The sequence below is a fragment of the Choloepus didactylus genome, chromosome 2 (genome assembly GCF_015220235.1).
Source record: "Choloepus didactylus isolate mChoDid1 chromosome 2, mChoDid1.pri, whole genome shotgun sequence".
Classification (NCBI taxonomy): domain Eukaryota; kingdom Metazoa; phylum Chordata; class Mammalia; order Pilosa; family Megalonychidae; genus Choloepus; species Choloepus didactylus.
This window is the reverse complement of record NC_051308.1, coordinates 117,778,038-117,922,216: the sequence shown is the minus strand read 5'-3', so window position 1 is coordinate 117,922,216 and position 144,179 is coordinate 117,778,038. Positions and strand designations below refer to the sequence as shown.

The window sequence follows — 144,179 nt, the reverse complement described above, 5'->3', positions numbered from 1 at the left end:
CATTTCCTTTTCCCCAATGCACAGTCACCCTGGTAAAAGGCAATAGATCCCTTTGGGGAAGGCTGATGGAAAGAGTAACAGTATAAATTTATGGTCCCCCATGACGACACAGTCTTCCCTTCATTCAAGGGGTCTGTAAACTGTCTCAAGTCTGAGAATTGATTGAGGGGCCATGACCCTGTTTTTTGCAATTCAAGTTAGACTGTTGTTCACATAACCTAAAACTTTTCTGCTTATACAGACCTAATAAGAATTTAATAGACTGCCCATCTATTTCACTTCTACGTATCATGATCAACTAACCAATGTCATAGTTCTATGCAAGTCAGGCTATTTGGATTACTATTTTTACTCTGCTGTCTATTATGGTAGCTATGCCCACCTTGTCTCTGACAATTAAGTTCAGGATCTGATCATCCCCATTGTGTTTAAGGATCAAGTTCAGTGGGAGCAGTTCCCACAGTAATATCTGACCTACCAAGAAGAGTGACTACAGAGCTCTTCAGAGATGATGAAGCTGCTCTTACAAATTTATATATCACAGTCCTGGTGAAAGGTGTGTCCTCTGGACATTCCTGCATGATAAATCCATTCTAACATTCCAAGGTCTCTAAGCCTTGGATCCCCTCATCTACATCATATCAGGGCAGTTCCAGAAGTTCAATTTCAGGTAATATAGGCCATTTTTTGGTTCATGCTTCAGCCAACCACTGAAACAACCTGTTAGAGCCCTTTCTAGCTCCTCAAGCTCAAACATTGACTCTAGAATCTCTGCTTAGTGGGCCCATACCAATAAATTCAGCCTTATCCAACTTTATGTTCCTTTCACCATCATCCCACACCCTTAATATCCATTCTCCCTGGTTTCTGTCCATATAAATTGTAAAAATCATGCCATTCTTTTGGAGTGTATCACACCTCCTCATGGGTTACACTTTATATCTCACTTTTTGGGGCCTGTTTGGACTTCAAACTAGTTACAGGACTGGAATAAAAGAGCAGTGGTGGGGATGGGTCATGGGAAGAATTAGCAGTGTCTTGCAAGCCAATTAGTTTAGGACATTACAGTACCATTTCACCTCATGAAACCAGGTTAATCTCTTCAAATGGAAGTGTGAGGGCTATTTACTCAGGGGAGGCAGTTACAGGTTTATCAGTCACAGCAGGGTTAATCTGCTAAAGTGGAGGCTGGATGGCTGATTACTCAGGGCAGATCATTAAAGGTTTATCTGGCAAAGACCCAGCAGAATCTAAGTTTTGATGTCCCCACTGTCATGATCAGCCCATATGCCCCATTCCAATTTGCAGAATCCCATTCCTTCCCTATCAATGCCCTCACTTTAACAGCAGACACCCTGCAAGGTTGGGTCTTCAATTTAAGTTGTAATTCAGTCACTTGCACAGTGAGACTCTGGGTCAGGTTTTCAGAAACCTCAAGTCTGCAGCTATAAGAAATAAGAGTTTCTTAAAAAGCACACACATAAACTTTCATAGCTTCATGCAGTGCTTTTGAACTGGGAATCTGAAGCCTTGGTTGATCTCACCCCTTTCTTTAACGACTGTATGAAGCATATTTAAGAACAACTAGCCAATATCATTACACATTTTAACTCCACATAACTATGTTATCAAATACACTGTCACCCAGAGCCTTGTCTCTTGTAAGTATTTGAGTAGCAGTATCCAATGGTATATTTTCCATATCTCTATTGCCAATTCATGTCATGGACTATCAGTGCCATCTTTGTCATTAGAAATATAGTCATCAGTGGATTTAATCTAATAAGATTAGAGAACCAATTCCAAAAACCCCAGAACCAACTCAGAAAGCTCATCCTTAAGATTCTCTTTGTCAAGAATCACTCCTGGGACCAAAACGTGTATTAGCCAGGGTTCTCCAGAGAAACAGAACTAACAGGATATATAGATATATAAATATTATGAGATTTATTATAGAAATTGGCTTACACAGTCATGCGGGTTGGCAAATCTGAATCCCATAGGGCAGACCACAGGTTAGGAATGCTAGTGAAGGATTTGATTAATTCCCCAGGAGAAGGGACTAAGAATGTGCACACTGGTGGTATGGTCTAACCCCAGTATGATACACTCACGTAGGTGCTGAAAGTAGATTTGGGCATGAAATTCCAGGCTTCTTGGTACCCAGGAGGGCAGGGGGCAGGATGTGCTGGCTCTGGTGGGCATAACCTGTTGGCCCCATAGGCTCCTGATCCTGTAGTGTAAGACACAGCTAGAAGAAGCCCGGAGCAGGATCTTCTAACGTGGGCTCTTGCCCTGATCAAAGGGCAGTGCTAAGTAAACTTCACAACTCTAGAGATGTTCAAACTGGAAGTACATTTGTCCTACGTTGAGGTTGAAGTTTTGACTACAGTCCTTCATGGGACCTTGCACCATAGGCTTGCACCTCTGTCAGTTCAATTCCATTTCCATTAGCCATTTCCATGGTTTGATATTTAGTTTTTTTCCTACAGACCAACTTTTAGCATTATTGAAGCAGCCACATGTTACAGATACTAAAACCTTTTCATTTGGGGGACACTAAACATGTATGTACTAGTAGACCTTCTTCCCCATATAACATGATTCTTCCACAAAACAGTCCCTTAATTCTTTGGGGTTAAAAGAGGAATAATAAAAATATACTGCCCTCCATTTCTAAGGCAATTAAGAAGAACCTTATTATTTCAATGTAGGGAGCAGAAAACACAAATTAAGAGTACAGGAGTTGGAGAATTGTGTAGCTCTGATCATGGGCAGAACATCTCAACAGTATAATACAAAGAACCCAGACTTTGGGATCATCAGGATCACTGCTGCTATTTAGCTGTCTGATTTTAAGCAATTTAGCCTCTAAGAGCCTCAGTTTTCTCATCTTTGGGGATCAAGATAGTTACTAAGCACTTATTGAGCACTTACTATGTGCTGGGCTCTGTACCAGGCATTGAATAAATAGCCGCAAATAAGACAGGTGTGGTCCCTACCCTCCCGGAAAATACAGTCTGATGGGATGAAATTAAAGGAAATAATATAATGTCAAAAGTTTCCCACAAAGTAGTTATTCAATAAATATTAGTTCCCTTCAAATTTCTTTCAAACATATGATCATTATATATCTAAGCACAGTCAAAAGTATGGCATTCTTATGCACCATATAGATAACACATTTTAGGTTTTAATGTGTTGGAACAGCTAGAAGTAAATACCTGAAACTATCAAACTGCAACCCAGTAGCCTTGACTCTTGAAGATGATTGTATAGCAATGTAGCTTACAAGGGGTGACAGTGTGATTGTGAAAGCCTTGTGGATCACACTCCCTTTATCCAGTGTATGGATGGCTGAATAGATAAATGGGGACAAAAAACTAAATGAAAAATAGGGCAGAAGGGGGGGGTGTTTGGGGTGTTCTTCTTTACTTTTATTTTTCATTCTTATTTTCACTTTTTCTGGTACCAGGAAAATGTTCAAAAATAGATTGGGTGATAAATGCACAACCATATGATGGTAGTGTGAACAACTGATTATATATTTTAGATGATTGTATGGTATGTGAATATATCTCAATAAAATTGAATTTAAAAAAAAGGAAGATTACTAAAGCCAATTCGACACATACAAGAACTTTGTTGGGGGCCCAGACACCATGGGGTATCTTTTTTAGCATTGTTCCTCATGCATCATAGTTAAGCTTGTGGTCTTGACTTCTATCCATTTAATCATGAGTTTCTATTTATGGTCAACAATGAATCCTTATTTTTTTTATGGCATTAAAGGAATTATACAGCTATTGCCTCATTTATCCATACAGACCACTTATGAAATGAATGAGAACAGGCATTACTTTTAAACCCATTTTACAGATGAGGAAGATAATGGAGGCAGATTCTTTTATGCCTCTTTTGTCTCCTAGTTCTAGTCTGGACAGAGGAGGCACTTAATAGATGCTGTTTACCCCTTGATGTTTCACCAACTCAGAAAGGAAAGGTATGCCAAGAATTAGCAAAAAGGAATGCACTGTGGCCACTCACTTTTTGCCTTTTTCTTCCTCTAGGTGGGTGAGAAATGGGTGACTGGAGTTTCCTGGGGAACATCTTGGAGGAGGTGAATGAGCACTCCACAGTCATTGGCAGAGTCTGGCTCACGGTGCTCTTCATCTTCCGGATCCTCATCCTTGGCACGGCTGCAGAGTTTGTGTGGGGGGATGAGCAGTCTGACTTTGTGTGCAACACCCAGCAGCCGGGCTGCGAGAATGTCTGCTATGACGAGGCCTTTCCCATCTCCCACATCCGCCTCTGGGTCTTGCAGATCATCTTCATCTCTACTCCATCCCTGGTGTATGTGGGACATGCCGTGCACTATGTCCGCATGGAAGAGAAGAGGAAGGAGCGAGAGGCAGAGGAGCTGTGCCAGCAGTCTGGGGCCAATGGGAATGAGAGGGTGCCCCTTGCCCCAGATCAGGGCAGCATCAAGAAGAGCAGCAGCAAAGGCACCAAGAAGTTCCGGCTGGAGGGGACCTTGCTGAGGACCTACATCTGCCACATCATCTTCAAGACCCTCTTTGAGGTGGGCTTCGTAGTAGGCCACTACTTCCTGTACGGTTTCCAGATCCTCCCCCTCTATCGCTGTAGCCGGTGGCCCTGCCCCAACGTGGTGGACTGTTTTGTCTCACGGCCCACAGAGAAAACCATCTTCATCCTGTTCATGTTGTCCGTGGCCTCTGTGTCCCTCTTTCTCAATATTATGGAGATGAGCCACCTGGGCCTGAAGAGGATCCGGTCTGCCTTCAAGAGGCCTGTAGAGCAACCACTGGGGGAGATCCCTGAGAAATCGCTCCACTCCATTGCTGTTTCCTCCATCCAGAAAGCCAAGGGCTACCAGCTCCTAGAAGAAGAGAAAATCGTATCCCACTATTTCCCTTTGACTGAGGTTGGGATGGTGGAGACCAGTGCACTTTCTGCTAAGCCTTTCCATCAGTTTGAGGAGAAGATCAGCACAGGACCCCTGGGGGACTTGTCCCGGGCTTACCAAGAGACACTGCCTTCCTACGCTCAGGTGGGAGCACAGGAAGTGGAGGGGGAAGAGCCGCCTGTAGAAGAGGGAGCAGAACCAGAGGAGGGAGAGAAGAGTCAGGAACCAGAGAGAGTGACCACAGAAGGGCAGGAGATGGTGGCAGTACCAGAGGGGGAGAAAGTAGAGCTTCCTGGAGGGGGGAAGGAGGGTGAAAAGGAAGAGCTGCCGGCTGAGATGGTATCAAAGCAAGGATTGCTGGCTGAGAAGGCACCTCCACTGTGTACGGAGCTGACCACCGAAGACACCAGACCCTTGAGCAGGTTGAGCAAAGCCAGCAGCCGTGCCAGGTCAGATGATCTAACCATATGAAGTGGTGCCAAAGAAAGGAAAAATAAAAAGAAAGAAAACCCCCAAGTTAATACAGGGCAAGATGAAATAAAAAAGATGCCAGCATGATTTGAATGTTTTGTCCCCTCCCCTCATACCTACTCCTGGTTGGAAAGGCTCTTGCAGTAAAACAGTGCATGCTATATGATTAGGTAACTGCCTTTCCCTCATATAGAGGCTACCAAGATAAACCCTTCATCCCAACAAAAGTCCCAATCTCATTATTACTGTCTGGCTCCTCTATCCCAACACCTAAGGGTGACTCTTCTTTCATCCCCATTTCTCTATAGAAATCCCTCCAGTTAGAATTATGGGAGCCTAAGAGCCTTTTACCAGTCTTGTCTCAAGCTCACTAACTCAGCCAGACTCCATAGTCTCAGAACTTCCCTAGCAGATATCATGTGACCATATATTCAGGGGTTGCAAATTCAAATGCCTACAGGATCCAGGCAGACCATTTAAATTGGTGAACTAGGCCTGTATTAATGTAATGGGAAGAGATGGGGCTATGAAAATTGGAGAGCAGGGGGGCAACTGCTGCTCAATCCCAAACAATTATTACCATATATTGTTACCTGATTGAAATACAAACTTTTCTGTGAAACTTCCAAAATTTTTAGTGTTGACAACTCAATTTGAAAAACATCCCTGTGGGCCAAATTGTGTGCATGCTGAATTTAATCTGTGAGATACCAATTTGCAATGTCAGTGTACACTAATGAGCCCAGAATTCCTGTAGAATTGGTTTTATTATCTATGGTCTCAGCTTGTTTCTGGGGCTTCAGAATCTCGTTTCACCGCCTTGAAGTATTCATTTTAAATCATCAGGCTAACAGATACCCAAAGTTCTCACAGACTATTCTTTGGGTCACTATAGCCCCTGGATTTTGAAGCAATTATATTACCTGTACTGATGGGGATTCTGCTCTTGGCACTATCAGAGAAAGAGAGCAAGTCCTCAAACTCTCTCCCTATGTAGTGGAAAGGCTTTGGGCACAGTTTTCTTTCCTGAAGCAAAGAAGTTCCTTTTTTTTCCTCTCCTCTTCCAATATCAATGCTTAGCCTAAAATCTACGCTTCCTTTTATCATGGTCTGGGAGCAAGCCCATCTCCCAGCTGGAAGACACCTGCCCACAGGTCTATCCCAAAAAGAGTCAGCGCTCAGGTCCAGCTCAGGCACAAGAAAGGGCCATCAGAGTGGTACTACAGAGAGCCTCTTACAAAGCAGCTGCCCAAAGAGCCAAGGTCCCAAAATCCAGTCCCAGGCCAGGCTTCATCTCTAGAAGAGATGTAGAGATTGAAGACAGCGGGAGGTTTCTCAATGGTCACTCATCCTTGCTTCTCCTGACCAACCTACCTCAAACAGAGTCCAGTCAAGAGAAATCCTGAAGTACAAGTACAAATTTTACACAGGGAGCAATTTTACCCAAAGCCAATGAATTTCCTGAGCAAAGGGAGAAAGTGATCACCAAAAGGCTGCATCTAAACCAAAGCTATGCTTCGGGGCTGCAGCACCAAGGCTAGGGAAGGAGTGGTAGAAACAAGTTGACATGGCAAAGACCTGGAATAGAGACCACCAGGAAACCCCAAAGAGATAACCAGAAAAGCTGCCTGTGTTTTATCTCCCCCTCCCTGCCATCCAGCCCAGCCCAAAGTATGCAAGTCCCCTTTGCTGCCCTATCATTAACAGGAACCTTCCTTTTAGAAGGTTCATTCTGGATATGCCTTTCCAGAGTAAAGCCTCCTCCAAAACTATCCTCCCCCTTTGACAATTTTCCCATTTTTTGTGCCCCATTCTAAAACAACATGATCTAAAAATTAAATTCATTCTAAGGTATAATTGATTGATAGTTACTCCTGGGAAAACTTGCATTTTAAAAGAAAAAGACTAAAATAAATTCTGTCTAGGTTAATCCAAAGTGACAAACCTTCACTAAAAGAATGTATCAGGCAATGAGCAGCTGAATAGAAGAGAGACATTTATCTTGTGTATGTGTGATGTCTGATTGCTGTTTGGATCTTACCTCTTGGAGGCACACTATTCCACGCAGATCTTCAGTACTGTGAGTGAAGTAACAAAATCCCAGACCTGAGAGCCGGAGAGTGCATCATTGAGCCCAATGGATGTACTATTGCTCCAACAGCTTTGCTCCTGAAGACTCATTTTAGGAAATCATAAACACAGAGCCTTGGGAATAGATTGACCATTGCCAGAATAATGTTTCTGTCTCAACTAGGACCTAACACAAAAAGCAAAGGAAAAGAAAACTACATCCTGTTCTAAGTGAAACTCTGGTGCTGTTTGGAACCAGTTGTAGAGGTGTAGGTGAGGCCTGCTGGTCTCCTTGTCTGCTAGGTGTACGTGAGTGTATATTTCCTTGGATGAAGCAGCATCCTTCTTCAGTGTCTGTTCCCACCTCTGCCCCCATCCCTGTCCCCAAAGAAGCTACCATTTCTTCTCTCAGTGTTCCCAACAAAAGAGGAAGCCAATTTTGGAAGAAACAGACACAGGCATCAAGGAACACGGCTTTTCTTTCTATTTCTGTCACTTAGTAGCTGTGTTGTTATTGTCCCTTACCCTCTCTGGACCCTGATTTCTGTCTACAAACTAGAGATGGCACTTGCCACCCACCTACTTCCAAGGGGTATCATCAGGATTAAAGAGTTGGCAGCCAAGCCTGGAGCTTGCAGAGTGGTACAATCCCTGAGAGAGTATTCCAACAGCAGTATGACTGGGAAGAAGGGAGGGTGGGTGGTTTCCATCTGACCCTCCCATCCTGCCTTGTGGTTACCTAGTGAGAACTTTTCCAAGTGTAAAGTAGATATTTTAGAGATCCATTTTTTTTTTTCCCAGAGGACTCAAAACAGAATCTTCACTTCATATGTTTAGTCAGGAACCTAAGGCTCTTTGATAAATGACTGAGGACATTTGGCATTACTTTCTTTCTGGAAAATATCCTCTCATGCCTCATACCCCATCTCAAGCTGCCACACAACAGCTACTAGGTTCCAGTCAGAGGCAGCTACATATCCATGGTAGCCTATTTTAGTGTCTCAGCTGCTAAAACAAATATTTTACAATGGGTTGGCTTAAACAATGGGAATTTATTGACTTGTGGTTTTGAGGCTAGGAGAAGTTCAAAATCAAGGCATCAGCAAGGTAATGCTTTCTCCCCAAAGACCGTAACATTCTGGGTCTGGCTGCTGTTGGTCCTTCACCCTTGGTTTTTCTGTCACATGTCAATACACATGCGGCATCTTCTCCTTTCTCTTCTGGGTTCCATTGACTTCCAGCTTCTGGCTGCCCCCAGTGCCTTTTCCATATCCAGTCTCTTTTACCTGTAAAGACTTCAGCCACATTAAATTAAGGACCACCATCATTCAGTTTGGGCACACCTTAATTAACATCTTCAAAGGTCCTATTTACAATGGGTTTATACCCACTGACCAGGGGCTGGAACCTGAACATGACTTTTGTTGGGGACATGATTCAATCTTCAACGTAGTGCTAACCTTATACACCTGGATCTCTCAGCATCTGCTTTGTGCATCTGTTACAACTGACTCAGGATTATAGCTCCACCCAAGCTCTGTTAGGTCCAGCTTTAAATCCTATAGCTGGTCCTTCCCTCATTAGATAAATCCCTAGGGCACATGACCTACCAATAAAAACAAATATTGGATAGCAGGTCATTAGAAATGCAGCTCCCTCCAGAAGAAACAGGCTAATCACTTAATAGCAGTTATAACACCTCCATCAGGGAGATCTGTGACAGGAGGGAGAGAATTATTCAAAGTTCATTAGAAAGTTTCAAACCCAGCTGGGTAATCTCCAGGCCTAGCATTTTGGGCATCGTGAGAAGTCCTGTCTGCTTTTCACCATAACTTTGCTCACTCTCAATGGGTGAACCATACAACACAGAAGGTCACTGTGACTTAGGGATCAGATTTTCCCACAAAGAACACTGAAATTCAAGTCAGGCATTGTTAGCTGTCCCTTGATGTCATTTACCTGCTCCATATGACAATTTTCTCTAGGTTAATTGGGGATGATATATACTTTCCCTCCTTCAGAAGATATTACAGGATCAAGTGAATTGATACTCAAGGTATGAATGAGCATACTGAAAGAAATAAGTAGGCTTTTGAAAAACTCACAAATTTGGAAATAAAAGGAAAGGGAGGAAAACCTCATCCAAATTTGTAAGAAGTACATATTGTAAAATGTATACTAAAGCAATGACAGTCATCACTTTCAAACACTGCACACAGTTTGTTTACTGAGATACTGATAAAAAGTAAGCTAATAAGTAAAATTGAGGAAGTAAATAAGTAAAGAAGGAGAGGAAAGGTCAATATTTCTGTTGTCCTCAAATCTTAAGAATTATACCTACCAAAAAAAAAGTCACCTTTAATCATGAAAGAATTAATTATTGAAAATGGTACTGAAGATACTCAGCTTACTAGGGCTCATGTGTAGAGATGCATAGCCCCTGAGACAGTCTCTGAATTGTGTCAGAGGGTGTCCATGGATGCTGAAAGAACTGCATGCAGGCACTTTTTCCTCCAAGCCATATGGAAGGTCTGGGGCAAGGCTAGTGCTGAAGCTGCTCTTCACCAGTCCCTAAAAGGGGTCATTAGGGTATGCTGGGAGTAAGAATGAGAGTTCCACCCAAATACCATCTCCCACCCCACTCCTCCAATCTTCTCCTCTTCCTCTCCCTAACCTTGAACTGTCCCTCTACATATATGGTTTGCAAATGATTGCACAACCCAAGTTAGCAAAGTTCAGATGAGAAAGGTTTGCTGGGTTGAATGGAAAAACTCCTCTAAGTGTAAATACAATCTGTAAAACACAGTAAGTGTGTGCCTAGAAATGATAGTGAAATAAGCCAGGAGACTTTCCCTCCTTGTGATTCCTGTATTATAACTAAATATGTAACTGGGGAAGGAAGGGGGGAAAATGGAAGAAAATTCTAGTTCCAGCAATTGGAAAAGAGAAAGAAACACTTTTATGAAGTCAATTCACTCTCCACTTCCCTAGACATTGCAGCTCCCAAAACCAGGGAGAGAGTGGTATTCAAGTGAGGCAGTGGTTGCCAAGGTAGCAATGGGATATATTGTAGTCCCCAGCCCTTCCAAAAGTTCTCCAGGGCCAAAAAAGAGAATTCTGGAAGAATTTATAGAGTTCTATGGAGGGACAAGTGGAATTATCCATTGCCCCATTTTCTGAAAATTTATCCATCAGTGAAACAGGATTAGTAAAAACACAGCTCATTTAGTCTTCCTAAGGTAATCCCTGGCAAAGGAGAGATGAATTATTGAGATTTTCATCCTGGATTCTCCAACCTTCCACATTCTTGCGTCAGAGCTAATAGTCATACGTCATACTGTTACAAAACAAATAAAACTAACTTGACATTCACCTTATTTGTTTTTTCTTTTGCCTTGCATGTTGGTGGGCCCCAAGACCACTCTAAGTTTCAATGATTTGCTAGAAGGACTCACAGAACTCAGAAAAGATGTTATACTTATGATTATGGCTTATTATAACGAAAGGATACAGATTAAAATTAGAAAAGGAAAAAAGCGCATAGGGTGGAATCCAGGAAAAACCACACATGAGCTTCCAGTTGTCCCCCAGTGGAGTCACATGGACAGCACTAAATTCTTCCAGCAACATTGTGTGATAATGCAAAGAAGTATTGCCAACCAGGGAAGCTCCCTTCCAGGGGTTTTATTATGGTGTCAGTCACATAGATGAGGAGCATTCACATAACTGACCTTAACTACTCAGTCTCTGGCCAGCCCCCAGAGGTCAAAATGATAGAGCATGGCCCAGGGCCCCAGGTGAACAAAAGTAAGCATTCACCATAAATCATTGTTAGCCTAAACTATCTATCATGGGCCAAGGTCTCAGGTATTCAAAGGCACTCCTATCCAAGGGCTCAGAAATTATCTTCCAGGATTTGGCCAAGGGCCAGTTCTGTCTTTGGAATTTGAAGAGTTTGAACACCCCAAGCCTGCTGAATTAACCCTTTCCTGCACAACCTGTCAGCCAAGCTAGACTGCGAAGACATTACCCCAGACTCTGGTTAGTCTTCCTTGGTGTAAATTCTCCTACCATCACCAATTTCAAGCTACTAACATACAATCACTGAACACGAAATTGAGGAGAGATGTGTAGTAGTACATTATAAAGTATATCTACCATACCATAAATGTATAACATATAATAGATGTAAATAACCTTGAGTATAGATTGTAAAACAATTAAGAAGTGATTAGCTTTGAGTATTTATTAGATTTGTGTTTCATGTAACTTTTCTAATTTTAACTTTATATAATGTAAGTTGTAATAATAGCTGTGCTTAACAACTGGCTCACAAATTCCTGAAATTTGAGCAAATGACTCCTGTGAACTTGTACAGCCTGGCTCCAATATACCACTGAGTGGAACAGAGGAGAATCTGACTCATAAAGAACATGGAAACTCTACTGACCCATTGAGATTTTGGTCAGTTTCTTCCATTCCCCAATCAAACCTCAGAAAAAAATTTAAAGTATGCTTGTTTGGCCTTATGAGAAGAAACAAGAGAATTGGATTTGCTCTCTTCTATGTCGTGAGCACTTTAAAAAGAGTTAAAGTTATTCACTACAGAAAAAAATAAATAGAGAATTTAAAATAAAATTAACTAAAATCTTCTGTCTGGGATTTATCATGTCACTTCCCTGCTTAAAATTCTTCAATGTCTCTCCATTGCCTGCTCAATAAATTCTAAATCCCTTACCCTTGGGTGGTGGAACAGAAAGACTGAAAATTGTCGGAGTTCATTCATCTTGAGAGAAGTCCCCAAAGAGACTCAATATTAGTTCTTTGTTACATAGATTCCTAGAAGTTGCTTGTTTCCACTGTTTTCAAATCCTGATTTTGAGCCTCTCATCAATTTAGTGTTACCCCAGAGTACTTTTTTTTTAACTTATGTTAGCCAAAGTCATCTCTATTGCTTGCAAGCAAAGGCCCCTCACTGATACACTACTTTCTAGCCTTATCTCCCACATTTATCCATACGTGTTTGTGTCCCAGCCTTAAGGGACTATTGACTGGTCCCAGTGTGGACAAGCCTGGCACAAAGTGATGAATAAATACCAAGTTATCTCAGGACTCTGTGCCCTTTTCTGCATTTTTTCCTATGGTCAGTTCCTTTTCATCCTTCAAGACTCAACTCAGTTGTCTCCTTCTCTATGAAAATTCACAAAATCCCTGTCTTAATTTGCCAATCTACTATGACAAATACAACACAATGGATTGGCTTAAACAATGGGAATTTATTGTCTCCCGGTTTTGGAAGCTAGAAGGCTTACTTCCTTCCAGGTTCAGTAGCATTCTGGTGCTGGCTTGCAGCAATCCTTGGGATTCCTTGGCTTTCATCTCTGCCTCATGTCACATCTCTTTTCTTTTGGATTCCCACTGACTTCCTACTTCTCCCTGTGGCCTTGTCTTTATAAAGCCTCCAGTAATCTGGATTAAGACCTACCCTCATTCAGTTGGGCCACACCTTAACTAAAAATTACATCTTCAAGAGCTCCTATTTATAATGGGTTCACACCCACAGGAATGTGGACTAAGATTAAGAACATGTCTAAATTAGGGCACACAACACAAACTACTACAACAGTCACATAGAGTTAGTGCTCCTTCCTTGTGTGCCTTCCTTGGTAGTCCCTTAGTATTTGGGTGTACTTTTTCTTTTCTTCTTTTTTTTTTAAGTTTTAAACTTTTTATTTTGAAATACTTTCAAACTTACAGGACATTTGCAAAAATAATACACACCCCAATCACAAAACTCCAACATACCCCTATCACTCCAGATACAGAGACCCACCAATGTTAACATTTTGCCACCTTTTCTGTATTATTCTCTCTATCCATCAATCTATCTATCCAATTATCTATCTATCTATCTACTTACAAATCCATTTTCTGAGTGTAGGTTGTATATATAATGTTCCTTGAACACTCAATACTGCCATCTACATTTCCTAAGAAGAGGATAGTCATGTACGTAACCAACTTAAGTGCGGTTATCAAGTTCAAGAAATTTAACATTGATATAAAGCTTATAGTCTATATTCCAATTTTTTTCATATATCCCAATAATGTCCCTTTGAGGCTTCTTCCTTGTTAGATCCCATCCAGTATCATATATTGCCTTTTTTTTTTACATTTGATTTTGAAATAAATTCAAAGTTATAGGAACAGTTGCAAAAACAATACAAACCCCATACACAGAACTCCAGCATTCCCTGACCCCCCACCCCGATACCCCGATCCACTAACTTTAACATGTTGTCAGACCGCTATTTCTTTTCCTCCCTCCCTCCCTCTCTCCCTATCTATCATCCATCATCTATTGCTCTGTCTTCTGAACATATGACAGCTAGCTGCACACATCCTTGAACAAACACTATAATTCACATATACAATTCCCATGAACAAGAACATTCTTTTATGCAATCCCATTAAGTGCAGCTAAGAAGTACAAGAGAGTCAACAATGATACAAAGCTTACATTCTATATTTCCTTTTCCTTATGTCTCAACTGTGTCCCTTTGAGCCTCCTGTCCTCCATCCTCAGATCCCATCCAGGGACATCCTTGGCATTCAATTGTCATCTATTTAGACTGTCTTTTTTTTTTTCTCAATTGTGGAAACATATATACAACCTAAATCTTCCCATTCTGCCCCCTCCCTAGCATTCCATTAGTGGGATTAATCACATTTAGAATGTTGTAATGCTATCGCCTTCCCACCATCCATTACTAGAAATTTCCCTTCACCTCAAACAGCAACCCTACACTCATTTCTTAACTCCCCATTGCCCCTTCCCCCATTTCTCTTAACCCATACTCTACTTTTCATCTCTATGGTCATATTCTCTGATAATTTCTTTGTGTTTACTGTGGGGCTTAAAATTAACCTCTTAAATCCATAACAATCTTGTTTTTCTTTGATACCAACTTAATTTCAATAGGACACATAAACTATGTACCTATACTCCTCCATTCCCCCACTTTTATATAGTTTTTGTCAAAAATTATATATTTTACATTGAGTTCAAAACCACTGATTTGTCATTAGAGTTTGTGTATTTTATATCATGTAGGAAGTAAATAGTGGAGTTATAATTGAAAAATTATTGACTTCTATTTGTATTCCATTGTGGTCAGAGACTGTGCTTTGAATATATTCAATTGTTTTTTATTTGTTTGTTTTTTTTTTTTTAATTTATTGAGGCATGTTTGTGTCCCAGCATATGGTCCATTCTGGAGAAAGATCTGTGGTCACTAGAGAAAAATGAGTGTCCTGGTGATTTGGGATGTAAGGTTCTATATATGTCTGTTAAAATTCTCTATATCTCTTTCTCCTTTCTTTGTTTCTCTGTCTGTAGGGCTCCCTTTGGTATCTGAAGTAGTGCAGGTCTTTTATTGGCAAACTCTCTCAGCATTTGTTTGTCTGTGAAAAATTTAAGCTCTCCCTCAGACTGAAGGAGAGTTTTGCTGGATAAAGTATTCTTGGTTGGAAATTTTTCTCTCTCAGAATTTTAAATATGTCATGCCACTGCCTTCTCACCTCTATGGTGGCTGCTGAGTAGTCACAACTTAGTCTTCTGTTGTTTCCTTTGTATGTGCTGAATTGCTTTTCTCTTGCTGCTTTCAGAACTTGCTCCTTCTCTTCAGTATTTGACAGCCTGATCAGAATGTGTCTTGGAGTGGGTTTATTTGGATTTATTCTACTTGGAGTTTGCAGGGCATTTATGCTTTGTGTATTTATATTGTGTATAAGGTTGGGGAAGTTTTCCCCAACAATTTCTTTGAATACTCTTTCTAGACCTTTACCCTTCTCTTCCCCTTCTGGGACACCAATGAGTCTTAAATTTGGACGTTTTATTTTATCTATCATATCCCTGAGATCCTTTTCGATTTTTTCCATTTTTTTCTCCATTCTTTCTTTTGTTCTTTCATTTTCTGTTCTGTGGACTTCTAGGACACTGAGTCGTTGTTCAACTTCCTCTAATCTTGTATTATGAGTATCCAGAGTCTTTTTAATTTGGCCAACAATTTCTTTTATTTCCATAAGATTTTCTATTTTTTTAATATAATCTTGCAATTTCTTCTTTATGCTCTTCTAGGGTCTTCTTTATGTCCCTTATATCCTATGCCATGGTCTTCTTCATGTCTTTTATATCCTGTGCCATGTTTTTGTTCCTCAATTGTGATTATTTGATTAATTGTGCCAAGTACTGTGTCTCTTCTGATATTTTGATTTGGATGTTTGGGATCAGGTTCTCCATATCGTCTGGTTTTATCATATGCATTAGGATTTTCTGTTGTTTTTGGCCTCTTGGCATTTGCTTTGCTTGATAAGGTTCTTTCAAGTTGTTAAAAAAAAAAAAACAAATCTAATTTTTCAGAAATACAAGTTGGTGGCATACACTTTCTCCGACTAACCAGCAGATGGTGCCTGTGAGTCACCTATACCCCTCAAATCAGTTGTCCCCAACTCTGTCTCTGTGGTGTGTGGGGAAATGATTTTTGTTGGGTTCAGTTGATGAACTCAGTTTGGATGTGTTGCTGGAGTCATCCGCCCTGAACGTGGGCGTGTGTCTGGGTGGTCAGGGAGGCAGGGCAGCTTTAATATTCAAACCCCCCAGGTGTTACTGGAGATTCAAGGCTGCTGCAAGAGTCTAAGCCTTCATTTCAGTTCTGCCCCAGACCGTCTCTGTCACTGGCCCACAAATCACCAGCATTGACGTAGTGTCCCTGGGTTTTCTGAGCGGGCCTCCCTGCTCAGCTGTGATCTTCCAGGACCTCTGCTGAGGGAAGGATGTGCTACGTCACTAGTGTGTGTCGTCCCTCAAGGGAAGCCCCGGGCCGCCAGGCCGTGCAAGGGCACTCCCAGCCTGATGCAAAGATTAGCCTATAATTCTTGACTGGTGCAAGTTCTGAAAGAAAGGCAGGTAGCAGAGCTGGGCCCCACCCCTTTCCTCTTAGAGAAGATAGATGCCTTAGGGGGAGGTCATTAGCATTTCAATGGTCTCTCTCTGCCTGTGCCACACCCCTGTCTGGGTCACAGAACTGGGAACTGAAAATGGCCGAGGCTTTCTCCACTGAGTTGAAAAAGGAACAGAGCTAGTCTGAGGCGACCCTCCAGCTCTCTGAGGTCAGTCATCACCCAAAGCCTCTGTCTACTTGTTGGAGATTCGTACCTTGTAGTGAGCAGTTCACACTTGCTAATTAAAACCCCCAGTTGGAGCTCAGCTGAGCTATATTCACTTGCTGGGAGAAAGCTTCTCTCTGGCACCATGAGGCTTTGCAGCTTGGGCTGTGGGGGAGGGGTCTCCCGATTTGGATCTGCAGTTCTTACTTACAGATTTTATGCTGTGATCTCGGGCATTCCTCCCAATTCAGGTTAGTGTATGATGAGTGGACGGTCACGTCTGTCCCCCTGCAGTTATTCCGGATTATTTACTAGTTGTTTCTGTTTTTTTTTTCAGTTGTTTCAGGGGAACTACTTAGCTTCCACTCCTCTCTATGCCACCATCTTAGATCTGCCTTGTGTGTACTTTTATTGTAGCACTTAACATGTTGTATTTACTTGCTTTTCCTCCATCAGACTGCAAGCAACTTGAGAGCAGAAAATCTTCAGTCTCTACCACAGTGCCTGGACCATAGTAAAGCCTCAACATATTTTGATAAATGAATGAATGAGTACTGAGAACTCTTCCAGGGTAGAAAGGAGATAAGCACTTCCCAGCACCAGGACAGGCAACTCCACACAGGAAGATATCTGAGGAAGAGGCTTCCTGAATGTTCCAGGAGTTCCAGAGATTAAAAGCAAGCAGACTTAACTTTTTTTCATGAACAAAGGAAGGAAAAGAGGTTTCCATATGAATTTCTCTGAACCCTACTTTAACCTTTCCCTCACCTTCACCCTGATCTCATATTCTTTTTCCTCCTCCCACTTTTAACTTCAACATATATCCTCCTACAAGCAGCCCAATTTCATCATCGTTTTTACCCAAATTTGCCTTATCTTGGCTTCCAGGAAGTTCAGAACTAAGTCCTATCACTAACTGAAGTAGCTTCTCTAGACCATTTCTGCTACAAATAATCCCGTCTGCCCTCTTCTCCCACCGTCTGCCACTCCACATCAATTGCATTTCACTAATTCAATTAATATTATTGAATACCTGCTATAGTCCAGGCACAGTATTAGACATTAGGGACATAGTACTAAACACAGTACTGAAAGGTACCTACTCTCACAGAGCTTAAAATATAATGGGTAATTACAAAAACAATATTGTGGCTGAGCATACTCGTTTGAATCTGTTATGTACCCCATAAAAGACCATGCCTTTTGATCCAGTCTTGTGGGGGCAGACCTATTGTGGGTGGGATCTTTTTATTAGGTTGTTTCCATGGAGATGTGATCCACCCAATTATGGGTAGGATCTTTTGATTAGATTATTTCCATGGAGATATGACCCCACCCATTCAAGGTGGTCTTAATTAGTTTACTGGAGTCCTGAAGAGAGCTCAGGGAGAGAGAGAGAGAGAGCTAAGATAGAAGCTAAGAGAGAAATTTTGGAGAGAAGCTAAGATATGTTATCCAAGGTTTGCCCCTGGGAGAAGCAAGAAGGATCCTCAGAAGCTAAGAGAAGCTAAGAGAGATGCTTAGACAGAAACGTCCTGGGAGAAACAAATAGAGAAGCTAAGATATATAATCCCGAGTTTGCCCCTGGGAGAAGCTAAGAGAGAAGCTAAGACAGAAGCCCAGAGACATTTTGGAGAAAGCCACTGAAACCAGAAGCTAAACCCAGGAAAGAAAGTTCAACAGAGCCAGCCATGTGCCTTCCCACATGACAGAGGAACCCGAGACACCATCGGCCTTTCCTCGGAGAAGGTATCCACCTCTTGATGCCTTAATTTGGACATTTTCATGACCTCAGAACCGTAAACTTGTGAACTAATAAACCCCCCATTGTAAAAGTCAATCCATATATTGCATTTTGGCAGCTTTAGCAAACAAGAACAATGAGATAGGACGGCTCTTCACCAAATCTATTTCCTTTTCCTCCTAACATGCAACTAGACTACATTTTCCAGACTTTCTTACAAATAGGTGTGGCCATTTGACTGAGCTCTGGCCAATGGAATGCAGGTGGAAGTTATGTGCACTGCTTCTAAGTATGGCCCATAAAATCCTCCCATATACAATCCTCTCTTCCTCCAATAGCTGGATGTCTTCACCCAAGGCAACCTAGGAAGTCATGTATTGAAGATTCACGTATTGAATGACTGTAGATCATAGTGCCCTCCCACCCCATGCAATCCACCCATGCTAATTCCTGCTGAATGGACTTTACAGGAAACAAAAATAAATTTCTATTATATCAATCCACTGAGATCTCAAGATTTGTCTGCTATAGGATCTAGCATTACATTAGCTATTGACAGAAATTGATACATTGAGGTCAGGTGCAGCTTAGTAGTCAAATAGTAAGTGGTAAATCAACTGAAAATCAAAGGCTACAAGGATGGAGACCCAGGCTCTTCCGTGTCAAACAACGAATAAAGCTGCTCCCTGTGATGGCTTGTATATTAATAATCCATCGCTGTGTATCAAATCACACCAAATTCAGAGGCTTAAATCAGTGGCATTTATTATCTCTTACAATTTCTATGGGTCAGGAATTCAGGAGTAGCTTGGGGTCTCTCATGAGGTTGCAATCAGGTATTAGCTGGGGTACATGGCAAGTTGGTGCTGACAAGTTGTTTCCTGTCCACTTGGGTCTCTCCACAGGGCTGTCCACGTGTCCTCACAACATAGTGGCTGGTTTCCCCCAGAGAAAGTGATCCAAGAGACCAAGGCAGAATCTTCATTGCCTTTTATGATCTAGACTTGGAAGTCATATACCGTCACTTCTACTATATTCTATTGCTCTCTTTCTATCAGACTGCTTCAATTAATATGGAGAGAATAAACTAGAAAGGAGCAAGACTTGAGGCAGAGAGACCAATTTTGGCTCTTTTTCCTTGTTTCAATGATTCCTTGGATATATGATATGTATTGTAATCTGCTCCAAATACTTATTGGAAGTAGGCAGGGTTTGAATAATAAATAAATAACAATAATACAAATATCATTTTTATCCTTTATCCATGGATAATATCTGGTGGTAACCCCTTTGGCCAAGACAGAGGGTTGTTGTTTTTTAACTCTCTCTCTCTCTAGCTTCTGTTTTTCTCTAACACTCAGCTTCTGTGAAAACTGTTTAGTTTTTCTAATTCATCCAAGTTTTCTGGTTGCATTTTTCTATTGTCCTCATTTGCTGCAGTATTCACTACTGACCTATGGATAAAAGAAACAGTAAGGCACCTCCATAACTGAGTTAGAATAATACAACCAACAGAAAATGATGAGATGGGATAAACAAAAGTGACCTGAACCAATAGAATACGATGAACAAAAATTTCTCAATAACATCTTTAAGGCAGAGATAATGACAAGGGGTGTTCTTATGTCATTAGTACAAATGTTGGTGTCTCAGATCAGAACGACAACTTACTCCAATTTCTATTTTTTCATGATTGTATAAAGATGTAGCACTAAATTCTAGGATAACTCTATATCTTTCTTGAATTACAGACTAGTTGTCTTCCCCTAAATATTTTTTAGAGATTTATTTATCTAATATTCAAAGACCCTATTCTTGATTTTTTAAAATCCTGTTGACCTAACTACTGTGTCTAGTTAGGTCCTACATATATACCAGGATGGGAGAGACTTTCATCTTCATAAGTGAGGAAAAAAAGAAAATAACAACAAACAGTAGAAAACAAGCTGGAGTCTATGAGAGGTTTTGGTGACATGAGGAAAAAAAGCAAACAATGGACACAACAAATAAAAGAATAGCATAATTTAGAAAAATATTTACTTAAAGAAGTAAAAGTAAGCTTAAAATAAAATCTGTTTTGTGATCTCAAAAAAAAAGTTTCAAGAAAATACAGACTCCATAAAACAAGAGATAAAACATAAGATAATAAGGCAGAGATTGAGTTGGAAAAGGACCTGGCAGAGTTGGCAAACAATGCCACAGCTTAATTTAAGAATAAAGAGCATAATTAGCAAATCAGCTTTGTAAAGAATCAACCAGAAATTCTCCCAGAATGCCAAGAGAAAGAACAAAGAGATGAAAATTATCAGAGAGGAGATTAAATAGATATGGAGGGGAAGCAATAGAAAACCAACTCATAGACAATTGGCACTTCTGAAGGAGAGTCAGGACAAGTGAACCATAAGCATCAAAAATATAATGGAAAGTATTTTCATTTCCTAGACTGCTCCACCAGTTACAACAACATGGGCTGACGTAAATAATAAATGGGAATTTATTAGCTTACAGTTTGAGGCTGAGAAAATGTCCAAATCAAGGCATCATCAAGGTGATGCTTTCTTCCCAAAGGCCAGCTGCTGGTCTTTGGGAGCATCTGCTGGTCTCCTCCAGGTTTTGTTGATTTCAGCTTCTTGCTTCCTTGGTATTCTCTTTCTCTATATATATTCATTCCATTTATAAAGGACTCCAATAAGAGGATTAAGTCCCATCCTGAATGGATCAAACCTTAATTGAAGTAGCCTCATTGTAGTCCTAGTTACAATGGGTTTACACCCACAGGAATGGATTCGATTTAAGAACATGTTTTCCTGGAGTAACTACAGCTTCAAACCATCACAGGAGGGAACTTTCTTGAGTTGGTAAATGACCTGGAATTGCAAATTGGAAGAAATTCACCATGTATCCAGAAAAAAAACTAGATACATTTTTGATTTGCAATTATTTAAAAAGATATATATTTCTTATATTCAAAATACAAGAAAACAACACCATGCCATGGTTTGAACACAGATATTGAATAATTATGTTTTATAGTGTAGCGTCATATACCTGTCACTTTGAAATGAGGCTCCCTGTAAAGGGAATTGTGATGGCTTGGCATTATATACCCCAGAAAAACATGTTCTTATATTTAATATTACTGTAGGTGTGAACCCATTGTGAATAGGACCCTTTGATGAGGTTACTTCAGTTAAGGTGTGGCCCAGTTGAATCAGAATGGGTCTTAATTCTTTACTGGAGGCCTTATAGAGAAGACTACGGGGAAAGAACCATGAGGAGAAGCCAGAAATCAACAGAGCATGGTGGAGAAAGGAGAAGACAACACCATGTGCATTGTCATGTGACAAAAAAGCCAAGGACCAAGGATTGCCAGGAGCCAGCCCCAAAATGCCAGTCTTCAGGGAAAAAGCACCACTTTGCTAATGCCTCAATTTCAGACTTTTCCTAGCCTCAAAACTGTGAGCCAATAAATTCCTGTTGTTTAAGCCAACCCATTGTATGGTTATTTATTTAAGCAGCCAGGGAACTAAAACAGGAATGGATACTTAAAATGTCAAATGTGGAAAAGGGAAAGATTCTAGGATGGGAAAAGAGGGCTTGGAAAATGAGTTTTCTATAGAAAGAAGAGAGAATTCTTTTCTCTGTCTGATAGCCTCGTTCTCTTGAGCCTGAAATCCAGGGAGTCCCAACATGTTCAGCAATGCTTCCAAAAGGTAAGGGAACAATGGCATCTTCCATGAAGGGGCAAGCAGGGAACTAAGTCAAGATATTAATGAGTTATTATATGTCAAGAGCATGTACTAAGTGCCTGGCACATAGTAAGTACTCAGTAAATATTAAGTATCATCATTATTGTTTTAGTTTGCTAAAGCCACCTAATGAAAAGTTGAAGCCAAGAACTCCATAAAAAGCCAAATTCCATTCATGAGTGAAGACAACTGAAAGATATTCACAATTACGCAAAAATTCATAGTACATACAAACCCTTCCTTGGAGAAAAATTTATTTTGTAATCCACTTGAGCCAAAAGTGAAAGAATAAAAATAAGGAAGCTGGTGATGAATACTGAAGACATGTAAGAATAGAATGAATTAGAAGCAACTGTTGTATGTCTAGTTACAAAACAGAATACAATTGTCATAAATAATTTCTAATACATAATAATACAACAAATGTTAATTAGGTTTAAAATACCAAATTATCCCAAGATAAACCTGTGAATTATGTGGGGTCTAGGGAGTAAGGAAAAAAATAGATATGAGGAAGTAGAAGTGCCCTGTTATTCTTACCTTATAAAGATATTATCTTATTCTCTATGTCAATAACTAGAACAATATAGGATTACATATGTTATTTTTAAGCAAATATATGCCTTCCAAAGTCCTCAAGAAAAAATCAAGGAACATGAAGTTCAAATAGGGGGTAAAAAAACAGGAAAAGGGGGGAAATTAAAATCAGACACACAAAATAAGAAGGCAGAATTATTAAACAAAATAAAAATATTTATTTTATTGGTAAAAAATATAATACACAATGAAGACATAAGATGAATCATTTTGCACTGAAAAATAAGACAATGGACTATATGAAGCACTCAAAAATACAAGACTATATGGACAGAAAAAGGTAGGAGAGCTTTAACAGGCCTCTTTTGGTTCTTAACAAATTGGTAGGAGATAAAAATGTATACGCATTGGATATGATTTACAAGTCTGATTTAGTAAATATGTAATGGAATATTAAATGAAACATTTCCTATATCTAGAAGTTTCAGCCAAGGCCACAAAACTGAAGACAATGAATGTTTAGTGTCTATACTGGGGAAAATTATTGCATGCTTATTTTGCTAAGGGCTTTATGTGTATTAACTCTTTTAATACTCATAATAATCTTATGAGATGAGATACTATTACAATCCCTATTTTTTAGAAGAGGTACAGAGAATTAAGTAACTTACACAAGGATACATAACTGTGTAAAGCTTCTTTGTTCCTCAGAAACACAGCCTCAAGAACAACCAAGCACCTGATGCGGAGACAACTCTAACTCATCTGAATCAAAGTCCTGGACAGGGTGTCCTAAGTGCATATCAGGTAGCACCAAGATCAACATATCCAAACAAGGACATACAAGAAGAGACAGCCAAAATGCACAGCCAAGAAGATCTGGAAGGATGGAAAAACAACTAAGGAAGAGGTCAAAGTAGACCCAAGGAAAATGAGCCTAGGAGAATTCTTGAGCCAAAACAGAATGGTTGAGGCAGCTTTTGGGCCTGTGCTCGAATACTGAGTAAGCATACCTGAAAAAAAAGAATAAAAAAAAAAGCAAAGCATGAAGCTAGCACTCTCTGCCCTTCACTCCCATCTCTTGGAAAAATCATACCTGGCATTCCCTCACTGTGACGGCCCTAATACACACTAGAAAGATTTTTAGGTGGGAAGCAGATTCTAACAATCAGTCCTCCAATTCCGTTGGTGTGTATAAGAATTTCCTAAGAAGCTGTTTAAAATGCAGATTTCTGGGAGCTACCCTCAGAGACCCTGAATCCATTGGTCTGCATTAGGGCCTATGTATCTACCTTTTCTTTTTTTTTTTTTTTTTCCACGTATAATTGTATATACATAGCGATGATTTATTACAGCAAAAAGATACAAATCAACATCAGCAAAGAGAAATGGTGCACGGGACAAAGGTCCAAGAGGAACTGGCACAAGCTTCCAAGAGTCCTCTCCCAGTGATCTTACACAAGATGCACATAATTCCTCCAGTGACTTGTGACAACATATGTGAAGTGTTGTCTACCAGGAAAACTCATTAGAGATTCAGTACTCAAGGTTGCTACTAGGTCCTGGCCATCTAGGCACCCTCTGCCTAGCATGTACCCAAATTCCAGTCTCCCAGAAGGAAAGAAGGTATTCAGCATAAACCATATTGTTTGCACAGTGAGTCACTCTTATCAGTTCTAGGAAAGGTGGAACCCCTTCTAAGATTTAAGTTTTCAGATGGCAGTCAAGGACCAACTTTGCAATCAGGCCTTCTATGTTAACTCTTCTGCACACAGTGACAATGGAAACTTTTCAATTCTTATATCTCCACAATTTACCAATGGCCATGCATCTCCTATTAAGGAGACCCTGAAGTTATAAAAGAGAGTTTACTAAATATAAATTAGGAGATACACCATGAAGCCTCAAATGTTTGTCATGCTCCCAGCTTGCTTCTGACTGGTACTCACATGCCATGTGCCTATCCTACTATCTTGTCTATAAGTGATTAAACCAGGGATCTTTTCTCAAGTCACAAGCTAATTGGTATAAACTGGACATGATAGAGACCCAAAAATCACAGATTTTGACCTATAAGGGGAGCTTCATATTGGAGGGTGTTAAACTAATCCAATCCACTGTCTTTGGAAGTACAAATGCACATGGAGAAAGCAAAAGAGGATAATTCGAACTCAGACTGAGTGAAGACAGTGCTGAGTTACTGTCCCAAGTCTCTCTGAAGCCTGTTGAGCTCCCCAATCCTGGAACGCTAAGGTAAGGATGGAGATGATGGCTTCTGGCTCACATCCACGTGTATTCTTACCATGTACCCACTTTCTTCACTGATTTAAGTGTGTTTCTTCCAAGCAGCACAAAAGAGCCTAACTAATACAGGGGTAAATATTCTTGTTACAAAGAAATTAGGCAATTAAAATGAGACTGGTTTTACTAGAGGACATCAGGGAAACTTAAAAGAGTATAGTTTGGGTTAATAACAAGAAGTGGTACCTTCTAGTGGGAAAAGGAAGTTTTTGGAACAGATTCCATTCCCTCAAAAATAGAAAACATAAGCAGGCTTATGAAAGCTTTAAAAATTATCTGTGTGGTTGAATCATAAGGCATTTTGTGGAAAAGCTCAATGTGTTGGGGGCTATTTCCTCCCCTATGAGGTGGATGTCAGTAAAGAGAGTGATGTCTTCTTACAACATAGCTCTGTGGTCCTTGTCACACCCAGGCAGGTCCTTGTCACACCAGGATGGTCTGAAGCAAGGCTCCTTGGATGCTTTGGTTGCTGTCCTGTCAATAAGGTTGACAGCAGGGCTGTGAAGTTGAGAATATCTTCTGAGGTTTTTGAGTTCCAGAAGCCCCAGACTGGATTCAAACAGTAAGCTGAAGTATCTCGATGGAGGTGGTAATTGACTTCTGCCTCTGAGTGGTTTTACAGACAAGAAGGCTTGCTTTCTCCCTTGGTTGGTATCTTCTGGCCGGCAATCTTTGGCGCGCCTTCACTTTTCCATCACATGGAAATGCACGAAGTGGCGTCTTTTCCTTTTTCTTCCAGGTTCTGTTGACTTCCAGCTTGTAGTTGTTCCCCACGGCTTCTCTCTACCTTTTCTACAAGCATCCCAAGCTTTGAGAAACTGTACCTGTATATTCTCTGGGTGCCAGGTATAGACACTGTCTATGAAGCCACTGAGAAATAAATGCCTTCTCTCTGAATATTTGAGTTTTCCTGTTCAGCTTTCCTTGGCAGCTTACTGGGGTGATGGCAGGGATCAGGTTCTCAGTGGACCTGGTATAATGGGGAAAGCTACAAAGTAAGATGTCTGTAAATGGAGGGATGCAGCTGGTGTAGGGTGTCATGTAATCGCTGATGTCACATATCTTAGAAAATCCAAAACTTAAAACTGCATGTGAATCTACAACTATATCACAATAAATTAAAAAAAAATCCCAACAGAGGTCATCCAGCTACTGGGATGGGCAGGTGCTATGTGTATGCCTGGTGAAGAGGTACTGGGGGTATCCCAGGGATGTGATATTTAGTAGTCAACTCCTGGGCTCAATTCTCTACATGAACTGGGGGTGAGGAGATACAGTTAGCTGTCAGTAGGTGGATGGTGTTGGGATGTATGAGAAGGTAGGAGATACTGACACTGTAACAACTATGGAAAAGGATTCAGTAAATTGCTGCGAGCAAACACTGATCCAAGAAATGTAGATCAGTCATTTTGGTGATGGTGTGTCATCACAGGAAAGGCACTTGCCATGGGAGGAGCAACAATTGGACATTAAATCCAGTGTGAAGTCTCCTTCAGAAATGCAGCAATCAAAAGCAGATGGTTTAAATAAATGGGAAAACTGTATATTTACATACAGAAGAATGAAATTGGACTCTCACCTTATACCATACACAAAAATGTACTCAAAATGAGTTAAAGACTTAAATTTAAGAGCTAAAACTACAAAACTCTTAGAAGAAAACATAAAGGCAAATCTTCATGATCTTGGATTTGGCAATGGTTTCTTAAATTGACACCAAAGCATAGGCAACAAAAGAAAAAACAGATAAATTTAACTTGATTAAAACTCAAAACCTTTGGGCATCAAAGGATACTGTCAAGAGAATGAAAAGACAATCCACAGAATGGGACAAAAAGTTTGCAAATCATATATCTGATAAAGGTTTAATATCCAAAATATATAAAGGATTCTTACAATTCAACAACAAAAAAGACAATCCGATTTTAAAGTGGGCAAAGGACTTAGATAGACATTTCTCCAAAGAAGATATACAAATGGCCAATAAGTACATGAAAAGATGCTCAAGTTTAGTCACTAGGGAAATGCAAATTAAAACTATAATGAAATAGCATTTCATACCCACTAAGGTGACTATGAAAGAAATACACAGAGACAGAGACAGAGAGAGAAGAAAAGAAGGGAGGCAGGCAGGAAGGAAGGAAGGAGAGTAAGAGAGAAAGAGAGAGAGAAAGAGAGAAAGAAAAAGAAAATGACAAGTGTTGTTTAGGATGCGAAGAAATTGGAATCTTTGTGCATTGCTGCTGTGGAAAACAGTCTGGAATTCCTCAAAAAGTTAAACATAGAATTACCACATGATCCACATTCCACTCTGAGATATATACCCAAAAGAACTGAAAGCAGACACTTCTTTGCAAACGTTCATAGCAGCATTATTCACAATAGCCAAAAGTTGGAAACAACCCTAGTGTCCACTGGCAGATGAGTGGATAAAGAAAATGTGGAATAGGTATATAATGGAATATTATTCAGCCATAGACAGGAACAAAGTTCTGACACATGCTGCAACATGTACGAACCTTGAAAACTTTGTGCTAAGTGAAATAAGCCATGTGCAAAAGGATGAATATTGTATGATTCCACTTAAAGAAAATATCTAGAATAGGCAAATTCAGAGATAGAAAGTAGATTCAAGGTTACCAGCGGCTGGAGGGTGAGTGGGATGGGAGATTGGGGGTGGTGGCTAATATTTAATGAATACAGAGTTTGTCTTTGGGGTGATGGAAAAAATGTAGATATAGACAGTGGTGGTCACACAACATTGTGAAAGTAATTAATGCCACTGAATTATACACTTAAAAATGTCCAAAAAGGCAAAGTTTATGCTATATATATTTTACCACACACACCCAAAAAGCAGAGGGTAAGAGTTCATTGGGTCACCCAGGCCTGTTGTTGATCCTGATACAGGTGATACAGTAAGTAGGAAGCATTCTGAATAGTATCATTGAAAGTTTTTCACAAGCCTCAAGCCAGCAGGAATTTTTTTTCTACTATGACAGGTTCAATGGGACCTGATCCACTCTATGCATGCCAGTAAGCCACCAAGGTAAACCTTTCACTTTGATAGGCTCTCGCAGCATTCTGCACTACCACACAGTCTTGAATCTCAGTGAGGAATGCTGTTTAGTCATCTATCTGCTTCCCTGATACAGGAAGCCAGGGACACAAAGTTCTCTGGTTTAAGATTCTCCCATAATATGACTGCCTCCACTGCTTCCTGATTCAGAGTTGGACATCTGGCAGGTAGTTTTGGAGGCTTAGTATAGCAGAGTTGGATTCAAAGAAATGGAGACACCGTCTCTTGTGTATAATGAATTTGTGAGTCTCAGTTACACAGACTAGAGTAGTAGCAGTCCCCACTCTCAAGTCCTGAATGCCAGGTCTTAGACCTTCACTGCAGCCTTGAAAGCCAGGAGGTGGCACCACCTATACAGGGTTATGAGACTTCCAGGATTATGTGACTTCAAGGACTACAAGGGCTAGCTAAGGCCCTAATGGGAAAGGATATTCCCCACAGCAGTGCATTAAGCCTTCATGGATGATTACTGAGTGCATGAAGTAGTCATTCAGTCCATATATGAATAACCCGAACCTGGAAGGGACCGGGGAGGAACCCCTACTTCTTAAAATAATTCATCTTCAAACTCTTAAAGAATTATTCTTTGTTTTGAATTAAAATCTATCTTCATTTAACTTCCAGTCCTGTGACTTACAATTTTCTCTTTGGGGCCATGTCAGTTCTACCCATTCTTTCACATGAAAGACAGCTGTCATGTTCTGGAGTCTTCTTTCTTCATATCCTTCCACCATTCCTTATCTGGTGGCTCACCTCTGAGCATGCTCCTTTATTTCCATATGTCTCTTTAAAGTGTGGTATACAGAGTGCAGCACTCCGGGTTTGGTCTGATGAGTACCAAGTACAAAGAGATTATCACTTCCTTGCTATAGATAGTGTGTTGTTTTTGTTGTTGGTCACAACAGAAATTTACTTGGTTAACTCTATTTGCCAAAATCTCACCTGTCTTTCCACTTTTGCCTCGGCCTGTAGTTGTGCATTTGTGTTTGTGGATCTCAGTAAAAACTGTAACATTTAGAATACAATGCCTGATTTACGGTCTAACGCATTATAATGTAATAAACACTATTACTATTAACTTTATTCTATTAGCTACGACCATTACAAATTGGAATTACCACTTAAAATAAGATATTAGTTCTCAGGCCCTAGCTCCTTCAGCCTCAGAAATGGAAATGATACCTTGCATTACGTCTGCCCTCGGATTTTCAGCGAAGACCACCACATCTCGTCCCTTTCAGCCGCACTACCCCTAAGCCCCGCCCCTCAGGACAGCCTCCCACTGGCCGCGCCCACACCACGGCACCCGGCTCGCGTTCGCCCCGCCCACCCCTAGTCCCAGGCGGGAAGTGCTGGATGTGGCCGGTCATTGGCTGGTTGGAGGCGCAGCTTGATTGCGTCGAGGTGGGGCGCGGCTTTCGCGGCGGTGGCCCCCGGGCTAGGGCCGCCTGTGTGAGGGGCCAGTGGTCTGGCCCTCCAGTGTCCTCGCCAAGTGGGAAGTGGAGGGAGGGACCCTCCTTGCTGTTCGCCATGAGTTTCCTGATAGACTCCAGCATCATGATAACCTCCCAGGTGAGTCACCGCCTCCCTTCCCGCGACCCCTCAGCCTCCCTTTCCCGAATCGCGCGCCCCGGAGTTCCGCGCTGCGGGCTGGTCAGGGTTCGCGGTCTTCCTCCTAGCTCGCGGCGTGCGCTCTCCACACCCGGACCGACAGCCCGAGGATGGTGCGTGACTTGCCGAGTCCGGTTTCCTCGGTCCTCCTCGTCGGGAGGTTGGCCTGCGGTCATCCGCGCCCTCACCCGGCTTCCAGCCCCGCACTCTTTGGTCCATTTTCGGAAGGGGTCAGCTGGCCTCAGCGCTGAAAGCCGGTGCCTGGAGAAAGAAGCGGTCCCCAAAGTGCCCCGGCTACGGCGCCGCTGACCCACGGGTAGGGGAAGAATGTGGTTCCGGGTGCAGGGAATTCGGCGCGCCAGTCCGGTCTGACTCCTGGGAACACGTGGAGGCTTTGCTGGTTAGTTGTCAAATCCTGTATGCGGGTGCGGAGGTATTTGCCGCCTTCACTTCAGATCTTCAAAGTCTAAGATTTCGTTTGCACACCAACACCTCATCCTTTACCCCCTGCCAGCTGTCCAGCCTTTTCAGACCTTTTTCTGACACTCCTTTCTTCCCGATTGACCACCTCCATTCATTGGTACAGCCAACAAACATTTGTCAACCATTATATGAGGCTGTGGAAGTACAAACACGACTAACATGCTGAGGATCCCTGCTTTCTAGACTCTTCATCTAATAAGCCTCTTGCTTTTACCATGCCATTCCTTGAGTTAATCTGTTCTGTTTTCTTCATAGCGTTCACCAGAGCACTGATATCATTTATATATTTATGAGTTTATTTAAATCCTGTCTTGTTCATAGCTGTATGAACTCAGAGTGCAAGTACTCTGAATAATCTCTGGCCAATTGTTACTATTTGTAGAAACGCAGACTAATTACCTGATTATTGACGTTTTCTCCCCTCATCTTTCGAATAAAGTATTTTTTTCTTAATTGTTCTTTTTTCAAATGGCAAATGACAGAGGCCTCTTTTGTGATTGAAAGTAAACTAATCTTTGTTCTTTTGATCCAGTTTTCACATTGCTTCATGCTTCTGTGAATAGAGCATTGCTCTTATCTCAAAAAAATTTTATAGCAACATTTAAGAAAATTTGAAACAAGGAAAAACCACCCGTAATCCTACCACCCTAATACAGTAACTTTTTTCATTTTTAAAACATTTAACATGTTTATATTTATTGTTTTATTGGCTTCATAATATTCACATGTATCAATATACAAAAATCTGGGTGTCTAACTCTTCTTTAAAACCTTTCAAAGACTTCCTATTGCCCTGTTGACAACTCAGAGTTACATATAGCCTTAGTACCAACTCAAGAAAAATAACAATGTTTAAGTAGCATTTTTTTTTACTCAAAATAAAAATAAAAATGTCAGTGAGAAAACTGTCATTGCATTGTAGCTGCTATGATTTTTAATACAGATATAATTGATAAAGTGAAACCAGAAAGTGACTTTCTAATGTTTTATCCCTTGTAATCATAAAATGCTTTAGTTTTCACAACTACATTCACATGCAGTATTAAATTTAATTTACAAATAGGCAAGGAATCCCTTGCTGGAATGTTGTCCGTCCTCATCATTTAGGTATCAGTAAAAATGTCACTTCAGAGAGGCTTTATCTTACTCCCTACCGCAGCCAAAGTAGTCTCCCATCCCAACCACCTTCTATCCCATTTCTCTTTTTATAGTCTTCTTAGCATTTATCACTAGTACATATTTGTGTGTTTAGGTATTTGTTATCTGTAAACTCCATGAGGTCCAGAATATCATCTGTCTTGCTCTCTGCTGTATTTCCCCAACATCTGGATCAGTCGATAGAGGCCTAGTAAATATTTAATTTAACCTTGGAAACAACTCCCCCTGCCCATTTTTCCTGTTTTATATAAACTAAAAGGTTTATTTGAAATGAAATCTGAAATCAGAGGTTATATGTTCAAGCTGGTCAGTCTCAGGCAACATCTTAATGTAGAGATTGCTCACCATGGTGTAGGAAAAAGTATTCCTTAATATAGCTTATAGAGTCCCTTATGATGGGACCTTGGTTCTTACCTCTTCAGCCTTGGCACTGACCATTTCCTCAGTTGCACTTTATACTTTAACCTTACTAAACTTTTAGTTCCTTACCTTAGCCATGCTATCATGCCTCCCAACACCCAAACAGTTGGTTCACTCTTTCTGGACCTTTCCCTCCATCCCTCGCCTTCTTTCTCCCTGCTGACTCCTATTCAGCCTTTGGATCTCTGCTTGGCCATCCAAGAATCCTTCCCCATATTAGACTAGTTGTCCCTCAGCCTGCTTTCATAATATCCCTGACCCATTGTTTTATAATAATACTTATCACATTGTTTTTTAATTGCTATTTCGTCTCCTTCATAGACTATAAACTCTTTAAAAACAGGGTCCTTGCTATCTTGTTTACCATTCTTTCCCTAGGACTTGGCACATATCAATTAATAAATATTTATTAGGTGAGTAAAAGGTTGAATAAATGGTCTAAGAAAGGTATCTTTTCCTGTCACGTCTTTAATAACTGGCCATCTTTTTTTCTAACTATAGCTAATTTTCAACCCAGAGGTCATTTTTATAAAACAATTATTATTTAACTCATGTGTTTTGAGCCTTCAGTTCCAAAGTACACCTGAGTCCCAAAGACAAAGCTCTACTCTGCACTGTTCTAAAATTATTAGTTCTCTCTTTTGAGCAAGAAGGTGTGCACCTTCCATTTTAACTGCAAGGCTGTTTGAAATTGCTTACTCTTTCCACATGCTATTTTGATCCTCTTTAATCTTGTCAGAATTCATATTTGCCTTGGACTCAATTCTCCAGTTACTTTTTTTCCTATTATCTATTTTGAAAGTCTTTTTAAGCTTTCTTTGTCAATGTGAAAGAAGCCCACAATGAAATATTAAAGGTATACGTCTTTTTCTTCCATTCTCTGCCCCTCATTAGACTTACGATCTTCACTTGTTTTCTCTTCCTTGTCTAAAGTCCCATTTCAGGGTAATCTTAGTGATATACTTTTTTTTTCTTTTTTATCAACCATACACCACTCCCAGTTATAATTGCCCGACTTCTCCAGCTTATAGTTTCATAAGTCATATAAATGGGGTTTCTACACTCTGAATTTATCTCTCTCTCCATTGGTAGTGAGTTATAATAGCCAAAAGGGTCTCCTAGGTGGTCAAGGGGTATGTTCTCCTAATCTATTTGCCCCTTTCCTTTTCTCCTCAGCCTGGATTCATGAATGCAAGCTATTTTCTCATCTCCTCTTGTTCTTTTGACTTCAGATAAATGTCCACAGTAGGATCACACCTATAATTTGTCTACTACTAATTCAGGGGCCTGAAGACTGCTGTAGAAAATCACACAGCGGTGCATATAACTAACACCATGAGTTTATGGACACCCTCAGCTCAATGAATAGTTTTTTTCTTGACTTCAGTCAGCTACATGTTCCATTCCCCTCATAAATTCTCTGAAACTTTATCATTCTCCTCAAGACCCCCTTTTCCATCTCCACCTCCCTTATTCTTAACAGATGACTTTAATTCCTACTCTATCAAGAAAAATGATGCCAAAAGTTGTGATCTCTTTCTGCTTCCTGCATCTTACTCTAAGCAATTAACTATATCCACAACCATTCTCACCTTCTTTCCTCCCATCTCTGAAAATAGTGTCCCCTACTCCTGTGTAAGGCCATCCTCTCCACCTGTGCCTTCAATCTTGGAGCAGCTAATCATGACATAGTTAAGAGCACAGGCTTTGGACTCAGCCACACAAACTTCAAGTTGAATCCTGATTCTGACACTTCGCATGTTGCTTAACTTATTTCAGCCTCAGCTTTCTTTGTGAAATAAGGACAATAAAGCCTATATTATAGTGTTTTTGTGATTTAATGAGATTATAATAGTAATTACTCAGAGTACCTGGAATATAGTGAATGGTCAAAAAGGGTAGCTACAACTACTACAAATGAATGAATAACATCTTCAATTCCTCTCCAGAGCTATGTTCCATCATTTGCCTCTCATGTTAGTTTATCCCCTCTACTCCTTTCTTAGTCTTGGCCTATGAACATGGCAAAGGTTTTCCTGTCTCAGAAAAACATATTTCCCTTTACCCCACATTCTTCTCTAGGCCTCTAATGTTCTTTTTCTCATCCTTGGCTCTCCATAGAGTAATTTGCTTATTGTCTCTACTGCCTCCCAACCCAACCCCTACAGACTGGTTCCTGCCCCTACCTCTCTATTCAGACTGTTCTCAAGACCATCACTGACCTCCAAATTGCCTAATTCTTTGAACATTTTTCAATCATTTTACTGTTCCTCTCTGCTGCATTTAATATTCATTTAATCCCTATACCCTTGGTTTCAGTACACTATACCCTCCTGGTCCTGTTATTTCTCTGATCATTCCTTCTCTGTTTCTTTCCTGGTCTCTTCTTCACATTCTTTTCTCCTAGTGATTTTTTGGTGTATTGCTCTCCTCACTCTACATACTATTCCTGGGTGATCTTGTGTACTTTTGGTGTTTTCAACTGTTTTATCTAAATTCTTGCTAGATATCTCAAACTGGATGGTCCTCAGGGCTTTAGCATGTCTAAAAATTAATTCCTCCTCTTCTCCACCTTATGCCCCTGTTCTAGTTTGCTAATGCTGTGGAATGCGAAACACCAGAGATGGATTGGCTTTTATAAAAAGGGGGTTTATTTGGCTACCCAGTTACAGTCTTAAGGCCATAAAGTGTCCAAGGTAACACATCAGTAATCGGGTGCCTTCACTGGAGGATGGCCAATGGTGTCCATAAAACTTCTGTTAGCTGGGAAGGCATGTGGCTGGCGTCTGCTCCAAAGTTCTGGTTTCAAAATGGCTTTCTCCCAGGGTGTTCCTCTCTAGCAAGCTTGTTCCTCTTCAAACTGGCACAGCCCCCATTCCCAAACCTTTTCTACTATACTCTTCATATCAACTGAGTGACCTCACTTTTCATCCTATATTACAAATTAGTCATCCTTGACTCCTCCCTTCTGATTTTACCTTCTAAATAGTTCTCAAATCTGTTACCTCCTCTTCTACCACCAATGCCTTAATTCAGGCCTTTATCATCTCTCATCTGGACTCCTGCAACAACCTCCTATAATGTTTCTCTTCCTGCCATGTTGTCTTTTTAAATGTATCTTCCACACAGCCATCAGAGTGCTGTATCTAAAAAAAAAAAATCTGGATATGTCTTTACCCTACTTAAGTCTCTCCTCATCACCCACAAGATATAATCCAAGCTCCTTAGCATGGCTTTCAGAGTTCTCAGTGATTGGTCCTCTGCCCCTTCTCTCTCATCTCATTTTTTACTCTTCCTTCTTGGAGTTTTATCATCTCGCAATGCCAAACTGCTCATAGTTCCCAGCATATAACATGCTGTATGTCACCCCTGTGCCTTTACTCATGCTGTTTGCTGTCTGGAAAGCCTTGTTCTACCCCTACCACCTCTATCGTTTACCAACCTAATTCTTACTCATCCTTTAAGAGGTGGTTTTTAGTATTTTAGGAGTGATGGGAACCATTGACTGTGTCGTGAATACCTTCTCTCTAGAAAAATGCACATAATCTCAAAATGTTGCATTATCAGGCTTTAACCGAAAGTTAAAACATCCTTCAACTCAGGTATTAACTTCTTCAGAAAATCTGTCCTGCAAATTGGTTTGATTGCCTTCTTTTCTACACTTTTATGATCTCATGTGCATATCTCTATCCATTACATGTCCCATATTGCATTATACTTACTTATTTAGTGTCTTCACCACCATACTATAAGCTCCTTAAGGGGAGTGACCAACTTACTCACCTTCGTGTTTTCTAATACCTAGCACACAGGAAGTTATTACAAAAAAGTTGAGGTTGAATGTTGCTGAAAAACAAACCATTCTTTAATCATGGACCATTTATTTATTCAGCAAACACTTTTGGAGAGCCTGCTATGTTTGAGGCATTGTGCTGAATGCTGAGGATACAAAGATTAACAAGACAAGCATGGTCCTTGTCCTCACAGAGCTTACAGTCTAATGTTCAAAAACATGCATTTAAATTAACCATTACAAACTATGTGATAAATGCTTTCATAAGGATGTACAGGATTTGATAGGATTATATTAAAAGAGGGACTTATCTTTATTTGGAAGATCAGAGAAGGCCTTCCAGAAGGAGTTACATGTAAGTTAAGATCTGTAAGATAAATAGGGAGGAGGCTGGAAAGCAGTTCCTGTCAGAGTACATCTGCAGAGGTCTTTATGTAAGAGAGAATGTTGTGTCTAAAGAGCCAAAGAAGTTCCGTGTAGCTGAAAATCTGAGTTTGGTGGGTAAGAGGGGCACAACAAGAGGCTGGAATAGTCTATGCCAAACCATGCTCAAGAGTTTACTTTTATTCCCATAGTCTTTGGGAAGACATGAAAGAGTTTTATTCTTAGGTAAAGTACCTAGCCAATATAAGAAAAGGAGTTGTGCCAGAGTTGAGTATAAACATGTACATAGAAAAGATGCTATTTGCTAGTGAAAAACAAACCAGCTTTAGGACAATGAACAGAGTTGTCATGTGGTTACTGTCTCTGATGCCAGCTTGTACCAAAACTGACAAAGTTGGATCCTGCAATCTTTTGGCTTTATACTGAGATGGAAACCACATGATTAGGTGGGATGGTGGAAAAGCTAAGAAAAAATCTCTAAAGGAAAACATATTAAAAAATATCAGTCTCTCTGCTACTCACCTATTTTTTATTCTACTCCTTTCCCTTGACTTTTTTTTTAATTTAATATTTGTGAACAGAAATAATCTATAAGAATCAAGTTTCACTCACTCTTTTCCTATTTGCTAAGTTCTTTTGCTTATAAAATGATTATCATAAGATTACAAGCAAATATTTTACTCCATTTTTGCCTAACTTAAAACATATTCTATGGCATGGATAATTTCAAAAACCTAAGAACATTTCAACATCTACTTCAATGCTATGGACTTTAAATACAGACTTATATAAGTAGATCTCATCTTTAATCTCTGAAATAAGTTAACTGTCTAGTTAGCAGACCTTTTAGTATAAAACAGTCTCTGTAATGTTATTTCTCAAAAGAATATATACATTGGCATTCTATCTTCTTTCTCCTCCAGATACTTTTCTTTGGATTTGGGTGGCTTTTCTTCATGCGCCAATTGTTTAAGGACTATGAGGTAAGAAGAGATCGTTTTGGTTTGTTAATACTGTATGAATTGAGATTATTTTTAAATCGGACAAGAAAAATGCTTCCATTAAATAAAGTTTATGTGCACCAAAGATGGGAAATTTTTGCCAAATGATTACTATATAACTCTAAAGTTGGAGAATATGAGACTTGATTGATTTAAAAACAAACAAACAAACAAAAAAACCAGGCAGCTCATGTATAGACCAGAAGCCGGGAGCAAGGAATGTCATGTCTTAGTCATATCAGTATGAGTATCAAAAGCCAAAATGTAACCTCAGAGAGTTATTCTTTGGGAGAGAATTTAATTTATAATATCTCACAACTACCTGGTCTTGAATGTTAATTACCAATCTTAATATTAATACCAAAATCCCAAGGCTAGTCTGGTTTTTATCTTGGATTCAGGAAATACCATCCTAGACTGGACATTTCCTAATTAATCCTCTTTAAATAATAAGCACAGTGATTATGCTACCTTGAGTCATTTCTAGGATGTGTTCTCCATTAAACCTCCCCAAGGAGTTTGGGTTGTTAACCTTAAAGAACCCAAGATTCTGGAGATTCTCTTCTGCCCAGTACTTTAAGTCCTCCCAGGGGAAGTCCCAGAACTGACCCAAAGTCTGCAAAGTGTTGAAGAATACCCTTTTAGTATTAACTGTTATATATAAATTTGTCTTTTTTTCTTAATGTGTATCAGAAATGCTAAGTACTACTTCTGACCCTTTAACTTCATCTTCTTGTGCTTTAAATTTTCTATCCACAGAGGACACTGGTAGTAGGAGCCCATGATTCACTGATGCAATGTCGATTATGCAGTGATACAGTCTTTTACAGAAAAAAAAATTATTAGCTTTTCAGAAAGTTCAAAAGTACTCCCCTCTTTGGTTTATTTCTTTAGCTCCAGGCAAGGTGTGGCTGCAACCTTGTTTCCAACAGCTTGAGAATTTTTTCAGAATAAGCTTTCTAACTCATAACCAGATTATCAATTCAATATTTAAGACAAGGAATGATTTTTAATCTCTATTTGGCTTTTAACAGGTACGTCAGTATGTTGTTCAGGTGATCTTCTCTGTGACTTTTGCATTTTCTTGCACCATGTTTGAGCTCATCATCTTTGAAATCTTAGGCGTACTAAATAGTAGGTAAGTAAGAGTACCAATGAACTCACCTCTTGAAGAAACCTCTGTTACTTTATTTATGGTAGAAAAGTTACATGGATCTGATAACTGAAAAAATCCACCACATGGTGAGTTTAGCTTCAGTAACTATAACGATGACAGCAAAAGTATGAGTCCCAGCCACCTAATATTTGACAAAGATTGTAATATAGCAGAAAAAAAAATGTCTGACCATTAACTCTGAAGTATTAATCAAGAGTGAGGCTGTGGAAGCCTAGATCCCCGGCTTCACTCCTAGAAGCTTTATTTTCCTTTATGACCAAATCCCAGTAACGACCCTTCGCAATGTTCTGCTGATTTAAAATCTGTACCTGAACAGATCAGAATTCTTGTTGCACAGCTACTAAGGGCCTCCCTGAAGACTGAACTCCAGTTCTTACCTTTGTTGATTTTATAGACGTGGTTAAGTCTGACTGAACTTAGTGTTTTTTTAAATATTTTTTTAAAAGGAACTCCTTATTCCCTGATAGAAGACTTTTTAGTGTATGAGACAGTCTAACCAAAATGTTTCTTGCTTATTAAACTGCAAGCTTGAGGTTTTTAGGTCAGTATTTGTATGTAGAGTGCATCAGCTGTTCAATATAGACTTTTGCTGTACTTTTTTCCCACTACATGGAACCAGCTTTTAAGAATAAAGAGGCCTTTCTTCAGCCTTTGACTCTATAGTCAAGAATCAATGCTGAGCTAAGCTGCATAAGCTCATTACAGACCCCTGATGCTTGAGACTTATAGAGAGACTATACACTCATATCCATTTCCAAGATGTGGTAAGATGGTTTCTTGGTGGATCAATTAATAACTTATGGTATGGTAAAACAGGAATGTCTTCTGACTCGCCTACTTTTAAATTTGTTCTCTAATAAGCCAAAACCTTACAGACCCTATCACTATAGAGAACAATTAGGCAAGTCTTATTTTGCATGCTGATCGTTAGATTTTATCATCACACACTGGACACTTCACTGCTATCTAAGCAGAGGTCAGCAAACTTTTCTGTATAGGGCCAGATAATAAATACTTTAGGCTTTGTGGAATATACGGTTTCTATCTCTGTCATTGTAGCACAAAAGCATCCATAGAAAATACATGAACAAATAATCTGGGCTGCGTTCCAATAAAACTTTATTTATAAAGGCAGGTGGCTGGCAGGCCATAGTTTGCTGGCCCCTGATCTAAGCATTGATAAAAAGGACTATGGCTCAGATATTCTAAAATATCTGAGAACGGTCCCCAACTTTTAACTTATTTATAATTACTAATCCCCTATAGTAAGTCATATCACTCAGTTACTTTGTTATATTTCGCAAATAGTTTATCTTGAAGAGTTTAGGAAGTAACATTGCTAAAATCTGGTTGTTCCATTGTTGCTTTATTTGGGATTGGGTTTGTTTAGGCTGAAATATGTCTTCGGTTATTTACCTATTTATATAACAACATTATTTGGTCCTCATACAGAATAGAAATTTGAGCCTGAATCGTGTATTATATCTGAGCAGTCACTGGATTCAGAACAGTTTTCAAAGGTGAATCTTCAGGCTGACCAAGAAAATTCCCTTGGCTCACCTCTGAGCAGAGGTGATATATTGGCCTCCTGTTCATATATGTAATCTTGCTAGGTTCCTTAATTTTCTCAAGAAAATGTCACCTTACCCTCAGCTCAGAGACACTTAAAATATGTGGTACCCTACCCTCAGCTCAAAGACAGTTAATATATATGGTTTGCTTTTAATTGGCAATATGGATTACACTTGTAATTTTGAACTCACTACCTCCTGATATCTTTAAGCATCTTCACTGAAATATTATGTAAGATTACCTAGAGAATGTGCAGCTTGTAGTTTCTCTGGATGCTCTAAAGTAAGGTAATCCAGACCAGCAAAAAGCTATCAGTATATCTAGAATAAATGGTATTGGCTTCCTATAGGGTAACCTTTACTGAAGGCTTTTTGTTTTATGATGCCTCCCATCTGTACTAAGGGGGAACAATAAGAAACAGCCCATGAAATCTAATGATGCTTCTGTTGAAGGGATGTTGTTCAGGACACTTGTAAGTACATTCATGTTAGAAAATAAGCTATTTACTCAAAGGAAGCATAATCATTACTGATTCTTTATGATCTCGGTAATAATTCAGTAATACTAAATCAGTAATGATTATGCTTCCTTTGAGCAAATGGTTTGTTATTTTCTTATGAACACAATGATTTATCTGACTGATCAAATTTCCTATTTCACACTGATTGTTAGAAAACTTAGAACTAATTTTATGACCCACCCATAGCAAGTTTCCATGGTGTTCATTTGCATAATAGCTATCAGGCCTGGCCCCATCTTTTACCTATCCTTTACCACTGTTTTTCCTTTCTTTCATGTTTCCAAATAATTCATTTCATAATCCTGTATTTTTTATATCCTCATATACCATTTAACCCTTTTGCTAAACAAGGCCTTGATATAAGTAAGTTTAAAAATCACTGAAGACAAAGGATACCATCAAGAAAGTGGATAACCCACAGAATGGAAGAAAATTTTTTGCATATCATATACCTGATAAGGGACTTGTGTCTAGAATATATAAAGAACTCTTACAACTCAATAATAAAAAGACAAGTAATCCAATTTTAAACAGTGGACAAAGGTTCTGAATAGACATTTGTCCAAAGAAGAAATAAGCACATGAAAAGATGCTCAGCATCATTATACATCAGGCAAATGCAAATCAAACCCACAATGATATACCACTTCACATTCACCACCATGGCTTTAATCAAAAGTAGCAAGTGTTGGCAAGGATGTAGAGAAATTGGAACCCTCATACACTGCTGGTGGGAATGTAAAATGGTGTAGCCACTTTGCAAAATAGCCTAGCAGTTCTTCAAAATATTAAATATACAGTTACCATATGACTCAGCCATTCCATTCCTAGGTATATACCCAAGAGAATTGAGAACTTAAGTCCACACAAAAACTTGTATATGAATGTTCATAGCAGCATAACTCTCAATAGCTAAAAAATGTAAACAACCTAAATGTCCAGCAACTGATAAATGGATAAGCAAAATGTGAAATATTCATACAATGGGCTATTATTCAGCCTTAAAAAGGGGTGAAGTTGTGATACATGCGACAGCGTGGATGAACCATGAAAGCACTATGCTAACTGAAAGAAACTAGTTGCAAAAGACCTCATATGGCATGATTCCATTTATATGAGAGGTATAGAACAGGCAAATCCTTAGAAATGGAAAATAGAATAGCAGTTGCCTAGGACTGGAGAGCTTGGAAGGAATGGAGAGTGACTGCTATTGGAATCTGGGTTTCTCTTTGGGGTGATAGTAGCATAATTCTGAGTATATTAAAATTGACTGTGATTATAGTAGCACAATTCTGTGAGTATACTAAAAACCATTTAGTTGTACACTTTAAAAGGTGAATTGTATGGTATGTGAATTATCTATCAGTAAAGCTATTATAAAAAGATAGAAAAGTTAAAAAGACTAAATTTTTTAAAATCAATAACTTAAATACAGTTTATAATCCCTAATAAAAGTCATGTAAATCTGATTTTTATATATTGAGGGCACAAAGGAAGTATTTCTTAGTCTTTATAGCATGTATTACTATTGACATTTATTTCCTTTTAATTCTTATATTGGAGTAAGGCTCCCAGTGATGAATGGAAACAATAGTCATTCTACCAGTAATGGTATATGTTTATATATGTTATGATATACATTGCCTATGAATATATATAGCTAAAGCAGTAGTATTCTTAATTAATAAGTGAAATTTGGGGGAGGTTAAGATAGTCACATTTACCTTTAAGAACTTTGCATTATATCTATTTTTTAATGTCTACAATGAGCAGATAGTAACAGCTAATAAGATGGACTGTATTCAGCATTGAGTACAAAGAGCAGGGGACCCTTTGGAAGACAAGAGATTGAAAGTCGTTGCCCTCACCCGCCCAGTGATATTCTTTGACATTTATTCCAGCTCCCGTTACTTTCACTGGAAAATGAACTTGTGTGTAATTCTGCTGATCCTGGTTTTCATGGTGCCTTTTTACATTGGCTATTTTATCGTGAGCAACATCCGACTGTGTGAGTATTGTAACCCTCTTGTGAGCACATAGATTGAGAAGTATTCTTGGGGATTGAGTTGTGGAGAGCTTCATTTCTAGATTATTTTCAGTAGCTACTGCTATTTGGGGGCACTCACAGCACCTTAAAAATGGTGACACACAATAAATATTTACTGAGTGAATGAGTGGGTTATTTGCCCTCTTTCAGCTTTATTTCTGTTTCTACTACATTAATGTCTCTCTTATCTCAACCCACTTCTTAATTTCAGCAAAATTTCTCTTATGGTAATAAGGATGCTTTGACCAAAAATTACATTGTCCATCGCTCATTTGCAAAGTGAGCAAGCCAGTAAAATATTAATTAGCATGATCCTGTATCTTTAATCAGAGCAAGCCCTTTAATAGATACCTATTTTCTCTAACAGTCTTATCTCCTCTATCTTAGTGCATAAACAGCAGCTGCTTTTTTCCTGTCTCTTATGGTTGACCTTCATGTATTTCTTCTGGAAACTAGGAGATCCATTTCCTATTCTCAGCCCAAAACACGGTGAGTGTGTGTATTGGGAGGGGGAGGGGCGATTGTTTAATTTCCTTGTCTTGAAAAAATAATAATTATTTTAAAATTTCTGACTGTAGGTCCAAGTATGGCAAGCTATTTCTCTAAAGAATTCTGGTTTCAAACCAAATTTTCTCCTTCATCCTAGGAGGTATTAAATGCTAGTTATGGAACAGAGTTCCATCATTCTAGAGCAGAGTTTTTGACCTGGTTTTATGTATGAACTTCAACAGAGCAAGGGGTGACGTTGTCCTTAAACCTTCTGATATTGTGTGCAGAATTATGTAACTATATTTGTATGTACATCTGAGGGCAAGGAACCCATAAACTTTTATCAGATTCTCACAGGGGTCTGTGACCCCAAAGGTAAATGACCATTGCTCAAGTGATGATAAAGATTATCTTTATCGGAGTGTGTATATTTTGAGGAAGAGAGGTGACATGAAACATTCACAATTATTGGGTTTAAAAAAAAAAGCTTTCCAGGAATCTGTCTATTCTCTCACAAAAAATTCATTTTAAATACAAGAACAAGTCATGATCTGGTCTGCTACCCTAATTTCTAAATGAACAAGGATCCCTCAGACAAGTCATTCCAGAACTGTATGTCAACCTATCTAAAATAGATTAGTGAAACCACCTGTAATAAATATATTGAACTTTCATACTGAATCTTTTTTTAGAAATATGTTAATTTCACTAGCCAATATCTATTGTGGTTCTTACTGCAGAAAACAGAATCTCTTCTACCTAGTTTAAAGCAGAAAGTGATTTTTACAGGATATTAGGTAATTACAGAAATTCTAGGAAGGCAGGAATGTCAGCCTTAAATGTTAAATGCTACACAGTGAAGAGAAACACCCAACCATGTCACAGTACTAAATTAGCAAAACCCCACTAACGTCATCACCTGCTGTTCAGGGCCTGGGATATCAGGGACCAGATTGTAGAACCTCTGCCCTGGCTGCTTCAGCTCCCAAGTTCTGTCATCACCCCACACTGTTCACATCTATGTTTGAGGTCTCACAGGAGCATTTCAATTTGGTGAAACCTAGGTAACATTCAGAAGTCTGGGAAGGATGGCTTTTAGCTTTCCAGACTCTCTAGAACAAAAAGACATGCTAGGAGATTGGAATGAATGTCGAATGAACTAGTCTCTAGTATGTGCCATACCTACATGAAACCTCCAGTGTCTACTTATTGCTTTAGCAGGGATTCAGGGAGAGAGGTTATGAGATTCTTCTGCAGGAGATTCAGAAGAAAGGTGCAATCTTACAAGCATATTCAACATTATAAATAATTATATATTTTGCAAATAAAAATAGCTGTTTTGAAATTTCAAATAACATTAAAGAAGGCCCAAAAAAAGTTCATAAACATCAATCTGACCTATCAAAAGCATTAAGATTCTTAGCATGGCACACAGGACTCTTTAGGGCTTGGCTACTGCTCTCTTTCTCTATGTGTTCTGTCATCCAGCCATACCAAATGTCTTCAAGTAATCCTTTCATCCCTTGTCTACCCTCTGAAAAGATTTTCCTGGCCATCATTGGGAGTTATTAATTGTATCAGCTATAAAACTTAAAATTACTTATTTCCTTTTCTGACTTCCTCATTAACCTGAAGTCAGAAACTATATCTTATTTGTGTTCATATCCGTTGGGCCTAGCCTGGAACTTAGCATATAATAAGTGTTTAATATATGTTTATTGAATCATAAATGAAAAAAAAAATTTTGTCTCTCTCTGGTGTTAGAAGATTTCAAGAATTTAAAGCAAGCATTAACTAATCATACCCTGAAACACACTGAATGGAAATTTAGAATTTGCTGATAAGGTCAGCATGCCCATGTCATTATTGGAAAATATTTGTAATAGAAAAGCTGCAGATACTATAGCTCTCATGTAAGCCTATTTCAAATAAGCCCACCAAGAGACAAATTTGTGATGTTAGAAATGAGGGAAAAGAGTTATAAAAGGACCTACCTGAATGACCCCAGGGCTGCTGACAAGGATAACGCAAGATGATGCGTTTCTCCAGCTTTCTCCTTGCTCGCATGACCAGCGCAGCCAGACCACGCCAGAGGGAAGATGAAGACCATGACATCTGTTGCACCTCCATGTCACAATCATCTTTTTTTTCTAAATTTAATGGGAATACTCTGAAGGGGATACTGAGGGGAAGAGCTAGGGTGATAATTTCAGGTTTAGTCTTTCCTTTGAGCTCCAAAAAATAGACATTTGGGTTTTAAGTCAGAATGTTTATGTCTAATTTGTTTGACCCTCTTGGAGAAATGAATAATAAGGTAAGTTTAGGCAGTGTTGGTCTGAAGGCCAGACTTACACTGCCTGCTTAGCGCTTTCTAAGGACTGTCTAGGCAACCAGTCCGTTTATTGCTGTGGAGACCAAAAGCACTATAAGAAGCAGTCCTTATATATGATGAAAAAAATGTCTGTAACAGTACTCCTTGTACAGTGCCTGATACCCTAGGAAAGTTGGAAGATATTCCATAATGGAAAAGAGTAAGAGAAGCCAAGAAAGCACATAAAACAAGAAGGAATCTGTGAACAGATACAGAAGGTGAGATTGTCTCCTACAAGTCACCTTATCAATCTGACCCTCCATTTATTAACTGGTACAAAAGAATAATAATGACTGACTTTTACTTCATAGCAATGCTGAGATCAAGTAGATAGTATCTGCAAACTATTTTAAATAAGAAAAAGATATTTAATAAAATAACACTACCTTAACAGGAATAAAAGTAGGGGGAACATTTTTCCAGTTTTTTGTATTTAATAACCTGTATTAATCCATTGGAATTTTTATTATTGTGTGGTAACTGTACACATAGTGAAAAATATTTATTAAACACCTTCTGTGTACCAGGCAGCAAGGAAAACAAAAATCAATAAGACAGGATTCCTTCCTGTAAAGAGGATGCAAATTTAAGAGGTATTTGGAAAATAGATTCAACAGAATTTAGGTGGGAATTTATTCATTCATTTAACATTCTGCAAATATTTATTGAGCACTTACTTTATATTAAGTGCTGGGGATTCAACATGAACAAAACAAACTTGGTTTTTCCCCTCCTCTAAAGTTTATCATCTGATGAGGTAGAACTAGACAGTAAAGAGGTAAATATATAAACAGATAATCACTGCTTATGATCATTGTCATCAAGGAGCAAACAGGTTGCTATAATAGAGAATAATGCGGATAAGAATACCAAATTTAGTACAAGTGGTGAGAGTCAACCTTCTGAAGAAGTGATATTTCAGCTGAGATTTAAAGGACAAGACCAAAGAATTACCAAACAAGAAGGCATAAAGAATCATGTAAAGCCCTGAGGTAGAAAAAAAAGATATATTCAAAAGGAGTCAGAGACGGAATGGAAACAAGGAGTATAGACTTTTTTATTTTGGTGACTAGATAGATGATGCCATTTTCTAAGATAGGTAATGCAGAAGAATAAACAAGGTAAGGGGAAAGGTAATTTGAGTTTAAGATATGTTTTGAGTGGCCTGTGCCCATCAGGTGATGTTCAATAGGCAATTGCATACACAAGTCACGAGCTTTGGAGAAAGGTATGAATTTATCAGTGCACCTGATGGTGACTTCAGGAATCTAAAAAATTAGAGATCATTAGATGAACTGGAGAGATGGACAAGATTTCATTCAAGGAAAACCTATAGACTGAAATAAAAGAGAAAATTCTGGCCTGTTCAAAGCAAGAAAAGACCAAGAAGAAAGAACTAGAGACACAGAGCCAGGAAAAGAAAATAATTTTAAAGAGAAAGAATTTAATGCCATAAAAGATCAAATAAAATAAAGATTGGAAAATGTCACTGAATTTTGCATCCAGGAGAAAATTCATGACCATAGTAAATGGTGAAGAGCCCAGACTCTGGAGCTAGACTGTTTAGATTTGAATTTGGACTCTGGCACGTATTAGCTTTGTGACATTGACTATCTTACTTAGCCTCCCTGTTCCTCAGTTTTCCTCATCCATAAAATGGAGTTTTCAATATCTAACTTACGGAATTGTGAGGATTAAATGGTTTAATACATGTAGAATGCTTAGAATATTAGCCTGGTACATAATAGATGCTTAATAAATGTTACCTATATATTACCATCACTATTATTAGTGAAAGCAGTTTCATTCAGTATAGAGGAGTGAAAATAGCTTCATTTGGTATAGAAGAGTGGGATGAAAACTGGGTTTTAGCCAGTTTAGGAATGAATGAGAGGTGAGGAAGAGCTGACAGTAAGTGTAAACTACTTTCAAGAAACTTGGCTATGAAGGAAGAAATAGAAAAATAGGTAATGAGGTAAACTCAAGACCAGATTTTTCTTAAGAAGGAGATGAAACTGAAGGTAAAGAACCAGCAAAAAGGAAAGAATGAAGATATAAAGAAAGAGGGGACAGGTAATGAGCAAGATTCTAGAGACTGTAGAGTAAAAGATCAAAAAGCACAGTTGGAAAAGTTTTAGCTTTGGACACCATCTTGTTCTGCAGGAGATAAGTTAGGACAATGATTACAGATGTAAATATTTAAAAAGGTAAATATTCAAATATTTAAGGTGAAGGTAATTTATATATAATACCTTATTTCTTACATAATAAGGATATTTGCTAAGGGAAAGGACGAGGGGAGAGGGGGCCTAAGGTGTAGCTGCTCAGGGATGTGGGAAGAGATGCCTGACCAAGGGCAAAAAAAAAGATTGCTCAGTAGTATTCTGAGCTCTGCTAAGATTAGAAGCTATAAATTTGCAATGCCACCAATATCAGGATGCATTTTAGCAATTTTTTAGGCAATTCAGGCGTGGGCACAGGGAAGGCAAAGTGTTAGATTGATCTAGGATTGGGGATTTGTAGGATGAGTGTTTTAGATGGAGGAGAGTAGGGAACTGAGGGTGCTGGTGAAAGATGATGATGTAAGCAATCCTGGAGTCCAAGCTAGATAAAGAAGGAAATGGAAGCTAGGGGGAGCAGAAGACTAGGAACCAGAGGTTGCAATGAGTTCTAAATCAGGTGTAGCAGAAATAAAGGAGGAAGAGGATCAAAAGACTAAGAGGGCAAGGGGGTCAGAAATGGAATACTGGAATTTTCCGTTTCAAAGCTGACAGAATTCCTAAGTGGCAGCTCTGATGTTTGGTCATAGAAGTGGATGGCTGAAGGGAATTATATCCTACAAAATAGTTTTTTCCTATGACTCCAAACTCCCTGAGTTATTCTTCAGCTTTGCTTTTTCTCACTTATCCCAGATACCTCAACATTAGCATTTATTTTAACTACTGAGTTAACTTTCAGCATTTTCAAATGATAATGAATGGTGAATATACAACTAGTAATCTAAAACTCATGTGTTTGCCTTTGGATTTATCATTCATCTATAAATTCAGCCATTTATTAGATGCATTATGTATTTACTGAATTCAGAATGAAGACATAAGCTAAGGAGCTTATGACTAAAAGGGAGATGTATATATAAATATATATATATATTTTTGAAAGTAACTATATTGCAAAGTATTACATGCTGTTTATACTTTTCCAGTAGATTTATTTTCCTAAATTTTTCACCGAAACATTTACTAAAAGTACTTTGCTTTGTTGTGTTCATACTACCAAGATTAAAAATTAATATTGTTTGTTACAATTATTGTTATTATTTTATATTACCTTTATCATCAAACAGTAACAGAGATGACTCTGAAGTATATTGAATAGCAGGAAAATAAATAGACATTTATTAAATAAAATTTACACAATAATTAAAAGTTGACTTCATGAGTTGGTTGTATATAATGGTTGATGTTTTCAGTGATGTTACCTTTTGCAGTACAGATGGAAGCCAGTTTATCTATTTACCTAGTATTAATGTGCTTTGATATTTTTAGGGATCTTGTCCATAGAACAGCTCATCAGCCGAGTAGGTGTGATTGGAGTGACTCTCATGGCTCTTCTTTCTGGATTTGGTGCTGTCAACTGCCCTTACACTTACATGTCCTACTTCCTCAGGTAATGGGAACTTTCGTCTCATCTTTTTTTCCCATTGCTTCTTAAATACATATGTCCTATCTAAACAACATCATTAATACTTAAATATTAGATCTATGACTCTGCCTTTTTATTCCTGTCTTCTTTTATCCCTATGGGCACTGACCTGGTCAATCTTTCTAAAATAGGTCTTATTTCTTATATTGGTTGTCTTTGTTATTTGTCCTTATGCATTCATTCATTCGTTTGTTTGTTTTATTAGTGAAATAGTGGGTTTATGGAAGAGTCATGAAGAAAATGCAGAGTTCCCATTTTATCCACCCGCACCACCGACACACACACACACACACACACACACCGTTTTTCCTATTATCACTCTCCATTAGTGTGGTACTTTTCTTACCATTGATGAAATGATATTATTATAATTATGCTATTAACTATAGTCCATAGTTTACATAAGGATTCATTGTTTGTGTCATATAGTCCCATGGTTTTTAAAAAATTTTATTCTAGTAACATATATACAACCTAAAATTTCTACTTTTAAGCACATTCAAATAAATATTTCAGTGTTACTAATTACATTCACAATGTTGTGCTACTATCCATTAACAAAACTTTCCATCATACCATATTGAATCTCAATACCAGTAAAGCATTAACTCCCCATTCCCTACTCCCATCCCAGAACCTGGAAACCTGTATTCTAATATCTGACTCTGAATTTGCTTATTTCAGTTATCTCATATCAGTGAAATCATACAATGTTTATACTTTCGTGTATGGCTTATTTCATTCAACATTATGTCTTCAAGCTTCATCTATACTGTAGCATGTATCAGAACTTCATTCCTTTTCACAGCTGAATAATATTCCCTGTATGTACATATGGCATTTTGTTTATCCATTCATTTGTTGATGGGCACTTGAATTGCTTCCATATTTTGGCAATTGTGAATCGCTATGAACATCTGTGTGCAAATACCACCTGTTCAAGTCCCTGCTTTCAGTTTTTTGAGTATATACCCAGAAGTGAGATGGCCAGGTCATATGGTAAATCTATAGTTGACTTTCTGAGGAACCACCAAACGATTTTCCACAGCAACTGCACCATTTGACATTCCCACCAACAATGATTATTTCTCCACATCCTCTCCAACACTTATTTTTTTTTTTATAGTAGTCATTCTAGTGGGTGTGAAATGATTTCTTATTGTAGTTTTAATTTGCATTTCCCTAGTGACTAATGACATTCAGCATCTTTTCCTGTGATTATTGGCCACTTATATATCATCTTTGAAGAAATATCTGTACAAGTCTTTTGCCCATTTCTAATTGGGTTGTTTCTCTTTTGGTTGTTGAGTGTCAAGATTTCTTTATAAGTTCTAGATATTAAACCCTTCTTGGTTTCCAAATATTTTCTCCCATTCTGTACATTGTTGTTTTATTTTCATAACGAAGCCCTTTGATGCAAAAAAATTTTTAATTTTGATGAAGTCCTATTTATCTATTTTTTGTTGTTCATGCTTTTTTTGTAAAGTCTAAGAAAACATAACCTAACACAAGGTCCTGAAGATTCTACCCTCTTTTTTTTCTAGGAGTTTTGTAGTTTGATTCTATTTAAGTCTTTGATCCATTTTGAGTTTTATGATTGGCTTTTCCATTTCTGCAAAGAAATAATCCACATCAAAGTTACTCAAGCTAATAAATGAATTCAGCAAAGTGAAGATCAACTAAAAAAAATCAGTAGTGTTTCTATGGACTAGTAATGAACAATCGAAAGAAGAAACCAAGAAAAAAATTCCGGTTACAATAGCAACTAAAATAATCAAATATCTAGGAATAAATAACCAAGGAGGGAAAGGATTTGTACAGAGAAAACTATGAAACACTGCTAAATGAAATTAAAGAAGACGTAAATACATAAATGGAAATAAAATAAATGGGAAAATGTTCTGTGTTAATGGATTGGAAGACTAAATATTGTGAAGATGTCAGTCCTATCCAAAGCAATTTATAGATTCAATGCAAACTCAGTCAAAATCCCAACAACCTTCTTTGCAGAAATGGGAGAACCAATCATAAAATTTTTGTGGAAGGGTAAGGGGCCCCAAATAGCTAAAGCCATCTTGAAAAAGAAGAACAAAGTTGGAGGACTCAAACTTCCCAATTTCAAAACTTACTAAAAAGCTACAGTAATCAAAACAGCATTGTACTGGTACAAGGACAGACATAGACCAATGGAATAGAATTGAGAGTTCAGAAATAAACCCTCGCATCTATGACCAATCAATTTTTTACAAAGGTGCCATGTCCACTCAATGGGGAGAGATTAGTTTCTTCAACAAATTGTGCTTGGAAAATGGATATGCACATGCAAAAGAAAGAAGGGGGACTCCTCTGTGCCAGTTTGGATGTATTATGTCCCCCCGAATGCCATGTTCTTTAATGCAGTCTTGTGGCAGCAGAGGTATTAGTGTTGATTATGTTGGAATCTTTGGATTAGGTTGTTTCCATGGACATGTGACCCACCTAACTGGGTAATACCTTTGTTTAGATTATTTCCATGGAGGTGTGGCACCTCCCCCGGCTCCTTGGGGGGCCCCGCATACCTATTTTTATTCTCTGCCCAAATTACTTCGGGATGCGTCACTATTTCACACTAACCTGTACAAACCTACCAGGTCTCAATTCCTTTTCAAAGTTCCATGTAATTATGGTATTTGAACATAATGCATGAGTTAAATTGTTCAGGAAATATAGATCCTGCACCAAATAAACATCTCTTCCCATGGTCTCACATGGAAGTTGAAGTTTTAAAACACAGTCAGTATTGTCCTTTACCCTTTGGCCTGATTTGCCCTAGTCCTAAATAGGTCTGCTTCATTCCTATCTCTAATTGAAGTCTGGACTCTTTTTCACCTTTTTAACAATTGCTGTATGCACTAATAGTTACATTCATATCTGCCAAGCTCTAGCTCAAAGTTCCAGGGATCGATCAGGTTATACACAAAAAGGATCAGCATCTCAGAATCTGGAGATAGCCATTACAATTCAGGAATAGATGTGATTGTTGTAAGAGCTTACAATCTAGGGACCATTACAATAAGCATTCCCCTGATAAGCTGTGCTCTAAGATTCAATTCTGAGTTTACACATTGTAGTTAGTCCATATTGGTAAGGCATTGTAGTGTTTGCCTTTGTTTCTGGTGTAGTTCACTCAAAATGCTGTCTGCAGGATCCATTCACCTCGTTGGGTTGCATGTCTCACAGCTTCACTCCTCCTTATAGTTGCTCAGTATTCCATTGTATGCACACACCACAGTTCACCATTCTGTTCCTCAGTCATGTACCCTTAGGGCACCTCCATCCATTGCAAATCATGCATATTGCCTCCATAAACACCAGTGTGCAAATGTCTATTCATTTCTGCTCTCTGATCTTCCAAGTATATGCCCCCTAGTGAAGTTGCAAGACCTTATGGCACCCACATACTTACCTTCTCGTGGAACCACCACACTGTCCTCCAGAAAGTCTACACCATTCTGCTTCCTAACCAACAGTAAATACATGCATCCTTCTCTCCATGTTTTCTCCAGCACTTTTATACCTATTTATATTTTTTCCTACAATTTTATAGCACTATATTCACATACCATACAGTTATCCACAGTGTACAATCAGTTGTTCACAGTATCATCATATAGTTGTGCATATATCACCACTGTCAGCACTTGAACATATTACTATGAAAAAAAGTTTTTTTAACAAATAATAAAAGAGATAATAAAAAGAAAAATAAGTATCATACAATATACACTATAATAGTAGGGACGGACAACACCACAACTACCAAGAATCCCACATCCCTCCCTTAGATCCCCCTCTCATACACATTAAGCTTTGGTATATTGCCTTTGTTACATTTAATGGAAGAACATTACAGTGTTACTGTTGACCATAGACTGCAGTTTGCTTTGATTATATTTTTCCCCATACCTTCCCCTTTTCACCCCTCTGCATGGTTGACATTCGTTTTCCCACATGCAAGAACAGTTTTATATTTGTACATTTAGTCACAATCATTGACCACTCCAGTTTTTGCTAAGTTAAATGGTCCCAGTCTTTACCTTTTGTGTTTACCTCAGGTGTCATACATGCTCCTAGCCCACCCCTTTCAGCTTTACTCAGAGACATCTTTGTTCAGTATACTTACAGTATTGTGCTATCATCACACAATATTACACTGTCTATTTCTGGATCTATACAGTCAATACTGCTGAACATTCTATAGTCCTTCAGCATCAAATGCCTGATCTCTACCCACTTTCTATCTCCTGATAGCCTGTGTTATCAGCTTTTAACTCTCAAAGTTTGCTCATTACTGTCAGTTCATATTAGTGAGACCATACAGTATTTGTCCTTTTGTTTCTGGCTAACTTTGCTCAACATAATGTCCTCAAGGTTCATCCACATTATTATGTTTTGTGTCTTTGTTCTGTCTTACAGCTGCATAATATTCTATCATGTGTATGTGTCAGTTTGTTTATCCACTCGTCTGTTGATGGACATTTGGGCTGTTTCCATCTCTTGGCTATCATGAATAATGCTGCATAAACATTGGTTTCCAAGTGTCCGTTTGTGTCTTAACTTTCAGTTCCTCTGAGTATATACCTAGTAATGGAATAGCTGGGTCATATGGTAAATCTGTACTTAGCTTCCTGAGGAACCGCCACACTGTCTTCCAGAGTGGTTGCACCATTCTACATTCCCACCAACAGTGAATAAGTATGCCTCTTTCTCCACATCCTCTCCAGCACTTATAATTTTCTGTTTTTTTGGATAATGGCCATTCTGGTAGGTGTGAGATGATTTGCATTTCCCTAATAGCCGGTGAAGTTAAGCATTTTTTCATGTTTTTGAGCCATTTGTATTTTCTCTTCAGAAAAGTGTCTGTCCATGTCTTTTGCCCATTTTTTAATTGGGTTGTATCTTTCTGTTGTTGAGTTTAGGATCACTTTATATATTCCAGATGTTAAACCTTTATCTGATATGTAGTTTCCAAATATTGTCTCCCATTGCATAGGCTGCCTTTTTACCTTTCTGACAAAGTCCTTTGATGTACAAAAAGTGTTTAATTTTGAGGAGATCCCATTTGTCTATTTGTTCTTTGGTTGCTCGTGCTTTGAGTGTAAGGTCTAGGCAACTACCTCCTATCACAAGATCTTTAAGATATTGCCCTACATTTTCTTCTAAGAGTCTTAATGGTCTTAGTGCTAATGTTTAGCTCTTTGATCCATTTCGAGTTAATTTTCATATAAGGTATGAGATAGGAGTCCTCTCTCATTCTTTTGTAAATGGATATCCAGTTCTCCAAACACCATTTATTGAAGAGGCTGCTCTGTCCCAGTTGCTTTGGCTTTACTGCCTTATCAAAGATGAATTGTCTGTAGATGCTAGAGTCTATTTCTGAACACTCAATTTGATTCCATTGGTCGGTTTATCTATCCTTATGCCAGTACCATGCTGTTTTGAGTGCAGTACCTTTGTAATATGCTTCAAAGTCAGGTAGTGTGAGACCTCCCACTTTGTTCCTCTTTCCTCTTTCTCAAGATATTTTTGGCTATTCAGGGCACCTTGCCCTTCCAAATAAATTTGGTTATTGGTTTTTCTATTTCTGCAAAGTAAGTTGTTGGGATTTTAATTGGTATTGCAGTGAATCTATAAGTCAATTTAAGTAGAACTGACATCTTAATTATATTTAGTTTTCCAATCCATGAACACAGTATGTTCTTCCATTTTTTTAGGACCTGTTCGATTTATTTTAGCAGTTTCTTATAGTTTTCTCTGTATAGGTCTTTTGTGGTCTTCATAAAGTTTATTCCTAAATACTTGATTCTTTTGGTTGCTATTGTAAATGGAATTTTTTTCTTGATTTCTTCCTCTTGTTGCATATTATTTGTTGCATACTGTAAAAGAACACTACAGATTTTTGCATCTTAAACTTGTAGCCTGTCACATTTCTGTATTCATTGATTAGTTCTAGTAGCTTTGCTGTCGGTTTTTCTGGATTTTCTACATATAGAATCATGTCATCTGCAAAGAGTGAAAGTTTTAGTCTCTCTCCAATTTGGATGCCTTTTATTTCTTTTTTTTTCTTGCCTAATTTCTCTAGCTAGAACTTCCAGCACAATGTTGAATAACAGTGGTGACAGTGAGCATCCCTGTCTTGTACCTAATATTAGAGGGAAAGCTTTCAGTCTTTCTCCATTGAATATGATGTTAGCTGGGGGTTCTTCATATATTGCCTTTATCATATTGAGAAAGTTCCCATCTATTCCTATCCTTTGAAATATTTTCATCAAGAAAGGATGTTGAATTTTGTCAAATGCCTTTTCTACATCGATCGAGATGGTCATGTGGTTCTTCTGCTTTGATTTATTGATTTATTGATCAATTACGTTAATTGATTAGCTTGTGTTGAACCAGCCTTGCATACCTGGAATAAACTCTACCTGGTCATGGTGTATATGTATAATTCTTTTAATGTGTTGCTGGATTTGATTTGCGAGTATTTTGTTGAGGATTTTTGCATCTGTATTCATTAAAGAGATTGGACTGTAATTTTCTTTTTTTGTAGTATCTTTGTCTGAATTTGGTGTTAGGGTGATGTTGGCTTCATAAAATGAGTTGGGTAACTTTCCCACCTCTTCAATTTTTTTTGAAGAGTTTGAGCAGGATTGGTACTAATTCTTTCTTGAATGCTTGGTAGAATTCACATGTGAAGCCATCTGGTCCTGTGCTTTTCTTTTTTGGGAGCTTTTTGATGACTGATGCAGTGGCTTTACTTGTGATTGGTTTGTTGAGGTTGTCTATTCTCAAGTCAGTGTTGGTTGTTTATGCTTTTCTAGGAAGTTGTCAATTTTGACTAAGTTGTCTAGTTTATTAGCACATAATTGCTCATAGTATCTTCTCATTATCTCCTTTCTTTCTACAGGGTCAGTAGAAATTCTCTCTCTCTCTCTCTCTCTCTCTCTCTCTCTCTCTCTCTCTCTCTCTCTCCTTTCTCTCTTTTGCTAGCCTAGGTAGGGGTCCATCAATTTAATTGATTTTCTCAAAGAACCGTCTTCTGGTTTCATTGATTCTGTTGTTTCCCTGTTCTCAATTTCATTTATTTCTGCTCTAATCTTTGTTATTTCTTTCCTTCTGTTTGCTTTGTGGTTAGTTTGCTGTTCTTTTTCTAGTTCCTCCAGGTGAACAGTTAATTCTTCAATTTTTCCTCTCTCTTCTCTTTTAATATAGATGTTTAGGGCAATAAATTTCCCTCAGCACCACCTTTGCTGCCTCCCATAAGTTTTGATATGTTGTGTGTTCATTGTCATTTGCCTTGAAGTATTTACTAATTTCTCTTGTAATTTCTTTCTTTACCCACTGGTTTTCTAAGAGTGTGTTGTTTAGCCTCCATATATTTGTGAATTTTACAATCTTCTGCCTTTTACTTATTTCCAACTTCATTGCATTATGATCCAAGAAAGTGTTTTTTAAAATATCAATATTTTTAAATTTGTTGAGACTTGCTTTGTGATCCAACATGTGGTCTATCCTAGAGAATGTTCCATGATCACTTGAGGAAAATGTGTATCCTGCTGTCGTGGGGTGTAGTGTTCTATAAATGTTTGTCAAGTCTAGTTCATTTATTGTACAAGTCAACCTCTCCATTTCCTTATTGATCCTCTGTCTAGATGTTCTGTCCATTGATGAGAGTGGTGTATTGAAGTCTCCGACTATTTTGTAGAGATATCTATTCCTCAGTGTTTGTCTCATGAATTTGGGGGCACTCTTGTTTGGTGCATAAATATTTATGATTGTTATGTTTTCTTGATGAATTGACTGTTTTATTAATATTTGTGTCTTTCTTTCTCTTTTAATTGTTTTACTTTTGAAGTCTAATTTGTCTGATTTTAATATAGCTACTCCCACTTTTTTCTGGTTGCTATTTGGTGAAATATCTTTTTCCAACCTTTCCCTTTCAGCCTATTTTTGTCTTTTGTCTAAAGTGAGTTTTTTGTAGAAGCATGTAGATGGATCCTGTTTTTTAATCCATTCTGCCAGTCTGTGTCTTTTTATTGGGGAGTTTAATCCATTAGCATTTAGTGTTATTACTGTAAGGGCAGTACTTTCTTCTACCATTTTGTCTTTTGGATTTTATATGTCATGTCTTGTTTTTTCCTCTCTCTCCTTTTACCCTTCCTGATAATCTTCGTTTCTACACTGTTCTCCAAACCTCTCTCTCCTGTCTTCCTATCAGCCTGTAGCACTCCCTTTAGTATTTCTTGTAGCTCTGGTCTCTTATTCACAAACTCTCTCAGTGTCTGTTTCTCTGAAAATATTTTAATTTCTCCCTCATTGTTGAAGGACAGTTTTGCCGGATATAGAATTCTTGATTGGCAGTTCTTCTCTTCCAGTATCTTAAACATATCATACCCACTGACTTCTTGTCTCCATGGTTTCTGCCGAGAAATCTGTGCACAATCTTATTGGGCTACCCTTGTATGTGATGGATTGCTTTTCTCTTGCTGCTTTCAGAATTCTCTTTGTCTTTGACATTGGACAATCTGCTCAGTAAGTGTCTTGGAGTAGGCCTATTGGGATCTAGTCTATCTTTCCTTTTTCCCTTCTCTTCTTCTGAGACGCACATAACACATATATTCGTGTGCTTCATGTTGTCACTCAGCTCCCTAAGACCCTACTCATATTTTTCCACTCTTTTCACCATCTGTTCTTTTGTGTGTTTGAATTCAAATGTCTTCTCTTCTAATTCACTGATCCTTTCTTTTCCCTGTTCAAGTCTACTGTTGTATCCCTCCATTGTGTTTTTCATCTCCATTATTGCCTTCATTCCCGTAAGTTCTGCCATTTGTTTTTTCAAGTTTATGAATTCTTCTTTATGATCATCCAGTGTCTAAATTTCTTATATCCTTCATCTCTTTTGCCTTATCTTCCCTCCGTTTATTTAGTTGATTTTTTTTTATTTGATTTAGGAGATTTGTTTGAACATCTTTAATTAGTTCTTCTCTCAGCTCATTGAATTGATTTAGCTTTAGTTTTCCCAACTCCTGTATCTCGGTTGAACTATTAGTTTGTTCCTTTGGCTGGCATCCTGTAAGTTTTGATATGTTGTATTTTTTGTTTCATTTCCCTCATGAGATTTCCTAATTTTCCTTGGAATTTCTTCTTTTACCCATTGGTTGTCTAATAGTGCATTAATTTCCACATATTTGTGAAATTTTCCAGTTTCCCTCTGTTTTTGATTTAGAGCTTCATTCCATTGTGATCAGAGAAGATACATTGTATGATTTCAATATTTTTAGGCTTATTGAGACTTGTTTTGTGACCAAACATGTTGTCTATCCTGGAGAATGACCCATATGCACTAAAAAAGAATTCATATCCTGCTGCCTGTTGGGTGAAATGTTCTATATATGTTTGTTAGGTCTAGTTGGTTTATAGTATCATTCAAATCTTCTGTTTCCTTACTGATCTTCTGAGTAGATGTTCTGTCCCTTATCAAAATGAAGTGTCCTATTAAGTTAGGACTATGTATTTCTCCTTTGAAATCTGTCAGTATTTGCTTCATATATTTTGGGCTCTGCTGTTAAGTGCATATATATTTCTAATTTTATGTCTTCTGGTTGAATTGATCCCTTTGTCAGGATATAGTGACCTTCTGTGTCCCTCATAACAGTTTTTGACTTAAATCCTTTTTTATCTGATATTAATATAGCTAGTCCAACTTTTCTTTTGGTTCAACTTTCATGGTACAGTTTTTTCCAACCTTTCACTTTCAACTTGCTTGTGTCTTTGACTAACTTGTAACAGCCCATCATTGGTCATGCTTTTTTTTCCATTCTGCCAATCTCTGCCTTTTGACTGGAAATTTTAATCCATTTATGCTTAAACTAACTACTGATAGTGCAGAACTTCCTTCTGCCATTTTGCTACTTGTTCTTTGTAAATCTTAAAACTTTTTTGTCCCCCAATTCTTCTGTTAATGCATATTTTCATATTTATTTGATTTTTTGTATTGTACCATTTTGAGTCCCTTCTCATTTCCTTCTGTATATATTTTTCAGGTATTTTCTTTGTGGTTACCATGGGGCTTAAGTTTAACATCCTCAATCTATGACAATCACATTTGATTTGATACCAACTTAACTTCATTAGCATACACAAACACTATTCCTATAACTTGTATCCCTCTGCCTTTTTTGTTGTACTTCTTACAAATTATATTCTATATATCCATATGTCCAAAACCATAGATGTATCATTACTTTTTATTCATTTGTATTTTAGTACCTGTAAGAAGTAAAAAGTGGATTTATATACCAAAAAATACAATACAGTACTATTGGCGTTATGATTACCCATATGTTTACCTTTACCAGAGGTCTTTATATCTTTATGCCACTTTGAACCACTGTCTGGCATCCTTTCCTTTCAGTCTGAAGAACTCCCTTTAGCATTGCTTGTAGAGCAGGTCTAGGGCTGACAAACTCTTCAGCTTTTGTTTATCTGTGAATGTCTTTATCTCTCCCTCCCTTTTGAAAGACAGTCTAGCCAGATATAAAATTCTTGGTTGGCAGTTGTTTTCTTTTACCACTTTAAATATTTCATCCCATTGCCTCCTTGGTTTCTGATGAGAAGTCAGCACTTGATGTTCTTCGGACTCCCTTGTACATAACACACTGCTTTTCTCTTGCAGCTTTCAGAACTTTCTTCTTATCCTTGGCATTTGATAGTTTTGTCATGGTTATCTTTGAGTTTATCTTGTTTGGGGTTTGTGCTGTTTTGGATCTGTTATACACCCCAGAAAAGACTATGTTCTTTTAATCCAGTCTTATGGAGGGCAGACCTATTGTGAGTGGAACCTTTTGATTAGGTTGTTTCCGTGGAGGTGTGACCCTGCTTATTCAAGGTGGGTTATAATTCCCTTGCTGGAGTCTATGAAAGGATAAAAGGCAGAGACATTTCTAAGAGAACTCGGAGAAACTAAAGTATGTAACCCAGTTTGCCCCCAGAAGAAGCAAGGAGGACCCACAGGATCTGAGAGAAGCTAAGACAGAAGCCCAGAGACATTTTGGAGAAAGCCACAGAAACCAGAAGCTAAACCCAGGAGAGGACCAGCAGATCTGGCAGTGTGCCTTTCCGTGTGACAGAGGAACCCCAGATGCCATCAGCCTTTTCTCAGAGAAGGTGTCTTACTCTTGATGCCTTAATTGGGACATTCTCATGGCCTTAGAACTGGAAATTTGTGAAGTAAAAACCCTCATCATAAAAGCCGATCAATTTCTGATTTATTGCATTTCGGCAGCTTTAGCAAACCAAAACAGGGTTCCTTGGGCTTCTTGGATGTGAATATTCATGTCTTTCATTAAATTTGGGAAATTTTTTGCCGTTACTTCTTTGACTATTCTTTCTGCCTCTTTCTGTCTTCTTCTGAGACTACCAAAAAGTGTATATTGGTAAGCTTGGTGGTATCCCACACATCTCTTAGGTTCTGTTTTAGTTTCCTTGGTAGCTCAAGCAAGTACTGTGCAATGGGTCAGCTTAAACAATGGGAATTTATAGCTTACGGTTTTGAGGCTGGGAAAATATCCAAATTAAGGCATCATCAATGCAATGTGTTCTTCCCAAAGACTGGCATTCTGGGACTGGCTGGCTGCCAGCAGTCCTTGGTCTTTGGCTTCTCTGTCACATGGCAGTGCACATGGTGGTGTCTTGTGGCCTCTCCATTCTCTTCAAGGTTCCATTGATATTCAGCTACTTGCTTCTTGTGGCTTTCTCTGTCTGAATTTCATTTTGCTTATGAAGTATTCTAGTAATAGGATTAAAGCCCATCCTAATTGAGGTGAGCCACACCTTAACTGACATAACTTCATCAAAAGTCCTACTTATAATGGGTTCACACCCCCAGGAATATATTAAGTTTAAGAACATGTTTTTCTGGGGTACATACAGCTCCAAACCACCACAGGCTGTGTTCACTTTTTTTTCTTCCCACCCGGAATCATTTCAACTTTCTTGTCTTCATGTTCACTGGTTCTTTCTTCTGCCAGCTCCAATCAGAAACCATCAAGGGACTTTTTCATTTCGGTTATTGTGTTCTTCACCTCCAGTATTTCTGTTTGGTTCCTTTTGAAAATTTCTGTCTGTTGAGATTCTCATATTGTTCATTCATCCTTTTGCTGATATCCTTTAGTTTGTGCTCCATATTTTCCTTTATCTCCTTGAGTGTATTGAAGATCATTTTTTAAAAGTTTTTGTCTGACATGTCCAAAATCTGGCATTCTTCATTGACGGTTGCTGAATTTTTATCTTGTTCCTTTGGATGGGCCATAATTTCTTGTTTCTTTGTTTGACTTGTAATATTTTGTTGCTCAATGTATATTTTTAAATTTTAATGTGTTAACTCTGGGATTTAGTCTCTGAGCTATCTGTTCCTTAAGTTTGTATCCCACTAATGATTTGGCAGAGATTTCCTTGAGTGCCAGGAGCTATAAAAACAAACCAACAAAGGCAAAACAAACAAACAAACACACAAACAAAAAACCAACTTTCACAGTCTTTGCAAATTGGTTCCCTGTTGGCTGGTATTCTTCTTCAGAATTTAGCCCTCTTATCAAAAATATCATCCCAAGGCAAAAGTGAAGTTCAGGTTCCTCTCCATCTTTTCTGAGCCTGTGTCTTCTCCTGAGCTTGTGTTTGCTTATGGCCTTAGCAATACCCCTGTTTACAACAATCAGAACATGCCCTCCACTCCCTTTGAAATAAACTATTCATCCCTCCTGGGTGGTCTATTGAATGTCTTAAAGCAGGTAACCCTTTGCCCCAGGCCACTTTGACTTACTTGTTTCTTACAGTGCTTTAGCTCTCAGCAAGCTGCTTCTGCCTGTAGGGCAGGTTCTGGGAAGTGAGTCAGAGTAAAGTTTCATGATTCAGTCTTCCATGCTGCCACCCAATAGGTTGGCACTGACATGCAGTTAACCCAGTATGTACATAGGGGCTTCTCTGCTTCCTCCAGAACAGGGCCAGGGACCCACTGTGGGAGTGCAGGCTGGCTCCATACTGCTCCTGGGAGAGGGCAGGGGAGGGGCCAGCAAAGTCACCACAAAGTTCTCCTGCTGTTTAAATCTGTTTTCTTGATTTGATCTTGACTTGTTGCTGCAACGCTTTAGCTGTTTTCTGGAATTTTCAGGAAGATGGCTGCCAGTTTTTGCTAGTCGTTCAAAGATTATGTGGGGAACAGTTCCCTGGAGCATCTTATCCCATTATCATCTTTGACCCAGGATATCTGCATTCATTTATTTTTTGATGTGTTTTTTATTATGAAGTTTAACATATATACATAACAGTGATAATTTTCAAAGTATGATTTAACAAGCAGTTAGCAAATTTCAAAGAATATCATGGGTCACAGTTCCACAATTTTAACTACTTCCATTGTTGTAAAATATAACATACATATAGAAAAGTGTTAACTTTCGATGTACAGCTCAACAAGCAGTTACACAGGTAATTGCAAAAATTTTTATGGGCTACAGTTTCACAGTTTCATCTATTTTTTAAATGGCAGATTTCCAGCCATTCCATTTCTAAGTATACACCTTCAAAGAAAGTGAAAACAGAGTCTCAAATAGATACTTGTATAGCGATGTTTGTAGCAGCATTATTCACAATAGCGAAAAGGGGGAAACAACTCAAGTGTCCGTCAACAAATGAATAGACAAAATATGGTTTATAAACACAATGGAATATTATTCAGCCGTAAGAAACAAAGAAGAAACGTGCTGCAGCATGTAAGAACCTTGAAAGCATTATGCTGAATGAAATAAGAAAGACATGTAAGGACAAATATATTGTATCATCACTTACAAGAGATGTCTAGAAATAGCAAATTCACAGAGATGGAAAGTAGATTAGAGGTTACTAGTGAATGGAGAGTGGGGAAGAAGAAGTGTATGTTTGGTGGATATGTCAATGAAATTAATTTAAAAGAAAAAATGGCAAATTTTAATCCAACCTCCTCCCCCACCACACACACCCTTTTTTTAATCTTCATTTTATTGAGATATATTCACATACCACGCAGTCATACAAAACAAATCGTACATTCGATTGTTCACAGTACCATTACATAGTTGTACATTCATCACCTAAACCAATCCCTGACACTTTCATTAGCACACACACAAAAATAACAGGAATAATAATTAAAGTGAAAAAGAGCAATTAAAGTAAAAAAGAACACTGGGTGCCTTTGTTTGTTTGTTTGTTTCCTTCCCCTATTTTTCTACTCATCCATCCATAAACTAGACAAAGGGGAGTGTGGTCCTTATGGCTTTCCCAATCCCATTGTCACCCCTCATAAGCTACATTTTTATACAATTGTCTTCGAGATTCATGGGTTCTGGGTTGTAGTTTGATAGTTTCAGGTATCCACCACCAGCTACACCAATTCATTAGAACCTAAAAAGGGTTGTCTAAATTGTGCTTAAGAATGCCCACCAGAATGACCTCTCGGCTCCTTTTGGAATCTCTCTGCCACTGAAGCTTATTTCATTTCCTTTCACATCCCCCTTTTGGTCAAGAAGATGTTCTCCGTCCCACGATGCCGGGTCTACATTCCTCCCCAGGAGTCATATTCCACGTTGCCGGGGAGATTCACTCCCCTGGGACACACCCTTTTTAAAGGCACATTTCTAGTGGACACAATGTAAGCTAATCCCAATTTCAGCAAATCAGTTCCTCCCGTGTGGAACAAAGAAGACAATGTCAAGTTATAAATGTGTTTAAACATGCATTCTAAGTGTCACTGGATCAAAGCTAAGAAAGACCATAAGAGGGCTAGGTACCTTCCACTGCCCTGAGACCCAGTACTATTAGCTATAAGAAATAACAGCAAAAGCATTTTAGCTTATTATCGTAGTTTTAATATTCTCTGTAAAAATACAAGTCCTTGAATTACCAGGTGACAATTGAGGTTTATATATTACTCCAGATGCCTTATATTATGCCCAAGAGTAGGACCCTAAAACATTGCTCACCATTTATGCTTATTATAGGAATGTGACTGACACAGATATTCTAGCCCTGGAACGGAGATTGCTCCAAACCATGGATATGATCATAAGCAAAAAGAAAAGGTAAGATAGCACATTTTAAAAAAATTTGTCCTTTATTAAAATTTCTAAGAGGGTAATCTCACTATGAATTAGTCCTGGCAGGGAATTTCATCTTGTCATTTTTATTCTAAGGTAAGGGACCACCAAAGATTTAGTGTCTAGTCTTGTGTGAAAGAAAGTTTTCAAATTCAACCTTATATCCTGAATTTAGATATTTTTCTTTAGAAAAATTGTTAGAATAAGTTTTATATTTGAAGTTACTCTATACTGAATGTTTAAAAACGTATTGACCTGCATTTTTACAAACTGTTTTTTGCCTGACATAGCTCTTTTCAACATCCTTTCTCCAACTACTTAAAAAATCCTTCAAGTCTTCTAATTATTGTAGTTGATGTTTTTAGTATTTAAAAAGTTCATTTAAAATATGCATTTTCAAGATGGTATTTCATTTGAAACCTATATCCTAGTAGATAAAAGCATAGGCTCTGGAATGAAACTGGCAAATTTGAAGTCTTTGTCTACTACTTACAGTGTGACCTTGAGCTAGTTACTTCCTCTTTTTGTGCCTTGGTTTTCTCATCTGCAAAATGGAGAGAATACAATGCAGTAAGACATGTAGAGCCCTTAGAACAATTGAATGAATTAAGATAATACAATGAGTTAAGACACGTAGAGCCCTTAAAACAATGAACAATGAATCATTTCTTCAGGACAGTCATTGGTTCATTTCAGTGCCTTGCCTTCATTTATTCATTCATTTATTCATTCACTTAGTGATTATAGAAAGCCTAGTTTATTCCAGGAATTGTACTAGTTGCTGGTATAGAATGATGAATAAGAAAATCAATTCTTGCTTTCTTGAAACTTATTAGTTTACTGTCTTTTAATGCTATTGTTACCCATACATAAATGGTAACATAGAAGCTTTGAATTGCACAAGTGTTTTGAATTTCATATTTGTTCCTTCAACACTTTTCTATATATGATCCATAGTCAAGTCAAAGAAGCCTTAATGTAAGAGATAATAGATATTAGAATGATAAAGAGAACCCAGGTTCACCAATTATTTGTCTCCCTTTCTATGCATATTTACTAAAGCATTAGGGGTTAGGCAGACGTGTGTATCCGTTTATTTACTTACATTTATTTTGTTTACATACATTTTCTACAGTTCATTTTATATAAATATATATGAATGCAGATTTTAAAAATATAACAATAAGGCAAGATTATTCATTATAAAAAGATACTAATGTAGGAACAATACTAGCTTGATTCCCAAGATGATTCTCCCTTTTGCTATATTTCTATTTTTTTAATTTAATTTCTTTTTATTAGAGAAGTTGCAGGTTAACAGAAAAGTCATACAGAAGATACCAAGTTCCCATATAGCCCTCTTACATACCTTGCACTAGTGTGGTACCTTTGTTACAATTGATGATACAATTGTACTATTAATTAGCATCCATAGTTTATAATAGGGTTTACATTCTGTGTTGTAAGTCCTGTGGTTTGTTTTGTTTTTTAAATTTTTATCCTAATAACATATATACAACTTAAAATTTCCTCTTTTAAACACATTCATATAAAGAGATGAATATAAAAGTCAAGTCATGACCCATGTGAAATGTGGACTTTTAAGTTATCTCACCACTAGTCACGGTTAGAAATTGGCTTTTGATGTATACATACTCTAGCCCAGTACCCCTATAGATGTTATCTAGTAAGGATCAAGGATGATTTGTGGTCATACCATAGGTCTTATTAATTTCAGTGGCCCTCAGAAGAATCAGCCTCCCACCTTTACCTAATTAGTACAACCCTTTATCTAGTAGAACTAACAGGACAGATAGACAGCTAACATGACAGCACTGGGCTTTGGGATTTATACAATGCCCTTGCTATTTACCACAATATAGAAAAACCATTTTTGCAGACACTCATAATTGGGGAGGAATAATGACCAGAAAATGATCTTTTGATTTAACAGTAGAGGGCCATAGTGAGGTGGCTGATAAGAAGAGCAAAACAGTTAATGGTTGAAATGGAGAAAGATAAGAGACACACTATCTTCTAATTTGGAACACTGGCTAGAAGATGAGGTTTTTTAGTTGGAAAACATTTTTCAAATACCAAGTTCAATTATTATGAGCATGTCGAGTTAGTGATCAAAAAGACTTTCAGCTTTTTTTCAGGTTGATTAAGTCACCTATTTGTTTTGTTTTTTGTTGACTTAGACATTAAAGACTTTGTTTTGGTAACCCATAATATAGGTTAGTCTCTATTCACAAACAATATTAGTACAATTTTTAAATTGTTATTTTATGGAAACACAGCTCTGCAACTACACTAAAGTATAATGAAAAGAACTTGAACTAGAGAATCACTTTTATTAAACTCACTAAGTAATCTTGAGCAAATACCAGATTGTCTCAGTTTTCCTCATTTGCAAAATGACAGGGTTAATAAATGGTCTTTAGGATCCCTATCAACGCAACAAATTCTGATTTTATGATTTTTTTCATATGGCTTGTGACACCCAAACACTAGAGTGATATAACATACAAAAGTCAAATATGAGCTGTTACTATGAGGGGAAAATCTTAACGTTTTCCTTTGAGTTAGGTTTTTCTAATCTCTCTTTTGAAAATTTGTAAGAAAAAGAGCAAAAATTGCATTCATTGGTGAATTTTTAGCACCAGCCACAGCTGTTCTCAAGTCATAGTAGAGGGAACTTCCAGGAATGGCAATATTTGAAGAGGTCAAGCAATTCCTTCAATAAAACTGGAAAAAAATGTTAAAAACAAGTATTAAAGAAACTGGAAAATGAGCAGAAGCAGGTAGAAATTTGACGAGAGTATCAGATAACTGCAAGTCTGTGGCTTTCTTGCCTGGGGGGCTCCCTAACCTCTCCCATCCTTCCAACACCTATTCACATGTGTAGTTTAATAGAGTTCAAATCAGCAGAGTCACTATAAATTTAAAGGGGAAATTTGGGAAGCAAGAGAACTGTGGAAGAGCTGAGACCAGAATCAAAGCTCTAAGTCCCTGCCTGACCACTAATCCATGCATGCGCACAGGAAACACCAGAAAGCCTGAGAAAAAGTAGGCAAAAATTAGATGGACGTCTATGCTTGAAACACAGAATTGCTTCCCAATGAAATTTGCAAGTTTGCTCAGTCTTTGAGTGCATTGCCAGAGCTATGTGCAGGCTAAATACAGCTTGAGTAGCAGAAAGTGAAACCCCTACTGGCTTGAGGTGTTAGGGGGCAGAACTCAGGACTGACAAAGCAACTAGAAATTTAAGAGATATCCTTAGAAACCAACTACAAGTGGGCCCACACGATATATTTAGCAATCAAAGACTTTTAAAGTAGCTAATATAAATGTTCAAAGAAATGAAGGAAAGCATGATATTATGAGTGAACCAATAAATGCCAAAAAGAACCAAGTGGAAATTCAAAAGCTGAAAGCTACAGTAACTGAATTGAAAATTTTACTAGATGGACTTAACAGCAGAAATGAGATGGCAGAAGAAGGAACCAGTGAACCTGAATACAAATCAATGGAAATTATCCAGTCTAAAGAGTAGAAAGATAAAAGATTAGAGAAAAATGAACAAAGCCTCAATATGAGACAACATCAAGCAGTCTAACTTGTGGTTGGAATCCTAGAAGAGAGAGAGGTAGAAAAAGTATTTGAAGAAATAATAGCCCAAAATTTCCCAAATTGGTGAAAAACTTACAGATCTGAAAAGCTCAAAGAACCCCAAGTAGGATAATTACAAAGAAAACTTAATCTAGGCACATGTAGTCAAAGTGCTAAAAGGCAAAGATAAAGCAAAAAGTCATGAAGACAACAAGAGAAGACTGATATATTACATATAAGGGAACAATGAAAAGAGTAATGACTGTTCAACAAAGTTTCAGGATACAAAACAAACAAAAATTAATCATGTTTCTGTATTCTAGCCATGAACATGAGGACACCAGAATTGAAAATACCATCCCATTGATAATTGCTCAAAAAAATAAATACTGAAGTGTAAGTCAAACAAAATAGGTACAGGACTCATATGCTGAAAACTATAAAACATGATGAAAGAAATCAGAGAAGATTTAAATAATTGGAGAAATATGCCATGCTTATTGCTTGGAAGACTCAGTATAATTTATGGCTTGGAAGACTCAACATAGTTTCAGTTATCCCCAAATTGATGTACAGGTTTAACATAATTCCTATGGAAATCCCAGCAAGATTTTTTACAGATATAGACAAGTATATTCTAAAATTTATATGGAAAGACAAAGGACACAGCATAGTCAAAACAACTTTGAAAATAAAGAACAAAGTTAGAGAATTTACCTGATTTCAAGGCCTATATGGATACAGTAATCAAGACTGTGGTACTTGTAGAGGTATAAAAATGCAGATCAATGGAACATAATAGGGAACCCAGAAACAGACCCACACAAGTAAGCCCAACTGATTTATGACAAAGGTAGAAAACCAATTCAATGGAAGAAATAACCTTTCAACAAACAGTGCTGGATCAATGGGACATCCATGGGGGGCTGGGGGGGGGGGTCGGTGAAGAATCCTAAGTGTCTCACACCTTATACAAAAATTAACTCAAGATGGATCACAAACTTAAACGTACAATGTAAAACTATAAACTTTTAGAGAAAAACACAAGAGAAATCTAGGGCTAAGTAGAGTTCTTAGTCTTAATATCAAAAATCCATAAAAAGGAAAAATTGATTAATTGGACTTCATCAAAATTTAAAACTTTTGCTCTGTGAAAGACCCCGTTAAGAGGATGAAAAGACAAGTACAGACTCAGAGAAAATATTTACAAACCTCATATCTGAGAAAGAACTGGTATCTAAAATAAAGTTTTAAAATTTTAAACTTGTAGTTAAATAAACAAATCATAGTCCAATTTGAAAATGGACAAAAGACATGAACAGACATTTCATCTTAGAGGATATTTGATGGCAAATAAGCACAAGAAAAGATGTTCGTTAGGGAAAGGCAAATTAAAACCACAATGAGATGTCAATACACATCTATCATAATGGCTAAAATGAAAATTAGTGACAACACCAAATGCAGATGAAGATGCAGAGAAACTAGATCACTCATACATTGCTGGTGGGGATGTACATCTGGGACATAGTTTGGCAGTTTCTTAAAAAACTAAACATGCACCTACCAAACAGCCTAGCAAGTGCACTCCTTTTTCTCAGAGAAATGAAGACTTATATTAATACAAAACGCTGTACATGAATGTTTATAGCAGCTTTATTCATAATACCCCAAAACTGTAAAGAACCTAGATGAACTTCAGTGGGTAAATAAACAAACTATGGTATATCCATATCATGAAATACCACTCAGCAATACAAACTATTAAGTCATGTAACAACCTGGATGAATTTCCAGAAAATTATCTGAGTGAAAAAAATATCCCCAAAGGTAACATGCTATATTGTTCTATTTATATAAATAACATTGTGAAATGACAAAATTATAAAAATGGAGAACCAGATTAGTGGTTCCCAGGGGTTAAGGAGAAAGTTGGGGGGGGGGGGGCTACACTTGCAGTGATGGAAATGTTGTGTTTCTCATAACTATTAATGTCAGTATCCTGGATGTGATATTGTACTATAGTTTTGCAAGATGTTACCATTAGGGAAAGCTAGGGAAAGTGTACATGGAGTCTGTTCCAGTTTGCTAATGCTGCTGTTATGCAAAACACCAGAAATGGATGGGCTTTTATAAAGAGGGTTTATTTGGTCATAAAGTTACAGTCTGAAGGCCATGAAAATATCCAAAAGAAGGCATCAACACAAGTATACCTTCACCAAAGGAAAGCCAATGGTGTCTGGAAAACCTGTTATCTGGGAAGGCACATGGCTGGTGTCTGCTGATCCCAGGTTTTGTTCCAGCTCCTCTTTCAGCATCGGTGTGTTCCTCAAAGTCTCTGTCTTGGCTGCAGCACTTCTTCCTGTCTGTGAACTGTTTTGGACTCCAGTGATTCAATTGATTCAAGTAAGACCCACCCTGAATGGGTGGGGTAACACCTTCTTGGAAATTATCCAATCAAAAATCTCACCCACAGTTGATTGAGTCACATCTCCATGGCAACAATCAAAGGATTCCAACCTAATCAACACTAATACATCTTCCCCCAGAAGATTGCATTGAAGAACATGGCATTTTGGGGGACATAATACATCCAAACCAGCCCAGGGTCATTCTGTTTTTTGTTTTTTTGTTTTGTTTTTTTTCCTTAAAACTGTCTGTGAATCTACAATTATCTAAAACTAAAAAGTTTGATTTAATATTTGATTAAAAAGAAAAGTAATGGCTGACTCCCCATCAGAAACAATGGAGACTTGAAAACTGTAGAATGAGATATTTAAACCATAGTAGACATTTTTCAGCTTCTTCACTTGCAAAACTACCACCAAACCTTAACCAAGTGCATGCATTTTGCCATATTATACATTATCAATGTCATTCAGCTATAAGAATCAATAATTTCTCACTGTGGACTACCCTTATTATAAAGAAGCCATAGCAGTGATGATTGTGATCATGACAGCACTGGTGGTGATGATGGTGAAGATAAAGTTGAAGATGAAAGTGTACTTCTATAGAACTTAATAAGTTTGTTTGTTTTTTTTTTCTTTTCACTGCATCCAGAGAATTTTATATTGTTACTTTCTTTCTAAGATACATGAATGTTTATTTTTCATGAGCAACTTTGAGTAAGAGCAAAACTGGTTTAGAATTAAGTGATGACATTGAAAGTGCATGTGAATTGTTTAAAATAAGTTCATGCTTGTCCTGTGTGTAGCCAACTTTTCATTTCTACCAGTGACTATACCTTTCTGCCTGTTAAGGGGCCATGGTGCAGTGTGAGTGTTTGTCATATTGTAGACATTGAAACTGGAAGAAATAGAAACAGGCTTCTATACTTCCTCTCTCCAACTGCCTGTCCTGTAATTCAGCATGGTAGGTCTATGTGAACTATTAAATAAGGGGGAGAGAACCTCTTCCTTCTTCGTATGCATGTTCCAGCTTTCCTAACTATATGAAAATAGGAAACTAAGGGTTACTGAGTCTTGCCAAGTCAAAATCTCTCTAAAGCTGAGTCTCCTAAATCTGAGTCTTCTCTTGGCTGATTATTACATCTTCCCAAAATGCTGAGTTACAGTAAATATGTAGTTAGAGAAGAGGCAGAAAGAGCTAAAACGTGGAGCTATGTTCTATTCAGTCATTATCCAGGCAAAGAGCATTTTGAGGAGGAAGCAGTTAAGTCAACATGGCTGACACACTTAACATTCTTATTAAAATCATTTTAGCCAAGCTTTAAAGTATTTAGCCTGCAGAAATACCATTTGGCATTTAGTACTGTTGGTATCATTTATATTGGTCCCAGCCATAAATACCAGTGCTGCTTTTTCCTCTTCACCATCTTTATCTCTTAACACCCAAAAATATCTACCTTGAGTTATACACATCACAAGAGGGAATAGAAAAGATAGTCACACATTAAATTTTTCTTTAGTCCTCCTACCCTATTTTTATTAGACTTATCTTGGTTTGTTTTAGGCCTGAAGATCTTTTAATGACCCACTATATTCTTCAAGTAATTGTTTATGCAACAAATGATTTTATTTTTCCTCACAAAGACCCTGTTTTTAATACCTGTTTTATAGGCTAGAACACGCCAGCAGCTACCACATGGCAGTGGGTCCTCCACAGACTGAGGACAGACTAGGTTTCCTCTTGATTATTCAGTAGTGGAAGAGATCACAGTGGGTGGAAGAAAATTGGAGTTAGAGAGCGATTAACGTTTTAGAAGAGGCCAGGTTTAAGTGATTTGGGTTTTGTTTGCTTCTGAAAAGGAAGGAAAGAAACACTTACTGACTTCTTACTATGTACTGGTCATTTAGTTAGGTGTGTTAGCTGTTACGTTATTTTGTCCTCAAATGGTAATTATAATAATTAATATATACATATCACTTTGTAGTTGACAGTATGAGTTCTTATACATTATTTCATTGATTTTCATAAACATCCAGAGATGAGGAAATGAAAACTCTGAAGTCTCACAGCTTCTAAGTATCAAAGCCAGTCTTCAAATTTATCACCTTCTCCAAATCCTGCTCTCCTTCACCTAGGCCACATTGCTTTTGAGAGTGTGTAGCTTCCCCTCAGTTGCCAGTAGTGGCAGCTCAGAAAATGAGAGGGGCAGTTATGAGACTGGGAAATGGATGAGAGTGGACTCTGAGGGTCCATGCTTCCTTGCTGAGGTTTTATATTTTGTTTCATTTCAGGATGGCAATGGCAAGGAGAAATATGTTCCAGAAGGGGGAGGTGCATAACAAACCATCAGGATTCTGGGGAATGATAAAGAGTGTTACTACTTCAGCACCAGGAAGTGAAAGTATCCTTTATCCCTCTGCTTGATTCTTTTTCTCAACTCTGGACCAAGGGCAGAAGAAAAAGTAGTATTGGGAGTGTTCCCTTTAAGGTGCTTGACGACATCAGAGACCAAGCTGGCCAGGGCTAGGCTTTGGAAATGTAAGGTGTACAGAATCATCTTTCTAATACCCACATAAGATCATAACACTGTCTTTGAGCTGAAGGGATCCTAAAAGTCAGTCTTTCCATTTTACAGATGAGAAAATAGACCCAGAGAGGTTAAATCACACAGTGGTTTGTGGCAAAGCTGGGACTAGAACTATGGTCTCCTCTTCATAATTCTTTCCACTACACTATTATATTCACCAACTCTGAAAAAACACCACAAAATATAATAGCTCCCTAAAATAGAGAGTGCCAAATCAAGAAAAAGGCTATTTAAAAGCAGTAGGACCTTGGGGTAACCTGACTGGCCTCTTTTATATTACTTTCTTTTCTAAAATATATGAATGTTTATTTTTCATAACAACTTATTCAGTGAGAGCAAAATTGGTTTAGAAGTGATGAAATTGAGAGTGAATATGAGTTGTTGAAAAAATATGTATATATAATAGCTCCCTAAAATGGAGAGTTTGTGTGGAGGCATGGAAGGTTTCCTGGCTTGGCAAGTAAGTCAGGGAGGCCACCTCCTAAAAGGTTAGAAGGCCAAGGCAGCGTGTGCCTGAAGGCAGGCAACTAAGATAAGGAATGACGCTGGGTTCCTCCCGTGCCTCTGCTTCCCACCCTGCCTAGAAGAGATTGTACTTAAGGTTATTATGACCCTGAAGTTTGTTCCCTAAGGCTGTAAACATGTAAGTCTTGTGATTTTAGAAAAAATGCAGTTCCTTTGTGAAACGGGAAAACGGTCACATAGCAAAAGGGATGCTTATGCTATGTAACCTTGTACTAAAAAGCAAATAAAGAACTTCTTGCAGGAACAGAGAGACAGAGTCAGCTCCCTTCTTTCACAAGTTTGTACATGGGACGGTAAGGACACACTTCTAAAACAAGCAGTATTCCTAGTGAGTTGTAAGCAGCTCTACTTCTCCAGTAACTTTTTGGCTTAAAGAATCAAAGAGATTGAGTTAATGGCTTATTCTTGGCCCCATTGGTTGCAGTGTTAAACTGATTCCTAAACTGGGTAACCAAATCTCTAACCAGACTGTTAGGATAACATACTTCTGCTTCCTTCAGGCCTAGGAAAGTGCAAGTTCCCTTTGCTTCACTGGAGGAAAAGTATGTCTTTTTTTTCCTTAAAAGTATGTGTTCTTGCAATGAATTATGACATATCCTTCTGTTCTCAAAGCTGGTAAGAATAAGACTGACTATGGCAGAGAAAGAAGGACTAATTTAGATACAGTTAATCAAGAAATATTTATTTCATGCCTCCAAGTTCCAAGCAAAGTGCTAAGGGATAAAATGATGAACAGAGGATAGCCTCTCTCTTCAAGGAACTTACCGTCTCATCATGAGAGAGATAGACGTTTAACTAGTTAAACCATGTTATGTTTCGTGTCCTGGAATATGCCAATCGCAACCACTACTAAGGAAAGAACTGAATGAAGGGCACTCTCTTATCTGGGTAATAGTGGGAAAAGTCACAGAGAGAAGGGAGATTTTGGGGTAAAGTCTGTACTTCTATTTTTAAAGAGGCTACCTTTACCATTTTTATTACTTAAAAATCCGTAACAGCCAAAAATTTACTTTTAAGCTATTTTGGTGAAGATCAGTCAAATCAACAGAAGTATCAGGATTATTTAACCTCTCTGCATCCCTGTTTCCTAAATAGGGATAATAACAGTACCTCACTGAGTTCTTGAAAAGTAGCATAAGGTAATGGAAAAAGCAGGACTTGGGGTAAGGCAAATCTGACTTTGCATCCACAGCTGTTAGCTTTGTGACTTTGAGCAAGTTATTTAACTCTCTGAGCTTCACTTTCCTTATCTGTAAAGTGGATAGTAATCTATTTCAAGGGATTGTTATGAGCAATAAAGACAATAATGCCTGTAAAGAAGTAAAGAAGATGATACCTGTAAAGCCCAGTCCATATTAAAACTAAGTGAATTTTAATTCACTTTCCTAAATTGTATTCACTCAGATAATGTAGAAGAAAGCCAGGTATTATTAATATATATGTAGCCATTTGAGATTTTGAAGACTATATCCACTTAATCTAACTAGATAAATAAAAAACAAAACCATCTGTCTGAGCCACTTGAGCCGGTAAGAAATTGAGTGGTATTTATTTGGTGGCAATGTTTTTTGTTGAAAAGCTTTTTTTCTACACATCTGTTTTTGGAGGTTGGGAAGATTGCTCTGAAGTACCACTAATGGCTGTGTAACAGGAAACTGAAAAGGCAGTTCTGGGATCCACTATAGAAGAAACCAAAAGCAAATGCTTTCTCCATTGCTATTTCTTGAAACTTTGCTGTGATTTAAACCTTAATGCCCATTCTGTGACAGATCTTACTCTTATTCAACAGGAAGTGGATGCTTTGGAAGAACTAAGCAAGCAGCTTTTTCTGGAAACAGCTGATCTATATGCTACAAAGGTACAGAGCAAGGAAACTGAAGTGTGGTTTTACCAACATGGTTGAGAGAGAACAAGACTAAACGGCTTCTTAATGTCCTCTGACCAACCAAGCAGGGCAAGAGACACCTCATAGTTACAGGTTCAGCCATGAAGCATTAGGGATGAGAGATCTGCACACTTCATGACATTGCTTCTACCACTAGCAAAATTCTTAATGGAACATTCTAAATAATAGAAATTGGGTGAGAGTCAGAAGAGGCTTTTCAACATTTGGGAAAGTGGCACACACCACTTCTACTGACAGGATAAAGAATCCTCTTTATTCCCCAACAAATTAGTAATACAAGAGCAATAAACATCCATCTGCCACAGTCTAACCCTGTTTGAAAGGATTCAGATCAAGAAGCAAAGGTTGCAAACTATTTTAATCCTTTTTAAGGATACCTTCACACGTGTTGCTGTATAGGATAGAGGTTAAGAACATAGGCTTTGGTGTTGGTAGACCTGAGCTTAAGTTACCCTACTCACCAGCTGTGTGACCTTGAGGAAGTAATTTAACCCTCTCTAAGCTTCAGTTTTCTCATCTGTAAAATTAAGAAAATAGAACATATCTCATAAGGGTTGTTATGTGGATTAAAGTAGGTAATGCACAGAGGATGCTTATTTCAGTCTCTGTAAGTATTCAGTAAATGCTGGCCAGCACTACTACTTTTATTTTAATATAATTATTACCATGTGTGGTTTTTTGTCTCATTATCATAGAGGCAGAAATACTTTCATTGAATAGAAATTTATATTTTGCTGAAACGAACTGTTTTGTGTTTGTTTTCCCTCAGGAGAGAATAGAATACTCAAAAACTTTCAAGGGGAAATATTTTAATTTTCTGGGTTACTTTTTCTCCATTTACTGTGTTTGGAAAATTTTCATGGTAAGTGTGTTATTTTTAACTCTGTATTTAGGTGGTTTTACCTGGCAGTGGCAAAGAAGGAAATGTGGATATGATTGATTCATTAAACTAAACTCCAAATCCAATTGAGTCAACAGACAGTGTGATCTTTCGTATCTCTGACTACCGTTCTTTACTTCTCTCCTTTCTAGATGATTAATAAAAGCTTGCATTTTCTTGTCAGAAACCATGAAGGCCTTAGATTATGAAATATATAAAATGAATATAAATGTTTATTATTTTACACTCTGGTTCCATATTACCCATGAGTACATGACTGTAACTTCACTTCCCACCTGCAGTTCAGAAGAGAAACCACTTGTCTCTTTTAGTAACCATATACCTAGAAAATTAAGTCCAAAGTAAATTATAAAATACATTTTCATAGATAAATTCATCTTCTGTGCTTATAGATGATACTCTTTGGTGGCTCTCCCTTAATGTTTTATTGATTATGTGCATTTTATGCACATACTTCTGATCTCATCTGCATGTATCGAAGGATTTCAGTGTGATTACAAAAAAGGCTGATTTGACTTTCTGATTTGGTGCCTTTCCTCCTGGGGCTTTTTGCATAGAGTGGGGATTTGTCAGCTTGTTAGTTAATTTGGATCAACATAGATGAATGAGGGATTTTGGATTTGGGAATCTAATGTTATAATAAATTAATGTTAATACCATTTTAGATGACATTTTTAAAACTTGGTTCATTTGGTGGGAAACGATGAATGAAGATAGTGTGTTCAGGCAGCTAAGCTACTAGAAGGTTTTGTCTAAGATGCAGCCTTCAGGGAGAAGAAAGCCTATTAACAGCTTTACTGAGCTATAATTGGAATATAATGGACTACACATATTTAAAGTATACAATTTGCTAAGTTTTGACATGTGTATATACCTGTACAACAGCCATCACCACAATCAAAGTAATGAACCTATCCATCATCCCACAGATTATTCCTTTTTACTTCTGAGTAGTATACCACTATAGAATTGCATAAGTTTGTTTACACCCATTGATGAAAATTTGAGTTTTTTTTCAGCTTGGGAATAGAATGATTGGATCTTACAATAGATATATGTTTAACTTTTGAAGAAACGGCCAAACTCATTTCCACAGAGGGTATACCATTTTACATGCTCACCTGCAGTGTATGAGACTTTCAGTTGCACTACAACCTCACCAATACTTTCATATGGTCTTCTTTTTAATTTTAAACATTTTAATAGCTTTGAGATGGTATTGAGTCATAGTTTTAGTTTGCATTTCCCTAATATCTAATGATGTTGAGCATCTTTTCATGTGCTTATTTGCCAATTATGTATCTTCTTTAGTGAAGTATCTATTCAAATCTTTTGCCAATGTTTTTATTAGGTTCTATGTTTTCTCTCTATTGGGTTTTGAGAGATTTTTATATATTCTTTTTCTAAAGGATTCTGGAAATCCTTTATCAAATATATGATTTATACATATTTTCTCCCAGGCAGTAAGTGGCTTGGCTTTTCATTCTCTTAGCAGTACATTTCAAAGAACAAAAGTTCACTGTGTCTTTTTTTTTTTAAATGTATTGTGTTTTTGGTGTTGTATCTAAGAAATTTGCCTAATCTAAAGCTGTAAAGATGTTTTTCATGTTTTATCAATAGTTTTAGGTTTTACATTTAGGTCTATGATCCATCTTTAGTTAGGTTTTGAATATGGTGCTGAGGTGTGGTTCTAAATTCATCCAATTCTTCTGGAACCATTGTTGAAAAGATTGTTCTTTCTCCACTGAATTGCCTTTACAACTTTGTCAAAAATTACTTAGTAAGAAGAGATTTGAGCAAAGACTTGAAAAATGATGATTATTTAGTCAAGAAGACATCTTAAGGAAGAGTATTCTAAGTATGCTTGAGAAGAAATGTTGACATTAGTGTTTGGAATGGAATGAATTCATATGTGGAGTGAATGCCAAATATGTAGATGAAGGGAAGTGACTGGACAGATAGACCATCAGGTCCTTCCATTGATTGTAATGCTGATTTTTAAACAGAGGAAAGATATGTATGAATCAGGTTTTAAACAGTTCATTCTAGTTGATGTGTCCAGAATAGCCTATGCAGTAGCAAAAAAAAAGAAAAAGAAAAAGAAAGAAATAGGAGCAGGGGCAGTTACTTGAAACCAAGGCTGCAGAAAATACAGTGTGTAGTGAAGTAAAATAATACTGGCCCTTTCCCTTCCTCACCAAGTGTATCATATGCAATACCCATAGCTTTGCACATTGGCAAGATTTTTCCTTCTCTTTTGTTTTTTAAGTCCACCCCTTAATTTGGTTATAATGTAGCCTCTAACCATTTTTGGCATGCATCCTTTTCCTGAGCTGACTCATTTATAAAGCAAGCTAGACTTTATCTTCCTCCTTTAGAAGAAACCCCCTGTATGGTCACAGATACAGGCTGAGCAATGAACCCTGGTATAACTATGGTGGGTGACATGGGGATATAGGCTACTTGAACAGATTACTGTGCCTATGATCCTACTCAAACTTGATCTTGAATGTACCATTTCCATCCAACCATGGTTTGCCACTGGGCCTGTCCAATATTTGGCGCCTCCACAAATACCAGCTATAACACATAGTTCCAGATATATGTCTCTTGGTGCTTCGTGGTCAAAGTTCCATCTCTATGATAACCCAGGGACATGCCAGGAACTATGTCTCTTTACTGATGATGGCATGCTGTTGCTCCAGAAACATGGGCCAGCATTGTGATTCTCTCATCACATTCTCTGTGGCTTCCATAAACTCTACAGTCTCGTTTACCACCACTGACACTTCCAATTCTTTAGGATCTGGATTCTTTAGGTGTATCATATGGACAAAGGAAAAGCGTTTAGATTGCACCCTGGAACTACTGCAGAGCACTCTTCTGCTGTGGACCTCACTCAGACTTATCAGCCTTCCATGTTTCCCAGTATATGGGTTGGAGCAGTATTACCAGGAATGGGATGTGCTACCTCTAGAACGTAAATGTACCTACCACGTGCTGTACTTTCTTCTTTGTAGTAGGGAGGTAAAATTCATCAATCATTTACTTTGGAGGGGATATTCTGACCTAACTACAGTACCTTTATAGTCTTTATTGTAATGGAGCAAATCCCTAAATCCTTTTGGGTTTATCCTCATCCCCTGAAACATATGTCTTTTACAAAGGCCTCCAATATGCTAGCTACCACTTGCTAGAGTTATTTAATTACCGTAACGTCATCAATGTAATGGATCGATATGATACTCTGCAGAATGTCCAGACAGCCCACATCTCTTCGGACTATACAATGACACGTACTTCCATGTTGTGTGTATGTTAATGTATTGTGAGGATGGAAGATTTTATGTGAAATGTCTATGAGGAGGTCTTCTAAAAGTTCAAATTTCTAATAAAAGTCAAGAAATTGGGAAAATAATACCAATAAGGGGGTTTCTGATTCTGGCAATATTAAAACATATTTTTAAGCTAAAAAAATTGACCATATATGTGTGGGTCTGTCTGGACTCTGTAATCTTTTCTATTGATATATATGCATGTATTTATGTCAATACTACAGTGTCTTGATCTCTGTAGCTTTTCATTAAGCCTTGAAATCATCTGTAAGGCCTCCAAATTTGTTCTTTTTCAAAATTGTCTTGCCCACTGTATGTCCTTTGCATTTCCCTATGAATTTCAGAATCAGCTTATCAACTCCTACAAAAAGCCTGCTGGGATTTTTTTGGGATTCCATTAAATCATAGATAATTTGAAGAGAAGTGACCTTTTAACAATATTAAGTCTGCCAGTCCATAAATTAAAGTGTAACTCTATTTATTTAGTTCATATTTAGTCTCTAAGCAGTATTTTGTAGTTTTGTAGTATACAGATCTTTCACATCTTTTGTCAGATTTATCCCTAATATTTCACATTTTATACTACTGTAAATGGGATTATTTTTATACTTTCAATTTCTGATTGTTGCTGTTATATAGATATGATTTTTGTATATTGACCTTATATCCTACAACCTTGCTAAACTCAATAATTGGTTCTAGAAGTTTTTTTGTGGATTTCATAGGATTTTCTACATAGATAATTAAGTCTTTGCAAATAAGGACAATTTTGCTTCTTCCTTTCTAATCTGGATGCCTTTTCTTTTCTTTTCTTTTTCTTTTGTCTTTCTTCTTCTTCCTTCCTCCTCCTCCTGCTCTTCCTTCTTCCTTCTTCTTTTCTTCTACTTCCACTCATCTATGGCTACTTTTGCACTACAACTACAGAGTTTGCCACCCCGTAGGTTTAAATCTGCCCTTTTGCTTTTTGTTTTTTTATTCATCCTGTCTCTCCTTTTTTTTTTTTTTTCTGTCTTCTATTGGATTAATTGCATATTTTTCATGATTCTAGTTGATTTCCTTTTTTGACTTGTTAGCTGTAACTTTTTGTTGTTGTTGTTATTTTAGTGGTTGCCCTTAGAGCATTCAGAAAATAACCACAGAGAATGACCCTAGAATTCCTTAATTCTCTTACTCTGATTTCATCTACCAGTATGTTACCTTTCTGGCTCCAGATAAATTAAAATGTGTGTGGCATAGCCTTATTTCCATTGATTATTTGTAGAAAAGAAAGATGGGGTAGATAGGAACCTTTGTTTACCTGTGTATGAATAGCCAACATGGAGATTCCATATATGATTTGGACTGAGAGTAGAATTGCATTTTTAGAAACATCCACTTATAAGATATGTTGTGTGATTAATTCACTATTTTGTTCACACTTTGAAACTCTACATGATTAAGATATTCTAATGTAAAGGTCTGTGATTCTGCAGGCAACCATCAATATCGTTTTTGATCGGGTTGGGAAAACTGATCCTGTCACAAGAGGCATTGAGATCACTGTGAATTATCTGGGAATCCAATTTGATGTAAGTTATGTTAATTTCCTGGTTTTTTGTGCTTCTGTTTTATCTGCTATAAATTACAATTGTTAAGATTCTAATTTCTGTAATTTCTGCTTTTGTTCTTCCCACTCTTCTCGGTCTATTTTGACATTATTGACATGGCAATGTCAGTATATCAAGATCCTCTCTCTTACCAGGATTCTCTTATCAGGATTATCAGAATTCTCTCTCCTACCTTGAAACCATAAGCAATGACTTATTACTGTCATGGACACTGATTATTTATCCAGCTACTCCTTGCATCTCTCTAGCTAACTAACTCTTCACCCTTTATCCCCTACAAGTATTTGGATACTTCCTCTCAATTATAAGTGATGAGATCTTCAAACACTTTGATTCCTCCTGTATAAAACTAATTAGTGTGCCATGTTAGAACTGAAATAATTTCTGCTGTAAAAAAATGATTTTTATAAATTAAATAGGCTAAAGATGGTAACTGTCACCTCTGCATAAAGATTTTTTTTAATTTTTTTATCATAAAACATGATCTTCTTTCTGTTTCATAATGCCAATATTATTGAACATGTCCTTATCCCAATTTTAGTTCAATGTCTTTTTTTCATAGAATAGTATCTTTTCCAGATATGTGTGTGGCCTATGATTCTGGTTGATTAGCATTTTGCTAATAAGACCAATGTCATGTTCTTAAGTTCCTTTCACATTTAGCTGTGCTGTGAGCCTAACCACAGGCTGCATGCTACCCCCAGCCATCCATCTCAGGAGGACATGTCCTTGATCCCAAGGATGACTGGGTGAAACAATAAGGAGCCAGAGAAAATTTAGCTCTAGTCCTTGAGAAATAGATCAGAGTAAACATTTTTTGATGATATATCATTAGTTTATCCTTTTTGTATATGAAGCATAGTACCCTTTCCTTCAAGTCATATATAAATTATACTGTTAAATATGTTTCACTAGTGTTACATCTGTGTTTCTCTTTTAAATTTTTTACTGGGCTAAATTTTTAGAAATGTTCTTCCTTATCAGTGCTAAGGCTGTTTAGTTGCTATATATGTATATATCATCTATCCGTAATCCGCTATATATTCCCTATTTCATAATTCTGAATGACGTATCTTTTTAAATGTTTATAATAGCAGCTTCCCTTCAGATGCTTTTCAAACCTGAATTGAATACAGGGGCTCAAAGCTGCCTCTCACTATGAATCAGTGCAGGAGGAGAAAAAAGTATCATCATGTGGTTCAAATGAAGTTCACATATTTCCTAGAACTTAGCTGCAAACTTATATATATATTCATTTATTATAAGAAGAAAAATCCCTTTAAGTTTTGAGTAATCAGAGGAGTATCATTCAGATATTTTTTAAAAGATTTATTTTTTCTTCTTATGGTGCAGGTGAAGTTCTGGTCCCAACACATTTCCTTCATCCTGGTTGGAATAATCATCGTCACATCCATCAGAGGATTGCTGATCACTCTTACCAAGGTACATTGTATCAGTACGTCAAAAAGTGTTTATCATTTGTTTAATTACATATGGCACCATACGATAATTTTACCTAATATTTCTGCCTTCTGAGATCTTAGACAACACAATCACAATTACTTAAAAGATATACAACAGAATAAAAGCAAGTTAAACCAAACATAAAATGATGATGTTATTTCTATCATATACAAATCATTGATAATAAATATTTACCAGGTATATGAATTAGGTAATAGATGTGACTAGAGCATGAAGGTAATAGAATGAGATCAAGTCTCATTTGTTCACTGATAGGTCACCATCATCCAGAACAGGACTTGTCCCATGGTAGGTACTCAGCAGATCTTTCAAATGAGTAAATGTGATAGATATTTGAGGTTAGAAGAATAACAGTGTTAGTTGTAGAGAAGATATGGAAGTAGGGGAAACAGAATATTCAGCTGATTTCTGATCAACATAGGAAGGTTTCATGGAGGCAGAAGGTGAGGACTTGCTGATAGAAGAGGTAAGGTTTTCAAGATCCAAGAACTGTTTTAATGAAAGGAGAGAAGTGGTTGAGAGGGGAAGGGATTCCAGGCATTTAGCACAATTCTGGAAAGAAGTCAGGAGCCCAGTGACAAATGGCTTGGAATGACCTGGAGTCATCTGTTTTAATGTTTAAGAGTGATGTTAAAGTCATATGCATCACATAGTTTCTAAAAGTTTGATAGCAATAGGAATCTCTTTCATATATTATCACACAGTACTTAAAATCACCAACTAATTCAATGGGGAAACTATAATTGGATTCTTTTTAGGTAGCCCATTTAGGGCTCTTTGTAGCCCTATTATATAATTGTTCTGTACAGGATTGTGACACAGAGGAGACATTTTCAATTAAATGTTAACCACGTGACTTATTTATCATGACACAGGAATCTAGCAGTATTGCATAAATTCATCTCTCTTCCCTTTGACAGTTCTTTTATGCCATCTCCAGCAGTAAGTCCTCCAATGTCATTGTCCTGCTATTAGCACAGATAATGGTGAGTTTCCTGAACTGGCTTTATGTTTACAGCTGTAAAATACCAGAAATATCTTTTATACTTTTAAATATTTTAACAATTTCCTTTGACCTGTCTCTCATTACATTCAGAGTAACTTCTGGGTTAACTTATTTGACTTACAGGGCATGTACTTCGTCTCTTCTGTACTGCTAATCCGCATGAGTATGCCTCTTGAATACCGCACCATCATCACTGAAGTCCTCGGAGAACTCCAGTTCAACTTTTATCACCGTTGGTTTGATGTGATCTTCCTGGTCAGCGCTCTTTCAAGCATACTATTCCTCTATTTGGCTCATAAACAGGCACCAGAGAAACACATGGCACCTTGAAATCATGCCTGTTACTGAGTGCTAAAGGCTAGTAGTGTCAGAATTTGGATTAAGAGGAGAAAAATGGTGGGGACTAGGACCTAATATTTTTTGAAACAAACATAAAAATGCTGTGGTAGCATATTCTGCCTCCAGCATACACCTTCCTCCTCAAATGATACTGTGATCACGAGAACATGAGAGAAGTAACTTGAACCAGCGCTCAGCAGAGGGCATTCTGTGTTCATTTGAGGCTGGTGTAGTATGGGATGAAAAAGGAGCCAAGAAACTAGGGGGAAAAGCATACACTGGAACTCTGGGTAGGAGAAGTCTAAGGTAGCAGGGCCAACCACAGGCTTTAAGTCAGGGTTCAAGATTCAAATGGAGAAGGTCATGGGTTTCCCTTTACATTGTTAAAATCAGAGATTGGAACACAAAGTCCTTTTAAGATCCTTAGGTTCATTTTATCAAGTATATTACAGTATATGTTACACTTATATGCTCTAACTTGAGTCGGCATCCTGCCCTTGCTCTCCCCATTCCCTGCCCCATTAAAATAATCAAGAGGTTAGCTTTTATTTTCTAGGGGAGGGGTGGTATACAAATGAAATACATTCTACCAAAAGAGAGACTTACAAGCATGTTATTTTTCTTGATTTCCTTTTAACTTAGAATTACTTAAGGGTGACTATCCTACCTGCAATTTAGTAATTATGCCTCTTTTTTTCTTTCGGTTTCCCCCCATGCTGTGGGTTAAAGAGTGAATAACTGTTAACTGGAATAAGTCACTTTTCCTATCTGGGGTCTCAATTTCTTCATCTGTAAAAGGAAGACGTTGGAAAATTTGTAGTATACTCAAAAATACAACTTAGGAAAATCCTGAATTTTATTATCTGGATGTCAGTGTTTTTACTAAGGTTTTTTTTCTACACTGTGTTTGGGGTTTCTAGAGACATTAAAACAAATGAAGTTTAAATCATAAAAAGTTTACCAAAAACAAAAACACTATTAAGGACATATCAGTTAACAGGGACGTTTCAAGCAACTCAAAAGGCATTTTTAATGTTATTTATTCTAGCAACCACAACATTCTTACAAAAGCATAATTTTAAGTGTTATCTGCTGAGATACTTTAATTAGCAGCTCTCACATATACAGATTAATAAATCATCTTTGGTGTTCATGGAGCCTATAGCAGTAAGAGTTACAACCATACAAGGAAATGTAGTTAAATTGAAGCTTAAAAGAGATCATATGAAAAAGATGCTGGCTCCTGTCTTAGCTTTTTCTAAGTGGACCATAAATAAGCCATCTGCTCTGGCTGCCCCTAAGACAAATAACAGTGGAGGACAATCACAAATGATGAACTGGTTTCCAGAGTAGCTCTTTAGCGGAGACAGTAAATGGATGACAGCTCATTCCTTGAGAAAGGATTCCTAGTAAATACCCAGAAACAGCTACTAGCCAAAGCCATTATTTGTTCTCATCACATCTCTGTATCTTCAGAATTGGAAGAAGAAAAAGAGGCTGTACTGTGGGCCTGCACAAATGAAAACAAAGAATTTATAAGTGGCAGGGTGTGACCATCAGGAGGTGAAAGATCTGTTCTAGAGTTGCTTAAGTCACTTAAGTCAGGGAACAGAGGTAGTCTCTAGAAGCCAGGTGACCTGAGTTCTACACTTGACCTTGTTTCTACCTGCTGTTTGACACATTAACAAATTTCTTATTGCTTATGTTTCTTTTCTGTAAAACTAGCATTGTACTGTAATTGATTTCCTAAAGAGCTATTATAGAACTTCTAAAAGACAACTAGAATAGTTTCTTAAAACATTGTAAAAGAAAACTCAATGTCTAATGTGCACATTATTAAAATCAGTTTTTGTTCTTTATATCACTAATCAGTAGAGCTAATGTAGTAGAAAGACTAATATTGAATTAAACTTTGAGTCCCAACTTTGCCATAAATTTCCTTTAAGAACTTGGATAAGTCACTTCACTATAAGTTCATCTATAAAAATAAATTGGACAAAAAATGTAAAACTGCGACTCACCAAGGAATCTGTCTGATCCAAATATATACAGAATAATGTTTACAAAACAATACTATCTCTAGCAACCACCATTCATTTTCATGTTTACTGTGAGCCAAGCACTCTTCCAAGCACTCTAATAGTATTAGTTGATGTAATCCTCATAACAGCCTTACAAAGCATTCTTGCTTTATGAATGGGGAAATTGAGGCACAAAGAAAGTAAATTAATTTGTCCAAGGCTGGTAAGTGGCAGAGCCAGAATTTGTACCCAGATAGTCTGATTTAGCTTCATCTGGTGGTTCCCATTATAATTTGATAAACTTCTCACTTTTATTTCCTGATTTATTGACTCCAGACTGTAGCTTCTATGCATGAAAAATAAGAAATTTGTTGCCCTTCTAATTACCTGCTCTCCCCCCAAAGTGCCTTGAGTTGTTAGTTATCTTTACATTGTCATTTTCTAGTATCTTAAGAACCTGTGGTAAACATGGACATGAGGTATACTTATTAAAGACTTTACTCTGGTAAGTTAGAATCACTAAAAGAAATGCATGACCACTCACTCGTTCTTTTGTAGTACATGAGTCGGGCTCTAACTCTGCCAGTGCTCCTTCTTTGGATTCCAGGGGGTCATCCAATGGATCAGCCATGGAGGAAACAATAGGGATTTTCTTAGCCTGGAAATAATCAAAGGCCTTCTTTCCACAGACCAAGAATATAACATTCTTCCCACTGCTCTGTATTCTGTCCACCACCTTCTCATATGGTTCATCCAGCACATTTACCCCATTCACTTCAATGATGATGTCCTCATCTTCTAGCCCAGCCAGATCGGCAGGGCTACCCTTCTGCACCTGTGAAGAGAAGTTGAGTTATCAGTTCCAAACATGGACAAAGAAATGTTCAGTTAGCGTTACTTCAGAGGGTAGATGAAGAGTTTGAAAATTTGTTCTTAACCATGTTATTTTCCCTTGAGGTACAGAAGTTAAGAAAGGTGCTCTAATGCTTTTCTACTTATGCAGGCTACAATTTCCATACTCAAATGAGCTGTAAGACAAATGGGTTGAGTATGATATTTTGTGTCAGAGGGGTTGAAAGCATTGGCTTTCATTGGTCCCCCCTTCTTCACTCCTAACTTGAGAGTTGTAGAAATAGTCTTCTCACGGTCAGTCCTTACAGGGTAGGAGCATTATGCCAAATGCACAGAGCAAATAAGTAGCACTCCCAGTCAGGGTTGATACTGATTGTGAGCTAGAGTCATGTCAATTTTCTCTCTTTATTTGATTTGAAATTATCTAAAGAGACAATTAGGTGGAACAGATATTTGAGCTTGGGATATACTAATGGCTAATTTAAAGGGTACAGGACTATGAAGGCATTAAACTGAATCCAAGTGTGACCAAATACGGCTAGGCCTGCAAAGTTAACCTTTGTAGCAAGCCACCCATGGGTGAGAGAAGAGACTCTCCTAATTGAGACCTCCCTGTGTTAGTTGGGCTGCTGGAACCAGATTACCGTACCTCCTTGACGAATGAGCCTGGCAGATCCTGAATTGCATTTAAGCGAAAGCCATAGCCATTTTCACCTTTAACCAGCCTGCAGAGTTTAGGTTTCCGATCTCCTACTTCCTCTGTAGTATCTGGACTTGAGACCTCCAGAGAAGCAGAAGTAGGAGCTGGAGCCTCCTTGATAGAACCATTGGGCAGTTCTTGACTTTGATAGTAGAGAAACGGAGAAAAATGAGCCTTTTGGAAATTGGAAAAAAAAAAAATTGACTTTATTGTAAGTATGACTAGTTATACTTTATTAAATGTATTGGTGCATACATGTTCCACTCCTCTTCTGGATACATCTGATTGTGGGCTGTAAAATTTCTCTACTACACTAATCAGAAAAGGTATGAAAGAAGATTGAGCTTGGTTATGCAGTAACATGTCTAAACATATATACAAATACATACCAAAAAAAAAAGCAATATACAATGTACCAGGAACCTGTTTAACAGAATTGCTCATTTCTTCTGATATTGATAGTTTCTTTTGTGATAGTGAGCAAGTCGCTGAAGAATCCATAGGCAATCTCCATGTTGGAAGATTATACACATTTGAGTGACTAGTGCAGTATCTGATACATAGTAATTCTTTTGGCCTTCCCCCCCTTAGTAAGATGATCTTCAGAGCTCCTTGAAAGAGAAACATGAAACACTGTTTTTGTCACGGTCTGAAAACAGCTATCAAGAAAAAGAGTTCTAACTGTATCAGCTATTACATGGTTACATGTGGTAACAAAAGTTCATTCCAATCCTTTGCTACTTGCCTCACCCCTTCCAGTCTTGGGATGTGTAGTGCTCAATATATTTTACTATTTATTATTATAAGCTGGCTCTTCTGTTAGGCCAACCTTCCCACTATCTTTAAATACATTTAATCCATCTTACCTCCCAGACCATCCACCTAAGAAAGGCAGATATGGCAATGAGCTTTAACATGGAAGAGGCATAGAACAGGAAACATGACTGATTTTTTAATAGGTTTAAGAGCTCATCTCTCTGGGGGCTTTAGTTGAAAAGGTTAGAAGGGTAGATTTAGATATGGTAAGAGCCTGTAACAGCAGTGAAATTGCTGCCCACAAGTGTCCAGGACATTTGTTAGGCAACGAACAGAAAAATAAGCAGTTGAAGATGAGTTCAGTGTGTGATCTGCCCCTAATCACACTGTTCGGCATCCTGGCTAAAATTAGATTTTGGGTCCCCAGATTAGCATCTGTCTTAACTAACCACAAGACTTTATCTCCTTCCTTTCTAAAGAATAGCACCAGCTCAGAACCTCTTAATTACCCAATTCAACTAACTTCAGATCCTTTCAGTAATATGCTTGGAAACCAGTCCACACTGAAGCCTTTCTTTCCTTAAGATGTGGAAAATTATCAAAGTGACTCATACTATGCAAAACAGTTCTATTAGCCCTAGCCAAAAAAGCAAATCAACTATTTGACAGTAGCATCTTGAGGCAACATACAGTAACATTAAAGTTTAAACACTTAATGAGTTTTTATTCATCTTTCAAATATTTGAGTGTTTAGTATGTGCCAAGGACTGTTCTCAGTGTTTGTTTTGTTCACTGATATATTTCAAAGATCACCCCCACCCCTGCCACAGTAAGCTACACAGGGGTAGGGGGAAGAGGAAGAGAAACAGGCAGGCATCTTCTTAGAATTCTCCCTTGTATTAACCAAACGGCAGAATTATAGTTTGAACATTCTAAGTTTATTCTGTCATAAGATTAGGAGGAATTGGAAAGGACTTGATACTAGAATCCCCATTACAACAGCCTGAACACTGAACTTCCAACTTCTGCTCAACCTTTTCCAACAAATGAGAGCTCCCTATTCTGCAGAAATGGTTCATCCCATTGCTGGCAGTTGCAGTTGTTCAGTTCTCAAACCAAAAGTCAGCTTTCTTTATTTTCTCTATTTATCAAGCTCTGCCCTATGGAACGCTTCAAAAATAAATCTACACATTCTCCCTTGTAATTATAGCCTTTCAAATTCTTGAAGATGCTTTCCCTTCTTCCCCAAAGCCTATGCTTTTTCAAGCTAATTACTGATACGGTAGCTTCCAAAACTGCCCTGGTTTCATTTCTTCTCACCGGCCTTCTTAAAGTGAGGTTCTCAGAACTAGACACAATACTTGATTTAACAAACGTAACATGCATGCCAGGCATTATTCTGAACACTCATCTTACCCTCATGCCCTCCCTTTTACAACTGAGAAAACTCTGGCACAGAAAGGGTACATCACATCACTAGTAATTCCAAATGCAGTTTGACCAAGTGTAAGACTCTCATCTCCAGAAGCCAGGTGTCAATTAATGCAACTATAAATTGCCTTTTCTGGGTGGGGGAAACTGCTGAGTATCATCAAATTCCTGGTCTCAAAGGCAATCTCACCATTTGGTTTTCATACAGTTTTAAGTTAGTATAGCACTTGAAATTCATTTCTGTTGAAACTATTGTTAGTTTTTATTCTTTCTATCCTGACTAAATATTTTGAGTATCAGTTATACTCCCCAGTACATTAATTATCCATCAAAGCTTTAAGTTATCTGAAAGTATCATATATATTTTCTGTGACTATCCAAATTTGATAATAAACTAGCTTACAATAGGAACAAGTAGCATATCATTAGAGGCTTCTATTCAGGTTGACATTGTTTTATCAGGTATTCTTTATGTATGGTTCTTCAGCTAGCTAGAAATCCATTAACTTTTCTAACATCCAGTCCACACTTTAACCTTGTTTGCAGAGATAATCTTGAAAAATTTAATAAAAATGTGTTGCCAAGAGGAAGGACGGTATAAGGAATTAAGAGTCCAAGATCTTGGGTACAAATATTGGCTTCACTCTTTACTGAGCTAGGTGATTATAGCAAATCACTTAGTCCCTCCCTAAGCTTCAGTTGCCTAATCTGTAAAAAGGAGCTAATTCCACCCACCTACCCCCACAATATTCCTCCTTCTGAATCATTTAATTACCCTTGGATGCTTCTGTTATTATATAACACATAAAACAAGAACCATTTTTTATATTCATCTTTTATGTTGACCTAGCAAGGCAGACAGTACTTAGAAAGCCCTCATGTCTATTAAACTAAACTGAAACTCAGTTCCTGTGAAGAACGTACAACAAAATGTTATAAAACCTCAAGACTTACCTGTAGTAGCTGTTAAACAATTAAAAATTGGTAAGAGGAAGAAAGGTTAGTTTGATACAACTTAGTTTGGTGAATCTGTTTCTATTCCCTTTGCTAAGAGCTTACAAGCTGTTTAATAATCCTGTCTATGCTTTTACATGAGATTGATGAAATTTACTGTTCTCCAATTTAAAATCCAGTTCCTATTTTTTGAAAGTTAGGGCTACATCTGCCTATTTCCAGGCTCCTGTTGTCCACAGAATTTCTCACATCACCAAGAGTAATTCTGCAATTATTATTTGCAAATTCTTTCATGATCTTGAGTCTAAAGGCTTAAATTTATTTAGCAAACACTTAGCATTCTCTTATCACTACTCATGTGAGCTTAACTCCAGCCTTAATGATAATTGTTATGCCCCTTCCAGTTTGGAGAACATTGTAAGACGGTATAATGGAAAGAACATGGAATTTGAAGTCAGACCTAGATTTAATCTAGGCTTAACCACTTAGTTGTTCTGTGGCCACATACAATTTTCCCAGCCCTCTCTTTTCTCACTTGTAAAATAGTGATGTTAATACCTATCGGTATCTGGCAGGATAATTATATGGACAGAATGAAATCATGCATGGCAAGTATCTAGTACTTAATAAGGATCCCAATGTAAATTCTTATTCCCCAGTTTCTTCTTTCTTCATCATTTACAGTTTAGCAGTGACTGCCACTGTATTTACAAAGTATACAGTATGAGACAAATACTAAGTTAAGTACCATATATATCACAGCATTCAACCTTAACAGCCATCATACAGATGAGAAAATAAGGCTCAGAAAGGTAAAGTGGTATGTCCAGGGTTATGTAGTGAGTGGCCCAGCCACGATTTGAAACCAACCCAATCCAATTCCGTAGCCCATATTTTTAACCATTATCTCTTACCCCTCCCCAACAAGCAGGGCTTATTCCTTCTTAGTCTTGCTCCAAACAACTGATTTAAGCACTTTTATCTTTATTTTCATAGGCTCAGCTAGACTTTGGCTTTCCTGATAGTACTCTTACCATTTCCTACAAATTTATGCCAATATTTGCCCTTAATTATTTACTCCTTAAGCCATTTTATAGATTTTTTTTTATTGTCAAGCAGTTATATTAGTTTCTCAAAGTAAGAGCCTCTTCTTCAGAATTGTACATATAGTCAGTATTTAATTTACTTAATGCCCTGAAACCAGCTCCTCTTTGGTCATATACCAGTCTTGTGTGTTTTTTTAGGTATCAATTGAAAGAAAATGATAGCTCAGTAATTTGCTTATTAGTGTAAACTAAGAGAATAGGTAATTAGATTTAGACACTTGAGTAATCTACTCTTAAAATGTGATGAATACACTCATGGTTTTTACAAATGATTTGGATTGTCTCCCAGGGTAAGAATCTATGGAAAGTTCCAAATGATTCAAAGGAATGTACATTAAAAAGTACCTACTTTTCCCTTTTCTCTTGGCTGTTATAATTTTCAACAAGTTATACTCATTTTCCTACAGCCAGGTTCCTAATTGCAAACCAGTTCTTCATTAGTTGTCAAAACTCTCTTCCTGAGTTAGTACTGGAATTTCTCATTTGTCAGTGCCTGGATGACCTAACTTTGAAGATTTCTATTTTCTCCCTCTAAGGAAGAATCTGCTCATGTCCCTCTTGTACCAGCAATGGAACAAGTCTTCCACTTGCCAACCTGTAATACTGCATTTGATTCTGTTTCTTCTTGAAATCTTTCCTTTTGTCTTCCATTTGGAATTACTACACTTGAAACCTTTGTCTTCTTTGGTGAACTTTTCAAGGAGGGAGACTAGCTGGCATTTACAGCCCATATGACAACTACTCTAAGTAGGACAAGAAACCTAGATTACATCCTTAACCATCATTAGAACCCTCTCCTTGTCCCGTCTACCCATCACACCTTTGGAGTCTCAATAGTACATGGATTTGTGCCTAAGAGTCTCCTCCTGAATGCCTCTTTGTTGCTCAGATGTGGCCCTCTCTCTCTGGCTAAGCCAACTTGAAAGGTGAAATCACTGCCCTCCCCCCTACGTGGGATCAGACACCCAGGGGAGTGAATCTCCCTGGCAACGTAGAATATGACTCCCGGGGAGGAATGTAGACCCGGCATCGTGGGACGGAGAACATCTTCTTGACCAAAAGGGGGATGTGAAATGAAATGAAATTAGCTTTAGTAACAGAGAGATTCCAAAAGGAGCCGAGAGGTCACTCTGGTGGGCACTCTTATGCACACTTTAGACAACCCTTTCTAGGTTCTAAAGAATTGGGGTAGCTGGTAGTGGATACCTGAAACTATCAAACTACAACCCAGAACCCATGAATCTCGAAGACAGTTGTATAAAAATGTAGCTTATGAGGGGTGACAATGGGATTGGGAAAGCCATAAGGACTACACTCCACTTTGTCTAGTTTATGGATGGATGAGTAGAAAAATAGGGGAAGGAAACAAACAGACAAAGGTACCCAGTGTTCTTTTTTACTTCAATTGCTCTTTTTCACTCTAATTATTATTCTTGTTATTTGTGTGTGTGTGCTAATGAAGGTGTTAGGGATTGATTTAGGTGATGAATGTACAACTATGTAATGGTACTGTGAACAATCGAATGTACGATTTGTTTTGTATGACTGCGTGGTATGTGAATATATCTCAATAAAATGAAGATTAAAAAAAAAAATAGTACATGGAATGGGCAACATCAGTGTACCATTCACAAGTAAGTTTCATTATCCCTATTGTTTTGTTTGTCCTTTGCCTCAACTAATTTTACCAACTCAGATAGTTTTTCCCTTTGTAGATGGAAAACTGAAAGATTTGATGTGCCCAGTTGTCTGTCTACAGTTACCTATTAGAATCTTGTTACTCTGTGTTTCTACTTCAATTAAAACATAGCCAAGTACAATAAGACAGAGAGAGGAAAAAGAAAGTTGAGAATGACTTTCATTATACCTTTACCTTAGGAAGCACACATTTGCCCTTATAACTTCTAAGAAGCCACTTGTGTTACGATGGGAGCCTCTGTTTGGGAAAACCTGGGATTCCAATAGCAAATACACCTACCTGAAACTCTTTGGAACCAAAATTTCACCCTCTGGCCTCTGAACTTACCATTCTCTTATCCTGAGCCTCCTGTTCTCTCTCATCCTGATAACCAATCCCTTCACCCTTCTATCATCTTCCAAAATCAGCCACCTCCCATCCCTAGCCAGCCTAGATCCTGCCAACATGCAACTCTGTCTGTTTGATACCCCTGAAAATAATTACCAATTCTGGATTATTACAACTGTCTGCCTTCCCTCCTATGCAGGGTTGTTCAACCCAAATATGTTAATGGATTCCAATTTATCTCCAACATCAACTAAGCCCTTAGCTATACTGAGCGATCCTGTGTACTCATCTTTTCCTTCTACTCTTCACAACAGTTATTTCAAAATATCATTGCTTTTAAAGTCCCTTGACTACCAATCCCCCATTCTCAGTAAATGAGGCCATATTCTATTTAAGAGGAAAAGGCCCTATGCAGTGGGAAATCTTTTTCTTCTACCTGTGATCTCAATTCTATCCTTCTACCCTCAGGAGCCTCACTCTCTGCCCAGTATCTTTAGCATTTCTTCTCAGGTTCATTCCCTTCTGTTTAAATACTCATGTCCCTACCATCTTTTGGACGAAAAAGTCTTCCCACCTTAAATTTTCTTCTAGCCACTGTGCTCTCATCTCATCTTCACAATTAAGCCTCTTGAAAACAAAAAAGTAGTCTATATTCAACCTTTACTTCATCCATTCACTCTATAATTTCCATTTTGCCCCCAGCATTCTATTGAAAGTATTTTTCCCAGTTTCTTCATCATGGCTAAATCCAACAGGCAAGTAGTTATTTAACCTCTCTCTGATGTTTAATTCTGTGGTTTATTCCCTCCTTCTTAAGTCTACTTCTAGGGCTTTCTAGCACCTTACTTTGGTTCTCACCTCCTCCTAACTCTTCTTTCTCAGACTCCTTCGATTACTACTTCCTCTGCCACCACCACCACCCCCCCCCCCCCGTGTGTCTTTTCTCCAGAGTTCTGTCTTCAATGCACACACAATCCTGGGGACTCACAAATCCTATGGCTTTAACTACAACCTATAAGCTGAGGAGTCCCAAATCTGTATCTTAAGTCCAGATCCTTCTCCTAAATTCCATATCTGTGTATTCTTCACTAACAATAGCCTCATTTCAACCTTCTATTAACACCTCAAAACACAATTCCCCTAGCCTTCAGCTAAAGTCTGAACTCCCTAATATGTCCTAGACACTCTATCACTGGTACCTTTTTACCTTTCCAGTCTATCTCATAACACTCTACTCTCTAGCCACACTGAGGTTCTTGGCTTTTCTCCAAATGAACTACATTCCCTCACATTTCACATACTGCTCTATTAGGGGTACATGCAGCCCTACACCAACCATCCCCCTTATATCTAATACCTGTTCTTATTTCCAGATCAGCTCACACATTACATTGTTCATAAAAGCTTTCTCATCTGGGTTAGATGATCTGTAGGTTCTTGAAGCAACCTGTGTATATCTCTATCATGGCATTTATCATTTTTTTCTTAGTCTAATTTTTGGTCTGTGTACCTCCACTAAACTGAGTTTGTTTTTTTTTTTTTTTTAAGGGAAAGGGCCTAGTCTGAACACCCAGGACTTCACTTGGCAATGGGGACAAAGGAATATATCAACCAAAGTTTGAGAGCATGAGAGAATGGGTTCAACCTTAACACATGAATGTGTGACCTTGTATTACTTACCAATCTATACAGGTTGTCCGTCTCTTTGTCTACCACCAACAGTGAGGTCTGATCTCCACTTTCCCTAATGATTTTCACCACACTGTCATGATCAAGGGCTTCCACAGACTTGCCATTGACAGCAACCACCAGGTCATTGCTCTTCAGGCCAGCCTCCTCTGCTGGACTTCCAGGATCTATGTCCTTAATGATTTGACCTAACACCATCCCCCACAAAAAAAAAAAAAAAAAAAAAAAATAGAATAAGATTATCAGACAGGCCCCTAAAGCTGCTTCAAACAAACTATGGGATTTCTGCTGTAGCCCAAGGCCCTGAGGAAATAATTATAGAAGGCATTTTGAGTGCAACTACTGTCCATCCCCCTGGCATCCCAGGAAGCCTGTGAGCACCCTATCCACCCTCATTTCCTGCTCAGAACTCACTCCAAGAACAAACCTAGCCATTAATAATGAAAGGATCTTTTTTAAAAAAGTATGTTGTTACTAAAAGTGTCTGATATTCAACCTTGACTAAACAGCATGCTAAGCATCAAGTGTTAGTAAATTCCCAAGAAGTCAGTGGGCATACTTGTATCCATACATCTTATGCAGAAGCTAGGCCATAAAAAGGGGAGAAGGGAAGAATGAAGGACAAAACTGAAGGCTTCAGGCCCTAGGAGACCCATGCTTTCCCATGCTGGCATTGTAGTAGTAACTGGGTTTATTCAGTTGTGAATGTAGTCCCTATCAGCTGTAGAACCAGATCCAAACTCCTCAGTCTGACATCGAAGGTCCCTCACCATCTCTTTCCAACCTATGATTCTAACCTGGTTTCCTGTTCTACACATTAGATTCCAACCAGTCAAACCACTTATATTTTCCTCTTTGTTCCCCTGGCTCTTACCTTCCTGGAATGACCTTTCTTTGCCACCTGCTCCATTGCCTTATCCAAATTCTACCCATACAGCAGGGCCTGAGCACAAGTGCCACCTCTACTATGGCCTTCCAATTCATTTTTAGTGAGAAATGCTTAATCGTGAACTTCCACAGTGCTTTATCAAACCCTGTATTAAGGTGTTTATCACTGTCTACCTTGAGTTATGGATATATATGTCTTATCTCCTCTACTAAATGGCAGTCTCCTTGACTAAAGAATTCTTGTCTGATTCATTTGGTACTTTCAAAGACCCTGAGGATGTTTTGTGCATAATATGAACAAAATTAACATTTGATGAATTAATGTGAGGATATATAATGAAAAGAAAATCTCAACTTTTGAGTGATTTACAGGTTGCATGGCCTGAACACACATTCTTTTATGTGTTTTCCTTCCCTGAAAGGACCTCAGTTCTTTCCCTGTTGAGTTACAAGGAAGTAGAAGGACTCCAGGTTCTGTAGGATTCGCAGATCTTGACGCACCCCTCTGCCCTAGATCCAGTGGTGTGCTGGAGCTGGCTCATATCAGCTCATGACAGCCAATTCTGTGCATCTCTTCTCAACTTTGTGTTCAGTGATATCATGTTGGTAGCTTGAAATTGGCCATGGTGGGACTATTTACACCACAGAAATCAATAAATTAGGGCTTTCTTCTTCTTTTTTCTTTTTTAAGAGAGCCAACTTACCAGCACATCACTGCACATGTCCCAAATTCTTGCTTTATCATTCTGCTATTGAAGCTTTGGGATGCCAATGTCAGGCTCCCCATGTGACATAGGAACAACCCAGTTATGCTTCCTATTTTCTTACTGTCTCCTGTTGCATCTGGTGGGAAGTCGGGGATATAATAGAACTCTGGAGTAAGACTGGGGTGAAGAATTAGATGATTCCACTGCCACATTTTCTGCTCTAGTGCCTTACCTTTCTTTTCTGGGCCTGCCCTTAGGTAAAACCCATAGCCATTGCTTCCCTTCTTCATCTCTACAACCCGGGGCTTGTGGGGTAGCAGTTTCAAACTGGCTGTTTCTCTATTGAATTTTATCTTCTGCTCACTGTGGTGCCTATCAGTGTCCTTATCCACCAGCAGGAACATGACATGGCTTCCTGACTTCTTCACCTGCAACAACACACACATGTGAGGAATTATATCAACCCTCAAGTACGATGCTGGGGAATAGGAAAGTTTCTGCATCTAGTTTCTGCATATAGTTTCTACACACAGTCTCTAGAATCAACAGGAAACATGGTATGAGAGGCCTGAGTTGAATCTGTGTTATACTATTTCCAGCCACCTAACTGGTATTTATCTACCTTCACTTCTACAGTTGTTGTTGGCCCTTTTGTTAAGGATGACCTCACCCACACAGATGCCAACCAAAACCAAGTGAAAGTTGGAATTCAGAAATCAGAGAGAGGTACTTAAGTGAAGGCTAGAAAGGAGCTTGGAAAAGAAAAGAAAGTAAGGGTCCACTTTGATAGATCATTCTACTAAGAGAAGATATGGTTGATCAATTTTCAAGATTCCATATGACCTCAAAAGAAAACCTCAATGTTTTCCATGTTGCATGGAACTATGCTGGAATATAAGATTAGGAAGTAACAAGCTATCCAGAACACCAATGTGTAGTTCTATATTCATCACCACATTGGTTATCTTCCAGTTAGTATCAAAACAATTAGTAGCATCGGCTCAACATTGAATTTATTAGAAATTTGGAGAGCACTCCCAATCAGATATAAATAAGACCCAAAAGATAAAGTTAGTGGTTCTTTAAACCACTTTTCTTAAAGATGACATGAAACTAATGAAGACCTTATTCCAAAACTCCATATTAACACCACCTGTGCCACTAGTGAGTTGTTCACCCTTAATACAGAGGGGCAACTCAGTTAGATGTTCCTCCCATTATAAACTTTCTGGCCCCTACCACCCGTCTTCCTGGCACTTCCTATGAGGGTAGAGTGAAAGATAGGGTAAGAAAAGTACCCCTCCGGGGTCTACCTTTTCAACCACTTCCTCATGGCTGGCATTTTCTACATTCTCACCATTCACTTCAATCACGTGATCATCAGCAAGGATACCAGCTTTCATAGCTACGCCTTGAGGTATTATATCAGTCATGTATACTCCTTTTTTCCCTGGAAAAGTGTAGGGGGTAGACAAATGTTACAATCCATTGCACATATAAATTAGAAATCTAGCTTTTCTCCTAATAATGTGAAAGTGGAACTTCCAAATTTTACAGCTAACTCAAATAGACCTTGGTTTCTGATCTAGAAATGCAATTATAGCTCTGAGCACAAAGTTTAACACAGCCTTAGTCATTTGGTATTTGTCGATTTGAATAGAATTTCTGATACCAACTAAATGCATAGAAGGAAATCTGAGGTGGCATTGGCCTCTTAAACCAGAAAGCACCAAAGTGCCCAGGCTGTATCATCGTGTCACATCCCCTTTCTATGCTTTTATAGAATTAAAAGGCATCCACACCATCCCCACCTCTTTGATTGGTACTATCACCAATCATCACATAGGAGTCATTAAATCTCACTGATACAGGCTTACCAGGGCAGAGGTGCAGGAGGAAGGGGAAAACGCAAGCATACGTAGGTGGTGTGATTTACTTCTTAAAGAAATGTTTTCAATTCTTTCAAGATTTTAATATTTCAATCTTGGCAAATGGCAGTTTCATAATGACTAGATAAATAATTTGTAAAAAATATAGTAACTTAAACTCTGCCTCCTTAAACACTTAACATTTCTACTGTTAGCTGTTGTATATTTGCTATGAAGACAACTTTTTTTTTCATAAAGCTAACCTAACCCATTCACCATGTAAGCACAAGAGCCAAGTGAGTAGAACCTGAATTATAATTTTTTAATCATTTTACTGAATGGACTTCTGGGAAATGCCATGCTTCCTTTTGACCACCTACCTATAGCAATGGGTTTAATAACTGACAAACTTGAGATATACTTGTAGCTAGATTGTATCTGTTGTTACAGCTTACCCTTGGAAATAATTTTATATTTCCCATTGGTCTTCTCCTTTATCACGTACCAAATTATGACCTACGCCCAGATGCCTCACTAATGCCAAAAAGAACAGGGCAGCAGCAACATTCGAGGTAGAACCAACAGGTCAACATAGCTCCTACGGCTCCAACCTAGATCCCAGAGAAACCATTGCAGAACAGTGGTCCACTGAGCACAGGTTGGTCTGTGCCTCTGAAATTCTAGAAACGGAACTTTTAGTACTCCCTGATGGTTGGAGTTTCTCAAATGTGCCTCTCAGAGGTCAGCGAAGCACCTCAGAACACCTGAGGCTGACCACAGCTGAGGAAATTATTTAATTGTTACGGCAGGGTAAGGATTTTTGCAGTATCCTCAGCACTTATCACAATGTCTGGCACATCAATGAATGTGTTGAATAAGTGAATAAGTGGACACTCTGAGGAATGAAAAGAAGATACCAGTCTTTAGTCAAAAGTAGCTATTATGAAGAACCCCCTTTTTCTTTCTCTTGCCTCTTATTCAGCATTCTCCCCTGCACCAAAGGAAACTGGAAGAATAACAAAAAGCACCAGCCTCTAACCCTCTGGCCTCAAAGGCTCAGTTAACAAACACTAGGGAACTGGAGTGCCCATGCCCTGCTGCTGACCCCTCATTGCACAATGCTGCAATGCTAGGGAAAGGGTGGGAAGGGAGGGAAAGGGAGCAAAGCTGCTGTGAGATATCCATGGCAACTGAAAAGTTAGTCCAAGAGGAAAAGTCATTAACCAATAACATCTTTCTTCTGGAAAGCTGGTTGTCCATGACACACCACCACCCCCTCACTCCCGCATAAGCTCACCACGGACAGTTTTCAGAGAGAAGCCATAGCTGTTCCCCTCCTTCACCAGGTAGCACAGCCGAGGCTGGCTCCAAGTCTCTGCTCCACCATTCATCACTGGGGGCAGTTCCTTATCACTCAAATCCGTCGTCTTCAGACTTTGACCCAACTCCTTCAAGTTCACCTGTTTCTTAATGGCTTTCTCATAGGAATTCCCATCCAGAACTAGTAAAGTCACTGAATGTCCACTCTGTCTGACCAGATCCACAACCTAGGATGAATTAAGGAAAAGATAACTTTATCCAATAAGCTTCTACCAACCACCAAAGGAAAATGCTCACCATCTGGCTCACAATCTAGCCCTGGAGATTCTGATAGCGACCCTGGCACCCAAGTAGGAAGCAGATAGTACCCCACCGACCTCTATCCTAGCCTTGCTGAGATCCAGGTACAGATTAGGCTGGGCCTTTGGCACTGTTGAATCTAGGGTGACCTGAACCCAGAGCAGAGGGCTCTTGTGAGGATAGGTCCATCCTGGAGATGAATGCTGCCCTAGAGCAAACAGTTCCTCCCAGGCCTATGAAGAGAACATGGTATGATGAAAAGAATAGTCACAGAACTGGGCTCAAGGCCCTCCTATAAATTCACTGCATGAACATATTAGCCAATTAAGTCCTCTGAGTCTTAACTTCCTCACCTGTGAAATGGTGCTATCTACCTCACAGGGTTGTGGTGAAGATATAGCAACGTAATATGAAACTGCCCAGCACAGTTCCTGGCATATAGCAAGCAAGCAATGCATGTTAGGACTGACACTATTCAAATCTAGGAATAATTTTTGCAGTTTTGGTTAATTCTTGGGAACTTGCATGACCAGCAGAAGGTACAAAGTGGCAGCCAGGAAAGAATCACTCTCCACTGGCCCCAGAAACTACACCCAGCCGAGAAGCAGGCGGGCTGAAAAGATCTGGGAAAGAGAATTCCAAATGTCTCATTTACCTGCATATGCTCTTCCTTGTCCACAAAGACACCATTGATCCTAAGAACTCTGTCTCCATCCTGAAGGCCACCCTTCTCTGCTGGGCTACCCTTCTCAACCACCCGGACCAGGTGGCCATCAGTGTCCTTCTCAATTCGCAGGAAGAAGCCATAACATTGTCCTTCTTGTTTGAACAGCTTACATTCTCGGGGTTTGAAAGCAGAGGCCATTTCTGTAATGAAATACAAGGGGATAAATCTCTGCAAAAAAAAAAAAAAAAAATCTTAACTGGCATGAGAACCCTATCGCCCGTCTCCCATAATTCTATTTTTCCAATCATAGCTATCTAGAGTGTTTGGGTATCAATGATGATGGTGGAGGAGGCCACTTTCCAGGCCTTGTTACTGACTTCCAAATCTATTTCCCAGGGTATGGTCTTCTTTCTTGAGTTCCAGACCCATATATTTGACGTGATCCTAGACACAAATGCTTCAATTCTAATAGCTCCAAAACCAAACTTCTCTTTCCTCCCTGACCTGAAGAAATTAGGTCCATGTATATGACCCCCAAAATTTAACTTTTGTTAAATGTCTACTTTTATTCAAATCTTTGAAAAGCCTAGCTAGGTATTGAGGATAAATCTGTAGATAAGATAGACCCATATCTTGCCCGTCAGAGAGAACATAATTACATTTTTACAATAACATTTTATGCTAGGGAAGAATAGTGATGAGGGAGAATGTAACAAAGGATTTTAGGCATAGGGAATGGGGTGGGAAGGATTAGGAGTCAGGTGAGGTAGGGCAGGACAAAGACCTCAAACAATTAAAAAACAGAGAAGCCAGACCTGATACATGGGAGATTTTTTAAAAAGTGAGTTACAGGACGCTGAAGTTTCTACTTAGAGCAGAATAGGAATGCCCAAGAGAAAGGATTCTGTGGCCAGGTCAGTTTTCTCCCTCTGGAAGCAACTTTCTTTTCCATCCATCCCTTGCCCCATTGTAGGAGCAAGGTCATGGGTCATAGGAGGAAAGGACCTAAGCGTGGAAACCAACAGCTGGGGGACTTTGACACCCAGTTATTGCTCCAAGGAAGCCTCCTGCCAGTGCTACCTGACCCCTCTCCTCTTAAACCTTTTTCTTTCATAGGCAAATAAGAATGGGGCCCAGAACAAGGCAGAGGGCCTAAGAGCAGAAGGCTGCAGTTCCGGTAGCTCATGAAGCTGTTTGAAGAGCAAGCACTCATTATTCCCTACCAGTAGATCAGAGAACAAACCATCTGCACCTTCCCTCCTGGAAGGAACAAACAGAGTGTAGGAGGAGGGTGAGGAATAGGCAGCAACGTGCTCCAACCTCCCTAGAAGCCAGGCCTTGGTGACTCAAGATAGCCATCTCTGACCTTAGTGCCCACAGAGACTCTCAGCGCCAATGACTCTGCCATTTCACACAGTCTTAAAGTCTGGCAGCCACGCAGCCAGTGACATGAACGACCAAGCAGCCAAGAACACAAAAAAACATATGTTTTTCCCAGCAATCTCTTACCAAGGGCTCGGGGCTTGAGCTCCCCACAGGCCCACACCACTGAGGAAAAAGGGAAGAGAAAGCAAAGCCCCGTTCCCTTCTGCACCTTGGGAGAGCTGAGCAGTTCTGCCATAGAGAAGACACAAGCAGCCATCTGGAAATGCTGCTTTGGGGAGGAAAGGGGAGAAGCAGGTGGTTAGAGGAAAGGGCCCCCTACAGAGCCAGGTTTCCTCACTTGAAGGAGGCACCTTTGTATGGCCCATTCTGGCTCTCTGACCTTTTATGTCCCTTCCTGCTAATCACCTGAGCCAGCTTTCCAGCTCAAATCCACATCAACATCCAAGCTTGCTTCCAGACCCCCATAGGGCTGAAAAGCCTTGAAGGGAAAAAAAATTCTGAAATTCTGGGATAATTCTAGGGAAACTTCATCCAAATCTGATGAAATTTGAAATACAAGATGCTATCTTTTCATAAAGAGGAATGAAGTTGTTTCAGGATATTTGTTTTCCCATTGCCATTGCTTTGCTTTATTTTGTTTGGAAATGTTTTTTTATTTGATAAACAAAGTAATTTTAAAATTAGAAAAAAAAAAAAAAAAAGAGGTTTGACTGTTTATGACCAACATTTGAATGCTCATTTTTTAAAGCAGCTGCCCCTTAGCCCTTCTATTTGGGCTAAGAATAGAAAATGAAACCTCATTCATAGGACTATTGTCAGATTCCAGAAAAAGAATCTAGCATATAGAAGGAATTTCTCACCTTGGGACCCCACAGTTTATCTCATAGAAACCAAATGCACCATAAACTAAAGGAAGAAGGCTGTTCAAGCCACGGTGGTGCCTCAACTCCCAAAAGGCGGATGAAGCAAGATCAGATATGTCCATAAGATGAACAACTACAAGCATGCAGAAAGGCCTGCCCTCTCTAGATAGATAGCACAGCTGCATTTCAAAGAAGAATAGTGCATCAGAACCCTAGCAACCAGTCAGCTCAAAAATTGATAGGCTGGTTTATAATGTAGAATGTAGGGGAACTAGCAGTAGAGAGCAATTAAGGAAGGGGGAACAAGAATCCAAGAAGAACAGATAAGCTATTTAACGTTCTGGGGATACCCAGAAATGACTATGGTCTGTTAATTTCTGATGGATATAGTAGGAACAAGTTCACAGAAATGTTGCTATATTATGTAACTTTCTTGGGGTAAAGTAGGAACATGTTGGAAGTTAAGCAGTTATCTTAGGTTAGTTGTCTTTTTCTTACTCCCTTGTTATGGTCTCTTTGAAATGTTCTTTTATTGTATGTTTGTTTTCTTTTTAACTTTTTTTTTCATACAGTTGATTTAAAAAAGAAGGGAAAGTTAAAAAAAAAAAAAAAAAAAAGAAAAACAAGGAAAAAAAAAAAAGATGTAGTGCCCCCTTGAGGAGCCTGTGGAGAATGCAGGGGTATTCGCCTACCCCACCTCCATGGTTGCTAACATGACCACAGACATAGGGGACTGGTGGTTTGATGGGTTGAGCCCTCTACCATAAGTTTTACCCTTGGGAAGACGGTTGCTGCAAAGGAGAGGCTAGGCCTCACTATATTTGTGCCTAAGAGTCTCCTCCTGAATGCCTCTTTGTTGCTCAGATGTGGCCCTCTCTCTCTGGCTAAGCCAACTTGAAAGGTGAAATCACTGCCCTCCCCCCTACGTGGGATCAGACACCCAGGGGAGTGAATCTCCCTGGCAACGTGGAATATGACTCCCGGGGAGGAATGTAGACCCGGCATCGTGGGACGGAGAACATCTTCTTGACCAAAAGGGGGATGTGAAAGGAAATGAAATAAGCTTCAGTGGCAGAGAGATTCCAAAACGAGCCGAGAGATCACTCTGGTGGGCACTCTTACGCACACTTTAGACAACCCTTTTTAGGTTCTAAAGAATTGGGGTAGCTGGTGGTGGATACCTGAAACTATCAAACTACAACCCAGAACCCATGAATCTCGAAGACAGTTGTATAAAAATGTAGCTTATGAGGGGTGACAATGGGATTGGGAATGCCATAAGGACCAAACTCCACTTTGTCTAGTTTATGGATGGATGTGTAGAAAAGTAGGGGAAGGAAACAAACAGACAAAGGTACCCAGTGTTCTTTTTTACTTCAATTGCTCTTTTTCACTCTAATTATTATTCTTGTTATTTTTGTGTGTGCTAATGAAGGTGTCAGGGATTGATTTAGGTGATGAATGTACAACTATGTAATGGTACTGTAAACAATCGAAAGTACAATTTGTTTTGTATGACTGCGTGGTATGTGAATATATCTCAATAAAATGATGATAAAAAAAAAAGAGTCAGGATGAGTAATGAACATGTTCTAAAATTGATCATGGGGATGTATGCACCACTATGTGATGATACTGTAAGCCACAGATTGTATACGCTGGATGGTTTGTATGCTTTGTGAATATATCTCAATAAAAATGCAAAAAAATAAAAAATTAAAAAAAATTAAAAGAAAATGGTACTCTTAAAAACTATTGTTGGACATGAAAATTAGGAAAGCCAATTAAGAGTCAAAAAATGACAAGACAAGACGTCTGGGAGGAAGTCCAACAAATTATTGACAGTGATTATATCTAGGAAGGGAAGTAGGAATGAACGTAGCAGTGAAGCGGGACTTCTGTGGTTTGCTCTGTATTTTTTTTATATTGTTGGAATTGTAATCAATTGTTTTGGGAGACATTGCTATTGCCTCCCCCAAATCCACTACTCTTCTTCTTTACTAACAGAATATAAACGTGAATTGAGATGGCAAACTGCCCATCTAAATTTCTTATCTTCCCAGACTCCTTCAGATGGACTTGTGCTATAATTTGGGTCAATAAGATATAAGAGGATGTCCATTAGGGGCTTCTGCAAAAGTTTTTTGTTTTTAGTTTTTTATTGTGGTGATATACATAGAACATGAAATTTCCTCTTTCAACCTCTAGAAACCTGTAATCTACTTTCTGCCTTTATGAATTTCCATATTCTATGCAATTCATGTGGTGAAATCATTTAGGATTTGTCCTTTTGTGTCTGACTTATTTCACTAAAAATGGTGTCTTCGGGGTTCATCTGTGTTGGAGCATGTGTCATAAATTCGTTCCTTTTTAAGACTAAGTAGTATTCCACTGTATATGTTTATACAACATTTTGTTTGTCCATTCATCTGTTGATGGACACTTGGGTTGCTTCCATATTTTAGATATTGTAAATAAAGCCTCTATATACAAAAAAAAAAAAATTGATAGGCACTCACCCAATCAAGGCACAGGACACCACTCAGCAGTCACCCTTCCCAACGTGGGGTTTTTTTCCTTAAAAAATGCGGCTCCCGGAACAAGATTCGGAGCCATCTTCTTTCTTTCTTTTCGCTGGCTCCCTCCCACCTGCTTTCTTCCTCTAATAAACCTTAAACTCTCTACTTAAACTATGACTTGCTGCGTTGTGTGGATCCTTGAATGACTCCCACCTAACAACTATCCTGCATTTGGGGAGAAGCGAGGAGAAGTAAAATTTTCCTGTGCTTCTTTCCTGTGTCTCACTAGAGGCCTGAAAGCCTAACAGAGAAGGAAACACAAATCATTATTTCTTGACAAAATTCAAGTTGTTTGTTTGTTTGATTAAGTTTTTGGACAGCCAGACGGTAAGCACTCGGATCTGCTTTTGTGGCTTTGAAGCTGTTTTCTTTTCACAGCCTATGGCTGAAGCCAGTTTGCACCAATAGAAATACTGAAATTCCACAATACTCATTAGTCAACACCTTCCTCTCCAAGCCCCCGACTGTCTCCAGCCACCACACCTGCCCTCCCCACAATCCAACAACTACCTGATTAATGCCGGCGCCCACCCATTGGTCCAACCACATCCAATCGATTAAATATTTTAACACCCTCAACTGTACAATGAGGAAATCTGATTGAAACTCCAAAAGTCTGGCACTACATTGAACCCTTGGGGTCCCCAAACTGTTTCCTTTGCCATATTGCAGAAACGCAATGCAACTAGAAGTCAAGAGGGCTGGGCTCTGGTCCAGCTCAAGTTGTGCTTCCATCTGGTCCAAATCCTGTTGTTAAACTGGCCAGGTCAGGGCTGAGATCAGTCACAGTAGCAAGACTGCCGCAGCTGGGGAAGCCTGGGACCCTGTTTCTACGGACACTGTTTCCTGTTTCTCCACCCCACACTCCATCTTCTGCTTCCTGAGAACACCGCAGATCAGACAGATCCCTGTCGTGGACAGACACATAACTAGTGAGGACCTGTGAGTTTCTACAATATCAGCAATCTGAAGCTGGTGTCTATTAAATCTTTAGCAGGCTTTATTTCCCAGTTCAAATAGACAAAATAAAATACTGGAAATGAAAGCAAGCTATAACCATTTCTGAGCTCTGGGGGAAAAGTCAATACTTGTCAACAAAGTTGCTTGTCTGAGAAAGAAAAGAAAGAGCTGGCCTCCCCACAGATGGGAAAGGGCTAAGGGGTGAGAGCCAGAGATTCTTTAAAAATCAATCTTAATTGTTAATCATGTTAATCATACCTTTAGACCCTGCCTTTCTTTCAAAAATATTAAATTATTGCTACCAGGAAAGAGAAGAAAATGCCCATGGTCAGGAAGAAAAATTAGGTACATTTTAGAAGTTAGGAGGGCCAGGTGATGCCCACCAAGGAGGTTAGGTGGGACCTCTGGATGGCCAGAGAAGAATGAACTAAAGCCACTAGGCTGTTTTCCACAGGAAAGAAACAGCTGGTGGGACCCAGGGGATCCTTCTTCCAAACCCATGTCAGGGCAAGTTTCCTGGGCCCCCAGCCAGCCACCAGGAGGAGCCCATCTACAACCCTGAATCAACACCCACCATCTCCAGCTCCTCTGCAGTGAGAGCTGAAGTCTGAGCTGGGGGCTGCTCCTGAGGGGATCAGGGCCACATAAGCCAGAACCAAACAGCCAAAAGAATAGCTCAGTTGGCCAAGACTGAGCTGAAAAGTTTCATTTTCAGCTCAGTGTACGTGTCTGTGGCTAGAATCTACATGATTTTCCTCAGCAGAGTTGCCTAGGTCTATGTTTGGCTCATTGGGGAAGGAGTGAGAATCCATTTCAATTGATCCAGATTCAGCGAGGCTTGTAGTGAAGACTGAGCGTCCTGCAGTTCTCTAAGATAATTGTCACATGTGCAAATGTCTGATTAAAAAATATCATGGGTAGTAATGTTCATTAGCCTATCCAGGGCAAGGGACAGAGGTTGGGGGTTGGTGCAATACGTGACAGGGATGTCTGGATGCAAATATGTATGTATTTATCTATGAGCTCATTTATATAAGGATATATGAGCAAATTAGCAAATATTAGGAAATACACTAAAGCAGGGATCTTAAAGCTAACTTAGCTCATCAAGAATCCATGTCTTCTGAGAAATATTCAGGCATTTAAGAGTCTGAAAGTCAATAGGAACCTATAAAGAACACAAAGCATTTCCCAAATGCAAGCATGAACACAAGGTTCTCTGAAACATTTCCTGCTCTAAAGCAAAGATATTTGTCTAGTGCCTATGAGCTTCAGGCATTATTTGTTTTGTTTTTTAAGGAAATCTGGAACTGCTATAGCCAGATAAAACACAGGCAGGAGAAAGGCAAATTCAACTAAGGGAGGAGAAATGGCAGCTCAATTCCTTGAGAAGCAAAGTTAGCAAGAATAACCGAATCTTTATCCCCTCAGTCCTGAGAGTTCACTCATGCCCGCTAGCACCAGCTGGTTCCATCAGAGTGAACAGATATACTTGGTTGCAATTGTTTACCTTTATCAGTTGACACTAGCAATAATAAAGCATGTTACTGTTTGCAAACTCACTATATATCAGGAATAGTATATTATCTCATTTAATCCTCACAATCACCTTACAAATTTGGTTCTCAACTTGGTTGCCCCTCAAAATTACCTGTAGAACTCCATAAAAACAGACGCTTAGGCCACACAGATTGACTGACTTGGAATCTCCAATTTGAAACCTGAATATGAGAATGTTTAGAATCCCCACCAGGTTTTTAAGTAACTAGCACTTAAAAGCACCCTATGCCCCTAACTTCTCTGCTCTCCCCTCTTAGGATAACTCCCTCCTGGGTTACAGAAAAATTTCAAGGTTGGGTGAACTATTAACAGCCACCCGGAGCTCACCTTTACTCAACCTGAGAAACCAAGCTGACAGTCTGGTTAGAATAGGTCCCTGGTCACACCTTTAGCCTTGAGGGTTCAGCTCTGCCACAATCAGTGCCGCAACCGACAGTGCAGCAGTGTGTGGCAACCTAAAGTCGGTGGCTTGTGCCCCCTCCCCAAGGTCCAGTCCTGAGCCAGGCAAACTTAGAACCAAATAGGTTAACCCGTAACAGCTCCCATGGATTCTTTATGTTATGAAATACGTCTGAAGAAACTACTGCTCCCTTCAACCCCCAAAACCTAACAACCTTAAAAGCAGAAGCCAGTCCTCCTTCCCCACCACCCAAAGGGTAGAGTCTGGAACCCTATTCATGTCTGAGGCCCAACCAGTCATTCTGTGATTCTACCAGTCATCTTGCAAAACCCCGAGTAAGAGTGGCACTTGCTAGTTCTACTTTTTAGATTTCCTTGCTCCCAATGAACCTCATCTCTCTCTATTTCCCCATGCAATTAGCTTCTTTAATTATCATGCTGCAGCTGTGAAATCTGGTCTAGGAACATAAACATAGGTCCTTCAACTTTCCACTATGCATCAGGAAAACATTACCCCAGACCTGATTTCATTTATACATGCCACAAATGTTCACCCCACACTTACATGCAAAACCCTCTTAAGTGGTTGATAGGACAAAGTGAGATGGCACTCTTATTCTCAAGGGACATTATAGTTGAATAGGGGTGAAGAAATAGTTTTAGTATAAAAATAGCTAAGACTATGAGCAGATTATAAATACCATAAAAGCTACAATATGGGACAAAGTAGGAAAGGTTTTGTGAATTAGGTAGGATTTGATTTGGACCTCAATGAGAGATGGGTGCGATTTCATCCAGTACAGACATGGGAAAAGAACATTTTAGACATAGAAATAGTGTGGACATCAAGGCATGGGAGTGGGAAAGTTCTTAGGCATGGTCAAGGAAGCAATGAAAACCCAATATAGCTGAAGGATAGCCAACAAGAAGGGAAATTATGGGTAACAAACCAGACTGTAAAGGCAGCTTACAGCTGGGGCATGGAGGTCTTGAAAACAATCCCAAGGGGTCTGGCCTTAATTTGGTGGTTAGCAGACACCACTCAAGGTTTTTCAGTAAAGGAACAACAGGATCAGAGTTATACTCCAAGAACAGTGGGTGGGATGGACTGGAACAAAAACACACTGAAGGGAGGCCAGGTAAGAGGCTATTGTAACAATCCTACACACAAGCAGTAAAGGGCCTGCCCCAGGGTGGTAGCCATGAGGACAGAACAGAGGTGACAGAGATGGATGGAACTACAGAGAGGACTGAGTGACAGATCGTACTGACTCTTCCACCCTGTTCTCTCAGACTTCTCCATAAAGAGACGGCCTTAGACAGAACAGGTGTGACAATACAGATATCCAAAACATTTATTTATGCTGCCCATGACTAGCGTCCAGGAGGTGCAACATGTTTGCCGCATCCAATAAATGTAGGAGTCCATAGACTCATGTTACTCCCCGAGTTACTGTTTACTTCACATACATGTAATTTTATTGTGTTTTTTCTCATCATGGTTTCATGGCCATGAGGAGGGAGCTTCTGTTGCACAGAGGGGTACATGAACTGAAAGCAGGGACACAAATAGACATCTACACACCGATGTTTACAGCAGCATTATTCACGATTACAAACAGATGGAAATATCCCAAATGTCCATCAACTGACAAGTAGATAAACCGTGGTACACACATACAATGGACTATTATGCAGCTGTAAGATGAAATAAAGTCACGATGTGTGCAACAACTTGGATGAAACTTGAGGACATTATGTTGAACAAAATAAGCCTGAAACAAAAGGACAGATACTGTTTGGTCTCACTAATATGAACTAACTATAATGAGCAAACTCTGAGTTAAATTTGAGAACACAGGACATCAGGAGATCCAAAGAGGGTAGAGACTGGGCATTTAATGCTTAAGGAGTAGAGAATGTTTAACAAGATTGATTGTAAAGGTTCAGAAATGGAGAGAACAAAATTGTATGATGGTAGCATAATATTGTAAGCATAATGAACAAAGCTGTATAAATATGGTTAAAAGAGGAAGGCTAGGGACATGTATGACACCAGAGGGAACGATAAAGGATAAAAACTGGGACTATATAACTTAATGAAACCGGGAGTGGACAATGATGGTGATTAATTGTACAAATATAAGAAAGTTTTTACATGAACAAGGACAAATGTATGTCACTATTACAAGGTGTTAATAATGTGTTGTATGGCATAAAAATACAATTAATTTAAACTAAGGTCCTATAGTAACAGTAGCATTATAATATTCTTTCATTAATTGTAACAAAGGCACTATACAAAAGCTAAACGTCAATAATGGGGGGATATAAGGGGTATGGGAATTTTTTCTTCAGAAGAAATGAGAATGTTCTCATATTGACTATAGTGGTAAATGCATAACTATGTGACTATATCAAGAGCCATTGACTGTACACTTAGGATGGAGTGTATGGTGTGTGAATAAAACTGTTTAAAAAAAAAAAAAAAGACAACACTATGGGCTAGGTACTTTGATTATCAGGTTAGGCATTTTCTCTCTACTCACTCCAGACCACCTCTGCAAGTTAGTTTTCACTGCTTAAAGGTCAGGGCTGAAGATTTTGTTCCCATAAAATAAAGCTCAAATAATAAACTAAGGTTTCTCTGAACCCAGAAGTACTATGTAAATCTGAAAGCTGGGCCATTACAAAAATAGAACCAATTGCCATGTATCAAGGAGCTATAAGATTCCCGTGAGCTTCTGTGGGATTTCAAGACCAAGCTGGATAAGGAATCCCATCATCTGGAGCAGATAAACGCTAACAGTTGTGAGCACAAGGTATACCAGCAGTGCTAAGCAAAGGGGCACCCGAGAAACTGACAAGGATGGAGAAGATACCTGGGCCAACGAAGCATGAAAGCCAAGGAGTGACTAGTGAATGGGCTCACTCACCAAACAGACTCAACAAACAGCATCACTGAATTTCCAAAAGATTAGAGAAACGACATGGGATAAACAGCATTTTGCTTGGAGGCAGAAAAACAGAAGGGAGCTGTTATCAGTCATGCCATGTGCAACAACAACCATCAAGAAAGAAAGAATTGGGGAAGCAGTGGAGGATGTTCCCTGATGACATGTCAGATGTGTGGGGACTGTGTGGAGAAGGAATATCCCAACTGGGGTAATACCTGCTTGGATAATGGATCTTTTTTGCTGAACTTTATAGATTGTGCAGTATGCAGCAAGTGAGATTTTATGCTGATTACAAACAAATCCTTGAAAGAGGAATAAGGAGAATAGTTGCCTATGATCATTTGTGTAAGAACTGTCATCATGGAGTAGCCAGGCATGAGTACACATTCAGCACCATGGATAAATTTCAGGAATATACCATGCTGTGTCTATTAAGTGGCAAAGCCAAAGATACTATCAGTCTACTCCCTGATGACCCCTGACAGATGACTCTGTTATTCTAAGGATCCTTCTGCAGTTCTGTTGTAACTATGTCTGGTTGGTTTACAATACCAGCAAGACTGATGGTTTGTTTTACTTAGTTTGTAGTGAAAATTCTTTGCATTTTATCTATTCTTTGAAAGAAAAAGTAATTTAGAGGATTGCTGCTCTCTTGGGTTGAGCACTTCTGCCAATGATCCCAGTTCACATTAGTGCAACCAAAATAAAATGTCTTCATTAGCTGTCCTGTGGCAAAAAAAAAAAAAAGACTAGAATTGGAGCCCAAATCTTGGTTTCTAACACCATTTTCTAATAAAAGGAAAGGAACCAGGGCTTCTTGGAAAAATGACTGATTCTAGGAGGCTAGGGCAGGAATTATGCAAAATGTGCCTGTGCCTGGAGCATCTTGTAGTGCCACAAAGTAAGGAAGTGTTAAAACAAATAACAACAAAAATCCACAATGATAGACTTGTCACAAGGCTATAGGAGCCAACTGAAAGAATTCCCAGTGACCAAAGCTGGGACAATTTTAGCAACAGACTAAGGTAGTATTGGTTTATAAGCCAAAGGATAAAATCAATATCCATGAGTCCCTACTGATACAAGCAAATGACTGAATGAATAAATAAATTGGGAGAATAGACCAATATTCCATGCAGAATTCCAAATAATTTATGTAGATACTCCACCCCCAAAGATGCAGAACTTAACTCCCCCGTTCGTTCTTAAGTGTGGGCTGCAGCATACAATGACTTCCTTCCAAAGAGTAACTTAACTTTACAGTGGAGAAAACTGGCAAACTACCTCAGCCAGGTGATCATGGTTAATAGCATTAATTGTAAGTCCTGTTGATAGCATGTACCCTTGCTATGATATTATAACCAAGAAGTTAGGATTTAAGTAATGATTATGATCACTGAATCATTATATAGATATTCCTTTTTTACTTTCTGGTATATTAGACAGAATACCTGAGATCTTTGAACTGTAATCCAGGTGCCTTGATCTCTGATGAAGATTATATAGCCTTTATCTTGTGCTTTTGTCATTGTAAAAACCTCGTGACTAACCTTCACTTATACCCATTTATCCAGTTTTTCAACTTTAAAGTCTTATGATCACTAAAGACAGCTCCTAATGTTTATTAATAAAGGGTCTTGGGTTAGCCCAGAACTAACCTACCCCTATTCCAAAGTTATCTTGATAACCAAAACTGGATCTAACCAAAATGGGCCTGCCTAACATGCACAGTAGCTTAAACTGTAAGTGACCTATACCTCATTATAATACTAAAAATCACACCCATCATCATATTAAGGCTGCCGTTTTTTTACATATGTTCTATGACGAAGCATGCAATCAATCCGCACATGCTCAATAATTAGATCATCTTTAATTATATCATCTGGAACCATTGTGCTCATTATCCTAAAAGCTGCCCACTTTTAATATTGTAAAACCATCAGAATTACTGCAGTTCAAGGAGACAGACTTTTAGGCCAATAGGCCATCTGCTCTCCTACTTGCGACTAGCAATAAACTCTTTCTCTCTTTAAAACCCTGGTGTCTCAGGAATTGGTCATTTGAGCGCATTGGGCAGAGAATCCACCACTTTTGTCCAGTATCAATATGACAAAAAGGGCACTTTATGTCTGTGAACTTTCTTCCCAAAACCCAGCACCCCAGTCTCAGCATGAGGAAAACACCAGACAAATCCCATTTGAGGGACATTCCACAAAATACCTGACTAGTACTCCTCAAAACTGTCAAGGTCATCAAAAACAAGGAAAGTACGAGAAACTGTCATAGCCAAGAAGAGCTTGAGATATGGTGACTAAATGTATGGTGGGAACCTGGACTATTAAAAAATAAGGAAATCTGAATAAAGTATGGATTTTAGTTAATAAAAATAAATAAATAGAATGATTTCAGTGGCTCCAAAGGGATCTTAGAATGGTTTACTTTGCATAGTTGAAAGAGCACTGGCTTCTGGGTCATAAACCCTGGCATTTGGTCCTCTCTGCCATTTGGACTTCAGTGTCCCAATTCTGTAAAACTGGGCTTATAAAAATTGATACCCTTCCTTCACAGTCTTTGTAGGAGATCCAAATGAGTTTATGAATACAAAATGCTTTGGAAAACGTATAGAGTTTTAGATTTGATGAGGTAGCTTCTGTTAGTTCCCATCCTAAGACCAAAACTTAGAAGTTCAGAATCTTAGAAACAAGACTGTTTCCTCTTCATAGTGAAAAGACTTGGAAATTCCTGTACTAAGGCTTAGTTTATGAGGAAAAAAGTGAGCAATGTTCCTTATTATTAGCTGGGAAAAACCTGGTTGTATAGCAGCAATTCTAATAATACTAAGGTTTATTGTGTGCTTACCATGTGCCAAGGACTGCTTTTCCCCCCCAAAAACAAAGGTTTATTCTTTTCTGCAATCTTGGGACACTTATAAGTTTGGGATACACTGTATAAAGGTAAAGAGAATCAACTGGAGAAGTCTGAGCCAAGAAATCAAAGGTTCAAAATAGGCTTTAGGCAAGATCAATCTTTAACAGCAACATGTAGGGGAAGATTGGAAGAGGGTAAAGATTAGAGGTGGGGAACACATTATGATTGTTATTATAAATAGTCCAGGTACAAATGTAAAAGATCTTTGGGGGAAGATCGATGGCACAGCAAATAAACAAGTTTTATTAAAGCTGTCTTTAATTTTCAATATGAACAGTTATACTAGTCTGATTTCCACTCAGTCACACACCCACCACTTAGAGACCTCAAAAAGAAGGTTTCCTCAGCTTAGCCATTTCCTATGTGCTGATTACTCTCTGTTGAATGGCCTGGTCCCATAGAGCCGACACACCACACTAGTAATACAAAGGACTATGCCTCCAACTATAAAATGGCTCTAGTTTTCCTCAGATATTGAGGCCCAAGTTGTCTAAGCAATGAACACATAACCCTTTCAACAAAACTTAAAGCCTAGAGCCTTCTCCTTCACTAAAGGGTCAAAATAGTCACCTCCTCCACAAGGAATGTCTTGCAACATTGAACCACCACTATTTTTAGACTAGCTGCCCACATCAAAGGTAATAAGTTCCCTGTATTTTTACACAGAGAACTCTCTCCAGCCCAATTTAAGGGCTGTCACTGTCCCTGACACCATAGGAACAGAGAACAATGCCTTATCCCAGACCTCTTCACCTTCAATCCCTTGAAATAATGTAGGGCATTCTGCATCAAAAGATCATACCCCGACTTTCAGAAGATGGCGATTAGGAGAGGCAGGGCAAAAAACACCTCCGTGAAAAATACTAGATAAAAGCCAGAAAGTGACCCAGAACACCAGTTCCAGCAATGCACCAGCTGGACAACGTCTGCTAAATCCACTGGGACTGTGCACTTGGTGAAACCGGGAGTCTGCATTCTGAAATGAGTGAGTGAGCCTGCTGAATACCCAGCAGCCATGCTGCGGTGTAGGGAAACCGTGGATTGGCGTTTGGAATTGGACTAGTTCTTTTAAAAAAAAAAAACCAAAAGCAGCTGCAGATACGACAGCAAGAACTGCACAGTGAAGTGCGGCAGGAATAGGCTGTGGGTACACCTCAATATCTGGCATGGACGATAGCCTTTTGCCCACCTGCTGCTAACTGTCTCAGAGCAAGGCAGGCAGAAGTTAGCCAAAAGGGGAAAATAACCACGCCCCTTAAAGCCATCTTCCCGGCTGGCTGGGAACACTCCTTCCCAGCACCGGTACCACAGCCCAGAGCCGCGCCAGAAAACCCAGTGTGACAGGAAGTGTTTCCAGCATCACGCGCACACACCACAATATCAGGTGTGGACAATAGCCTTTTGCGCACCCACAGCTAATTGTCCTGGAGCTTGGAAGGCAGAGATGTATGAAAAGGGGAAATTAACACGCCTCATACAGCCATCCTTTCAGCAGGCTGGGAACACCCCTACACGGCCCGGCAGCCCAGAACTTCCCTTGAGGGATGGTGTGCACTTGTGACGTAGCACAGCCTTCCCTCAGCAGAAGCCCAGGGAGGGCACGGCTTGGAAGAGGGACCCACTCAGAAATCCCAGGGACCATACGCCAATACCAAAGACTTGTGAGTAAGTGGCAGAGACAATCTGTGGTGAGACTCAACTGGATGTTCAGACTCTTGCAACAGCCTTAAATCTCCAGGAAGATCTGGGAGTTTTGATTAATAAGGCCGCCCTCCCTCCCTAACCACTCATACACACGCTCCACATTCAGGGCAGGCAGCACCAACAACATACCCAAACTTGGTGCACCAATTGGACCCCTACAAGAATCAGACCCCCACACACCACAAAGACAAAGTTGGGGAGAGCTGGCTTGAGGGGAATCGGTGGCTTGCGGATGCTACCTGCTGGTTAGAGAAAGTGTACGCCACCAAGCTGTAGATCTGACAAATTAGAGATTAGACTTTGAATTAGCCTACATATCCTAAAAGAACCCTATCAAGTTAAAGCAAATGCCAAGAGGCCAAAAACAACAGAAAATATTAAAGCATATGAAAAAATCAGATGATACGGAGAATCCAAACCCAAACACCCAAATCAAAAGATCAGAGGAGATGCAGTACTTGGAGCAATTAATCAAAGAACTGAAAACAAATGAGAGCATGGCACAGGATATAAAGGACATGAAGAAGACCCTAGAAGAGCATAAAGAAGAAATTGAAAGAGTAAATAAAATAAAAAAATAGATGATCTTATGGAAATAAAAGAAACTGACAAACAAATTAAAAACATTCTGGATACTCACAGTACAAGACTGGAGGAAGCTGAACAATGAATCAGTGACCTGGAGGATGACAAAATGGAAAATGAAAGAACAGAAGAAAGAATGGGGAAAAAATCGAAAAAATTGAAATGGACCTCAGGGATATGATAGATAAAATAAAACATCCAAATATAAGACTCATTGGTGTCCCAGAAGGGGAAGAGAAAGGTAAAGGTCTAGAAAGAGTATTCAAAAAATTGTTGAGGAAAACTTCCCAAACCTTCTACACAACATAAATAAAGCATAAATGCCCAGCGAACACCAAATAGAATAAATCCAAATAAACCCACTCCAAGACATATTCTGATCACACTGCCAAATACTGAAGAGAAGGAGCAAGTTCTGAAAGGAGCAAGAGAAAACCAAGTCACCACATACAAAGAAAACACATAAGACTAAGTAGTGACTACTTAGCAGCTACCATGGAGGCGAGAAGGCAGTGGCATGACATATTTAAAATTCTGAGAGAGAAAAATTGCCAACAAAGAATTCTTTATCCAGCAAAGCTCTCCTTCAAATTTGAGGGAGAGCTTAAATTTTTCACAGACAAACAAATGCTGAGAGATTTTGCTAATAAAAGACCTGCCCTACTTCAGGTACTGCCCTACTTCAGGTACTAAAGGAAGCCCTACCAACAGAGAAACAAAGGAAGGAGAGAAAGATACAGAGAAAGGGTCAGTACTAAAGAGATTCAAAATTGGTTCATTAAAGGACAAAAAAAGAGAGTGGAAAAAAATATATCTGACAAACATAAACCAAAAGATAGATGACTGAGTCAAGAAATGCCTTCAAAGTAATAACATTGAATGTAAGTGGATTAAACTCCCCTATCAAAAGATACAGATTGGCAGAATGGATCAAAAAATATGAACCATCAATATGTTGCATGCTAGAGACTCATCATAGACACAGGGACACAAAGAAATTAAAAGTGAAAGGATGGAAAAAATATTTCTTGTAAGCTACAGCCAAAAGAAAGCAGGTGTAGCAATATTAATCTCAGATAAAATGGACTTTAAATGCAAGGATGTTATGAGAGACAAAGAAGGCCACTACATACTAATAAAAGGGGCAATTCAGCAAGAAGAAATAACAATCGTAAATGTCTATGCACCCAATCAAGGTGCCACAAAATACATGAGAGAAACACTGGCAAAACTAAAGGAAGCAATTGATGTTTCCACAATAATTGTGGGAGACTTCAACACATCACTCTCTCCTATAGATAGATCAACCAGACAGAAGACCAATAAGGAAATTGAAAAGCTAAACAATCTGATAAATGAATTGGATTTAACAGACATATAAAACATTACATCCCAAATCACCAGGATACACATTCTTCTCTAGGGATCACAGAACTTTCCCCAGAATAGAACATACACTGGGACATAAAACAAGCCTCAATAAATTTTTAAAAAATTGAATTTATTCAGAGCACATTCTCTGACCACAATGGACTACAATTAGAAGTCAATAACCATCAGAGACTTAGAAAATTCACAAATACTTGGAGGGTAAACAACATGATCCTAAACAATCAGTGGGTTAAAGAAGAAACAGCAAGAGAAATTGTTAACTATATAGAAATGAATGAAAATGAGAACACAACATATCAAAACCTATGGGATGCAGCAAAAGTGGTACTGAGGTGGAAATTTATAGCACTAAACACATACATCAAAAAGGAAGAAAGAGCTAAAATCACAGAACTAATGGAGCAACTGAAGAAGCTAGAAAATGAACAGCAAGCTAATCCTAAACCAAGTAGAAGAAAAGAAATAACAAGGATTAAAGCAGAAATAAATGATATAGAGAACAAAAAAAAAAACAACAGAGAGAATAAATAATACCAAGAGTTGGTTCTTTGAGAAGATCAACAAGATTGACAAGCCCCTAGCTAGAATGACAAAATCAAAAAGAGAGAAGACCCATATAAACAAAATAATGAATGAGAAAGGTGACATTACTGTAGACCCCAAAGAAATTTAAAAAATTATACAAGGATACTATGAACAACTATATGCCGACAAACTGGATAACGTAGAGGAAATGGACAATTTCCTGGAAACATATGAACAACCTAGACTGACCAGAAAAGAAATAGAAGACCTCAACCACCCATTCACAAGCAAAGAGATCCAATCAGTCATCAAAAAGCTTCCCACAAATAAATGCCCAGGGTAAGATGGCTTCACAGGAGAATTCTACCAAATTTCCAAAAAGAACTGATACCAATCTTACTTAAACTCTTTCAAAACACTGAAGAAAATGGAACACTACCTATCACATTTTATGACGCTAACATAAATCTGATAACAAAACCAGGCAAAGATGCCACAAAAAAGGAAAACTACAGGCCAATCTCCCTAATGAATATAGATGCAAAAATTCTCAACAAAATACTTGCAAATTGAATCCAAAGACACATTAAAAAAATCATAAACCATGACCAAGTGGGGTTCATTCCAGGCATGCAAGGATGGTTCAACATAAGAAAATCAATCAATGTAATACAACATATTAACAAATCAAAAGAGAACCAATAATCATCTCAATAGAGGCTGAAAAAGCATTTGACAAAATCCAACATCTCTTCTTGATAAAAACACTTCAAAAGGTAGGAATTGAAGGAAACTTCCTCAATATGATAAAGAGCATATATGAAAAACCCACAGCCAGCATAGTACTCAATGGCGAGAGACTGAAAGCCTTCCCTTTAAGATCAGGAACAAGACAAGGATGCCCACTACACCACTGTTATTCAACACTGTGCTGGAAGTGCTAGCCAGGGCAATCTGGCAAGACAAAGAAATAAAAGGCATCCAAATTGGAAAGTAAGAAGTAAAACTGTCATTATTTGCAGATGATATGATCTTATATCTGGAAAACCCTGAGAAATCAATGATACAGCTACTGGAGCTAATAAACAAATTTAGCAAAACAGTAGGACACAAGATTAATGTACATAAGTTGGTAATGTTTCTATATGCTAGAAATGAAAGAAGTGAAGAGACACTCAAGAAAAAGAATATTTTCAATAGCAACTAAAAAAATCAAGTACCTAGGAATAAACTTACCCAAAGATGAAAAGACCTATACAAAGAAAACTACATAACTCTACTAAAAGAAATAGAAATAGACCTTAAAAGGTGGAAAAATATTCCATGTTCATGGATAGGAAGGCTAAACGTCATTAAGATGTCAATTCTACCCAAACTCATCTACAGATTCAATGCAGTCCCAATCAAATTCCAACAACATACTTTGCAGACTTGGAAAAGCTAGTTATCAAATTTATTTGGAAAGGGAAGATGCCTCGAATTGCTAAACCACACTAAAAAAGAAAAACAAAGTGGGAGGACTTACACTCCCTGACTTTGAAGCTTACTATAAAGCCACAGTAGTCAAAACAGCATGGTACTGGCACAAAGATAGACATGTCGATCAATGAAATTGAATTGAGCATTCAGAGATGGACTCCCAGATCTACGGCCGACTGATCTTTCATAAGGCCCCCAAAGCCACTGAACAGGGACATAATAGTCTTTTCAACAAATGGGGCTGGGAGAGCTAGATATCCATATCCAAAAGAATGAAAGAGGACCGCTACCTCTACACAAAAATTAACTCAAAGTTGATCAAAGACCTCAATATAAAAGACAATACCATAAAACTCCTAGAAGATAATGTAGGAAAACATCTTCAAGACCTTGTATTAGGAGGTCACTTCCTAGACCTTACAACCAAAGCACAAGCAGAAAAGGAAAAAATAGATAAATAGGAACTCCTCAAGCTTAGAAGTTTCTGTACCTCAAAGGAATTTCTCAAAAAGGTGAAGAGGCAGCCAACTCAATGGGAAAAAATTTTTGGAAACCATGTATCTGACAAAAGACTGATATCTTGCATATATAAAGAAATCCTACAACTCAATGACAATAGTACAGACAGCCCAATTATAAAATGGGCCAAAAGATATGAAGAGACAGTTCCCTGAAGGGGAAATACAAATGGCCAAGAAACACATGAAAAAATGTTCAGCTTCACTAGCTATTAGAGAGATGCAAATTAAGACCACAATGAGATACCATCTCACACCGATTAGAATGGCTGCCATTAAACAAACAGGAAACTACAAATGCTGGAGAGGATTTGGAGAAATTGGAACTCTTATTCATTGTTGGTGGGACTGTGTAATGGTTCAGCCACTCTGGAAGACAGTCTGGCAGCTCCTTAGAAAACTTGATAGGGAGTTACCCTTCAATCCAGCAATTGCACTTCTCGGTATATACCCAGAAGATCTGAAAGCAGTGACGTGAACAGATATCTGCACACCAATGTTCATAGCAGCATTATTCACAATTGCCAAGAGATGGAAACAACCCAAATATCCTTTAACAGATGAGTGGATAAATAAAATGTGGTGTACACACACAATGGAATACTATGCAGCAGTAAGAAGGAATGATGTCGTGAAACATATGACAACTTGGATGAACCTTGAAGACATAATGCTGAGTGAAATAAGCCAGGCACAAAAAAAGAAATATTATATGCTACCACTATTGTGAACATTGCTGGGGGAGAATGCATGGGGTATTGGGCTTCCCCACCTTGATGATTGCTGATGTGCTCACAGACATTGGGGACTGGTGGTTTGATGGGCTGAGCCCTCAATCACGGGACTTGCCCTTGGGAAGACTGTTAGTGCAAAAGAGAGGCTAGGCCTGCTTATAATTGTGCCTAAGATGTTGCTCAGATGTGGCCCTCTCTCTCTAGCTAAGCCAGCTTGGCAGGTGAAATCACTGCCCTCCCCCCTACATGGGATCTGACACCTAGGGGTGTAAATACCCCCTGGCAACGTAGAATATGACCCCCAGGGAGGAATCTGGACCTGGCATTGTGGGATGGAGAACATCTTCTTGACCAAAAGGGGGATGTGAAAGGAAATGAAATAAGTTTCAGTGGCTGAGAGACTCCAAAAGGAGCTGAGAGGTCACTCTGGTGGGCACTCTTACACATAATATAGATAACCCTTTTTAGGTTCTAATGAATTGGAATAGCTAGCAGTAAATACCTGAAACTATCAAACTACAACCCAGAACCCTTGAATCTTGAAGATGATTGTATAAAAAGGTAGCTTATGAGGGGTGACAATATGATTGGGAAAGCCATATGGATCACACTCCCTTTGTCCAGTGTATGGATGGATGAGTAGAAAAACAGGGGCAAAAAAAAAGCAGCCAGTATTCTTTTTTACTTTAATTGTTCTTTTCCACTTTAATTTTTATTCTTATTATTTTTTTGTGCGTGGTAATGAAAATGTTCAAAAATTAATTTTGGTGATGGACGCACAACTATATGGTGATGCTGTGAACAACTGATTGTATGCTTTCTATGACTGTATGGTATGTGAATATATCTCAATAAAATTGAATTAGTAAAAAAAAAAATCATACCCTGATGACAGAGACTAATAGACCACTTGATTTTTTTCTTTATTAACTTTAGTTCCATGAGGCACTTAAAGTTATCACTCTGAAAAAATTAAAAAAAAAAAAAAATGCACCTACTACTTCACAAATGTCCACGGCCCATTTCCCTCCTTTTTTATGCCCAGTCATTTCTTGCTGTGCTTTTCAACCACTTCCATTCTACCTATACACACATCCTATCCACACTTCACATCATCTCTTTTGAAAAAGGTTCCCTATTGCTTTAGAACTCAGTGGTCTTTTCTTAAAATTACTTCCTACAGTTCTTGTAGTGTGACTCATTTTGATACATATCTTACAATGCCTCCCAGTTTTGCTGTCTGACATGTATGTTCTCCGAAAGGGAAACACTGAGCTACTTGAGGGTGGTTTACCCACTTTATCATTTGCACCCATCCTAACACCTAACAAAAGTTTAGCAAATAACTATCGGAAAACCAGAAGCACTTTTTTCTGGTCTCAAAAAAGGCATCTCTCTGCTTCTTTGCACATATTTGAATGAAGTTTGTGACAATGGAATTGATGAACTCAGTCTTTTCATTGCTGAGGTGTTACTGATAATTCCACTTGGTGTGACTTCAGCTGAGAAATATTTATGACACTGTTTAGATCTATTGCCTTAGGTTAGCATTTATCTTTTCCCCTAAGGCTCTCCTCCTGGAAAAGTGGAGTAATGCAGAGTCTAGCAGCATTAAGCAAAGGTGCCTGTGGCAAACAGAACATTTCTTTGAACTCCTGTGCTTTATCTTTAAAATTCAGGTGAACTGTGCATCCTATTCCATAATTCATTCATTCATTCATTCAGCAAATATTTATTAGGTGCCTATTCTGTGTCAGGCACTGTTATAGTGATATAGCAGTGAATAAACATTTGTTTTTAACCTGTATTTTAGGCAACTTAGCATGAGGTGGTAAACAAAAACGATTTCCCCAAATACAAGAGCAAAACTCATAATCCAAGAAGAGGGGCCAATTATTGCTTCAAATTTCACCAGTCACACTGCTGCACACCTGAGAATGTGTGTTCTGTCGTTTAAAAAGCACAATCTTTGGTTAATTCCCAGGATACAAAGCCAACAGTAAATGTTTACTCTGGATGAAAATGCTTGGGTGTATGTCTTTACAACTAACCAGGTTACCTTCATTTCCCTGTCATTAGGTTCTGCCTACGTTCTGAAATTATAAAGGTGGAAATCTACTTCAATACCTGGAGGAAACAGAAAACTTAGGCTCTAAAGGAAAACTTAATGACTAAATGTTCAACTCTATTTTCAAGATTGAGGCAATTCTCTAACATTTTTTCTAAAGATATATACTTATATCTCTTAAAATAAATATATATATATAAAACAATCATGTGTGAGGGGGAGGGGAAAACATTCTTGACTCTTCAAGGTCAAGCCTTAATTGACCTTAGCACATTGCCCATCACTGCTTTTTTTCACCCTAACTGAATGGCTTCTTCCAGTTTTCTATACACCTGATCAGCTTGACAAAGGATCTCTCCTTAGGAAAAGCAAAATCTCACATAACACATGCTTTGGGGCTTTCCCTGCATAGAAACTGAACATTACAGGTATTCAATTTTACTGGTCTCAAATTAGACTGAACAGAGGATTCCTTGACAAATATTAAACCTCCTAATCATATTTTAATTTTTCTTAAATAATTTGCTTTTAATCTTGTGGTCTAACTCCAAAAACAACTGTGGGATTGATAATGTTGTCGGTGAGTATGTGGTGTACATATTTTAAATTGGCAGCAGCTACTTGCCACAGCACAAGTGATTTCCTATTGGGGTTAAGATTCAATCCTCCAGAACTGCAGTGACTGGGTAACTTGGATGAAGCCTGGCTCTACTATCTGTGGATACTTAGCCCTTAAGCTAGTCAGTCCAAATTATTAAGAAAAATGTCTCATGTGTGGGCATATGTGGAATTTCTGTGCCTGGATATGTATTGCATGTGTATATACACACAGTGTTTTCAAAAGCCTATCTCAGTGAATTGGAAACATGGAACAAACTTTCTGCCTTGGCTCCTCCATTCCTCTGCCTAAAAGCACAGATGAGCCACTGAACCACATTGGATGCCAAACTCTCAACTCTGAAGCGCTGAGAAATTAGTGATAGCTCAGCCTGGCTCAGTTCCAGACAACCCTCCATAAGTGGGAAATGTGGCTTTTAGACAGACAACCCCTGGAATTCAGATCCCTTCAGGCAGGTTAATTAGAAAGAGGAAAAGGAGCACCAAAATATATTATTTTGGCTTTTCACAACTGTAGGACAAGTGGTTCTTAATCAGGAGTTACGAAACTTTGCTGTCAAGGCCTGCCTTTAAGAATTTTACTCATTTAATCCTCATTTGCCACTCCATGAGGCAGTTACTATTGTCATCCCGATTTTAGAGCCAAGCAAACTAAGGCACAAGAAGTTAAGTAACTTGCTCAAGGTCACACAGCTAGTAAGGGGGCTCCCTCTCAGCAACAGTGTTGGGGAAACGTGAAGCATAAAGGGTCTAGCAAGATCAGGAAGAGATTGAGAATATCACTGACAGAACTCTGATGAATCTAGGAATATCAGACCAAGATTTGTTATTCAGAAAGGTTATCAGCTGCTTCTTAGGGATCAGCTGTTTTATTTCTGGAAAGTGTTTTCCCACTCTGCTGCAAATCTATATCTGACCTGCTGAGGAAATAATTTGGTGAAATAAATCCAGAAAGCAGAGAAAATGCTTCATTACTTTAAATAGCAGTACTAAGCCCATTATAACCTCTAAATCATCCTTTCTCTGAGTTTGCGAAAGCTGCTAACTTACCCATTTGGAGCTCAAGAGTACGATATCATCTGCCCCTACCAGCAGTCTCACGCATTGCAGAATGTGTAATTGTTATCTATGTGTTTTGGATTATACATTACAAAATTTTAAAAATAAGATCTTATCATATTTCATCATTAAACCAAAATTGTGCTGTGAAAAAAAATGAAAGAAAAAAAAAAGAATCTAGTTACTGCCTTTTCTGCTTCCAAAGTCCAGAGTGCAGAATTACTCCATAAATATGCTAATCTACAACCATCAGTCACAAGTACTCTGAATCCATGCCAACTCATCTAATAGTAATTAGAGATCAATATCAGACTACAAAGAAAGGCAGCCTCTCTACATGAGGCCCTCATATAACCAACACCCAAGACATGAAAAAGCTAAATAAAAACTTAGCAATCCAGCTGGTGGAATAATTTTTAACCATTGTTATTGCCGCTGTGGAAGGATATTAAACTAAGATGTAACCACAGAGGCAGAAGGGGAAGAGAGGGTAAGGACTCTTGGGTAACATTCAACCTGGACATTATTCACTTTCCACTGAACTCCACACTGATCTAGAAAACACTCTGAACCTCAAAACCAGGAGAAAGCAACATGCCCGGGGAACTTGACCAGATATATCTGCATGGTGTTCACTTTTGAGAAATGCTGCTTATCCAGCATTTGCATGCATCTGTGTAATAAGACAAAAAAAAAAAAAAATCACTAGAATTTTGTTAGAAAAATACAATTGGTAGAAACTGCATGATGCTAAGTTGACAACTCCAAACAGGCTGAGAATTCCCTAAATTTATCAACTTTGACACCAGGGGTTCATGCCGTATGCCAGCCATATTGGCCTTCTTTCAGAGTCGGCCTCACAAAGCCTTGGCACGTGTTATCTCTTCTAACTAAAAGTCCCCACCACCACCACCATCACTCCCCCTGACCTCACTTTACCTAGCTAATGTCTACCTAAGCTAACTGGAAAACCTTCCATTCCCCCAGCCCCAGCCAGGTAACTTTCCCAATTATAACTGACTTTGGTAATTATTTGCTTAGGGTCATCTCCTCCCAAACTGTAAAGCCCCACAAGGTCATTCCTGGCAGCAAGCCTGATATACAACAGGTACTTCGAGATCTGTCGAATAAGTGACTCCTATGGAGAACCATGTGATCCAAGTGGACCCAAGCCAACAATTGTCAAACTGCACTGGTGGTCTCGAGTAGGTAGAATTGGGAAGCAGATCCTCCTTTTCTTCCAGGGCCCGTGATATTTATATTCTAATGGGAAATCCTGCTAATGGGAAATTGGAAGTTGAGCACAATAGTACAAAACAATTACCAGCAAGTCGTGAGATGAGGCCAAGAACACAGATCAAAGAGGTTAAAGATGGTGCTGAAGGGCTACTGTGAGGCATGTCCCAAAAGAGCACAAAAGCCAAATGGGCAAGTTTGCTTTTTTAAAATTTTTGCTCCCAGGTCAGCAAGACTTGACAATTTTCAAAAAAAGATGAGGTCAATACAAGAAGGAGCATTTCAGACATGGAAACATGGTTGGGGAGGGGAGCAGGGGCACCTCTCTCCCTTTGGATAGGTCTTTCCCATCTTGAAGTGGACACATGGCACTAACTTCTGTTATGCCCTTAAGGATTGAAAATTATTAACTAATATGTTTTGCTCTGATTACATGCCTCTGAACATGTCTGGTTTACCTAAATGGAGAATACAGCCCACCACAGACTACGATATGCTTCTATAACTATTGTTTTTCACTGTGGATTAAGTATGCAGATTGTGGTTGGCTTCCAAATAGCTCACCTCTGAAGATGTGCTCTTACACCTTTTCCCGGCATTTTGGTTCGCATGATGACATTTCCTGTTTTAAGTAGCACAATGCTGTGTTATGACTTTTATATACCAGCCTCAAGGGCTTAATGTGAATATAACCTGAGACATAATACCTACTCTGGACAAACTGACAAATCAAGTCTGAGCCTTCAGGAGTGAGGACCTGCCCCTGGGTTTGGGGAAACGCACCACACCAGAGAAATGGGAACATTCCTAGGAAGCAATTTGGGAGATGCTAACAGTTGTCTCTCCAGCAATGTAGCAATCCATTATTTCCCTCATTAGATTCCTACCTAATTCCCTACAGGCAAGAAAAATTATCTTAAGATGAAGGGGGTGGGGGGTGGTTAATAGAAATAAAGCTATGCTATGTGATAAAAAGTTAGTGACTGAATCCCAAAGAGACAGCATAAAAGAAAGAAATCCTATCATCTTTAGCAAGGAAGAGATAAAGGCAATTCAATTTCGTCCTTCTTCAAAAATATGATGCCTAGAGCTAATCCTATATCTTTACTGCACATAATATCACCACACTTAAGGCCACCTGGATTCTTCCTTTGAAAAGCCATACCTATGGAAATTCTATTACTCGAGTATATTTACTTTAAATAATTAGTACCTAAAGTAGAAGGATTAAAAAAAAAGTAGAAGGATAGATAGGGCCCTAAAGTATATATTTACTAACTGTACTTCCCCACTGTGATCATTACTGTTTGGTCTTAGCCAGGGATAGATTTGAAATGTGAAATTAATGAAATACATTCAATTGAGAATTATCTGGAATGCACATAATCTGCCTATCTAGGAAATCCTTTGGCCCACTGGTACAGAGTACCCCTCCTTACCTCCTGCCACCATAAATGATACTTTGTCCTGTATGGCAACACTATGGGCTGAAGTTTAATGTATGTCTACTTTGCTTATCTAAGTGTTCTGCAAGTTGGGAGAGAAATGGAGTCAATATTGAATTGAGGCCCCTGCGGAGAGGATAACCTCATGTTGCTGATAGAACTGCTTCCTTGAAAACAGCCAAATCATTCTGATGGCTTCCCCCAAACTGTCATCTTGCTTTACAAGACATCATGAACTTGTATTTCTACCCCTCACTTTTTGGGGGGTGATATCTAGACTACTGTGAGAGCTCTCCTGCCTCCAAGTCCCTCCCGATCACTGCCTTGAGACACACTTCCCCACTGTTCTCTCATCATGTCCCTAAAAAGATCATTCAAGAAACAAAGTCCAGATTCCTTGCTCAAGCAATGAGACTCAGCACAATCCAGCCCCCACCTCATCCCCCCTCTGCTCCTCAGCAGATGCCAAACTTGTCAATGCACAGTCACCCAGCCAGCCCGCCCTTTGCTCATGCAGCACATCCACTCTGGCTACTTATTCACAGTAGGTGCTAGGTAAACATTTTTTTCCAAGTGAATGAACTCAAGACCTACCTATTTTCAAGGCACAGTTAAATTTTTGATTATCTACAAATCCTTTCCTGACTGCCGCTCCTTTCTCCGAATTTCAACTATCATTCACATACTCAGCAAGTTCGGTTTAGCATATACTGTGGGGCCACAATTGAGGCTCAACCCAGATTAGACACTGTCCTGTCCTTAAAGAGCCCAGAGTTCAGTGGGGAGGGTTATGAAATATAACTACTATGGTGAGTGAATATTTAAATGAAAAATGTTTTTATTGTTATACAATATTTACTGAGCTCCTACTAGGCTCCAGGCACCAGCCTAGGTACTTTTTGTGATTTCTCATTTAATCCTAATAGTCCATTTTACAAGGAAAGGGGACTCTGAAAAGTTAAGTTGGTGTTGCACGGCTATTTGAACAATCAGCAGAGTCTGGATTCAAACCCAGTTCATTGTGGGCTCCTCCTACCATCTACACAGCCTCCCAACTGTGAAGGGTATGGTATGTTATGCGAACACAAGTAGTTAGGCTGAGGAGAGGACGGGGGAAGTTTCCAGTAGTGTTTAGGCTTAAACAGATAGAAGGGAAGGCATCCCAAGCAGAAGGAACAGCACAGGTAAAGCTGTGTTCAGAGAATGGTGAATGGTTTAGAAAAACCAAAGCACAAGTATAAGTTGAAAGGAAGTAAGTCAGGTTAGACCTTGAAGGGCCTTGACTGAGTCCTGTAGGTGCCTATCACAGAGAAGCTTCAGCATTTATGTTGTGTGTCCCCATCAAGTTAGGCTCCCTATGGGCAGGCACCACAGCCCTTCTCTATAGTCTCACATGTAATACAACTGGTGGAAAGCCCATGGGCTTTTTTGGGTCCATTAGTTTTGTGTTCCCAATAAGACCCTAATAGCCCATGCTTCCACCCAGCTTCATGAATAGAGAGTATCTATGCCTCAGACGAGGCTTAGAGCCCCCAGAAGGCTTAGAAACCCTCCATAGCAGCCATCAAGTCGGCTAGGGGCAATCTTTTCTATTTATCAGAACTCCTTGCCATTGCCTGGGTCCTTTCCTTTCCTGGGCCATGCACATTGCAAAGCTATCTGAAGATCACATAAACAGCTGTACTAAGGATATGCTAGGCACTATGTGCATTCTCCCATCTAATCCTCATAATATAAGAGCTAAATTTGATTATGCACATTTCAAGGAAAAAGAGGTTTAAAGAGTAAAAGTTGGAGTCTGGTCTGGAATGCAGGTTTCCAATTCCAAATCCCTTGCTCCTAATTATTTAGCCACAATACCTACCAGGCAAAGAGATTAAGGAGATCTAGGAAGTCTCTCACCTCATGAAGGATCAAGGAAAGGGGTTGCTGAGATCTTGAGGAAAACAGGTCTAGCTCATATTTGTTACTCTCATCAAATTCCTGTGCAATGAACGTGAAAATCATTTAACCAAGATGTGCCCAGAAAAGTCCATTTCCGTGTGATCAGACTCTGGACTTAAGATGACCCGAGAGAGTTTCAGTGTTCCTCAGCTTCTTTTTCTGAGGAGCAGCTTACCAAAACATTCTGCTTCTATTCTTCCAGCTGCCACACTAACTTCCATTTATCCAAATATCTAAGCAGCTACTCTATGCTAGACACTGTTCTAAGTAATACAAAGGACAAGATCCCTGCTCTCTTGAAGCTTAACATCAGACAAAGGTGGCAGGTAAACAAGATGATAATGACCATGAATGATGAGAGTGGTGGGGTAGAGGGGACTAGCTGATTTACAAAGCCCTTCCTGGGGAGATAACATTTTAATTCATACCCAAATGACAAGGAGGAGATGGCCATGCAATGAGGAGGAAGAGAACATTTCAGAGTTTGTGGCCCTAGGAAGAGCACTCTGAAACCAGGGACCTCGGTGCCCTAAAAGATAGCATGGGAATGCAGGGAGCTAAGGTTCTTGAATACGTCTCAGCACTACTACACTGTTCTCACTCTGGAAACAGAGAGACCATTGGGGGTAACAAACCCAGTCCTACAAAAATTATTCTTTAGAAAATGGACCCGCTTCAGGAGACCAATGCCAATTCTATTTTCCAACCTCCAGCATCTACATTATCCTTGGTGAACTGGGGAGGACATTAGAGATCTTCTAGTCTCAACTCCTTATTTACAGGTAAGTAGAGAGATTACATGACTTGGACAAGATGCCCTGACTACAAGCCTTTGGATATACACATCTGTAATTCAGGGATTTTATGTTTGTGCTTATCATCCCCCCAAACACATTCATAAATGTAATTTTGTTTTCAATACAGTCCTGGGGTAAAGACCAGAGGTTTTCCTTTGATAGATGATGACACTGAAGCTCAAAGTGGCTGAGCTGTCTAACGACCTGTCACTTACAAATGATTCAAACTCCAGGTTATTTGTAATCCAGTCAGTCCTGTGTTTTTTTCTCCTAGAGGGTAAATAGATGCCTAGCAAGTGGTCTGTGAATACAAGGCATCATTACCACTTCATATTTCATGGTGCAAAGAGCATACAAAAGAGCCAGAGATAAGAACAATTTAGTTAGTCATAACACAAAAACTCAAAGTCCCTGCATTATTTGCTTCAGGAAAAGAATATGTGACTCTGGGTGACTAGATAGCCATAGCCAAGACTATGAGACTGGGAGTGGTTGGTGCCACAACGTGGAGACTGCAAATAAAGAAGAATGTGTTCCTCTTGTGGGGCCAATCCGGACCAGGACTCTCCACAGCTGGTAAACCCATAAGTGAAAGTTATACTTAAGCCCCTTGACTCTTCTGCTTAGGAAATAAGCTGCTAGCAGTTCCCAAACCTGCCTGCACATCAGAATCATCTGAGGGGACTTGAGAAAAAAAAAATTTTTTAAGTTGATTTCCAGACCTACACAAGACTCAAAGAATGAAAATCTCCAAAAGAGAGAGCTGACCTAGAAATCCACTGGTTTTTTCTTCATTGCTTGGTGTTATATATAACATGATAAAAGGAGGGGAGATGCCTGTTTTTATTATCCATTGGGAAAGTTAAGTTAGGTTGTATCCTTTAAGGGCTGCTTCTGTAAGAAACTCTTCTCTAATACCCAAAACCCTTGCGAAGTGGGGAAGGTTCTGGGGTATAACGTCCTGGTGATTCACGAAGTCTCTTGTCTCACTCTCCGAGGCCAAACATCAAACCCCATATGAACCTGGGAAAACTTTTTCTGACAATCAGTTCACCAACTCCTTTGTAGGGCAGATCCTAACCTGCAAAGGTCAGGAGCGCCTCCAGCAGAGAGAATCTCAATGCATGTACACTATGTCCCCCATTCCAAGGGGCCTGGCTCCTTCCCCATGGGCCTCTATTCTGCCCTGGATGGCCAGCTACTGGCTTGGAAAAGTAAAAAGGAAGAGAAGGCAGTCCAGGCCCAGGCAGCCAGCACCCTCAGCCAGGGGGAAGCAGAGTCAGAAGTTCTTACCTGGATCCGGAAGGGAGCGGAGCGTCTCCTTTCGTTTGGGAATTCTCTCTCTGCTGGTGAGCGGTAGTCTTGGAACTCACTGGACTTTGAACAAAGATCGATTTAAAAGCTAATGTATTTAACAGGGACGTGTGGTCTGAGTTCAAGTGACCTCTGTCCTGCTTACAGTCAGCTGGCTGAACCCTCAGCTAGGAAAGCCTGAAAACCCCTCAACTATCTCCGATGCTCTGGCCCACCTGCCTCATTGCCTGGGGATGCCGCTCTTTGCCTGCCCCTCCCAGGGAATGAGAAGAAAGAGGGGAGGAGGGAAGCCCAGGAGGGAGAAAATGCCTTTGCCTTCCTCAGTTCTCTCCCTTAGGCAGATGCCTTGGTCACACCCAACCAACACTCAATTCCCTTAGGAGCTTCCACTATCCCTCGTCCCAAGCTCCTGGCTGAGCTTGGCTGCCATCACTGACCATGCACACACACAAGCCCTCCTGAGGAGCAGCAGCCTGTGCAATCCCCACTCACGGTCCCTGCAGCAGGCCATTAAGCCCCAGGCAGTGGGGCAAGTTCCCTTGACTTGCCCATCCTTCTTCCCCTCACCCTAGGCGTTCTTACTTGCTTGCTCCCTGGGAGCTCACCAGCAAAGCTCATGCTAATATTTCCCAGACTTCCTTTCTCCTCTTATTTATACTTTTCTTCTCTCTCTCTCACCTGAGGATGCTGTTTCTCTTCTCCAAGCTACTGACAATCATCTTCCCCTTCCACACACTCAGAGCCTCTCAGAAGAGCCCAGCGGGGTGGGTGGAAGGCATTTTGAAAAGCTCCTCAGCCCAGCTGAACGACAGTGGGTGGGGTCGGTGTGTTCAGCATCCAGCCCCAGGAAGGATCAGCAGCTGATCCCTATCAGCTGCACCCACACAGGCAAAGCTAGCACCTGCGCCAGGTTTCTCACCGATCTGGATCCTCAGCCCACACTGGAAATCAGTGCCAGAGATTGCTCCAGGCAGTGAGCAAAGGCAAACTTCAGGCTGAGGACTGGGTGGCCTGTCCTCCACCCAACTGGAAGGGGTGCTTGCCTTTACTGGGCATTGGCTTTGTCCCCAACAAAGACAAGGAGTAAATGGTTATAAATAACAAACATCTCAGCAGTTTTCTGTTACCAGGTCACTTTTCACCTTGTGGCTGTGCCCTCTGGGCCTCCTGCCTATTTTCCAAAGCTGCAGGGAAAATGGGAAAATCTAGATTTAGGATCAGAACACCTGCGTTCAAATTTTGGCTCTGCCATTTCCCAGGTGTTTCATATAGGATCATTCACTTTTAACACTCTGATTCTAATTTACCTCTATCATCTATAAAAAGCTGTTATTATGTTGTTGTTAGGAATTTCTTTTTTATATTGAGTCATATTTCTCTGACCATTACCCATAGTCGTAACGTTCCCTCTGGAACCTTAGTCTACACACTCTTATTCTACATAGCAGCTCTTCGTATATTTGAAGGCCGATACACCCCCATATGCCTTCTTTTCTCTGGGATTCACTGAAGGCCCTTCATCCCTAGGTGATCTGCCTATGCCATGACTTCAACACTTTTTATCACACTAGGCCCCTAGCTGATTTGTCACTGTCCCTCTTAAAATCTAGGGCCTATAGAGGAAACTTTTTAGATGAAGGAACTATCCTATATCTTGAGTGTAGGATTGGCTACACGAATGTCTATAATTACCAAAATTCATCAAACTATACACCTAAAATAGGTAAATTATATTGTATGTAAATAATACCTTAATTTTAAAAGAGAGAAAAAAAAAAGCAGTCCTCACAGTAGCATTCACACTCAGCCTTCAACCAAGAGGCTTCTCAGACTCACCCTTCAGTGACAGCACCAATAGCCACAAATCTTTAGACTGGAAATAGAAGAGGTCCTGAAATGCAGACACAGTGTTAGTTCAAAATCAAATAAAAATGAGTAATTTTTTTAAATGCCAAATAAAACCTTTTCCCAACAGGATGAACTGAATGAGATTTGCCTTCAATAAAATTTGGATTTTAAAAAAATTTCGTGGGCCCCAGTCAAGATGGTGGAGTGAGACCCTACAGGATCCGTCTCTCTATATAAGCTTTGAATAACCATCAAGAACTGACAGAGTTCCCCACACTCAACCAACCACCCTCAGTAGCCTAGCCAGAGACTTTGTTCCCACAAATAGGGCCTGCCACCCCACTGACAGCCTGAAGCAATTACAGAAGACCGGCCATTGGCCCAAATTCCCTTAAGATTAAGGAGAGTTATAAGTCTCTCAGAGGGAAATGAGATAGGGTTAGAATTAGGGCAGTGGCTTGGCTGAGCAAAGGGCAAATTCCCAAAAGCAGTCAAGGAGTGGTTTGGTCCACTCCCCAGAAGGTCCAAACAAGGAGAAAGATACCACCTGGAGCCAAATGACTCCTACCTGATTGAGTCATCTACAGAGAAGGGTGGAGCCAACCAACCCACTCAAATGCACTGTCTACCACCAGGCACCACCCTGGAGAGAAGGGAGGGTAGGAGAAAGCCCCGAACAAGGAAGGGGGACGGGGATAAGTAAAGCTAATCTGTAAAAGCAAATGGGCCCACAAAGCCAGGGCCTCTCACCTTTCTCACCTCTGTCTTTGCAAAAGCACCTAAACGCTCCTCTCCCATGTGTACCTAATAAAGTCTCTACCTGCTTACTTAAAAAAAAAAAAAAAAAAAAAAAAAGCTGGCAGAAACAACTTTCTCAAAGCTCCAGAAAACAGTTAAAGGACTGCAGTCAAAGGGCAAGCACCGAATCAAGAAAAAAGGCTATCAAAAAGGGTAGGATCTCCTTCCACAACCCCTTACCGTCTCAGCCTGGAGGTCATCTGCACTCACAGTGAGGATTCCTGTTCCTGGTTCCAGAGGGAGCAGAATGGCCTTTGTGCACAAGTTGGGAGCATGTGTGTCTGGGGCAATCTGTCTGGTGGTGGCCTGAGGGACTCTCTATCCCAGTACTTGCCCTGCATGCAGAAGGCAGCTCAGAGAGCTGTCCTACAGAACACTGTGGAAGAGCAGTCAAGTCGTGCTGCCTGGGGCAGGGAATTGCTGGCTGTAAAACATACAGCGCAGGACCTTGAGAAGAGGGGACATTTGTAGCCCCATATGCTTATGTAGAAAGGATCCTGGAGGCCCTTATGTTTTGTCCTACAGCTATTGTCTTACAGCCATTGTATGGGTAAGCCCTGAAGGAAAGCACTTTCAGGGTCAATCTGCAAAGTCTGGGAAAGGTGTTTTCTTTTTTCAGTTTCTTTTTTTTTTTTTTTTTTTCTGTTAGCTCCTCCCATTCAAGGACAGAACACTAGCTGTGGAAACAACCTTAAGGAACAGATGTAATTTGGAATTTATGATGTAAGCAATTCCAACCAATTGGAATATAAACTATAAACTTTGTATCAATGTTAAATTTCTTGAACTGGGTAACTGCATTTAAGGTGGTTACATAAGTGAACATCCTTGTTCTTAGGAAATGTGCATGGTCATAGAGAGTAAATTTCAGCAATAACACATCAAAATATCAAAATGTCCAGGTTTCAACAAAAGGTTACCAAACATCAAAGAAAAAGGAAGCAATGGCCCAGGAAAAGGAGAAGATTAAAGTATTAGAACCCATCAGTGAAGAGAACCAGACCTGGGACATAGCAGACAAAGACTTTTTAAAAATGGTCCTAAATGTGCTCAGAGAACTAAAGGAAAACATGGACACAGAACTAACAGAAAGCAGGAAAAAAATAGATGAACACAAAGAGAATTCAATGGAGAGATGGAAAAGGAAACAGAACAGACCTAAAGACCATAGAAACAGAAATTTAAAATTCCCTAGAAGAGTTTAACAGCAGATTGGAGCTGGCAAGAGAAACAATCAGTGACCTTAAAGAGAAGACAATTAAAATCATTCAGTCTGAGAAGCAGAAGGATGAAAGAATGAAGAAAGGGAGCAGAATCTGAGGAGCCTATGGGACACCATCAAGTGTACCAATATACACACTTTGGGAGTCCCAGAAGGAGAAGAAAGAGAGAAAAAAACAGAATATTCATGGAAATAATGGCTGAAAACTTCCCCAATTTAATGAAGAACATGAATATGCACACCGGAGACACTCAATGAACTCCAAACAAGATAAACCCAATAGACTATGGGATATTACAATCAGACTGCTGAAGGCTAAAAATCAAGAATTCTGAAAGCCACACGAGAGAAGTAACATGTCATGGACAAGGGAACTTGACTAGATTAAGTGCTGATTTCTCATCAGAAACCATGGAGGCAAGAAGACAGTGGGATGACATATTTAAAGTGCTGAAAGCAAAAATTTAACAACCAAGAATTCTATATCTGGCAAAATTGTCTTTGAAAAATGAGGGACACATTAAGACATTTCCAGATAAACAAAAGCTGAGGGAGTTTGTCACCACTAGACTGGGCCTACAAGAGATGCTAAAGAATTCTGCAAGTTGAAAGAAAAGGACAGTAGACAATTGATAAAAGCCACATGTAGAAATAAACATCTCCCATGAGGATAAAGACATAAGTAAATTTAAATGCCAGTACAACTGCATTTTTTATTTGTAACTTCACTTTTTACTTCCTACAGGATCTAAAAGGCAGATGCATAAAATGTATCAGTAGTTTGGGACTCTAAATATGTAATTTGTGACAAGAACTACATAAAGGTGGGGGGGACGGAGGGGTATAGGAACATAGTTTATGTATGTTATTGAATTTAAGTTGATACCAAAACAAATGAGATTGTTATAGACTTAGTATGTTAAATTTAAACCCCATAGTAAGTACAAAGAAAATATCAGAGAACATGCAAGCTCATAGAGACAGAAATTAGAGTACAGGTTGCCAAGGGTGGGGGTGCCGATGGAATGGAGAGTTAGTGCATGAAGGATGTAGGGTTTCTAATTAGGGAGATGGGAAAATTTCAGTAATGGAAGGTGGTGTGAATGTGATTAATCCCATTGAATGGTATGCTTGGAAGTGGTTGACATGGGAAAGTTTATGTTGCATATGTGTTCCCACAATTAAACAAAGAAAAGTAAAAGCAACTAAAGAGACAATGTCAATTAAATGCAATACATGATCTGGGATAGGATCTAGCAAGAGAGGCAAAAATGCTCAGTGGAACATTATTGGGACACATGAAAAAATTGGAATATAGACTGTAAGCTTTATATCAATGTTAAATTTTTTGAACTTGATAAATGCATTTAAGGTGGTTATATAAGTGAATATCCTTGTTCTTAGGAAATGTACAGGGAAGTATTAAGGGTTCAAGGAGCATGATGTGTGCAACCTGCTCTCAAGTGTTCAGAAAATGGATAGATAGATAGATAGATAGATAGATAGATAGATAGATAGAATGATATAGCAAATGTGACAAAAAGTTAAAACTGGTGGATCTGGGTATCTGGGAGTCAGAGCTTTGTTGGAGTTCTCTGCATGGGGTTTGTATATTTTTGTAACTGATTAATAGTAGCTTTTTAAATGTAAACTTAAAACTGTAAGCAAGCTATGAATGTGAGCTCTAGTCTCACAGAGGAGCAATATGTAAATGTAAAATCTGCACCCAGAAATGAAGACACCTTCATCTATTGCCCCAGATATGGAGGAACCTTACCACAGGTATCACAGAGGATGTAAATCCTAAAGGAAGTAGAAAATAACTGAGATAAAAACAAAAAACAAACAAGAAAACAAAAACACCTACTGAAGTTCTCCTGACCTCTGTTACCTGTTAACTAAGATGATTATCTTTCTTTGTCTCTAGTGTGTATAACAGCCAGTTGAAAAATCACTAAAGGGAGGCAGATTTGGGAAGGAAATCTCCCCTGCCCTTCCCCTGTCATAAATAAACCTCTTTTTGCTCTTCAGCTGTTCGGTGTGTCTGTACATTTGGCCGCACCAAGCGACAAACCCAGATGTGGGGAAAGCCCCATCTACAACTCTACTGCAAATTTGAATGTATTTCAAAATAAAAAGATTTAAAAAAAATTTTCATTCCTATAACTGAATCCAGTGATCTGATTAATGCAGAAAACAGTCTATTTATGACATTAATGAGAAGGTAAAATAATATTTATTGAGTATCCATTATGAGCCAGGTGCTACGGAAGGCCCTTAGATCCATTATTCTGTTTACCCTCATCATGACCCTATGAGACGATATCTCCATTTTATGGATAAAGAAGCTTAAGTTCTTCTAGCTAATTATCCTGCCCAAGATCACTTGGATCCGAAGGATTAAGGAGCCAGAATTGGAATCCTGACTGTCTACTTAAGTAGTGTCAGTTCACCTCTATGCTAGGGCCTCCCACCATCAAAAAAAGGAATGCATTCTCCTTCCCTAGAGGCAGAAGAATCTGTGAAAAGTGTTACAGAAAGATGTCCTGCATCATTAGGAAGATTGGAGTGGGCAATTTCTCCAGTCCCTTCCAACCCTAAGATTCTGTGACCCTAAATATCATGGGCACTGAGGCAACTCTACTCATGAAGGCATGTGGTATAAGTTCTGGTGCATGTGTAGAGAGCATGTAGTTAAATTATGAGCATAGGCTTTGGAATCAAAGATGCTGTACTTGAAAAAATATATGATACACTTTACCTAGTATTTCTATGACCTTTTTATTAGAAGCATGTTCAGACTATCTAGTCTGTCATATTTCCTGAAATAGTTCCACTGCTTAGTAGTTAATTAGCCTTTCAAAGCTTCAGCTGTCTCATCTGTGAAATAAAGACAATAATGACAACCTCATAGGATTGTTTGGAGAATTAAGTAAGAAGACATTTGTTAAGTGCCCAGAACCTGATAAATTCTCAGTACATAACGACATTATTATCATTTTTGAAAGAAAAAGCTCTCTTAATTTACAGGCACATGTTGTACAAACAGGCTGGTGAAAATAAACAAGCTGGAGGTACACAAAGGGCAACTCCGGATTTTAGAGCTTTATGGATGGCATTCCTCCCTGCCCACAACACAATATTCTGTGCAACTAGTCAGAAACAGAAAACTAGAAATATTTCCCTTTTCCCCATCACAATGCACATAGAAAGTGACAATATTTGTATAGTTCACTAGGGTAAACAGATGAGGCTCTTCAAGGCTGCCCCAGACTCTGCCCACACTTACCAAAGGTTGAGAGGAACAATAATTTGGTGTGTTTGTAGAAAACTATAAAATATCATTGAGAACAACCAAAGAAAATCTAGGTAAATGATGATTATGCCATATTCATGGGTTGGAAGATTCAATAATGTAAAGATGTCAATTCTCTCCAAATTGACCTACAGATTAATGTAATTCTGATCAGACTTCCGACAAGGTTGGTTGGTTAGTTAGTTACTTTTTTGTTTGTTTTTTTGTTTTGTTTTTTTTGTTTTTTGTTTTGTTTTGTTTTGTTTTGTTTGGCGGAACTTGACAGGCTGGTTCTGAAAAATAAGAATAAGGAAGGAGTTGCTCTACTGGATATCAAAACATTAGAGTGACAATAATTACTACAATACAGCATTGGCACAAGATAAACAAATGGACAAATGAAACATATTGGAAAGCCCAGAAACAGGCCAGTACATATATGACAGTTGATTTATGACAAAGAACAGAGGGAAAGGATGGTCCTTTTCAATAAATGATTCTGGTGCCTGTCTTTTGTGTTTGGCTTATTTTATTCAACAAGATGTTTTCTAAATTCATCCATTTTGCTGTGTATGGCTATAGTTCATTTGTTTTCATTCTATGACTCCATCTATACAATGCTCACTTATGAGGCAGAACTTTGGGGACGCCTGCTTAAGTGGTAACTCAGGATCTTGACTTTTGGGGCCACTGGTAAGATTCTAGTTCTTGAGCTCAGTGGTGGTTACACAGGTGTTTATAAGAAATTATTAAGCTATGCATTTTCATTTTATGTACTGTTCTGAATGTATATTATATTTGACAATTAATGAGGTTAAAAGTACAAAATTTCAAAAATCATAATACATATATCACATACTGGCATAAACAACAGAATCTCTTCAAGGCTGAAGTGACTTACCTAAGGGATTCAGCTGCCTCAGCCCTACGTGGCTACCCAAAAGCTGAAAGGATCATTACTTGACATTCCCATAACCCATCTATGGGACACCTCAATTTTTTGACTATGTAACAAGCCCCAGAGAGGTAAAGTGACTTAGCTAATGTCACCCAAAACTCACAGCAACTCTACATCACTCTGCCTGGCTCAGTGGGGATCAACTGGGTGTTCATATGTACAAGATTCCAGACTCCACCCTTCACATTTGGGGTCCATTCTTGGGATCCCCCTGTTTTTATTCCAACTTTGGATCTAATTGTCCCAGTATTACCTTGTCTTTCTAGTAGCTCATTAACTTACTCATAGTCTGGCATTTTAAGCTCCAGTGGTTCTCTGCCCCTGTCCTGTGTCAATGTTTATCAATCTCCCCTCTCTACCCCCTCATGATATTCTGGCCTCATCCACCACCTGGAGAAGCAGTGTGTGTAGTCTGCATACCTTTGGAGGAATTTATTAGGCCAAGGTACAGATGCAGGACTGAGATAAATGTTTTACAGCAGTGGGAGGTACAAGGTGATGGGAGGGAGAAAGGGCAGTGCCTCTCTACTTTGCTGCATCACGCACTATGGTCCCAGATGATTGCTGATCTGAACTTTGTAGTTTTGTCAGCTACAAGGTATCAGATCAGGGAGGCATGAGGACCCCTGGAGACCTGTGAATTATTAACACTTGCAGGCTGCCTGCAAAGGATATTTTAGTAGTCATTCCCTCCCTTTTCCTTTTTTCCAGGTGAGGGGTCAAAATACACAACCCTTTTCCATCAAAAAAGACCCCAAAACAACAACAACTGAAGCACAGAGTGAGAATATGCCATGCTCTGGGTTCCTGCATGCATCAAGTTTCTGGCCACTCTTGGAGCAATGGCCTCTGATTGCCTATTTCTGAGGGAAACAGAAACTGAGCACCAGTGGTCCTTGGGAAGTTTGGATTCTGTCCTAAAGAGCCAGCTTCTCAAGGGCCCCCAGAGAGTCAAGCTTGGATCAGGAGAATAGTGAGGAAAGTGCCAGAAATCTCAAGTCTCAGCCTGACTCTACCCCTCACAGAGAGACTGGGGACTAACCCAACCAGAGTTAAAGGGTCAGTGAGAGAATCAGGTGCCATGAGTAGCCAAGAGGGCCCAATTCTGTGGCATGATTTTCAACCCCCACTCCCCATTCAAAGCCATGCCTCCATTAGAATGGTCCCAGTGACTCCTGACAGTCTTGCATGATAATCAGTACCATGCAAAGGCAATTTATTCCTATTAAACAATGGAAATTTATCAGTTCATGGTTTTGAGGCCAAGAAAAAAGTCCAAATCAAGGTATCATCAAGGCAATTCTGTCTTCTAGAAGACTGGCATTCTGGGCTGGCTACCAGTGATCCTTGGTCCTGGGCTCCTTTATACCTGACAAGGCACATGGCAGCCTCTCCTGGCCTCTCCTTCTCTTCCAGGTTCCTTTGACCTTCAGCTTCTTGTTTCCTGTGGCTTTCTCTCTCTGCCTGAATTTTACTCCTCTTATAAAGGACTCCAGTAATAGGATTAAGACCCATTGTTCCAGTTTGCCAATGCTGCCAGATTGCAAAACACCAGAAATGGATTGGCTTTTTTAAAGGGGGTTTATTTGGTTACACAGTTACAGTCTTAAGGCCATAAAGTGTCCAAGGTAATGCATCAACAATCAGGTACCTTCACTGGAGGATGGCCAATGGCATCCGGAAAACCTCTGTTAGCTGTGAAGGCACATGGCTGGTGTCTGCTCCAAGTTCTGGTTTCAAAATGGCTTTCTCCCAGGATGTTCCTCTCTAGGCCACAGCTCCTCTTCAAAATGTGATTCTCAGTTGCTCCTGGGGCATTTGTCCTCTCTTAGCTTTTCCAGAGCAACAGTCTGCTTTCAACTGGCGTCTTCAAACTGTCTCTCATCTGCAGCTCCTCTCTCAGCATTCTTCAAAGTGTCCCTGTTGACTGGAGCAAGCTCTCTCCTTCTGTCTGAGCTTATATAGTGCTCTAGTAAACTTATCAAGGCCCAGGCTGAATGGGCAGGACCACAACTCCATGGGAATTATCCAATCAGAGTTATCACCTACAGTTGGGTAGGTCGTATCTCTATGGAAACACTTAAAGAATTACAATCCAACCAACACCAATACATCTACCCACACAAGATTGAATCAAAGATAATGGCGTTTTGGGGGACATAATACATTCAAACTGGCACACCCATCCTGACTGAGTTGAACCACACCTTAATTCTTGGTTAAGTAACCTCATCAAACTTTTGATGAAGTAACCTCATCAGAAAGTCCTACTTATAATAGGTTCACACCCACAGGGAATGAAGTTTAAGAACATGTTTTTCTGGGGTACAGAGCTCTAAACCACCAGTGTACACATCCTGTTTTACCTCATTGTTTGAAATTCTAACATTTGCCTTCATTATCCACTGAAGAAGATAAACCTTCTCAGAAGCCCCAGTGAGGATGGGGATATACCTTAGGGTAGATTGCAGCCTCTCCGCCTCTCCCCTCAACCCCCACCAGCTATCAGCATGTCTGCATTTCCACCGGCAGCAAGGAATACTTTGCTAAACACTATATTGTCTTTACCCTTGGCTCAGATTGGAAATAAACTGGAGGGCAAAACGTTAAATCCCTGATTCAAGAATTAGGCATCAAAGGCCTGGGATTCCTGGTGTCTGTGAGAAGGCTGAGGAAGCAAGGGAATCACACAAGTATGGGAGACCAGTTTCCTCAACTCCCTTGGCCAAAGGCAGAGCCTTGCAGAAGCCTTAGAGAGGAGCCCACCACTGAGATTCACATGGCTGTTGCTTGGTGGGAAGCTCCCAAGAGTCAATGTGCCAAGGATGATGGAGAATCTGGAGCTGTGAGGCTATATGAGGGGTTATTTTGTTGCCCTGGAGAAGTGGCCCTGAGTTCACATAGCACAGTGTGGCTTCCTGGTAACAGGGTCCCCACAGACAGAGCTGTGGCAGTACAATCATTTCTGCCACCAGGCTGGTGTGTCCTGGGGAAACCTGGTTATCCCAGAAGGTAATCAGTGTGCAGAGCAGGTGGCAAGGTTTGGACGATTGAGCCCGCTACCCTGCAGGCCTGGGCTCCTGTCAGCAGGAGGGAGGCCCAGCTCCAAAGGAATCTGGTATCCGCTATGACCAAGGAGGGACAGACTCTCCAGGACACGACAGTGACTTGGGCAAACAGATTTTCTCAGCCTTCCATTAAAAAAGGCATGACAGAGTCCCGCATCCGGACAGCCTTGCGGAGCCTTGGAATGTAAGGTGGAGGGTAACAGTGGCAGCAGAAGTGTTGGCCAAGGCAGAAAATGGCCAAGGAAAGGTGCCTTAAAAAGTCCTTTCAAGATAGTCTCAAAGATATAAGGAACAAATGGAAGAGAAAAGGAAAAAAACTTGGCAGAAATTGGCAAACACAAGTCTTTTGCAGCTGCACCTTGCCAAGTTATCACCAGCACTTCTACGCTGCTGAAAAATTACCAAGACAACAATAGAATGCAAATGTTATCTTTGGAAAATGAAAAACTCAAAGTGAGAGAAGCCCAAGATATCATCCTACAGCTGAGAAAAGAAAGTTACTACCTCACATGTCAGCTATAAATATTGAAAGAAAAACTTAGTTCACCACAAACAGAAGAACGTACCCAGAACCAGGAAGTATTTCCCTCTGAAATGAACTCCAACAGTGATAACAACTCCAGGGAACTATCTGCAAAGGATTTACTACAGATTCCTCTTCAGGAAGCTAATCTTCCAGGACAAGGTGAATCATTCCAAATATAAAAGCAAATACCTACTGTTCAAGACAGATTGAAATTTGATTTTGAGTCAAGTGAAGATGAGTCTACTGATAATGTCTTACCTAGAACCTTATCAGTTCCTCACAATTTAAAGAAACATTTTAACAATCTATCAATTTGATACCATGGATAATTTTGAAACTAATCATTTGACAGGGGAATCTTTTGAACTGGAAAGAATTCAATTTGCAGACCCATTCATAAACGTACACATACCTGAAAATGTAGAACAAAACATTTGTCAGTGGAACAAGGACAAAATTACCTTATT

General features: G+C 39.0%; 3 protein-coding genes and 2 pseudogenes across 16 annotated transcripts; 4 read left to right on the top strand and 1 right to left on the bottom strand.

The window, feature by feature from the left end:
• The first annotated feature begins 4,081 nt into the window (after positions 1 to 4,081).
• Positions 4,082 to 5,398, top strand: GJA8 (gap junction protein alpha 8). The gene has a single exon (XM_037814930.1). The coding sequence runs from the start codon at positions 4,082 to 4,084 to the stop codon at positions 5,396 to 5,398; it is 1,317 nt and encodes a 438-aa protein (XP_037670858.1).
• Positions 5,399 to 29,463: 24,065 nt separating this feature from the next.
• On the top strand, positions 29,464 to 85,669 carry LOC119526777 (Golgi pH regulator). 5 transcript variants are annotated; one of them, XM_037826190.1, is made up of 15 exons: positions 29,479 to 29,618; positions 29,726 to 30,057; positions 36,819 to 36,878; positions 37,931 to 38,034; positions 42,067 to 42,173; positions 42,600 to 42,701; positions 48,621 to 48,741; positions 63,849 to 63,929; positions 72,260 to 72,369; positions 74,844 to 74,938; positions 75,756 to 75,848; positions 80,695 to 80,790; positions 82,183 to 82,272; positions 83,235 to 83,300; positions 83,444 to 85,669. In XM_037826190.1, exons 3-15 carry the CDS (start codon positions 36,852 to 36,854, stop codon positions 83,648 to 83,650), a joined length of 1,299 nt encoding a protein of 432 aa, XP_037682118.1. In that variant the 5' UTR covers positions 29,479 to 29,618; positions 29,726 to 30,057; positions 36,819 to 36,851; the 3' UTR covers positions 83,651 to 85,669. The 5 variants fall into 5 exon arrangements, with proteins under 5 accessions (XP_037682117.1, XP_037682116.1, XP_037682118.1 ...); XM_037826189.1 differs by lacking the exon at positions 29,726 to 30,057 and having other exon boundaries at positions 29,464 to 29,618; positions 74,850 to 74,938; XM_037826188.1 differs by lacking the exon at positions 29,726 to 30,057 and having other exon boundaries at positions 29,464 to 29,618.
• Positions 82,154 to 133,977, bottom strand: PDZK1 (PDZ domain containing 1). Of its 10 annotated transcripts, XM_037826184.1 has the most exons (11): positions 132,676 to 132,889; positions 131,977 to 132,060; positions 116,924 to 116,962; positions 100,933 to 101,144; positions 99,955 to 100,204; positions 98,103 to 98,239; positions 97,022 to 97,217; positions 95,186 to 95,382; positions 87,182 to 87,406; positions 86,225 to 86,515; positions 82,154 to 85,169 (listed from the first exon to the last, which is right to left on the bottom strand). In XM_037826184.1, exons 4-11 carry the CDS (start codon positions 101,140 to 101,142, stop codon positions 85,116 to 85,118), a joined length of 1,560 nt encoding a protein of 519 aa, XP_037682112.1. In that variant the 5' UTR covers positions 101,143 to 101,144; positions 116,924 to 116,962; positions 131,977 to 132,060; positions 132,676 to 132,889; the 3' UTR covers positions 82,154 to 85,115. The 10 variants fall into 10 exon arrangements, with proteins under 10 accessions (XP_037682112.1, XP_037682113.1, XP_037682109.1 ...); XM_037826185.1 differs by lacking the exon at positions 116,924 to 116,962 and having other exon boundaries at positions 100,933 to 101,172; XM_037826181.1 differs by lacking the exon at positions 132,676 to 132,889 and having other exon boundaries at positions 131,977 to 132,366.
• LOC119526781 lies at positions 111,817 to 112,151 on the top strand (annotated as a pseudogene).
• Positions 133,978 to 143,419: 9,442 nt separating the features above from the next.
• Positions 143,420 to 143,892, top strand: LOC119526780 (annotated as a pseudogene).
• The last annotated feature ends 287 nt before the right edge of the window (positions 143,893 to 144,179 follow it).

Excerpts from the sequence above, each read along its gene's own strand:
- GJA8 (XM_037814930.1), top strand. The coding sequence starts at position 4,082 with ATGGGTGACTGGAGTTTCCTGGGGAACATCTTGGAGGAGGTGAATGAG.
- LOC119526777 (XM_037826188.1), top strand. The coding sequence starts at position 29,577 with ATGAGTTTCCTGATAGACTCCAGCATCATGATAACCTCCCAG. Across the intron at positions 48,742-63,848 it reads TACATGTCCTACTTCCTCAG|GAATGTGACTGACACAGATA; the intron begins GTAATGGGAACT and ends TGCTTATTATAG. Across the intron at positions 74,939-75,755 it reads CTGATCTATATGCTACAAAG|GAGAGAATAGAATACTCAAA; the intron begins GTACAGAGCAAG and ends GTTTTCCCTCAG.
- PDZK1 (XM_037826179.1), bottom strand. The coding sequence starts at position 101,142 with ATGGCCTCTGCTTTCAAACCCCGAGAATGTAAGCTGTTCAAACAAGAA. Across the intron at positions 97,218-98,102 it reads ATGAGGAAGTGGTTGAAAAG|GTGAAGAAGTCAGGAAGCCA; the intron begins GTAGACCCCGGA and ends GTGTTGTTGCAG. Across the intron at positions 95,383-97,021 it reads GGCAGGCCCAGAAAAGAAAG|GTCAAATCATTAAGGACATA; the intron begins GTAAGGCACTAG and ends GGATGGTGTTAG.